A 144,179-nucleotide genomic window follows, 5' to 3' on the forward strand; every position below is an offset into this window, starting at 1 on the left:
ACAAGCCCCTGCTGATGGCTTTGCTGCTGGGCCAGGGACTTACACGCCTCTTTCCACTCTGACAGTGGACCTTCTTTGTTGTCCATTTATCCTCATATTGATTTTGCTATAAAGCCACATGGCACTCCCTCCCAGGCCAGAAGGAGAAACCTCCATTGATTGTATTGGAATAAGGTTTGTTGTAAAGAAGCGAAACGCCTAAAACATTGAAATGAAGTAAGCTCTTTGAGGGTCCATAAATCACCCAGGATAATGCCGCAAATGAACAGGGTTCCTTAAACACCCGGAAAATACAACCCCATAAAGCAGTTCTGACAAGAAATCACAGCCCCTCTCTCTCTGTAGCTGCCATTTGAAAAACACCATCAATAATGGTTATTGCTGTTTGGTAAGCAAAAGAGGGAAGTTGTGTCAGTCTCCTTGAGAAAGTTCCCTCAAAGTCACTTTGCCCAAATGGCAGCGTGGCGTTTTTCGCGCAGTAAATACATCCCAATTATGAGCATGTCATGTTAGCTTTTACAGTTCACTAATCACGAATTTTTTGTATGTCATTGCCAACCAGCATCTTTCCCTAATCGGAATTTATGGCTCTGTTTGGCAGTGAGTGGAGATAAGGAGGGTCACAGCAGTTTCATTTTTCCAGAGCTGGAGGCCTCAGCCAGGTTTGGGGCCCAAAGTCATGCCCCCTGCCCTCCTCCGGTCTGAAGTCAGGGTCCTGCACGCCTCAGGGATGGAGGTTGGGGGCTTCTGTGGAAAGCTCTCCTCTAGATTCCCAGCATCCCTGTGGCCCAGGCCGCAAGGCCGGACTTAGGTCCCCTGTCCTGGCTCATCTCTGTGGACTCATCTTCCCAAAAGTGCTAAATCACTAAGCGAGCAAAAATACTCAGCAAAGCCTGGAGCCAGACCCATCTCCACAGGGGATTCCCCCTGGCTCCTCTGAGCATCTCTCCCCTCGGTCAGACCCGGGCAGCCACCAGGGTGGGTTTGCCTCAAGGCCGCATTCTCATCCCCTCAGGGCTCACCAATCACGCCCTCCAGCAGACGCCCTCACTAAATCAGGTGGTACTCTCTGGGCCGCTCAGCGTCATACTCAGCATTCAGACTCTCCTGGCCTTTCCAGCCACCACAGGCATCTCCCTGGCCTTGCAGTTCGGCCTACAGCCCTGCCCTACGGGGGGCTGCCCACAGCCAGGCAGTTTCAGAACTGGCAGGGGCGTGTGTAGCTGTGATGGCCCCCGCTCCACACCAGCTCCTCGGCATTGCCTTAGAGTTGTCCCCAGGCCCCTCCAGTTATGTGGCCCAGGGTGCGCAGACCAGGGAATAGCGGACACAGTCAAGCACAGGGTGCCCTTCCACCTGGGGCAGGGGGGCTGTCAGGCTGGAGCAGCAGCCTCTTGTGGAAAGCAGTCTCACAGACTCCTGGGTGCAGGGCTCCAAGCAGGCCACCCCAAATCTGGGGGCTGTGCCAACTATTCTGTGACCCTGGTTAACACCACCGCACTATAGCACCAGCCAGCAGGACACAGGGCTGCACTGGATTAAGACCTTAGAGGATCCAATGGTAATTTCAAATAAAAACAACAGCAAACCAGTTGTGTCAGCAGTCAACACCATTCTGATTTCCCCCATGGCAATGGCTTTGATGCTTTTTCAGTCAATTTTTTTCTTGGAGCCTGTGTAGGTTTTCTGGGCCTGCCATAGCAAAGCGCAGTAGCTCCCCCTCATTCACAGTTTCACTTTCCAAGGTGTCAGTTACCCACGGTCAACCACAGCCTGAAAATGTTAAATGGAAAATTCCAGAAACAAAAAATTCATAAGTTTTCAGTTGCGCACCATTCTGAGCAGCATGACGAAATCTTACACTGTCCTGCTCCATCCCACCTGGGATGTGAATTATCCCTTTGTCCCAGGTGGGACAGAGCAGGGCAGTGTACATTACTCACCTTTTACTGCATAGGAAAAGGCAGTGGATATAGGATTTGGTACTATGCATGGTTTCAGGCCTCCACTGGGGGTCATGGAACATGCAAATAAGGGGGGACATGCAAATAAGTCCCTGCAAATAAGGGGGAACTACTACGAGCTAGATGGCTTGAAACAACAGAAATTTAGCTCTCACTGTTCTGGAGGCCAGAAGTCCAAAATCAAGGTGTCGCCAGGACGTGCCCCCTCTGAAGGCTCTACAGGCGAATGTTCCTCGTCTCTTCTAGCTCCTGGCAGCTCAGGAGTTCCTTGGCTTGTGGCTGCATCCCACGAATCTCTGCCTCCATCTTCATCTGCCCTTCTCCTCGGTGTCTGCATCTTCTCCCCTTCTGTTTCTTATAAGGATAATTGTCATTGGCTGTAGGGCTCACCTGGGTAGCCCAGGAGGCTCTTATCAAGATCCTGACTGTAATTACATTCATAGGTTCCAGAAGATGGACATGTCTTCTGAGGGGACCTCGTTCAGCCACCACAAAGCCTGTGCTTTGCTGGTACCTAATCCATGCTTGGTTCAACCATTCAGGTTGATGATTTGTGACTGCTCAAAGGTCATCTCTATTTGTCATGACCACCATCACCAGAGACACTACCTTCAAACAGTGAACAATATGGTGCAGAAGATGTCTCCAAAAAACCCATTCTATAAGAACTAGGTAGGTACGTGCTCTATGCCCAGCCTTTGCAGAGACAAAAGAAAAAAGAAGTAGGGCTTCTTGGAAAAACAGCTGAGTCTGGTTGTACAGCAAGTGAAGTACAGGTGTACCTGGAGTATCCCAGGTCAGAAAGCAAGGGAAAAATCAAAGACCAGGGAGTCATGTCTAAAAGACACATGTGCCAACAGAAAGGGGGTCCCATGGGCCAAACTTGGGACAACTGCCACATCAAAAAGAATAATGATAAGCATGGAGAGTCTAACATATTTAATGAAAAAAATAAATCTCTGAAACCACAGCAATACTCCACAAAAGGAGACCAGGGAAGGAAGAAAGGAGAAAAAAAGAAAAATCTCTTTTTTATCAGAGAACAGCAACCAATAAATGTAGAAGAAATGATCAAATTAGAAAACTGAGTCTGTTAGGAATCATGAATAGATGCTAAGCCTACTGGGAGGAAGGATGCTGGGGAACAGGATCTCAGTGCACCACCCACAGATGACTTAACATTTATGAAGAGGAAAATGTGACTTTAGAGTGAAGAGATGTGGTGGTCACCACGCCAGGGTAAGGGTAAGGGTGTGGGTGTCAGAGTTGGAGCCCGGTCTGGAGCTGGGATCCAGGCAGGACAGGTTAGGTGTGGGATGGGGGACTAGTCATGGATCAGAGCTGGGACTCAGATATGTTCTGGAACAGAACCAAGGCCACAGGACCCCGGCAGGGACAACACTCACAGCCTCAAGCCCTACACCACAGCACTGGGCCCCGGCTGGCAGAGCTCTGACTCGGCCACCACCTGGTTTGCTCCTAGTGCTTCTTGCAGGGCTGCAGCATTTCTTTAAAGAGTAACGGGGCTGGGCGCGGGGACTCATGCCCGTAATCCTAGCACTTTGGGAGGCCAAGGTGGGTGGATCACCTGAGGTCAGGAGTTTGAGACCAGCCTGACCAACATGCAGAAACCCCATCTCTACTAAAAAAAATACAAAAAAATTAGCCGGGCCTGGTGGCGCATGCCTGTAATCCCAGCTACTCGGGAGGCTGAGGCAGGAGAATCACTTGAACACAGGAGGCAGAGGCTGCAATGAGCCGAGATCGCATCACTGCACTCCAGCCTGGGCAACAAGAATGAAACTCCGTCTCAAAAAAAGAAAGAAAGAAAGAAAAAGAGTAAGGGGCATTTCCCACCAGGCCTAGATACTGAGGCAGCTCATTCAGGGACTAGGAGTATTCATCATCTCTGATCTGCAGGGCAGCGAAATGACTCTTTGCAGTGCAATTTTCCTTAAGAAGGCCCAGGGGCAAGTGTCCTGTTCTGAGCCGGGAGGGAAGCAACTGAGGCATGTGGGGCTGGGGTATGTGTAACCCCCACTGCCCCGCCACTGACCATGCCCCCTTCCCTCTAGGGCCCGCAGCACGTCTTCTCCTGGCTCTCCTCCAGGGAAGACCTCACCTCGGCTCCTTCCCTGCTCCATCCTCCTGGTCACAGACTCTCCCCTGCTGGGCATGAAAGCAGCCATCTGTCCTTCTTTGGCCTCTGAGAAGCTCAGGTGCAGGCAGTGTGAGGTCTGTGTCAAGAGTGACACAGGAGGTACAAATGCAGGTAGTCGGCTGTAGTCAGGTACTGTTTTTTCTGCCTCTTTTAACATTGTCTCAGGGCTTGTGACCAGCTCTGCTTCTTTCAGCCCTGGGGGCATACAGAGCTCTAGCTTTTAATAATTATCCTGAATCCACCCAGCCTCAGACAAAGGGAGCCGCTGCTATGATAAATGGGTCTGGATGGTGATCATTTGTGACTTGTATTAATATTTACAACAATAACATTTTTCATGGGTAGAATTTTTTTGTCACTGCAGGAAATGAAATGCAAATTAACAACTGTAAAGATTATAACATAATGAAATAGGACATAAATGATAAAGAACTAATGAATTAAGTGGCTTCAAAGCATGGAGGGAAAATGTCCTTCAAAAGCAAACATGTATATACAGCAGGAGATTAATAATATGGGGAGAGGCCTCGGGAGCTCAGGTCTGGATTTTCCCCTTCCCAGGCGCTGACCTCTCCCACCTCCTTTTCTGACTCTGGCTTTACCACTGTCCACCCAGTTGCTTCAGCCAAAAAAACCTCAACACTCCATTCTCCCCGCAAGCCCCTCAGATCAATGTCTTCCCTCTTGAAGATTTCTGTTTCTCTTGAACCCATCATGCTGCCTATTCCTGAGTTCAGGAGCTCATTCTAATATCTGCCCTCCAGCCCACCTTTCAGGAGAGCCTCAGCCCCTTCAGTTCATCCCCATCACAGCTCTTGGGGTGGAAGGTACAGGCATGGTCCTGTCATTTCCACCCCCCACCTATTTATTTGTTTACTTATTTTTTGAGACAGGGTCTCGCTCTGTCACCCAGGCTGGAGTACAGTGGCACAATCTCAGCTCACTGCAACCTCTACCTCCCAGGCTCAAGTGATCCTCCCACCTCAGCCTCCTGAGTATCTGGGACTACAGGCACACACTACCACGCTGGGCTAATTTTTGTATTTTTTGTAGAGACAGGGTTTCACTATGTTCCCCAGGCTGGTCTTGAACTCCTGGGCTTAAGTGATCCACCCACCTTAGCCTCCCAAAGTGCTGAGATTACAGGCGTGAACCACCACCCCTGGCCCCCACTCTTTTAAATAAATAAGGAAAATAACAAACCATCAAAAAAAAAAAAAAAATGTTAAATTAAGTTTAGCCTAAAATTGCCTCCTAACATATTTTAAGTTTGGTCTAAAGATTTCTCTATACATAGTAAACTATTCTCTAACTAAATATATAAACAGACTATAGCCTATCTTATAACAAGTAGCCAGGTGTCAGCCAATCACAACAGCCACATGTCAACCACTCACAAATGGCCAATTGGCAAACCATGTTCAAATAAGGCACATGCAGGGCCAGGTGTGGTGGCTCATGCCTGTAATCCCAGCACTTTGGGACGCCCAGGTGGTCAGATCACCTGAGATCAGGAGTTCAAGACCACCCTGGGCAACATGGTGAAACACCATCTCTACTAAAAATACAAAAAGTAGCCGGGCATGTTGACAGGTGCCTGTAATCCCAGCTACTTGGGAGGCTGAGGAGAATCACTTGAACCTGGAAAGTGGAGGTTGCAGCGAGCCGAGATCGCGCCACTGCACTCCAGCTTGGGCAACAGAGGGAAACTCCATCTAAAAAAAAAAAAAAAAAAAAAAACACAAATAACAAATAAGGCACATGCAGAGCTGTAACCAATCCAGCTGTTTCTGTACCTCCCTTTTCCAGTCACCTCTGTTTTCTTTACCTCACTTTCCTTTTTCTGTCTGTAAATTCTCTCCAACTACAGGACAGCGCCAAAGTCTCTCTAAGCCTACTCTAGTGCCAGACGCTGCCTGAATCACAAATTATTAGTTGCTCAATTAAACTCTGATACATTTATCTAAAATGTTTCTTTTAAAACAAAAAAAATCCTCACCAGGGATTCTCCATTGTTTTCTCCTCCATCCCTCTTTGCACAACCTCAGATAAAGGCGACTGTTGTAAGATGTCCCTATGGAAAGAGGAGTCAGTGCCACAGAGAACAGGTGTTCAGCTGGAGGGCACAGCCTCAAAATGATGGTGGAGGAGGTTCTCCCGTGTGGATGTGGGTACATTGAGACTTTGGTCAGAACTGTTTGAGTTGCAAATGACAGACACCCAGCTCAAGCTGATTTGAGCAAAACTAGGAAATTATTGGCTGATGAAACTAAAAGACAGGGACTTGGGGCATGGTTGAATGTGGAGCTGAAATGGCCTGGGACTCTGCCTCCCTCTGTGTCTTGCATCTGGCAATTCTGATCTGGTGCCAGCTGCTTACTTGGACTGGGAAAATGGCTACCAACAGCTCCAGACTCATTCCTCTCCCCAGCTAAGCACGGTAAGACAGAAGAGAGCTTGCTTCCTGTGCTCTGTGACTCCAATAAGTACCCTGGCTGTGCTCTGATCAGACCAACATGGGTCCTGTGCCTGCACCATGGGCAACACAGTGGCCAGGGGTGAGAAGAAGCCAGGAGGTTCAGCCGCCAGCATGAAAACCCTCCTGGCTTTCCTCCCACCTCCCTGGTGGCTTCTTTCCAGAATCTTTGTGGATTCCACCTGGCCTGTGCCACTGCTTATCACTGGATGTCTGAGGATGCAAGCTTCAGGCTTCCTCTGCGTTTCACCAGCAATCACCAGCTTGCAACACTGCAGCTTCCTGACTTCAAATGTCCTTCATGTGCTCCCCAATTTTGTATCACCAGCCCCAACCCACCCTGAGCTGGAGGCTCACTTGACAGCCTCACTTGCATTTCTAAGGGACATGACAAACCTCACGTGTCCAAGGGGGAAATCCTGTCTTTAGCTGCAAGGCTGTTCTTCGTACATTCATCTGCCTCTCGATCAGTGGAAATGCATCCTCCCATTTGCTGATGCTGAAAGCATCCTCACTGCCTCCCTCTCTCTCACTCCATATTCAAGTGGTCAGCAAACATTTCAAAATACATACCGTGTCGGACTCCTTCTGCCCCCTTTACTGTTTCTGACCTGGATTCTGCTGTACCAGCCTCCAACAGGGCCCCCTCCCCGCAGGCTGTTCATCACAACACAGAGTGCTCTTGTCAAAATGTGGGTGAGACGGTGGCATTTCTCTGCCCCATACCCCTCAATGGCCTCCCATCACCCTCTGAGCACCAGCCAAAGGCCCTACCTCAGCCCCCACCTCCAAATCCTCTCCTCTCTGCTCTAGTCACAGCAGCTTCTTGCTGCTCTTCAAACCCACCCACCAGTGCTTCTGCCTCAGGGACTCTGCCCTCTCCATCCCCTCTGCCGAGTTCCTCTCTCCCCTCCTTCAAGTACTTCCTCAGGTGCCACCTCCTCAGTTCTCCCCACTTCCATTCCGCCCACGTACACCCTGTCCCCTCCTCACTGTATTGTCCTCCCAACCATTCCAACTTTCTAATGCAGTGGATATTTGATTTTTATTGTCTTTCTTCCTCCACCAACATGTAAAGTCCACAGCATGGGATTTTTGCCTGTTTTATTCACTGCTATTTCCCAGGCACTTGGACAGCACCTGCCATGTAGAAGGTGCTCAATAGGCGTTTACTGGCCTGGCCAGGCCTAGGTCTAATGCACTCCCGAAGGTGGGTTGGTATAGGTAGAGGGCCCCCAAACCATACAGCCTGAAAGGGATGGAGGGGAGGGTCCCCAAGGCAGGGCCTGCTCTGAAACATGTGGCAGAGTAGGACTCCATCTCCAGGGTGGACTGTCCCCATCCCCACCCTCAGGGGCCCCTCCCCAGCCTGGCCTTCCTTGGAATTCTCCGACCCTGACCCACTGGTACTGAGCAAGGGGTTTGGAATTTGGAGCTGCAGGACCAGACTGTGTGACCTGGAGCCGATGAACCTCCGCTTCCTGCAAGCTGAACTCTCACATTGTCTTAGTCAGCTCAGGCTGCTGTAAAAAAACACCACAGCCTGGGGGCTTAAACAACAGACGCTTGTTTCTCCCAGCTGTGGAGGCTGGGACTCCAAGGAGGCTGCCAGCATGGCCAGGTTCTGAGGAGGCCCTCTTCCTGGTTTGCAGGCTGCTGCCTTCTTGCTGGGTCCTCACATGGCGGAGAGAGGAAGCTCTGGTGTCTCTTCCTCTCCTTACAAGGGCGCTAATCCCATCAGGAGGGCCCCACTCACATGCCCTCCCCTCAACCCTCATCACCTCCCACAGGCTCCACTTCCTAATGCCTTGGCATTGGCGGTTAGCCTCTAACAGATGACTCTGGTGAGGACACAGGCATTTACTCGGTAACTCCCGTCCTGAAGAAAAACTCCGAAGGGAGGTGAAAGTGCTCTGTAAACGCTGAGTCCATGCTCCTGTAGGGTGTATCTGGATGGAAAAAGGTGCACTCGTGCCTAACTCCTCTCTTGATGTGCCGCACGTGGCTCCTCTGTGCCTCTGTTACAGTCTGTGGCCCCAGGCCTCCCCACCACTGTTCCTGGCACAGGAGGGTCCCACCCTCTGGCCAAGCGCTCCACAGCACAGCCCGCAGCCCGGCGAGGGACAGCCCCACTCTGGACATAGGCTAAGAGATGGAGAGACGTTGCTGCAGTGTTGAAGCAGATGCTCCTGTGGCCCAGGAAGGCTCACCCGGGTCATAAATCCCAGCCCAATGGTGTCCCCCACCCTCAGAGGCTAGAGAAGTCCTGCCTGAGGAGCCTCGGAGCCACGTGGGTGGGTGCTGGCTGGGCAGATTGTCCCCCAGTGCCTGCTCACAAGGCAGCCTGAGCAGATGAGCCCTTACAAACACTGATTCCATTTCCATACAAATGTCTGTGGTTGTAGCAAATACACGATGGGGAGACAGCAATGTGACATAAAAGCCAAGTCAGTTCTGTAGAAGATGCTTCCTGGTGTTTGGGGGGCTTCAGAGAGCTGTGTTAGCCACCTGTCAGGAATAGTGAGGGAACCAGATGGAGCTCTTTGGAGAGGCATCAAACAAGTTTGAGATAAATCTGCGTGGAAGGGGTAATGTAATCAGGCTCAGGGAGCTGCGGGTCGGGGTAGGCAGCGCTGTTCAGGAGAAGCAAATAATTAACCACAGACTGTTCCACTCAGCTCCAGGAGGGCCGCTGCCAGCTATGGGAGTTGGCTCCTTCCCCCAGAACACCCATCCTGCTAGCGACACCCCAGGCACCCACCCCTCTAGAGCCCAGCCATCCTTCCCAAGAGGACCAGCCAGCACAAGAGCCCAGGAGGGTTTTGTTGCCAGGCCTGAGTCTTTAGCAGTGAGGTTTCAGCCCTAGGCCCTTCTCCCCTCCATGCCATCGTCTGAAAATGGTGAATGAGGGTTTTCCTTGTAAGGAAGATACCAAGGAATTGGATGGCATCCAAATTTCCCACTGCAGGATGTTTACTACTAGAAAGGAAAGAAGGAGGGAGAAAGGGAGGGAAGGGGGCGGCCTCCTAAAGTTCAAAACCAGAGGAAAACACAGGACTCGATGAAGTTAAATGGGCCCCCTTCCTGGAGGACTTAGAGATCCTGATAGATGTGTGTGGATCTATCAGGATCCTGATAGATCCTTCCCCTACATCCTCTGTGGGAGGAACAAAAGTTTGCAGATTTTTCACAAAGGATCTTGAGGACCTAGAGTCTTAGGATACATTTTGGAAAATGCTGGATCAGCCGGTTTTCTTTTTCAATGCCATGATTCAAATATAAATTAATAAATACCACTTTTACAGTCCACACTGATCCAGGGCATGGGACATGGACTCCAGGCAGGACAGCAGGGTTCCTGGCCCGGTGCTGTGTCACTATGAGCAAGTTATTTCACTCCACGCAGGCTCCGTTTCCCATCAGTGACACGGTGATCATAACGCCGACTCCAGCACTTTATACCTGTAAAGGTATTCTGGAGAAATTACAGGCACAGGCACTGTGAATATGTGGTTTGGATTCTTCTTCACTTTCAAGGAAAAAAGTGTGTGCCCTCCTTCTCTGTCTCCTTCCACGTGGATTTGAGATTACAGTCAGCACGTGTCTCCGCAAAGCAGCAATCTTTTTCAGATTAATTGATTCGATAAATATTTTCTGAGCACCCACTATGGGCCAAGCACATTCTACGCACTGAGGACACAGCAGTGAACAAAAGGAACAAAATCCCTGTCCTCCTGGGGCTGTGAGCAGACATAATAAACAACCATTTGCATAAAAAATGGACATCGGGGGCCAGGCGTGGCGGCTCATGCTTGTAATCCCAGCACTTTGAGAGGCCGAGGTGGGTGGATCACCTGAGGTCAGGAGTTCAAGACCAGCCTGTCCAACATAGTGAAACCTCATCTCTACTAAAAATACAAAAAATTAGCTGGGCATGGTGGCACGTGCCTGTAATCCCAGCGACTCGGGAGGCTGAGGTGGGAGAAAAGCTTGAACCCAGGAGGCAGAGTTGCAGTGAGCTGAGATCATGCCACTGCACTCCAGCCTGGGTGACAGAGTGAGACCCTGTCTCAAAAAAAAAAAGGGGGGGAGGGGGCGGGAATCAACAGCAATAAGATCCAAGCCCTGAAGGGGACTGAAGGATTTTTAAATAATGACAAATAAGAGAAAGGAGGGGAGGATTCAGGCTTCCACTCTGAGCCGGGTCACTCAGGTTGCTGTCTGGCTTTGGGGAAGGGGAAGTTCAGCTCCCCGCAAATAAGCTTTTACCCTTGCTCCGGCCTATGCTGGCTGAGGCTTTGATGGTGGCAGCTGTGGGTCCCCATGGACCCAGCCGGGTTTCTTCTCCATCAATACAGATACTGGGGTGCTCCTCCCTCAGCCAGCTGCTCCCTATCTCCAAATTCACTTTGTGAATGAGAGAAAAAGGAAAGAATGTGAGAATCAGGTACTTTCCCCATTCAACTCTGACTCTCTGATTAACTATTTTTATCTTCCAGTTAAAATAGAGAAATAGGGGGTGGTAAAGAGTGATATAGAGTCCCTTGTGCTGATAAACAGACTTAAAATTCTAGTCAGAAACTTTTTAAGATGATTTAAAGGAAATCACTTTCTACTTTCTGGCTTGGACGTACAAAGTCCAATCTCAGTATTGATCCCATAACACACAGAAACTTCTCAGCCAGACCAGTCCTCACACAGAGGATATGAACTGTCGGGCCCACACAGGCCCCAGAGCCTGACCAACCTGGGGAGGCCCCAGGGACAGACCATTGAGAAGGCCAAGATCACAGACTTAAGGGCCAAGCTTCGAATATGTTTCCTTCTACTTGGACTTTTGGATTGAAAATCCTGTCCTAACCCTTCCTTCCTCTTTTGAGGACATCATTCCAGCCTCTAGGAATGGAATCTAGTGCCTCTGGGTGGGCCAAGCCCTCCAATTCACCCCCTATATTAGTGCTCATAACCTGGTGGCTTTAAACAAAAGAAAGGTATGCTCTCAGTTCTGGAGGCCAAGTCCAAAATCACAGTATCTGCAGAACCATGTTCCCTCTGAAGGCTCCAGGTAGAATCAATTCCCTGCGTCTCCTCGCTTCTGGATCTCACCAATCTCCACCTCCATTGTCACATGGCCTTCTTATAAGGACACCAGCCGTTGATTTAGGGCCCACCCTAATCCAGTGTTACCTTATTTTAACAAATCTCATCTGTAAAGACCCTATTTTCAAATAAAGTCACATTCTGAAATAATGGGGCTAAGACTGTAACATGTCTTTTGGATGGCACAGGTCAACCCACGACAGTCCCCATACTGCCTCCAGTATGGGTACACACTCTCCAGCATCATCACAGTCTTACTCTGCTTTTTCCTCATCAGCACCTTAGACTTTGGCTGGAAGAACATTCTGGAAAGACAGGCTCAGGAGCTTTGCAGGCTCCTGGAACTGGGAAGAGTCCAGCGTATGTGGCAACTGGGCATTTGCATGTGTCACCCACAGTCTGGATCTCTCTCCTCAGCACATCCGTGGGTCCCCACTCCCCTGAGAGACCGTGGGAGGCGTTCTGGAAGCACTACACGGTGTCTCCTCTCTTCTGAGGTAGCTCAGGCAGGGCCTTGGGCCTGTAAAGCTCTGCTGGCCACATTGGCCTCCTTACCAAGAGAAATGTTTCCAGTGGCTCTGAGCCCAGCAGTGAGTCACAGCAGGGTCCCCCACCAGCAAATGTGCTGTTCCAGCTCCAATGACATTTTGAAGCTTCCTTCTCAAAGTTTCAGATGTGGTGGATGGAGGTGGACAGGAACTTTGAGCCAAGCAAATGCAGAGGAAGTGTCAGGCTCAACAGTCCTGAATTGGAAGTGTTCAGACACCCACCCGGAAGATGGGGTGTGGAAAACCCAACCAGCAGAGAAAGTGAAAACGCGAACGGGCATGTGGGAGTCAGCTAGTGACGATGTGATTTACGTTTGTGTCAGAGCCGCCGTCCCTGCACTGCGGTGGGTGGTTTGCTTTTGTTTGTTTTAAGTTCCAGCATTGCCACTGACTATGGGATCTTGGGCAAGTAGTTAGCCTCTATCTGTGCCTCAGTTCCCTTGTCTGTCAACCAGGGGCAGAAATACTGTCACCTTAAAGGGTTGTGGGGAAGACTTGAACCCTTCAGGCAGGTAAAGAGAAAGTTAGCTCTAATCTGGTGCACACTACACCCTCGCTAAAGGGACAAGAGCTCTGAAAATGGGTGTTTGTGTCTAACTTTGGAGCTCTGGGTCGGGACACCTCCTTATACCCAAGCTGGGTCTTTGCACAGTGACTCGTGACAAATCACATTATCAGAGACATACATAAAGACCAATATGCAAGGACGTTTCCAGCAGCATTATTAATAATAGCAAAAAAAAAAAAAAAAACTGGAAACAACCCAAATAGCCCAAAAAAGGGGAAATGTATGATAGCAGATCCATGCAGGAGAATATTGTGCAGCTATTAAACAAAAGGCAGCAAACAGAACTCTCTCTCTACAGTGGAACCCTCATCCTGTAAACTGCATATATTCATCACTAAACAGGCAAAATCATGACTGGAGGGAAAGAGACCCGAATGGCAATAGTGCTTCCTCCTGGGTGGTGGGGTTCTGGGTGAGTCTGGTCGTCTTTGCATTCTTCCATATTTTCTAAATTTTCTAAGACGAATTGCTTTTATAGTTAGGGGGAAAAATGAGTAGGTGGTGTTTCATGAGCCACTTTCCAAGGCTGATGAGAAAGCCAACATTGGTCAGGTTTTAGTGAGGCCTCTTTCCCTCCCTAGGGTCATGCAATATTCTTGGGGGTCCTGTACACAGCAGAACATTCAGGGAAGAGTCTCACATCACCCCTGATGTGACAGCAAGGGTGGGCCTCTGCCAGATACCCCCCTGAGGTCCTGCCAGGTCTTAGCAAGTGCCTAGGCCAGGTGTACCATTCTCTATTGCTTGCAAAACCTGCACACTGAACCACCAGCCCCTTCCCAACTTTAGGAAAAGTGTCCCAAATCTTGCAGTGAGACCAAAACAGATTCATATCCAAATACACTGTCCCCTCACTGGGGTCAGAAAAGTGTGACAAGGACAATGGACCACTGACCACTGCAGGAAGAAGCTCCAGCACCTACAGAATCAGGAAGCGTTGTGGAAAGGCCGAGGGAACCACAGCGTGAGGGCCAGGAAAGCAAGGGTGGGGTCCTGTGCAGCCCCTGAGTCTGGCACTGGGCTCAGAGGAGTAGCGAAGCCCAAGTGGAAGGAGGGTACAGAGACTGCTGCGGTTAAGGGCACACTGGAGGGTTTGACCTGTCAGTCTGCAAAGATGGAGACAATGACTCCAAAGGAAACCATGGAGATCTGGAATGTGTGGCCCTGGGCCACATCTCCATCTTTCTTTCTTTTTTTTTTTTTTTTTTTTGCAGAGTCTTGCTCTGTCACCCAGGCTGGAGTGCAGTGGCGTGATCTCGGCTCACTGCAGCCTCCGCCTCCCGGGTTCAAGTAGTTCTTCTGCCTCAGCTTCCTGAGTAGCTGGAATTACAGGCATGCACCACCACACCCTGCTAATTTTTTGCACTTTTAGTAGAGACGGGGTTTCACCATGTTGGCCAGGCTGGTCTCAAACTCCTGACCTCAAGAGATCCGCCCACCTCCGCCTCCCAAAGTGCTGGGATTACAGGCATGAGCCACCGTGCCCAGCCTGTCTCCATCTTTCTGATGACTCCCCAAGTCCATCCATGAGCCCAGATCTAGGGTTTCGAGGGGAGAAGGGGGACGGAAGATACTCTAGGGCTTCCCACATTCCAGGACCCTGATCCTGCACCTGTCAAGGTCAGTTTGCCCTCTTGGTGGCTGGACCTTGAGACTACTGGCCTGAAGACATTCAATGTATCTTCATTCAATTCAATGTATTTCTTCTCCATCGGATCAGAAAAATGGAATGGTCCTCTACCAGGAATAAGTTTGATTTGGTTTAAGCATAGCAGGGGCAAGAATGTGCCAGAGAGCTTTAATGTGTCTTCCTGGGCGACCTCCTGGGGCCCTCGCAGTCCCCGACAGCCTCTCCCGAGCTCTCACTGAGCCCTTGACCATGCCACCATCTGCTCCAGCTCCAGCCTTCTTCCTCTGCCCTGCACTTGAAGCAGGAGCTCTAAGCCCATTAGTTCATTTGTGCTATAAGGCCTAAAATGAAGGCCTACTATGTGCCACCGTGACAACTGGTAAAATTGGGAGGGCCTCGGATGGTCTAACCACAAGTTCCCCCTCCACCTCTGTTCCTGTGGATAAGGTCCTCTGGCCAGACAACCTCCTTATCCGGGAGACCAGATGCAGTTCCTGCTTCTCTCTGAGTTTCAGCTCCCTGCCAGCCCTCAGAACTATTCAGCCAAGTCAACCACGAACTCCCATGGGCAGCAGGGGCACCTCGCCCTCTTGGTACTACAAAGCCTGCTTCCACAGCCCCAGGTGGTTCACATTGCTCCTGAGTGTGACTCCCCTGTGGCTGGTGTGCAGTGCTGAGTCCTCCCCGGGGCTGTGAGCACATATGACTGATAAACTGCTGTCAACGTATCTGTCCAGTGCTGGGTGTCAAGTGTTCACGCATCCCGTAACCATAGGGTGACATCCTCCCGCACTGATGGGGTGAAAAAGAATTGATTAAAACACCTTAAGTTCTCCCAGTGGTGGGGAGGCTTGGTGGCTGGCCAGGGCTTGCAGAGCCAGTGAGGTAAGACATCCAGCAATGTGTACAAGTGGGAACTGGGCCCAGGGCTCCCGCAGCCTGAGGCTCTATTCCCGAGAAAGGCTTTCCCCATGGGGCTGCCCCAGGCCCAGAGGTCTGGACCACATCCGCTTACTTTATCAGGCCTCTTATAGATTAAAAACCAAAGACATACCAAGATGCGGATATAAATCCTGTGGCAGGTTTTAAATGCTTACATTTAACAAATAACTGCTCCTAACATTAAAACCTCACTTGGAACCATCCGCAACATCTAAATATAAAGAGGCAATTGTGAATGTGAGGCTTAGGCCAGGAGGCTCCCTGCCCCCGGCCACCAGGCTGAGCCCCGTGTCTGGAGGGGCAGCATGTGGGCCACACTGCCTGCACCAGGCCTGCCCAACGACCATGCGGCCAGGGCTCCCCTCCCTCCTCACCCCTTCCTTCATTCCTCTTCTTTCCCTGCTCCTCCCTCCTCCTTCTCTATCCACTTCCCTTCCTCCTCCTCATCCCCACTTTCTCCTCCCACCCATCTTTCTCTCTCCCTGTACCCTCCTCCACTGCCTCTCCCCTCCGCTCCCACCCCCACTCACACATCTGAGCCCTGAAAGCCTGTGGGGACCTTGTGGTCCCAGGTGGGCCCAACTGCTCACTGCTGCCTAACCCTCTCCCTCCCACCTGGGACCTGCTGGGTTGTGGCTTGTCCCAGGGGCGCCAACCTTCCAGATCTGCATGACCAGGTCTTCACTTTAATGCTGCTGGTGTGGTCAGCAAAGCCTGGACTCGTCAGGAAGGGCTTCATGATGCAGGAACTGCGGCGAGTCCTGTACCTTCGCTGTGGCCTCACCTCTGTGTCTCCTGACATCCTGACACAGCCTGGAGCTTTGCCTCCCCACCTGACACTCCCGACACCCTAACAGACCACACTGCCCAGTTGCCCTTGCCCACGAAGGCCTCACCTCTCCACAACCTGCCTTGTAGAGTGTAAGGTGGCCTCTCTGTCCCCTGTGGCCCACTCCGGGTGACTGACACGATGGCACCAACCAGGATCCTGCAGGGCAGGCACCGCCTCTCCTGCCATCCCACTCCTGCCTGGCTAAAGATCACAGCCCAGTGCTCCCAGCTGTATGTCCTCAGGACACCCTGGCGCAAGGTCTGGCTGGCCCTTCCACTTCCTTCAGCTGGACTGAGTTGTGGAGGTTGCCAGATGTTTCCAGAGAGGTGAAGGGAGGTCTCAGCTATTGGAGTATGGGTGCTTCTAGTTTTAAAGAGGTGTGGGCTCTGCTAAAGTTTCCGTCTTTCATTCAGTCACACTCCCTGCACACCCACGGCGTGCCAGGCCCCATGCTAAGTGCTAGGGATACAGGGAGCAACAGCCAGACAGTGCCCTGTCCTCAGACCTTTCAATGATGGCAGGCATTCAGCCAGCAATGACAATGATACTCAACAATGAGTATATAATAACTATTAGAATTTGAGGGACACAGGAGTGTACACCAGGGGCTCTGATTTCATCCAGGCCAGGGATGGAATGATAGAGGAAAGCCCATCTGCACAATTTTGGTTGGGATTTGAGGGGCAGATAGAAGAAGCTGGTCAAAAGAGTAAGAAAAGGAGGTCCTGTGGGGTCCTGGCAGGCAAGGGACCCCACAGGGAACCTGGGTTTCATGCATATGAAGTCATGGAAGAAGGCTCCTGTGGCCACAGTGTGGTGAGTGGGGGCGGCCAGCAGGCTGAAGTCAGATCCCCCAGGCCTGGGATGCAGACCACTACTTGAGGCTAAATTGCTTCAGGTGGAATCCCGGTGCAGGGTCCCAGGCCTGACCCCAGAGGCTGGCTCCTCCCCAAACTGCCCCCAGCCATATGCTCTGTTCTTTCATGGTCTCAGAGAAGAAGCTGGTCAGGACAGAGGACCCTGAGGAAGGGCTCTCTGTTTAGACAGCTCCTATCCCACTCCTTCAGGCCAGGCCTGGTCATGCTCAGGACATGGACCAGGAGCAAAGCGCCATGCTCTGCCCCTCCCTGCACCTGCCGGCCCCACTGGTCACACCCCGATGGCCCTTACATACTTACAGCTGTGCCACTGGGTAATTTAGCTCCCAGGGGTATTATATTTAAGGTTTTGTCAACAGGCTATTTATAAAATGCCTCTCAGGCGTGGATAGGAAGCTCAGAGGGAGTAGGGGATGGGCACACTGCTCCTCCAGAATTATAGAGCTGCTAGAGAACCAGCTAGGACTGCAGAGGCAACAGGAATGTGTATGGTCATCAAGGTGGCTGTGGTCCGAGGACACATGCCCACCATCCTGGCAGCAGGGTGGCAGGTGTATGTGCTGAGACTGGCCTGCACTCAGGCTGTTCTCTGCACTGGCCACCTCAGGCCCCTCGCCCTCCCCATCTTCAGTTGTTCAGATCCCACCATTCTTCAACATTCAGCTAGGATGACCCCTCCTCCCCAAACCCCCACTGATTCTGTGGCTCCTCCTCCAGTACTGTGGCTCCTCCCCTGGTTCTGGGCTCCTCCCCCGGTTCTGTGGCTCCTCCTCCGGTTCTGTGGCTCCTCCTCTGGTTCTGGGCTCCTCCCCCGGTTCTGTGGCCCCTCCTCTGGTTCTGTGTCTCCCCCTCCGGGTTCTGTGGCCCCTCCTCTGGTTCTGTGTCCCCTCCTCCGGTTCTGTGTCTCCTCCTCCAGTTCTGTGGCTCCTCCTCCGGTTCTGTGGCCCCTCCTCCAGTTCTGTGGCTCCTCCTCTGGTTCTGTGGCCCCTCCTCTGGTTCTGTGGCCCCTCCTCTGGTTCTGTGGCCCCTCTTCCGGTTCTGTGGCCCCTCCTCCGGTTCGGTGTCTCCTCCTCTGGTTCTGTGGCTCCTCCTCCGGTTCTGTGGCCCCTCCTCCGGTTCAGTGTCTCCTCCTCCGGTTCTGTGGCTCCTCCCCTGGTTCTGTGGCTCCTCCTTCGGTTCAGTGGCTCTTCGTCCGGTTCTGTGGCTCCTCCTCCAGTTCTGTGGCCCCTCCTCTGGTTCTGTGGCTCCTCATGACCTTGATGTTATCACAGCTCTACAGCTGGCTCCCACCATGGTTTAGAGAAAGGCCTCAGCTCCCCAAGGCAAACAGACAAGAGCTTTTTTTTGTTTTTTTCCTCTCCCCAAAAATCCCATAATTTGGGGTCACTTTTGGCTCTAAGGATGATGTTATCTTCAGGTATTAAACAGTCTTATCTAGTCCAGCTAAAATCAAAACTTTATACAGCACTGTGAATATATTATCCTACTGAGCTATACACTTAAAAAAAAGATCAATAGGGTAAATTTTTATCTGTATTTTACCACAATTTAAATTTTTAAAAATCTAAAAACACTTTAATCTCACAAGCAATCTTAGCCTTTTGTCTCCCTCACTCAAGCCTGCACCTCAGCTCAGGGACTGGCAAGGGGGGCCAGTGGGGGTACATTGTTTAACGACATGAGATGAGTGGCTGTACTAGTCAGAGTCCTCCAGAGAAACAGAACCAATAGCAGCCATATATACACATAAAGAGTTTGTGAACATGGCTACTGAGAGATGGCAGACAGAGAGAGAGAGAGAGAGAGACTTCTAAGGAATTGGCTCACGTGATTATGGGGTCCGGCAAATCCAAAATCTGCAGAGCTGATGTCCTAGTTTAAGCCCAAAGGCCAGAAGTTGCTGTGGAACCAGGAAAAGCCTATGTTCCAGTTCACAGGCCATCAGGCAGAAGAATTCTTAATTGGGGGAGGGTCAGCGTTTTTGTTTTATTCAGGCCTTCAACTAATTGGATAAGGCCCAACCACGTCAGAAAAGATAACCTGCTTTACTCTGTCTACTACTTAAATGTTATTCTCAGCAAGGTGTGGTGGCACATGCCTGTAATCCCAGCATTTTGGGAGTCTGAGGCAGGTGGATCACTTGAGTCCAGGAGTTCAAGACCAGCCTGGGCAACATGATGAAACTTACATCTCTACAAAAAATACAAAAATTAGCCAGGCATGGTGGCACGTACCTGTAGTCCTAGCTGCTCAGAGGCTGAGGTGGGAGGATCACTTGAGCCTGGGAGGCAGAGGTTGCAGTCAGCCGAGATCACACCACTGCACTCCAGCCTGGAGGCTGGGCAATGGAGCGAGATCCTATCTCAAAAAGAACAAGGCCAGCCTGGGTAACACAGCAAGACCTCATCTCTACAAAAATAAAAATAAAAACTTTGTTTGATGTGGTGATGCACATCTGTAGTCCTAGCTATTTGGGAGGCTAAGGAAGGAGGATCACCTGAGCCCAGGAGTTTCAGGCTGCAGTGAGCTGTGATCATGCCACTGCACTCCAACCTAGGTGACAAAGCAAGACTCTAACTCTTGAAAAAAATAGTAACAAAAAATAAGAAAAGTTATTCTCATCCAAAAACACCCTCACAGAAGCGCTCAGAATAATGTCTAACCAAATATATGGGTGGCATGTGGCCCAGTCAAGTCAACACATAAAATTAACCAACACAGAAGTACAGAGTAGAGACAGTGGGCCCTGCCCTGTTTCCAGCAGCCCTCACTACTGGCTGGTGTCCCTGGGCCTCAACTTCCGCATTTCTTCAGTGAGATAAGGTCTGTGAACCCCTCTGTAAGCTACAAATGTGTGCTGTTGGAGTTGGAGTTGTTGGAGTTGGAGTTGTTGTTGTTATGATTATTTTAGCGACATTAGTAAATACCCTGAAGGTTGCTGAGGAACTTGGCAGGGTTCCCACGTGCAGCTGAGGTGGGGGTGGGGGTGGGGTTGAAATAATTGCCAAATACCTTCTTGGAATGTTGATTTCCAAAGGGAATTTATGGTCCCTGGTAGTCATTATTTCAGGGCGACTTATCAGAAAAACTGCCCGCAGCATCATCATAAGCACTTATTCCACAGGAAAGTTGTTTGCAAAACACAACAAACATCAATAATGATGTTCACAGAGCTGTAAATCTTCTAAGCCTGCCTTCCCTTCCTGGGACTAAGACACTTGATTTGGTTCTCCAGGAGCTCAGAACTTTCCAAATAGATAACAGAATATCAAAGTCCATTAAGCAAGGTAATTTACAATAGTGGCAGGCCAAATTCAGGGAAATGCATTAGGGCATTTTCCCATTTGGCTTGTAGAAAAGACATTATTCTAAGCACACAAACAATGAATGCTGTTAGGTGACAATGAGGAAATCTGTTTGCTCTCCTAACGAGTTTATTCATCCCCCTCACCGTGCAGCACATTAATTTTGAGTGAAAGTTGCACCACCAGATAAGATTCTCAAAGCTCTGACATAAACACCTGAGACCTCATTTCCGACCCATTAAGTAAGCATCACTGGGCATTGTAACGAAGAGAAGGGGGGGCACAAAGGTGACTTCCTTTAGAGCTCTGACTCTTACCTCAAGCTATCCCTGGAGTTATGAAACAAAGAAGCAATTTCAAATTGTGCACTGCAGAAACTTTCAGAGGCCCTGAGAGTGTTTGGGGAGAGGAATAAAATGTAAAGTGATACTAAACATGAAGTGAAATTGCTACATTTTTTTTCATGTTTTAAAAAACAACCAAAGTTTGTTTCCATTCTCTGCTGCTCTCTCCAGGTTGCACTCCCCTTTGCCCCCACCCCACCTCAGAGCGGACTCCATTTCCAGGTGTAGTCAGGAACCAGGTCAGAATGGACCCTCTCACCCATAGAAAAAAATGGGAATTATTCATGCTATTCTGTGGCCCATTCATGGAGCAACCTAAAGAGATGGAAGAGAAACTAACTCACAATTTAGTAGTTATTGAGCTCCTACTATATATCTTTGTTGCAAAGGACAGGAAACCAACTCAAACTAACTTAAGCAAAACAATGAATGTATTGATAATCAGGATCAATCATCCCAACTAGTATGGTGATATGGTTTGGATGTGTGTCCCCACCCACATCTCATGTTGAATTGTAATCCCCTCTGTTGGAGGTGGGGCCTGGTGAGAGGTAACAGGATCATGGGGGGTGAAGTTCCCATGAATGGGTTAGCGCCATTCCCCTCGGTGCTGTTCTTGTGATAGTGAGTGAGTTATCGTGAGATCTGGTTGTTTAAGCGTGTGTAGCTCCTCCCCTCTCTCTCTCTCTGTCTCTCTCTCTCTTCCTCCTGCTCCAGCCACATAAGACATGCCTGCTTCCTCTTTGCCTTCCACCATGATTGTAAGTTTCATGAGGCCTCCCAAGAAGCATAAGCCACTATGCTTCCTGCATGGCCTGCAGAACCCTGAGCCAATTAAACCTCTTTTCTTTATAAGTTATCCAGTCTCAGGTATTTCTTTTTTTTTTTTTTTTTTTTTTTTTTTTTGAGATGGAGTTTCGCTCTTGTTGCCCAGGCTGGAGTGCAAAGGTGCGATCTTGGCTCACTGCAACCTCCACCTCCCAGGTTCAAGTGATTCTCCTGCCTCAGCCTCCCAAGTAGGTGGGATTACAGGAATGCTCCACCACACCTGGCTAATTTTTGTATTTTTAGTAGAGACGGGATTTCACCATGTTGGTCAGGCTGGTCTCGAACTCCTGACCTCAAGTGATCCACCCACCTCAGCCTCCCAAAGTGCTGAGATTACAGGCGTGAGCCACTGCACCCGACCTCAGGTATTTCTATATAGCAATGCGAAAACTAATACAAATGGTAAACACCATCTGTGCCTGTTAGCAGCCTAACATTAGAGGCTAGGTAGCAGTCTCAACTTCCAATTCTGTGGTGTCATTGTTGTGTTTCCTGGTTTCTCCCTTGAAAACCAAGACTTCCAAACTAGCTGAGTCCAAAGTTGCAAAGTCAGGAAGCAAAAATTATGAGTGTGTTATTAGGTATAGTAGTGAAGGAAGCTTTGCCCACTTTTACCTTCTTGATTCCAGGATCCCTGTATTTTGATGCTATTCTCTAAAATCCTCCCCCCACCCCCTGCCAAGGATGCAATATTGTTTTTAGCTTACTATCCTTGCAGGAAGAGGAAAATTCATAATAGCTCTCAGTCTATAGGTCAGGGAGCTAATGTGATGATTCTGTCAATTGCAGAGTATGTCTATTCCAATTAGATACCTAGAGACTAAGGAAGTATCACAAGAGTGAGTCCATGGGCCCAGTGTGAGATGAAGTTTGGTCAAAACTCCATTTATCAGCTCACCACCATAAACCTTTCCTTTGACTAGTAGACCAAGGGGGTAGTTTGAGTTCCCAGGAATTAGCAAAAATTAAAATCTAGTGTCTAGCGGACCCTAAAAGGACTGCCTGTTTCCTCATTCCTCAGATCCAGTGTCTGCAGATCCCAGTGGTCAAGGCTTAGGAGTAGTTTTGCAGTATATATATGGATGTATTTGTGGCATTTTGCAGATTTCTTTCTCAAGAAGGCCAAGAACCGCATTGATCATGTGGTTCCAGGACGTGAACCGGCTTAGGTCTGGGAAACTGAAGGGGGGACCATGACTGCATTGTGGGGGCCGAAGTTGGCTTCTGGCCACAGATCGTGCTTGTCAGGATGGTTCAGTGTGCTGTCCACCCACTTCAATCCTACAGGCACCAGATAAAGCAGCTACCACCAAAGTGCCCCTCCATCAAGACATTCTGATTCCCACACTGGGTATGTGTGCAGCGGGAAAAGGAGGAGGGCAGGAACGGTATTATTTGACTGTTGCCGGTGTTACCCAGCATTGCCTTTTTTTGCTCACAACTGACATTTAAGGCGGGTTTTCTCTGGCCTGAACTTTCCCCTCATGGGTGCTTTGTGGATTCTTTGGGAACCCCAAATGGAACACTTGGCTGCAGGTTCCTCTGTGTGGCTGCTGCTTTCCTCCCTCAATCTCCAGGAATTTGGGGGTCCATCTGTCTTCAGGGTCACCTTTCCCTTCTGGGCAGTTTTATGAGGCCAGCCGTTTGCCCCATGTGGCCCATGTCTGTAAGAAACACTTACTTACGCATCAGTGGTCTTACTACTGGTAGAAGCACAGTTGGCTCCAAATGTGCCTCACACCTCTCTCTCTCTCGGTGTGTGTGTGTGTGTGTGTCTGAACCCCCTACCCTGTCTCCTCCCTTCCCCTCCTCCCCTTTCTTCTCTTCCCATCTACCCCCACTGTCTTATGTTTAGAGTCTTCAGGTGAATCTCAGAAAACACGGCCTGTAACCCTGACACTTTGGGAGGCTGAGGCGGGCAGATCGCTTGAGCTCAGGAGTTCAAGCCCAGCCTGGGCAACATAGCAAAACCTTATCTCTACTAAAAGAGGCTGAGGCAGAAGGATCACTTGAGCCCAGGAGGTCAAGGCTACAGTGAGCAGTTATCACACCACTACACTCCAGCCTGGGTGATAGAATGAGACATTGTCTCAAAAAAAAAAAAAAGAAAAAGAAAAGTGGCCAGGCGTAGTGGCTGACACCTGTATTCCCAGCACTTTGGGAGACCAAGGCAGGTGAATCACCTGAGGTCAGGAGTTTGAAACCAGCCTGACCAACATGGTGAAACCCCGTCTCTACAAAAAATACAAAATTAGCCAGGTATGCTTGTAATCCCAGCAACTTGGGAGGCTGAGGCAGAAGAATTGCTTGAACCCAGGAGGTGGAGGTTGCAGTGAGCCGAGATCATACCATTGCACTCCAACCTGAGCAACAAGAGCAAAACTCCATCTCAAAAAAAAAGTTATATTATTTTATATATACTATATGCTATATAGCATCTACCTCATAGGGCTCTTGTGATAATTAAATTGAACAACCCTGGTGAAGAACCTAGTTAAAGTGCTCAAGAAATGGCAGGTATTATTAGTATTCCTATTAATATTATAAACCAGAGCACAAAATGGCCCCAGCTGATCTACCAGGTCAGGAATCAGGGAACATTTCCTCCTCAGCTGCATCTCAGGCAGTGAAAGGCTAATCTCTCCAGAGGAGAGGCCCACAGATGCATCTGTGTGTGCCCACCACCATCGCGTGCCCGCCTGCACACAGGCAAGCAGCTTTTTGAGCTTTGGAACTTTACAGGGAGGACTGGATTTGGGATGAGGCCTGAGGTCGGGGAGCAAGAGGCCTGGAGCAGGGGCATTGGCCTCCAGCACACAGACATTTTCCAGTTTGCAAAGTTTCCAGCCTAGCAGAAGGAGGGTGGTTGGGGTTGGGGTTGGGGGAGTTGGCAGTCTGAGATGGATTAACATTTTCCTTTCTCAGGGCCTAGAGTAGTGGAGGAATTTGGAGAAGCTGCAAAGATAACTCAGGGCTGCTTTGAACATTTGAACCAAGGGCACTTCTGAAGCCAAGGGGTTGGGTGGCGGCATTGATTTTTAAGTTCATCACAGCTATAGCCTCAGATGTGGACTGTGCTGAGGGACCCAGGATCTGAACTCCTCACAGAGGCTGGTAGAAGAAATCTCCCAGCCTGTCTTTACTGGGGACCATAACCAAAACTCTCTCCCCAAGATTTAAAAAAAAAAAATTCAGCCCTCAGAGTCCCGAGCAGGCCCTGGGGCTGTCACAAATTTCTGTGTAGTCCTTTCTGTGAAGTTCTTGGCTGTTCCCCAAGCCATGAAACCACTCCCAGAACTGGGTCAACAGAAATCATCCAGAGCAGAGAGCCAGCCACTACCTTACCTACTCAGGAGGCTCTGCAGAGGGCCAGGGCAGTCGGAGCCCTGTCCCACCAACAGTCTTGCTGTGGGACAACCATGTCCCACCAACAGTCTTGCTCCCTTCTCCTTCGGCATTATACCCAGGGTGTGACTGGCTCGCAGCCTATGGGAAAGATGGAACTTTTTCACGGGTTTCTGGCTGAGAAGCTGCAGACATCCGAGGGATGTGCCTTCTGAGCCAGCTGCCCCAAATGGCCAAGCAGTCTCTCAACAGCAGTGCCCATTAGCTAATGCATATAACACATCTGGGGATGGGTGCACCCCATCTGTACTTCCCACCAAGTGGCTCTCAGGTTGAGGAACCGTCTGTGTATCTCTAAGGAGGCATGTTGCCAAGGACCCTACCGTGGTACCAGCATTGTCCACTGAGGCCGAAGCCATTTCTCCAAGTTCATGCCTGCCCTTTGCCCTTCGTGGAGTCAGTGGAGCTGGGGACTGAACACCAAAGGACTTCAGGTTGGGACTAATGGACCAGCAGGTGCCCTGAGATTGGGGGAGTTATGACAATCGTACTTTCTTTTCTTCTTAATTTATTTTTATTTTATTTATTTTTATTTATTTATTTATTTATTTATTTATTTATTTATTTATTGAGACGGAGTCTTGCACTGTCGCCCAGGCTAGAGTGCAGTGGTATGATCTCAGCTCACTGCAACCTCTGCCTCCCAGGTTCAACCAATTCTCCTGCCTTAGCCTCCCAAGTAGCTGGGATTACAGGCATGTGCCACCATACCCAGCTAAATTTTTGTATTTTTAGTAGAGACGGGCTTTCATTACGTTGGCCAGGCTGGTCTCGAACGCCCGACTTGGTGATCCACCTGCCTCGGCCTCCCAAAGTGCTGGGATTACAGGTGTGAGCCACCGTGCCTGGCCGATAATCATGCTTTCTTTTGCCCTCACTGTCGGAGATTTGGACTCACTGCCAGAAGCATCCTTCCAGCATCCAGCAGAAACTCGAAGATGCTTTTTCCTGAGAACCCAGGTAAAGAAGGAGGTCCCCTTTATGGTGTAGTCACACTACCCCCTGCTGGACAGAAGGCAGCATGGCGATGAGGGCCTGCAGTGCCCAGCATCCATGGATATTTGCCAAGTGTCGTGGGCAAGGCATTAGACACACAGTAAGCACTCAGTAACAGTCACTTATTGTTATCGTTTAGTTGCTGTTGTTGTCATAGAGTGAGGACCACCACAGAAGATCAGAGAAAGAAGTTACTGTGAGGCAGAGGGTTGCTATCGCCTTCTGGGGTCTGCCTCTGGCTGTCTATCCCAGGGGAGATGTACGCAGAGCTCTTGAGGGGAAGAAGCTGCTTATGGGCCATCATCACCTACAAGGGCACCTCCCACTTCCACAGACGGGCTCCGACCACCTGGGCCCCAAACGCCCTTGAACTAGCCTCTGTGTTGCCAAGTTCTTTCTGCCCCTGTTCCCTGAACAGACCCTCTGCAACCTCAGCTGGTCCCCGCACTGCAAACATTTGCTGATCTATTCAGCTCAATTTAAGCTGCAGCAGACCGAAACCTCAAGTGAGCTAACATGACCTTGCTGTTTTCATTTTCATCAAGATAAGAAAATGCCAAGATAAGTAATTGTCAGAGTTAATAATTTTAAAATGCAATAGACCTTGTAATTAAAAATAAGCTGAAGGAGGCCACAAAGTGATTGTAATAATGTTTCAAGGGCCAATCACACAAAACCCTCCTCTGGCTGTGCCAGGAGAGCTGGAAGGAAAGAATCAAACTCTTGGAGGCTCTGAGCAGTTTACGTACCAGGAAAATCCTTTTCTTAAAATCTGGTCCATCAGAAAGCTTTGGATACATTTATCCAATACTGGCCACACCTTCATGAATTTTCCCTACTTATTCATGTATCTTTTCGTTTGTTTGTTTGTTTGAGACAGAGTCACACTCCGTCAACCAGGCTGGAGTGCAGTGGCGCGATCTCTGCTCACTGCAACCTCCGCCTCCCGGGTTAAAGCGATTCTCCAGCCTCAGCTTCCCAAGTAGCTGGGATTGTAGGCACCCACCACTGCACCTAATTTTTTGTATTTTTAGTAGAGATGGGGTTTCACCATGTTGGCCAGGCTGGTCTTGAACTCCTGACCTCAGGCGATCCGCCCGCCTCAGCCTCTCAAAGTGCTGGGATAACAGGCGTGAGCCACAGTGCCCGGCTATTCATGTATCTTTTTATCAGAAGTAATTATGGACTCCCTTTCTCCCTGGCCTAACTGGAATCTGTGGACTCTGTGGCATGCTATGTTTTCTGGTTGGAATGGGATTACTGAGTCAGGAAGCTGTACCCTTCTGGTACATTCCCAAAGAATCTAACACATCACTTTGAAGCCTCAGTCCCCTCCCTCTCTGGTGAGCCTTGGCGTGTTATCAAATGGTTTCCTTGTTTCATGCAGAAGGGCTGATGAGGAAAACACTGTGCCCTTCATTGACTGGCATTCATACTTGCTCTACTGAGAGAGAAAAGAGGCCTTATACCATCACCCAGGAAGGTCGCAGCTCCCATTTCTGATGGCCACTCAGTTGGTAGCAGATCAGGCTTCCCTCTGCCTTCTTAGCTTCCAGGGCAGGATACAGCTTCCCAACTCAGTAATCCCTTTCCAACTGAAAACTTAGAATGCCACAGCATTCACAGATTTCCACTTACAGAACCTCCTCTACAGTGTATTTTCCAGACCCAATTGTTTTATTTTTAAATCCACAAACTTTTATTATTTCATTGTAACTAATTCTGACCATCATATCATAGACTTTTCCTCCCTTAAAACACACACACACACACACACCTGGGTTTCCTCAAAAATCTAAGCCTGTCCATGGAAGGAACATCATCATCCTGCCAGTGACAATGGATACAAGGCAGAAAAGGACTCTGCAAGCTGGTGGGAGGGCAGAGAGAGGGGATGGGGGAATCAGGACAAGATATGGTCAAGGGTGTGTCCAGGCACACCATCCTACCTGGCCTCGAGGTATTATCCACCAATGTGGTCAAGCGAACCCCAAAAAACCAGACCCAGTAACCAAGGTAGCTCTGCCTGCTTCCCTTGTTCATGACCTTAGGCCCCAAAGCTAGAGGGCTCACAAGAACATGACCAAGAAAGGAAGTCAGAGGTATATTTATAAAACTAACAAAAGGAAGCCCAGAAATCATCTTTGGAAACCTAGGAAGTCTCTGGAATCTTAGAACCTGCAGAGACCTCCCCTTCAACAGAAATGGAATTTTCAGAGAAAACATCAAGACTTTAGGGAGGTAGATTCACTTAACCAAAGAACATACAGACCCCATAAATGTTCACCCTGGCCAACAGTCTCCCTGCTCAGGGCATCTGAAACAGAACTACCACATTTCTACCCATCACAAACCCAACCACAGACTATGGGTGCCAGAAGGGCAAGAAGGGAGGGTCCAGCCCCTAGAGTAACCCAGTGATGGATCCCAAAGGGCCACACCTGATCCTGTAATGTGAAATTGGTGTCCTCAAGCTCAGACATCTGTTTCTGGGAGAGAAGAGGAAAAGGAGAGGATCAGAAGGAGTCCTCAGGCTTCCAAAAAGGATAGAAGTGTGTTCATATCTTCCACTATGGAAATACAATTGGGTCTGGGTTCTTGAGAGCCTGTGGATGGGTTAGGCAAGGCCAGGGGTCCCCCTCCAAGCAATGCTCCCGAGCTCCAAAATGAAATCTCTGGGTTCCTTTCCAAAATATGAACTTGATTTGTATGTTCTTTTCTTCAAACGTGGAAAAGACGAGCTCACTGCAATATTTTTTCTCAATTTTCTTTGGAACCAAGATTTGACCCCAGGAGCCAATCCAAGCATCATGTGTTTGGTGAACCTTTCCCTCGCCCTGTATCCCCAAAACTCAGCACAGGGCCTGGCTCAGTACAGGCAATCACTAGATGTCTATTGAATGAATGAGTTGCTTGTGGGCTCCTAGAGCAGAGTGAGACGCCAAGCTTCACATTCTTTATAGGCATAGCATATCTCAGGGTAACTTTCCTGTGCTGGTGTTTGATTTGGCCATGCCTGCTTCCTAATGGGCTGAAAGACATGCCTTGTGTGTCTCCCTCTGTTGGAACAGTGTTTACTACATGGCTTTCTGCCTACAGGCCCAAGGCCAACAATCTAGCCCATGAGTTAATGACTTTCAGCAGCAAAGAAGCCCAGTAGACCTTTGAAACAGTCTACTACTCTCAACCAGGCAGCAGGGCAACCTTAACTTTTTCACTGCAAAAGGGCAGACTAATATAGGCAGAACTGGATTTGTAATAAGAAATGAACACACTCTATCTGGTGGTAACGGTAAGATGAATCATTTCCAGGATCCGAGAAAATCTTACACCAGTGTTTATGTAGTAGAAGCTCCTTCATTTGGAGTCTGCTAAAGGCAGGGGGTTGCAAGACATTACAGCTATGCACTTACAGAGCCTAACAAGTAGTTGCCATACTGCTCATAGAGACCTGACAAAGGGTCAGAGAAAGTGGCTAGCTCTGCCTGGCGTCTGTCTCAACATCTTTGCCAACACATGCTTCACTTCATCAAGAAAGAAAGAGGGAAACTTCTGCTTCCAGCTATGATGGAGTAGTTGGTACCAGTCTAGCCCTCCCGCCACGTGTTAGTTTGCTATTGCTATAAAGGAATACCTGAGGCTGGGTAATTTATAAAGAAAAGAGGTTTACTTTGGCTTATGGTTCTGCAGGCTGAACACGAAGCATGGTGCCAGCATCTGCTTCTGGTAAGGGCCTCCGGATGCTTATAATCATGGCAGAAAGCAAGTGGGGAGCAGGTGCATCACATGACAAGAGAGGGAACAAGGGTGGGAGGAGGTGCCAGGCTCCTTTAAACAACCAGCTCTTGCATGAACTAACAGAGCAAGAATGCGTTCATTACCATGGGGAGGGCATCAAGCCATTCATGAGGGACCTGCCTCCAAGACCCAAACATCTCCCACCAGGCCCCATCTCCAACACTGAGGATCACATTTCAACATTAGATTTCGAGAGTCAAACTATATCAGGCCAGGCACAGTGGCTCACGCCTGTAATCTCAGCACTTTGGGAGGCCAAGGTCGGGGGACCACTTGAGGTCAGGAGATCAAGATCAGCCAAGGCAACATGGCGAAACGCTGTCTCTACTAAAAATACAAAAATTAGATGGGCAGTAGTGGTGTGCCCCTGTAATCCCAGTTACTCTGGAGGCTGAGGCAAGAGAATCACTTGAGCCTAGGAGGCAGAGATTGCGGTGAGCCGAGATCACGCCACTGCACTTCAGCCTGGGTGACAGAGGGAGACTCCATCTCAAAAAAAAAAAGAAGTTATCATTGATAGAACCTGGGTAAAGTGTACATAGGACCCCTGTATTATTTCTTCCAACTGCATGTGAATCTACAGTTTATCTCAAAGTAAAAAGGTTATATATACTCATAATATTTTATACATTAATTATTAAATATTAAAATATATGATTAATATATTAAAATGTTTATAATATTAAATTCATATATAGCTAGATCAATATCTGGAAACACCACCAACATCCATTAACAGGAGAATGCATAAACAAATTTTGGTTTATTCACTCAATGAATACTACTCAGTGTTATTGATGAATCTCAGCAATAAAAAGGAATGACTATTGATAATTCAACAATATAGATGAATCTAAAAATTAAAAGCAAAAATATTATATAGACCAAAAGAAGCTAGACACAAAAGAACATACACTTTTGATTCTATCTATCTGAAATTCTAGAACAGGCAGAACTTATCTATTGTGATAGAAATCAGAAAGTAGTTACCTCTGGAAGATCAGTGAAGAATTGCCTAGAAAATGGCACTAGGGAATTTTCTGGAGTGATGGAAATATCTTTTATCTTGTTTGGGGGTGGCAGTTACAAAGATATATACAGCTGTCAAAACTGATTAAATGTTTAAAATCTATGAATTTATGTATGTAAAGTATACCTCAATAAAACAGAGCTGTAATTTCCTCAAAAAAAAAATAACTTCATGAAAAGATACCATTCTGAAAGTGACAAGGCAAGTCACAGCATACAAGTGGCTGTTTATCGCATATAGAACTAATGAGGGCTTATATCCAGAACAGAGAACTCACACAAATAAGAAAAAGACAAACACCCCAATGGAAAAATAAGCAAGTGACTTAAACAAGCACATCACAAAAGAAGATATGCAAATGTCCAATCAACACATGAAAAATTATCAATATGATTAGTCATCAGGGAAAGACAAAGTCAAACCACAAGGAGAGGCCACTGCATATCCACCAGAATAGCTGAAATTAAGAACACTAACAATGCCAAGTGTTAGCAAAGATGCAGAGAGCAACAGGAACTTGCACAGGCTGGAAGAAATATAAATCGGGCCAGGTGCAGTGGCTCATGCCTGTAATCCCAGCACTTTGGGATGCTGAGGCGGATGGATCACTTGGGCTCAGGAGTTTGAGACCAGCCTGGGCAACATGCTGAAACTCTGTCTCTAATAAAAATACAAAAATTAGCTGGGCATGGTGGCACACACCTGTAGCCCTAGCTACTCGGGAGGCTGAAGGAGGAGAATTGCTTGAACCCAGGAGGCGGAGGTTGCCGTGAGCTGATATCACACCACTGCTCTCCAGCCTAGGCAATAGAGTGAGACTCCGTCTCAAAAAAAATTTTTTAAAGAAATATAAATTGGTCCAATCACCTTAGAAAATTGTATGACATTAGCTGTTCAAGCTGGACATACGCATTCAGCAATTCCACTCAAGTATATACCCACCAGAGATGGAAATACCCCTGCAAACAAGAAAAGACATGTGTAAGAATATTCCTAACAGTATCACCCATAATAGTATGAAACTAGAAACAACTCAAATGTCCATCAAATGTGGGTTAGATAAGCACAGTGAGTATATTTTTATAATAGAATACAATGTAGCTATGAAAATGACTGAACTGATGCTACACACTCAACTACCATGATGAAACCCACAATCTAATGTTGAGTGAAAACAGCCAGCACAAACATGTATAATGCATGCAGTGTGATGCAATTTATCTAAAATTCCAAAACCTACTAAATGATGGTTTTACACATATATGCTTAGATAGTAAATCTAAAAAGCAAAGTGAAAAAATAATTGCCATAAAGATCAAAATGATAATTCCTTGTGGGGGAGACTGAAGGTAATAATTAGGAAGTGAGGATTGGGGGTGCTGGCAAAATTCTATTTCTCTACCTGAGCGGTGGCTAAACAGTGTTTACTTTATAATAATTTGTTAAGCTGTACATTTGTTTGATGTATTTTTCTGTAGTGTGCTATGTCATAACATAATAAAAGAAAGTTTAAAAGAATAAAAGGAGAATACACACAAATGTTGAGGGCCTAAGGGTAGAGAACCTTTGAATAATTTCTTTTTCTTACCTTCTGTAGCTGTTTCATTTTCTAGAGTAATGGGGAATTAGTGATAGAGAGCAGGGAGTATGGAAACAGACCATGCCTTAATTCAAATCCCAGCTCTCTCTCATCAGCTCCATGACCTTGGGCAACTTGCTTAAACTTTCCATGCTCCTGGCTCCTTATCTGTAAAATGAGGATAATAATAGTAACTGCCTTATTGGGTTGGTTGCACACACAGAAATGGCAAATACTCAATCTGTAGTAAGCCCTGTGTTAGCTGTTATCAGAATGTCTAAATTACCTTTATAAGGAAAAAAAAGTAAAATGCAGTTTTCAGCCTATAGCATTCATCACACTTCACTATGATTCTTTTTCTTCTCTACCTGACAGTGGGCACCACAAGGGCAGAGACAGCATTTGCCTTGAACCACTCTGTCTTCCCAGCACGCAGCACAGGGCCTGAGTAGAAGAAGTCCAGGTGTTTTCCTTTTAATGCAGTGCCATGGTCATAGTAGAGTGTGGACCCCTGAGAGTGACCCTCCACGGCCCAAGCCCTGCCTCCATCCATGCTCCCTGAGGCGAGGCTGAGGCATACATACCGTGTAGCCTAAAAGTAGCCACCTCTCTGGGGTCCTCGGTCCCCTTGCCTCTCTGCTGTCTATTCTTGGGAACAGTCCAGGGAATGATGGGAAGGACCCCTTGGCCTCTTTATTGGGAAAGGATGAGGCTGGAGAACAGGGAATGGGGTTGAGAGGCTCCAAAGGAGACCCACCTATTCCCTAATAGGACCATACATGCCTGGATGGTTCAGGAGAAACCCAGCTCTGACCAGCTGTGTGCCTCAAGGTAGTCCCAAGGGGACTAGGGAAGGCAGCCTCAGGACTGTGGGCTATCCCTCCTTGGTGGACTCAAGGCTCAAGCTGGCTCTTCTGTGGTCAGTGACATGGTGAAAACTTCCTATGCACAAAATCCTTCCACAAACATCAATCCATTTACTCTTCCTAACAGACTAGCGAGCTAATCAATCACTCATTTTATAAGGTAGGAGACTGCAACAGGCACAGCATGCTCAGACTATGGTCATCCAGCCCTGGCCTCAACCCATACCCTTCTTTCCCTCCATTTCTCCCTAGGTCTGTCTTCCTAGAAGACCAGGTAGGTACCACATGGGCCAGGATGACCTCAGTCCCAGCAAGGTGCAGGACATTCGAGTTAGCCCTCAAGACCCTTGACCCTTCCTCATTTCCAAGGAACAGTCAGGAAAAATGGCCTGGGGAGGACGCTCAGCCTAGGGGTTAGGCCCAGAGAGGGATTCCAACCCAGGCCTGTATGATTTCATGGCCCATCCTAGCTCTGGCAGGGCCCACTGCAAAGCATGGCCTCCTCAGGTGGGAGTGCTGTCCAATCCACATGCCAAGGGGAGAGAAGCACAAAGGGCCCTATGAGAAGAAAGGCAACCAGGAAGTCAAGGATCCCCAGAACATGGCATCTCTGGGTTTCCCAGCAGAGAAATGAGGCAGTTTTGAGGTTGTGAGAGAAAGAGGCATAGGGTTTCAGAGCGGAACTGTTAGGATAGGTGGAGAAAGGCTTCCTAAGTAAGGAGTAGGGTTTTTTTAATCTAGAGCCTCATTAGATTAAAAAACCCCTCGGCCAGACGCAGTGGCTCACGCCTGTAATCCCAGCACTTTGAGAGGCTGAGGCGGGCAGATCATCTGAGGTCGAGAGTTTGAGACCGGCCTGACCAACATGGAGAAACCCCATCTCTACTAAAAATACAAAATTAGCCAGGCATTGTGGTGCATGCCTATAATCTCAGCTACTCGGGAGGCTGAGGCAGAGGAATTACTTGAACCCGGGAGGCGGAGGTTGTGGTGAGCCGAGATCGTGCCACTGCATTCCAGCCTGGGCAACAAGAGCTAAACTCCATCTCAAAAAAAAAAAAAAAAAAAAAAAAAAAAAATCCCTCATGGCATAGGCACTGCATTAAAAGCAAAACACCTGGATTCCTTTTACTCAGGCCCTGTGCTGCGTGCTGGGATGACAGAGTGGTTCAAGCCAGATGCTGTTTCTGCCCCTATGGTGCCCACTGGTACCAGCTAGTACAGATGGGTCTGGGACTCCTTAGGATGGAGTTAGAAGAGAGGTGGGCTTAGACCTCATGGGGTAGAAGCTGCTGCTTACTGGTCCAAAATCAGGCTCCCTTGAGCCACTTAAACAGCCTAGACAGCAGGCCATCACCACAGACGGCTACTGAGATGTGAGTCAGAAACAGCTCCAGCTCTGAGCTCCAGTGGTGCAATTGGTTAGCATGTGGTACTTACACAGAAATAGCCCTGGTTCCATTTCCAGAATCTGTCCCAGCAACTTCCGCTCCTAACGTCGAAATGAAAACAGAATCCAGCTAATTGAAGAGAACCACCCCACATATCCTGGCTCAAGCTGTGCTGAGTCAGGCCAGACTGACAACCTCAGGACAGCCTTCTTTTCTGTTCCCTTGGAAGACATTTGGTCCTCGAAAGACTTTTAACCTTTTGAACTTCAGCTGGGAAGGATGAACTGCTTCACACTGAACCCAGAAGGGAGGCAAACTGCTGCACCAGCAAACCAGGCTGAAAGAAGGCCAAAGGGCAAAGCCAGCCCTGCTCACCCCACCCCACACACAGGATGGGGGAGAACTGGAACATCGGCAGCAGTGCCGGCAGTGATCTCCTTCACCTTCAACAGGCAGCACCTGCTCTGATGAGAACCTGGGATTTGGAGGAAGGGGTGATATCTCATACAACTAGTGTGGGCTTTAGCTTCCCGTAGAATTGTGGATGTGCACATAATGACTGACACGCTGTACTCGGCTCTGATCCCGCATTCCTCTGTGTACCCAGGACGTTAGTAGTATTGGACTCTTTGCAGACTATGTGATCTTGTGCAGAGCCTGAGTTGTCTTGGTTTTCTCCTCATCTAATTTCTCAAATACTTCATTGAATAACAATTTAAAGGGGCCTAGCAGGTGCCAGGTAGAGTAATGAGCTTGGGGCTGGAGAGCAGTAAGAGCCAGTTCCTGTTCTCAAGCAACGCACTCGGTGGGGCAAACCACACATTCCGCAAGAGCTTGCACTCACGCTCAGGAGATCACATTTAAAATCAAGAAAGCCCAGTCAAGGTATGTGGTATGGTTTAGACCTGTGTCCTGCCCAAACTTCACGTCAAATTGAAGTCCCCAGTGTTGGAGGTGGGGCCTGGTGGGAGATGACTGGATCATGGGGGTGGTTTTCTCATGGTTTAACACCATCTCCCTTGGTGCTGTTCTCATGATAATGAGTTCTCATGAGATCTGGTGATTTAAAAGTGTATAGTAAGGCCAGGCACAGTGGCTTATGCCTGTAATCCCAACACTTTGGGAGGCCGAGGCGGGTGGATCATTTGAGGTCAGGAGTTCAAGACCAGCCTGGCCAACATGGTAAAACCCCACCTCTACTAAAAAATAAAATAAAATACAAAATACAAAAATTAGCTGGGAGTGGTGGCAGGTGCCTGTAGTCCCAGCTACTCAGGAGGATGAGTCAGGAGAATCACTTGAACTCAGGAGGTGGAGGCTGCAATGAGCCAAGACTGCACCACTGCACTACAGCCTTGGTGAAAGAGCGAGACTGTCTCAAAAAAAAAAAAAAAAGAAAGAAACTGTGTAGTACATTCCCCCTTACTCTCTCTTGCTCCTGTTCCTGTCATGTGAGACAACTGCTCCCCTTTCGTCTTTCACAATGATGGTAAGCTTCCTGAAACCTCCCCAGAAGCTGAGCAGATGCCAGCATCATGCTCCCTCCACAGCCTGCAAAACAGTGAGCCAATTAAACTTCTTTTCTTTATAAATTATCCAGTCTCGGGTATTTCTATAGCAATGTGAGAACAGACTAATATAACATGCCTGCCTGTCTGCCCCACAAGTTCCAACACATTCCTTTTCAGCTAAGACACAGAAACGGGAGCTAAAAGGTAATCTATTATACCATTAGTACCAAAATCGGGTGCAGAGCTTCAGGTCTGACCAGAAAGTGAGTCTAGTCTAGGAGAAAGGAGCAGATAACACCACACAGGAGGAGGTGGCATGAGGTTGTGAGGCTCAACCGTGGCCCCTGCGTGCCTAGTCCCTAGCACTAGTCCCTAGTGCTCAAGTGCCTCTGTGAGACTCCAGGGGCATTTTTAATCAATGTATGATCTGATGCTCCAAAAGTCTGAGGCTACTTAATTGCAGCACTGTGACCTAGGTGGCTGGACCACCAGGAAGTACCCAAGAATCCCCCAATCCACTAAGGGGGATGAGCCTCCACACTCGGGGAGCCTTCCATCCCAGATAGCGACCCCAGGATGCTAGAAAGAGCACACTGATTTAGCCACTTTGCTTTTCTTTGCCATCCTACTTTGCTACAGTTCTCAATAAACTTCAGTACCTCGCAGTAAGTTGGACCTAAAGAAGAATTTAGAAATGTAAGTGGAATTCATAGAGGCAGAGTTGCACTGCTGAGAGGGACACCTGCAAGTGAATCAGGTTAGATTGCTCCCAGACATACGCTACTCCCCGTCACCACCTAAATGTCATCACTGAAATGAAACACAGAAACACACTCGTGAAATCATAGATTTATATCTTTGCCATTTATTTTTTAAAATCTTATTCAAAATATTAAATAATAGTTTCAGATATGAAAAAAATTACTGCAATAAAACGGTTCAGGGGTATTTCCATTGTGCTTCCCTTCCCTATTAGGAAAGTACACTGTCCGCCCAAGAGACAGGATGGACGGCCTTCTTCCAGCTCTACATAAAGCGCAAGCCCACTGGCTCACCCGGGTCCTGCTTAACATATATTAGGGCTATGTTTTCTAAAAAGCTGTAGTGACACTTGTAAGTCAACCATGGTTCAAATCACATATTTACATATTGATCAATTCTTTATGATAGAAAGACAGACATAAATGAATCCCATAGTAAATACTTTCCAGTTGCCATAAAAAACAAAAACAAAGAAAACAAGTGTGGGGGAAAAAAGGTAATTGTACACAAATATCCTTTATGTATACAAACAACTTCATTCAGGTATAATTTTAATTTGAAAGACCTAGGTACAGTATTATTTAAGTGATAATGACCCCTAAGATTTATTCAAATTTACTGTAAAATAATAAACGAAGTAAACGAATCTGATATAATTTAAACTCTGCCCATTGCTTGAAACCTTGGAGGAACCCATGCTACAATCAATTGCTAACTAAAAGCAATTGTACATGTATTTAACATTTTACCAGTTTCTGCTTCTAAATTTAATATAGTAATTCCAACCAAAAAAATAGTATCTCTGTAACATTTTATCTATGTCCACTGCAAGCTGCAGAGTCTCTGTTGCCAAGATTTCTTGACACATTTGATGTTTTACCTAAAATTGTGGTCAGATTGAGCAATATCATTATCCTAAATTATGTTTAAATTATCTAAAAATATCCAAAGCAGTTTTCTTGGAAGAAAAAAAAATATTACTCAAATCCAAAGCATTATCACACATATCCTTGTACATTACAGTTTGGGAACAAAAAAAAAATGTGGATAAAAAATAGTATTTGAATGGCGGAGAATGAATGTGAGTCAGCAGTAACAGATATGTCAGAATTTAGTTACAAGTTTGGGATCTTTTAAAAGTAGCATCACTAATACTTCCAGAAGAAGCATAATAAATCTAAAACAATAAAAACTAACAGTGTAAATATAAGGTAATGTTTAACTCACATTTTGGACACCTGATTAAACTCAGCTCTAAAAGTACAGATAAAAAATTATATACTCGTTTGTGACATTTAATTTCCAAAGCACCAAGGCAAAAGAGAGACTCACCTCTCATTTAAGTACCAATTGCCTATGGCAAACATCTGCACAATATCATATAAAAAGTCAAGCAAATAAAATTACATAAGCAAATTCAAATCACAGTGCTTTAAAAAATATAATCATTGGTAATCTTCAAAGAAGGCATTGCCTCATTAACATTCTGATCTAGGCGATGGTATTCCACTGTTTTGGAACAAAGGCCATCACGCCATTTCCTGCTTTGAACCAGAAGAAAAATCTGGAAAACAAAAGTCATTAAATATGCAAAAGAGAAAACAGAATATGGTAAACATTTTTATAACAAGTAAAATATCTCTCTTCTAGGTTTCTAAATATAAAACACAAAATATCAACAACAAAAAAGCTATTTTAGGCCGAGGCAGGCAGATCACTTGAGCCCAGGAGTCCGAGACCAGCCTAAGCAACATGGTGAAACACCATCTCTACAAAAAATACAAAATTAGCCAGGCATGGAGGCGCTTGCCTGTAGTCCCAGCTACTCAGGAGGCTAAGGTGGAGGATCACTCGAGCCCAGGAGGCAGAGATCACAGTAAGCCATGACAGCACCACAACACTTCAGCCTGGGTGACAAAGCAAGACCCTGTCTCAAAAAAAAAAGCTATTTTGCTTTCCATCTTGTAAACAAGGCTAAACAGTGCTTCTCAAATTTCAATATATATAGGAATGTTTGTTAAAGACTCAGATTCCTAGGCTCTATCTTCAGAGACTGAGTTAGTACTTGAGGTGGAGCCCAGGAACCTACTTGTTTAACAAGTCCCTTTGATGTTCATAATAGAGATGGCCAAACACTAAACAGTGGGATATAATAGCAGCAGCACTCAAGGTTATGTCTACCCATAAACACTTACAAAGCTAGCAATATAGCACTAAATACAAATAACCAGAAGAGTTGGTTGGTTTGCTTTTTTTTGAACTATTATTAGAGTCACTGATTCTCAAAGCAGGAAGGCATTTTGAAATTATCAGGTCCAGTTTCACTATTTGTCAGGTAAGGAAATCAAGGCCCCGAAGGGGAAGGTGGCTTACAGGGTTACAAAGCAAGTTACAATAAAGTCAAGAACTGAGACTTCCTGACCAGTAAGTATTAAAAAGGAACTGTGTGTTTGATCTCCCTTTAAGGATTTTAAAAGGCTTAACTATTCAGCTTTGGGACTGTACAGTGCCAACATGTACCCTCACACTAAATGTGATGTATCCTGTCCTATAGATGTCTCTTGTGCCTCATGTAATCCAGCAAACTGGTAACAGCACAGAAATGTTCATCACAATATTATTTCTGAACCAAAAATTGTAAACCATGAATCTAATATGTTTTTAGCCAGGCACAGTGGCTCACGCCTATAATCTCAATTACTTGGGAGGCTGAAGTGGGAGGATTACTTGAGGCCAGGAGTTCACCAGCGTGGACAACATAGCAAGATCCTGTCTCAAAAAAAAATAATGTTTTTAAAGAATATTAAGGATATGGAAAATGGTCATGATTGGTCAGGACATAAAACTCTATGAGATAGCTGGGTGCAGTGGCTCATGCCTGTAATCCCAGCATTTTGGGAGGCTGAAGTGGGTGGATCACTTGAGGCCAGGAGTTTGAGACCAGCCTGGCCAACATGGCAAAACTCCGTCTCTACTAAAAATACAAAAATTAGCCAGGCGTGGTGGCCTGCGCCTGTAGTCCCAGTTACTCAAGAGGCTGAGCCATGAAAATCGCTTGAACCTGGGAGGTGGAGGTTGCAGTGAGCCGAGATCGCACCACTGCTCTCCAGCCTGGGAGACAAAGTGAAGCTCTGTCTCAAAAAAAAAACAAAAAAAACCAAAAAACTCTGTGAGATAAAATTCCTTAAAAATCATTACATACACCTATATGTATAAATTATATGCACATTTATAGACCAGAAATACACCAAAATGTTAATGCTGAGAAGTAGTTTAAATTTTCTTTTCTAAACTCTTCTGTTTTCTGAATTCCCTAAAATAAATGTGTAACACTTTATAACCAGAAAAAAAATCAAAAGATTAAGTTCAATGTTAATAAATTAAAAGACAAATATTAAATTAACATTTTCTCCACAAGTATTCCTACTGAAGTAATGATGCCAAATTAAGACATAAACTCTTAAAAAAAAAATCACTGGGCTTTGGTATTACTCATTAAGAAATAGGACTATTTCTTTTTTTAGAAGTACATACATTCAAGCATTCTGTCTGCAGTGTGTTAAAATACACAATAGATTTACATGCTGATTAGACATCTCAATATTTTACTATGAATTTAAACTTCACTGAAAAAAAGGAAAGAAGGCTGGGCATGGTGGCTCATGTCTGTAATCCCAACACTTTGGGAGGCTGAGGCGGGAGGACTGCTTGAGCCTGGGAGTTCAAGAACAGCCTGGGCAAAATAGCGACACCTCGTCTCTACAAACAATAATAATTTTTAAATTTTTAATTTAATAATTTTTAAAAATTAGCCAGGTGTGGTAGTGTGACTCTGTAGTCCCACCTACTCGAGAGGCTGAGGCAAGAGAATCACTTAAGCCTAGGAGGTCGAGGCTCCAGTGAGCTGTGATTGTGCCACTGTACTCCATCCAGCTTGGTGACAGAGTGAAACCCACTACACTTTTTTTTGCAAAAAAAAAAAAAAAAAAAAAAAGAACCATGAATCATCAAAAGCATTATGACTGAAATAATAAAGGGCTAAAAAAATCCCAAACCTACCTTCCTTTTGTTGTGATATGTAATGTAAACAACAGCAATGCAAAAAGCAAAAATAATAAGATGAAAAAAGAAATGGCTGTCTTCCTCTTCTATATTTGAGGATGGCATCTTAAAAGATTTCACTGACTGTTCAATTTCCATGTAACCCCTGTTTTCTTCCAAGGTGTCATCAGACTCGTCGTCATCCCTGGGGCCCGTGGTCCAGTCATAGTCTGGTTCTCCATAATCGCCATTGTCTAGAGTGTCTTTGGCTGTGGATGGAGAACTGTTCAGCATGAGAAGATCCTCCTCCTCTATACTAGGATCTTCATTGTTATCAGCTTCCTCTTGAGACAGAGGAGTAGGCGAGGGATGAGGGGCCACAGATGCTCCTCCACTTTTCTTGGTACTCGTCGTGGGAGGGAGGGTGGTGCTGATTTGGGAAATAGAAGGTTTGGTTTGGTTTTCATGTGTTAAAGCATTCACATTTGGGGTAGAAATATGTGAGTTGAGTACGGTTGGGCTCGGTGAATCAGTCCGTGATACAACTGAAACAAACAAAGAATATCAAACTGAAATCTCCAACTTTATCTCCACCAAGCTAAAAGCATATTTACCCAAATTTTACACTAAGCATTTCTCTCTGCTACATTCCTATAACTTTCTCGAAAACTAGTTATTAAGTCTCAATAGCCAGCATTCAGTTACATTTCTTCTTAGTCAGTTATTCTTCAGATAATAATTGCTTTGCTAGATACTAACAATTTAAGCAGCATAAAAGACCTACTGCATTATACAGCCTGCCACCAAAAGAAAACAAAAAGGTCTGACTTTAAGTCACGATGGCAAAGTTCACATACAGCCCTCACCCATCCCCTCTGTTTTCATTTCATAAAGGGTGTGGATTTCAGTTACCTTGTCCAGACTTTACCTGATCCCTAGAACAGACCAGAAAGTGGCTGATTCTCACTCAAGTAGGTCCCAAAAAAGATATGGAGTTTGGACCTAAATACTTTCAACACAACGTAACAAATTCAGGGGAAGCTATAGGCATGCTGTAGATAGTAATTCTAAGTGATACTTGAACTAGAGGACTCCCTCTCCTAAATTAAAAAAAAAAGAAGGATCCTTACAAAGAAGAAAAAACTTCTAAAGGAGAAGCATCCGAAACGGGAACCTGAGAGCTAAGTGACAACTAGACTATTTTGAAGATGAGGGAAGGCATCTAGGTATAGCAAATGACACCAAATACACACACATTCTTATTTCCCTGTGCTGCTACCTACTCAGCATAGTTTACTAAAGGTAAAATTCTTTACATAAGAATTCTTACTATTCTTTTACCAAGAAGAATGAATAGAGGAAGATTCCAGAGGAATCCCTGCCGAAATTTAACCATCTCTAATTTATAATCTAATGTAATATCTGTTGAAGAACTTCAAGGACCTCTACTACACTAAAAAAATAAAATAAAAACCTCTGTCATGTAGATCTAAACATATTCAGACAATATTTTAAAGTCTATCACATTAAAGTAAAATATTTTATAGGGGTAAGATTAAACCAAGTCATTCTAGTGCTTTCAGAAACATGTGCATTCACACAAGTTAACAATCCAACAGACAACCCTTTCTTCATGTGAATACACTCTGGTTTGTGTACCACAGTTGACATCCATTTTGTGTAGAAAAAAAAGAAATAGCTGGTGTCAATTAGAATGAACAGAGGATCTCAGAAATATAATGTAGTAAGTTAGTTTAAAAAAAAAAAAAAAAAAAAAAAAGGCCAGGCCCTGTGGCTTACGCCTGTAATCCCAGCACTTTGGGAGGTCGAGGCAGGCAGAACATGAGGTCAGGAGCTCGAGACCATCCCGGCTAACATGATGAAACCCGGTCTCTACTAAAAAATACAAAAAATTAGCCAGGCATGGTGGTGGGCACCTGTAGTCCCAGCTACTCGGGAGGCTGAGGCAGGACAATGGCGTGAACCTGGGAGGTGGAGGTTGCAGTGAGCCGAGATGGCGCCACTGCACTCTAGCCTGGCCGACAGAGCAAGACCACATCTCAAAAAAAAAAAAAAAAAAACCAATAAATTAGTAAAACTCTCTCTTTTTTCCCTTTTTTTTTTTTTTTTTTTTGACAGGGTCTCACTCTGTTGCCCAGGCTGAAATGCAGTAGCACAAACATAGCTCACTGTAGCCTCGACCTCCTGGTTTCAAGCCCCCCATGTAGCTGGGACCACAGGCACATGCTACCCTGCCTGGCTTTTTTTATTTTTCATATATTTGTCCAATGCCACATGCAATTTTTTTTTTTTTTTCGAGACAGCATCTTGCCATGTTGCCCAGGCTGCTCTCATATTCCAGGGCTCAAGAAATCCTCCCACCTTGGCCTCCCAAAGTGCTGGGATTACAGTAAAACTCTTAAAACATTTTCAATAATTGAGTTCCTTGAAATTTTTTACTGGAAGAAAAGAGAAATAAACAGGACCTACAACTGAGTACATTACTCAGAAAACTACTAACAGGAATTTCTGAAAATAATTTTTGCATTTATCACTTCAACTTAGTTATAATTCAAGAATTTAAAAATTATTATTTTCTGATACATTTAATTTTCCTGCCAAAGTACAAAAAACATGTTTTAAAATAAAATTTAAAATTGAAATAAGTGAGAGCCAACTAACTAAACTTAACTTTTAAAAGAACAATTTTTCCATGGGTGAGTGCCTTTAAAGGACACAAGCTGATAGGGTGGGAATGATTATAAAGAAATTTCCACCACGCAGTATAGAATTCACAGTCATCAGCAAATCCCTTCTTTCACCCTTCGCTTTCTTGTTATTACTGAAACCTGACTCTCCCTTAAGGACACATTTTCCTTTCAGCCTGTTTAAGTAATAGCTGTTTTTTCTCCCACATCCTTGAACCACTGAATCTCGAGGAGGCACAGTTCTCCTCCTCATTGCCCTTTTCAGACCATTCTCCCGTTCTTCTCCCTAAATGCCTCTAGCTTTGATTCTCTTATCTTAAGCTATAATGCACTAACTTACTTTCATCCAACTCCAAAGTCATGCCCCCTAATTCTTAATGATCTTTAGCTCCTGGCTCTAGAGTTCACTCCATCTAAGACAAGTACTCCTGCCTTGATTTCAAAATCTTTGACCTCCTCTCTTCTCATGAGTTAGCCCTCCTCTTTACCTCAGCCACTCACTCCCAGAGTCATTATTTATTATCACAATTCTTCCATAATCTCAATTTCATGCATTCTACTTGCTGGCAAGACCTCCTATCCTTCCAGTTCATTCCCTGGTATTCTCAATCCATCAACACCTACAACCCTCTAATCCTTTTCATTCCCTTACGGTCACCATCAAAACTTGCCCAATACACTCTCTTCTCTCTTTATTCAGATTCAATTCTGTGTCAGCTATTATAATTGCTTATAATCACTCTCTTACATCCATCTTCAATTCCCTTCCCCCTTGTCCACTTTGGCCCATTCACTTGGTGAGACTACACTCATCCCTAGTCATTAATAAATCAAGCTCTCTGACTACTCACATCTGCACCCAGCAGCTGAACATGGCTAGAAAAAATATACAACCATGCCACTGTTTTCATTTCATTTTAAATTCAATGCCAAAGATTCAGGTGTATGTTTAAAGCTGTTGGCAATTAAAATTGTTGGCAATCATATTTTCCTAGTCCATTTACCCTTCTACTCTCTTAGGACACCACTCACATTTTCCTCTAACCACAAACTTCAAATGTCTTCTCTGTTATCCTCATTTTCAACTGATGACATCACTTCCTAACTTTTCTAAGAAAAATTAAAAGAACTTCCAAGAACAACCAGAATTCTAGACTCATAAATCCAACCACCTACTTGACATCTCCTCTTAGATGTCTGACATTCACATTAATATGTTCAAAATGAATTCTGGCTGGCTTTCAGGAAGACAAACACACTCTTCCCTGTTTCTCCCACTAAAAACAACTAAAAGCTCTGGATATTATGTATAAAATAACACAAGAACACTCTGAAAGGTGGAAAGAACTGGGTAGAACAGTTAGAGACCTCAGGATATGTGAAACAACATGGTGGTGACTTCCTTAGGCTTTTCTTTTTACCTCATATATCCCAGGCTAAAGACAAAAAATAAAAATGGCAGACTTCAGCTCTAACATATCCATAGTGCAGTAAATGTAAATGACCTAAATACATCGATTAAAAAACAGAGACTGGCAGACTCAACTACATGATGTCCATAGAAAGCTCATTTTATTTTTTTCTTTTTGAGACAGGGTCTCGCTTTGTCACTTAGGCTGGAGTGCTGCACAAACACATTCATAGCAGCTTTATTCATAATAGCCAAAAACTGGAAACAATCAGGCATCCTTCAACAGATAAATAAAGTGTAGTCTACCTATACCATAGAATATTACTCAGCAATTTAAAGGAACAAACAACCAGGACTGGTGGCTCACACCTGTAATCCGGGCACTTTGGGAGGCCAAGGCAGGTGGATCACAAGGTCAGGAGTTCGAGACCAGCCTGGCCAAAATGGTGAAACCCCATCTCTACCAAAAATACAAAAATTAGCTGGGTGTGGTGGTGTGCACCTACAATTCCAGCTACTCTGGAGGCTGAGACAGGAGAACTGCTTGAACCTGGGAGGCGGACGTTGCAGTGAGCCGAGATCGTACCATTGCACTCCAGCCTGGAGTGCAAGACTTCCTCTCGAAAAAAATAAAAGTTAAAATTTAAAAAGGAACAAACTATTGACACATGTAACAACCTAGGTGAATCTTCAGAGAATTATGCTAAGTGAAAAAAGGTCAATCCCAAAAGTTACATACTGTATTATTCCATTTATGTAAGATTCTCAAAATTACCAACTTATACAAATGGATAATTTGTGGCTACCAGGAGTTCAGGAGGGGTGAGGTAGGAGGGAAGTGGGGTGGCTTTATAAGGGCAATATGAGATATCCTTGTGGTGATGGTAATGCCCCGTATTTTGACTGTACCAATGTTAATATCCTGGTCGTGATATTGCACTATTGTTTTGAAAGACGTTACTATTAGGAAAACTGGGTAGGGGATATGCAGGATCTCTATATTATTTCTTACAACTGCCAAGTGAATCTATAATTATCTCAAAATAAGTTTAAATAAATTCCTATGCCCCACTCAAAAAACAAAAAAACTTGTTCTACTTAGTCTCCATCTCAATTAATGGCAACTACATCTTTCTAGTTACTAAAACTAAAAACCTTGGAGTTGTCATTTTTTTTAACATCCCACATCCAATCTGTTATTCTGACATATGCAGCATTTGAGGGCTTTTCACCCTCCACTGCTCCTGCCTCGTCCAAGTAACCGTTATCTCACATGGATTATTACAATAGCCTCCTAATTAATCTGCCTGCTTCCACCCTAACTTCTACTGTCTATACTCAACAAAGCAGCCAGAGTCATTCTGTCAAAACTTAAATCAAATGTTACTCCTCTACTTAAGACCCTCTAGGGCCATCCATTTCTCACAAAAGTGAAAGTTTTTATAATAGCCTTCAAGATCCTACATGATCTGGCCCCCATTACCTCACTCTCATTATCTTACTAATCTCCCTAACAGCTCTGTCCCCATTACCTACTTAATAGATAGCAGGCACTCAATAAATATTTATTGAATATGCTCTCGATTCAACTCTCACCACAAATCCCACACCACATCCTACATAGCATCTATGCACCTACTGCACTCCCTCAAGAGCCCATGCCATGGTTCTCAGCAAAACGCCACTCATTCTTCTAAGGATACCCCCAATATCACCCTATTCATTGTTTAACTCCAATACCTAGCACCAAGTAGGAGCAGAATATGTCTTAGTCAAGCAGTAAAATCTTGGAAGTAATACACAAATACAGCACAAGAAAAAACAAATAATTGATCTGAAACATGTAATACAAAGGCTATCAACTTACTCAAACTCCTTCAAATCAGAGAAGTTGATTAAGTCAGATATGAAGAGTATTCAGAACAAAGGTACAACTCTGACTTTACGGATTTAACTGTTGACCTTCTATGAGCATATAAATAAGACTTCTAAATCTTCCCTTTCCTAATTGATATTACCTCTCTACTTGAAGCTTAACATTTTAAAAATAAAGCTTAGGCCGGACACGGTGGCTCACGCCTGTAACCCTAGCACTTTGGGAGGCCAAGGCAAGCGGATCGCTTAAGCACAGGAATTCAAGACCAGCCTGGCCAACATGGCAAAACCCCATCTCTACAAAAATACAAAAATCAGCTGAGCACGGTGGCAGGCACCTGTGGTCCCAGCTATTCAGGGGGCTGAAGTGGGAGGACTGCTTGAGCCCAGGAGGCGGAAGTTGCAATGGGCCAAGTTTGTGCTACTGCACTCCAGCCTAGGCGACAGAGCAAAACCCTGTCTCAAACAAACAAACAAAAAAGGCTGGGCACAGTGGCTCAGGCCTGTAATCCCAGCACTTTGGGAGGCCAAGGCGGGCGGATCACGAGGTCAGGAGATTGAGACCATCCTGGCTAACACGGTGAAACCCCGTCTCTACTAAAAATACAAAAACTAGCCAGGTGTGGTGCGCGCCTGTAGTCCCAGCATACTCGGGAGGCTGAGGCAGAAGAATCACTTGAAACCGGGAGGCGGAGGTTGCAATGAGCCGAGATCACGCCACTGCACTCCAGCCTGGCAACAGACTCAAAAAAAAAAAAACAAAAAACAAAACTTTATAAATTTAATTCTCCCCTTCTACTGGTCCCTTTTTAAAAACTGCCCTAAAATAAAACTATATCAGCATTTCTTAAACTTAAGAATGCAGAGGACCCCGAGAACTCATTCACACACTGGTTTGAGAAACAATGCCTTAAAAATGAAATGCATTATACATTAAGTTTAGGTGATCATTTGGGGACAATATAATGGCAAATGTAGAGAACCAGGCATTTTTGAAATGGCATGACCAAGAATTAGTCACCCAGTGACCCAAACTGCTTATGTTAAGTTTTTAGACTTGATCAAAACAAAAACATAAAACAAAAATTCTTACAGACTGATGAACATATAACCAAGCATTGACAGTTTTTAAAACCTAATATGGAACAAATTTAAATAAATCTAATGTGGTAACCTTCTACCTTTGTAAACTCACTTGAAATTTGGAACTCAACACATTCTAGACTAATTTTCTTATTACAGGAGTGACTACTTTGAAATTATAAGGTATGCTTACAAAAAATACTTATATCCCAAGCTACACTGTAGTGCAATGGAGCTGCTCGCCTATTAAAGACATGTATGTTCGTTTTCATTTAGCTTCTTTTCAGGACAGAATAATCTGAATTTATGACATTTTAAACTGGTGTATGTAAAGACTTAATTTAAAAGATAAAGATTCTCTAAAATGTCTCAGTATAGTTAGAGAAATATTTATAGGGCTCTAACAAATAAAAGCAGAGACTAAAGGACACTTAACAGTCCACATTCTGCCTCACTTCTTGCCCAATTTTCAACCATCTCTTAGGGGAAAAAAGCTGTTTCTGAAACTACAGTTGCCAGATATATATCCCTTAAGCATTCCAGCAGGAAATATAAATGTTTGTGTTTTATTTTTCTTAGATGATTAAATGGCCAAAACAATTAAGCTACTTAAGTACTTTAGGAACGGGAATATCTGCATCAACCAGGGAAATCCTCATTACATTTCACTAATGATAAAAGGTCCTTAGGAAATGGACAGCAGTCCTTCCTCAGAGACTGCAAAGACTTCTGGGAGGGCGTCCAGTTAGCAACACTGAAATGTTGCTGAGGAAACATAAGTATGTACCCACAGTACTGTCGCAGAGGAATGTAGGGCTGGACAGGCCCTGTTGGCAAGAAAGAAAACACTATACCAGGTTACACTGTTTTGCAGCTGAAAATTCAAATTTAGGGAGAAACGCAGGACTGTGTCTTGGCCTGAAAGAAAAATGGGACTACTAAACAAAATACCGTTTAATCCTTACAAGTTCTTAATAGTGGATTTTTCCCACCAAGTATCAGGCACTGGTTTACAGATTTCCTAATTTCTCAATAAAAGCCTTCAATCTCTTGATTTCACCATGCAACATTTGCAAGAAATGAAATATTTTATCAATCAAATCCTACAGATGCATTAAAACGAGGCAGGGTTATCCTGGTTAACTCGGAACACAGGGAAGAGGAATCATGATCTCCCTTGTCTCCAAACTCCTCTCTGCCTCCCAAGCCTTCAGGGGCCCAACGCCCCAGTACTCTGAATCTTTATCAAACACCAGAACCTCCCAGTCTTCAAATATGCACCAGTACCCTAAGACAGCTCTTTCCCTTTCACTTTCCCTCTCGGAAATATTCCATTGGTTCAGTCCAGTCACTGGATTACTGCCCCTGCCCGCCTCGGTCTTTACCACTGACCTCTCCCATTCTGGAAAACCCCCACCTTTCCTTGGTCCTGCAAGATTCCTGAGTCCCCCAAACTCAGGACCCTTTCCAGACACCACACCCCCAGCCCCGGCCACCTCCTCAGCCCCTGTCGCCACCCTCTCTTCCAGAGTCTCCTAACTTTCCGATCCAAGAAATTTTGGAGACCCCACCACCGCCATTCCTTGTGGCAGCCCATTCTTCAACGATCTCTAGGCGCTAACACCACTCCTCCCTCCCCGCCCATCTACACACCCTGCTGCCTGCTCCCTGGGTTCCTGCATCTCTCAAGGACCCCGCTTCTCAGGCCCCTTGGAGACCCTACCACCTTGGACCCCTTCAGACACCATACCCTCCGTCCTCAGGCCCGCGGAGACCCTGACCCAACCAGACACCGCCGTCTGCTCCTGACACTTGGAAGCGCCCTTTCCCTGGCCCGGCCTGTCTCCTGCCCTGCGCCCGAGCCCTCCTAGCTTTCCTAAGCCCACACTGCCGCCGCGCCCCCTTTACCACTGGATAGAGCGGCGGACACAAGCAGGAGCGCCAAGACCAACGGCCGCGCCAACCCCACAAGGGCTTGGATGGCCGACCCGGGCAGCAGTTTCGCTTGTGCTGGCCCCCTCATCCTCTTCGGGACGGCAGCGGCCATAACGGACTCGGCTGGGAGCCTGCGCTGTTGCTAGGCTCTACGCCATGAGGTCAGACGCCGCGGCCCTCGGCACATACGTCCCAGCGTGGTGACGTCGAAGCCTGGAGAAGTGCTCTGGAAACCGGAATAAGAAGGAAGGATTGCAGGGAGGAGGGAGTTGCAGCTAGGCGAAAGTGGGGACCGCCACACAGTTGGCTGCGGATTAAAGGTAGGGTGTGACGTGCTGAAGAGGGCCAAAGCGAGCCCCTCCCTGCCGCCTGCGTGATTGGGTACTATACAGCCAAAAATAGCGTTTTTAGCCATTTTAAAAAGGAAGATCCAGCTGTAGAACAGACTGATCACGAAAGCGAAGTAACTGCTCTTCCTCTCTCAAAGGCGAAAGAAACACAAATGTTAAGTAGTCCTATTTCGGTGATGGGATTATAAGTAATTTTTAAAAATCTTTCCCGACAGTCATTTATTTTTTTCAACAAAGATTTAGCACCTCTCCCTATTTAAGATACAGCAGTGAACAAAAAGAACCCCCCCCCCCCCCCGCCTTGGCAGTTTATTTTCTTGTGAGGGCAAATATGGTGTAAAATACACACTATACAAGATGATAAAGATATTATGGACCGGCCCTAGTGCAGTGGCTCCCAGCACTTTGGGAGGCCGAGGAGGGCAGATCACCTGAGGTCCGGAGTTGGAGACCAGCCTGGCCAACATGGAGAAACCCCGTCTCTACTAACAATACAAAAATTAGCCAGGCGTGGTGGCGCGTGCCTGTAATCGCAGCTACTCGGGAGGCTGAGGTAGGAGAATCGCTGTAACCCGGGAGGTGGAGGCTGCAGGGAGCCGAGATGCCACTGCACTCTAGCCTGGGCCACAGAGACTCCGTCTCAAAAAAAAAAATTATGGAGGAAAAGAAAGGAAGGTAGCTAGGAAGTAGAGGTGAGGGGCTGCCATTGAAAATAACTTTCAGATTTCCTAAAATAAGCTTCTCTTTTTAAATTTTGTTACTTGAAATCCCCAGTATATAAAAATGCAAACTTACAAATTCCAAGAAGTTCACCTAGGGCCCTGGCGCCATACTTTGCTCTGTGTGTACGTTCTGTAAATGTCTCCTTAATAAACAGATACAGGCTTCAATTCATAAAAGTTCCATTTGATCAATTTCAGGAAAATCAATGTGACGTTAAGCAAGACATTTATTGTGCCCACAGCTTCACCATTCTGGTCTCTATGATTCCCTGCGAAGATTGCTGTTATCCCCCAGAGACACAGCTGAGCTGTCTCTCTAAAGGGCCTGTGTTCTACTCCTGAATCTGGTTTCCCCTAAGCTTTTATCTCACCCTGGTGACAGCTCAGAAACACACAAACTCTGTGTTAAGAAAACTAAGAAGTCATTCATCTGCACATTTCCCGAAATCCCCCAGAAGCCCATATTAGACTGAATGGTGTCGTTATTGCAAACTCTCCACTTTAGCCAAGGTGCAAAGTCCTCCCAGTACCCCAGGAGCTTCCCTTCTCTGAGCTGTACTTAAGTTTTCTGTAAAACCACTCAGTTCAACAAATGAGCTTCTCAATCTTAGTTTCTGCTTGTTGACTTTAATCTATAATAAACACACTGCAGTCCTCTTCCCTGACTCATTGTCCACTTTGTCCATTTGTGTCCTCATACCAGATTGTCTCAATTAACTGGTGAGATATTATGAACTCAAAGCATTTTGCACAATGATATTCCAACATGCTGCATGCAACAGGCAGACAATAAGTAACTAGTGAGGGAAATATTCCCTCATACTCAAGAGAACCCTTTATACATTTTTAAATATTTTAGGGCCAGGCATGGTGGCTTATGCCTGTAATCCCAAGTACTTGGGAGGCTGAGATGGGAGGATCACAGGAGCCCAGGAGTTCAAGGCTGCAGTGAGCTATGATGATGACAGTGCACTTCAGTCTGGGTGACAGAGTAAGACTGTCTCTAAAAGTAAAATATCTTAATACTGTACCTGACGTCTGACTAGATGTACCCAGCAACCACTATGTGCCATAATCTCTGGATAAATTCTATGAACATTCACTTAGAAATAGCTGCAAGTCCCTGAAGACAGTATGACAAATACTGAGGCCGACAGTTTTTGGGTGATCAGTTGCATAAAATGCTAAAATAGATGGTTCCTGTTTTGAATGTCACTTTCAAACATAGGAAAAAAAGGAATTCTGCTGAAAAATCATGAATGGAAAAAAATGTTCATATTTGTTGAAGCTGGATCATGCATAGAGTTTATTACTATTTGTGTTTCCACAATAGGCCGGATGTGGTGGCTCACGCCTGTAATCCCAGCACTTTCGGAGGCCGAGGTGAGCAGATCACCTGAGGTCAGGAGTTTGAGACCAGCCTGACCGACATGGAGAAACCCCATCTCTACTAAAAATACAAAATTAGCCGGGTGTGGTGGCACATGTTTGTAATCCTAGCTACTCGGGAGGCTGAGGCAGGAGAATTGCTTGAACCCAGGAGGCGGAGCTTGCAGTGAGCAGACATTGTGCGCCATTGCATTCCAGCCTGGGCAACAAGAATGAAACTCCGCCTCAAAAAAAAAAAAAATCCACAATCAAGTTATTAAAAACATATAAATATATGGGAGAATTCCAAAATCACCCCTTCCCATGACCCATATGGAGGGGACCTACAAACATGAAAGGATATTACCAGTGATTAGGTTACTTTACCTGGCAGTTACCTTGAAGGGAGATTACCCTCATTGGGCCTAACCTAATCAGGTGAGTCCTTAAAAGGGTTGGGGCTCTACCTGGAGGAGACTGGAAGTGTGAGAGGGATCTCACATGAGGGAGTTTTTCTGTTTCTGGCTTTGGCGATGGAGGGGACCACATGGCAAGGAATGCTGGCATCCTCTGAGCACTGAGAGTGGCTCAGCCAACAAAGAAATAGGGACCTCTATCCTACAACTGAAAGTAATTGAATTCCACCACAACCCTGAAAGCCTGGAAGAGGATGCCAAGCCCCCAGATAAAATGAGAAGACAGCCTGGTCGACACCCTAATTCCAGCATTGTGAGAAGCTAAGCAGAGTCCAGGTAGGCATGCACACCTGCCTCGCTTTGACCTGCAGAACTGTGAAATAAATGAGTGTTGTTTTAAGCTGCTAAACATATGGTAATCTGTTGTACAGCGAGTGAAAACGAATAATATATAATACACAGAGCATGAAGACAGAAAATAAATCTAAACAAATGCCCTGTTTATTTATATTTTATTAATAAAGACAACAGAAGGATGAGGTTTCAATATTTTATTCAAGTTTTTTTAAGTGTTGTTAATTACAGCATTTGAAGGGGAGGATCTAATTCCAACAAAATGGAAGACTCTAAAATGTACCCATTAAACTGCTAAAAAACAAATTGAGTGGTGAGAATACAACAGAAGTCCAATTTAGATTCTGAGTGTTGTCACCATGTGATTACAATCACACAGACACTTCCAAGCTTATAGCTGGAGCTCCTGGAAGCTATTTCATACTCTGGTGCAAGGGCAAAAAAAAAAACACAACACAAGAAGGAATAAGTCCTGAATTATTGGCTTCATCACATCCACCTTCTCCACCCCAAAATGGCACAAAAGAAACAGTTACCACACCCTGCATACCTTTTGGTGTAAAAGAGATGATGATGAACTGGGGTGGGAACAGGTCATGAAGATCTGTCTAAAAAAGTCCCATTCAGGTGAGTTTGTACACACCATCAAGCAGCGAGCCTCTCATCAATTAGGGTTAGGAAACCAAGGTTTGATTCTCAGGAAATCACAATTTCATTCATTTACTCAATATGAATTTACAAAGTGCCTACATATTATCCGCTTCCACTTGCAGCCATTTCTAGATAAAAAAGAAACCTGGCATCTCAAAGGGGCCACCAAGTTCTCCCCCAGTCTACCACTGAAAGGACCTTTTTTGGAAATAGGTTTCTTCTGTACCTCTGGAAGGGTAACATCTTAAAGCTGAATCAACTTTAACCTGGAGGGCTAACATATTTAGCAATACTTGCATCCCAGACATACAACATTAAAAGATACACTAAATTCTGAAGGTAGCTATGCTGCAAAATAGTTTAAAATTAAACAATTGTACAGTATTCATTTATGCTTGAAATTCCAGTCCTAGACCAAGCTTGTGGCCACCAGCATTGACGTTCTTGCCATCCAGAAGAGCTGACAGTGTCAGTTTAATACCTGCAGGGAGAAAAATGAGGGAGAGGAAAGGAGGAGGAATGGAGGAAAGAAATGACAAGAAAGATTAACACCAAATTCAGAACCTGTTCCAGGTATTATCAGCAGGGTCCAAACTACATGGCCCTTCAATCCTTGTTACTTAGCACTATCTGACCAACAGGTATACTACAGTGGGCTTATAAAACAACTATAATTATCCCACCGCCCAGAGAGCCTACCCAAATCTACTTCTGGAACCCCACTTTCCTTTTTCCTCTCACTGTTCCCCTCGTACAATTAGTCTATAGCACTGGTAGCATGCGGTAAGCTTCTTTGGCAATCATCCCTTTAAATGAAACCTCAATCCTGAATCCAACCTAAGGTCTTACATGTTCATGTTCATAGTGTACACACACGTGTAGTGTGCATGTACATCCACAGATGCACACAACAAACTGACATTCCCTGGAATAACCTGATTCAGGGAGTAGCTGGTAGTCTTAGATTTCCAGGGTTCAAAAGTGGTTATACACTAGAACTATAATACACCGTGGACTGGCCTAGCCAACTGTGCAGAGGAAACCTGCAAACCACTTTTCCTATTTGTCTTTTTACAGTAGGGCTGATTTATAAGTTAGTTTTGAGAATCTGCCAGAAATAAGTATCAAGCATTATGTACACACTGGAAAAAAGGATGGAAGAAAATAGTAAAGAATATGTGTTAGCCTTAGCCTTTTTCCTCCTGCTTGCTACATCTCATATTCTCCAAATGTTTTATAATGACCCCATACTCCTTTATAAACATTTAATTATACTTTACATATATCCATTTATATATACCCACTGTATTATATAAACATTTTATAAGCAATGACATAAATCAGCAAACCAGCACCACAATTTTTTTAAGATAAAGAACCGATTTCACACACAAGCAACACATACCTGGCTTTAGAGTCTGAGTGTATCCTAAACCTATCAGGCTGGAGTTGTTCACTTTAGCCTAATCAAGGAAATGACAAAACAGAGAAAACATTAAGTATAATACTTTGCACTTCCATCTCCAAAATTAGAGCTTTTTAGTCAACCAACCTTGGACTTTAGAATCAAAATTTTTTATGACCATCTTGTTCATGAGATTCATTAAATTCAATACAAAATACATCAATTTTAGGTGCATACCTTCCTGTTCAAATGGTGTGCTGAGATCTGACACCCCTCATAAGAACAAAGCAGAGAGAAGGAAGGCCTCTTAGGGGCCAGTGTCCTTTTGCTCATATAAATAATGAGGCTCCTTTTCTCTTGTTTTTAAGTGCTTGCTGTTAAGGGAGCCAAATTCGGTTCTAGTTTAGGAGACTTAAAAAGGGCTGTCCATAAATTACACAAACCAGTACAGACACCATTCTGCAACATGAGATTCCCTCATTTCACCCCAAAGAGATACAGCCTCCAGTGCCCTGTTACAATAGAAATGAGCCCAATAGGATTTACTGCAAAAACTGTGAAGTAGTTCGAGGGCCTGTGAGCAATGCCAGAGACTCTGCAAGATGCCAACTGACTATTGATTTCTTAATATGCAATGCAGGAGCTGAAAAGGAGAATGAAAAGTGAGGCGGGGGAGAATTATCAATTAGAACCCTAGATTTCAGAGTGCCCCTTTTAACAGTCCGCATGATAGAACAGGAACTGGTATTAATGGAAGAGGCTCAACAGTAAGCCAGTCTGGTTCAAATCCAGTTCCCAGCACTTTCCTGCTGTGTACCTTTGAGCAAGTTACTCACCTAAGTTTCTAGTTCCTCATTTGTAAAAACAGATGATTGGCCAGAGGCCATGGCTCATGCCTGTAATTCCAGCATTTTGGGAGGCCGAGGCAGGCAGATCACCTGAGGTCAGGAGTTCGAGACCAGCCTGACCAACATGGTGAAACCCCGTCTATACTAAAAATACAAAAATTATCCAGGTGTGGTGGTGGGTGCCTGTGTTCCCAGCTACATGGGAGGGTGAGGCAGGAGAATCACTTGAACCTGGGGGACGGAGGTTGCACAGTGAGCTGAGATCATGCCATTGCACTCCAGCCTGGGCAACAGAGGGAGACTCTGTCTCAAAAAAAAAAAAAAAAAAAAAAAGAGAGATGATTGGCCAGGCATGGTGGCTCATGCCTGTAATCCCAACATTTGGGAGGTTGAGGTGGGAGGACAGCTTGAGCCCAGGAGTTTGAGACCAGCCCAGGCAACAGAGTGAGACATTGTCTCTACTAAAAATTTTTTTTTAATTAGCCAGGCATGCTGGTGTGCCTATAGTCCCAGCTACTTGGGAGGCTGAGGTGGCAGGATTACTTGAGCACAGGAGGATGAGGCTGCAGTGAGCTGCAATTACACCACTGCATCCAACCTGGGCCTTGTCTCAAAAAAACAAAAAATAAAAAAAACCCAGAGATGATTAAAAAAACAAAGCACCTATTTCAAATGGGATTAAACACAGTAATCTACACAAAAGGCTCTGCACAGTGCCTGGTACCCATAAGACGCACTAGTAGTATGATCACTGTACTCATTTGGCACTCTTTTCAAAGTGAGAACATCTCTCACTTTGTTTTTGTTTTTTGAGACGGAGTCTTTTTTTTTTTTTTGAGATAGAATCTCACTCTGTCACCCAGACTGGAGTGCAGTGACACGATCTCAGCTCACTGCAACCTCTGCCTCCCCGGTTTAAGCAATTCTCCTGCCTCAGCCTCTCGAGTAGCTGGGATTACAGGCACACGCCACCATGCCCGGCTAATTTTTGTATTTTTAGTAGAGACGGGGTTTCACCATGTTGGCGAGGCTGGTGTCAGACTCCTGACCTCAAGTGATCTGCCTGTCTTGGCCTCCCAAAGTGCAGGGATTACAGGCGTGAGCCACGGCGCCCAGCAGCATCTCTCACTTTGAGTAAGCTGAAGCACAGCACTCCAGCAAACCTGAAGGATTCCAACATAAAGAGCAGATGGGCCTGCCTGTGAGATGCGTGATTCCACAGATACCCACCGAGAAGCAGGCGTCAGGGTCAATCTGATACTTGGCTGCTATTCCGAAGCGCGTGTTACTGTTTCCTGCTGTCCAGGCAAGATTGACAGCGGTCTCCAACTTCTTGTTCACTTTCTGGTAAATGGAGCCGCCAAACTCTGTCCCGTCATTCCTGCAAACAAGCACAGGACAGATGCTGAGCTTCCCAGGGAGGTGAGCTGCAGCCCAGACAGATCCACCCAAGTCTCCCAGAAGACAGGGATGACAGAAATGGACTGAACCAATACTGGTATTAAGGGAAGTCAGAAGTTCACCAAATTTCACAAAACAGGTACTAAATTACAGGAAGTCTGATAAGTATGGAACAGGCACCTGGCCAGGCACAGTGGCTCACACCTGTAATCCCAGCACTTTGGGAGGCCGAGATGGGCAGATCACTTGAGGTCAGGGGTTTGAGACCAGCCTGGCCAACATGGTGAAACCCTGTTTCTACTAAAAATACAAAAATTGACCGGGCTGGTGCCATACGCCTGTAATCCCAGCTACTCAAGAGGCTGAGGCAGGAGAATCGCTTGAACCTGGGAGGCAGAGGTTGCAGTAAGCCGAGATCGCGCCACTGCACTCCAGCCTGGGCGACAGAGCAAGACATTGTCTCAAACAAAAAAAGAAAAAGCCAGGGGAGAGGGGGTACATGGTGACTCACGCCTGTAATCCTAGCATTTTGGGAGGCCGAGGCAGCAGGACTGCTTGAGCCCAGGATATAGCTTGGGCAACAGAGCGAGATCCTGTCTCTATAAGGAAAAAAAAAAAAAAAAAAAGAAGCAGCAAGTAGAGCACTGAGATTCTGAGTGATTTATTTTTACTGCTACTGATGTTATTACTTTTATAAACGATTCTACCAGAAAAATGGCATGGAAGTCCGGGTGCAGTGGCTCATGCCTATAATCCCAGCACTTTGGGAGGCCAAGGCGGGCAGATCATTTGAGGTCAGGAGTTTGAGACCAGCCTGGCTAAGATGATGAAACCCTGTCTCTACTAAAAACATAAAAATTAGCTGGGCATGGTGGCGGGTGCCTGTAATCCCAGCAACCTGGGAGGGTGAGGCAGGAGAATCGTCTGAACCCAGGAGGCAGAGGTTGCAGTGAGCTGAGATCTCACCACTGCACTCCAGTCTGGGTGACAGAGTGAGACTCTGGCTCAAAAAATAAAAGTAAAAATAAAAAATGTTATGGAAAGAGAAGAAAATGAGAAGAGAACACAGCCAGAAATGGTAAGAAAGGTGGGGCTGCACATATGCCTCAGAAGGCAAGTTAGAGCCCTTGGCACAACCTGCTGCAGCCACTGCTGGGGAGATACAGTTGGCACTGACCTAGCCTCTTGAAGGAGCAGCACTTCAAAAGAGCTTAATCCACAATTCATCTCGTCCACCTGTGCATACTCCTCACCCATGCTGCAACATCTAAGCCTGGCAGGATTTGAAAGGGAGCTTTTTGCTACATCATAAAATGTCTCCCTCTTTCAAAAACATTCAGAATGAAACCCCAGCTGGCCAAGCTCCCTCCTCTCTTACAAACACACTGAATGACTCCAGTTGCTGGGAATATCCCTTTCCCTTCTTCAGTCATTCAAATTCTCCTCTTCCTCTTTTGGGGCCCTGCTTAAGCTCTCAGAATTTGAAAGTCTGCCCCACCCAGCTGAACAGCCTATACAAACTCTGCAGTCACTGCCACCCCTAAAAAGGCATACGAAGAGCTCAGAGTCTACACTTTGTCCTCTGTCGGGCTGGGGTCTGCACAGATCATAGACTGTCTCTCATTACTGCTTTCAGATTGTTGTTTATACACACAGTGCATACTGGTGCCTGGTCAGAAGCAACCTTCTCCGTGGAGGGAACCACAGAAAACAAAAACAGTTAAAGTGGCTGCCACTGCGGAGCTGGGATGAGCAGGCTGAGGCAGGCTGGAATCACTGCTTTTCATAGGCCCATCTGTACTGTTTGATTTTACAACCATGGGTTCAGACTCCTTTGATTAAAAAAATTAAGAAAAATTTTAATGCTGCAATTTTTTAAAAAGGAATGACCATCCTCCTTGCATCAGATGGTCTTCAAGCCTGCCTAGACCCTCTCAAACATCTTTAACATAAAATCAGTGTCTGAGTTCTGCCTCATCATTGTGGGCATTTCCAGTGGAAATGGCATTGGTTAACTGCGAGTCAGAGCCCACGTACTTTGGAATCCAGCAAAGGGCTTCAGGACCTAAGAACAAAAACTCTAGTCTTCACAAGACACTCTCCCTAAATCAGAGAATACATTCTAAATTTTCTTTTTTTTTTTCCCCAAGATGGGATCTTGCTCTGTTTCCCAGGCTGGAGAGCAGTGGCAAAATCATAGCTCACTGTAACCTCAAACTCCTGGGCTCACGTGATCACAGGCATGTTGCCACCATGCCCAGCTAATTTTTAAAAAATTTCTTAGAGACAGAGTATTTCTATGTTGCCCAGGCTGGTCCCAAACTCCTGGCCTCAAGTGATCCTCCCGCCTCAGCCTCCCAAGTAGCTAGGATTACACATATGAGCCACACATTGTAAATTTTCGTTTCCCCATGAAATTCAGCGAGACAGACATTATGCTTCTAGAAAGTACAGGGAGACCCAGGCACTGCCTGATTCACAGAGAATCCTGTCTTCTGTAGACAGCCCAAGTATGCTACAATAAAACAGCAGCCTGTCAAAAATAAGATTTTTGAATGACTTTAGTAATATATTCAAATGGGGAAGTTTCTTGGGCTTACATGTTTTTAAAAAGGCCAGACTTTTCAGAATATCCTAAAACCAGGAACACAATACTGCCTTCCTGTACAGAGCTTTCAAAACCATAAACAGAAGCCAGATGCAGTGGCTCACGCCTGTAATCCCAGCACTTTGGGAGGCCAAGGCGGGCAGATCGCTTGAGCTCACAAGTTCAAGAACAACCTGGGCAACATGGCGAAATCCTGCCTCTACAAAAAATAAAAAAATTAGCCAGGTCTGGTGGCATGCACCTGTAGTCCCAGCTACTTGCAAGGCTGAGGTGGGAGTATCACTTAATCCCAGGAGGTGGAGGCTGCAGAGATCGTGCCACTGAACTCCCAGCCTGGGTGAGAGAGCGAGACCCTGTCACCAAAAAATAATAATAATAAATAAATAAATACACAAGTGGAACTGTTCAAATTCATCTATATGAAGCACAGAGAATTTCTGTTATGCATCTGGGCCCCTGCAAGCACCAGGGCAACCCAGATGAGTTGTGTCAGCTGCCTTCATGCTGGTTCCAAAAATAAACCATACCCACTTGTTGCTTATTTAAAATGCTGAAGCTCAGATATGTGGGGGAAATGGCTAACAGCCATTGTTCCTCCTAGAATTGGTACTGAAGAATTGGTGCCAATGCCCAATTTCAAACCAAGGAAAACACTTCCCATGCCAATCAGAATTCTACATTCAAAAACATTTCTATGCATGTGGTATGTTTCCTATAGCTTTTTTAGTATGTTTCACCTCTTCTTAATTAAACATACAATAAAATTGATATTTTCTTTGCTTTTTTTGTTTTTTTTGAGATGGAGTCTTGCTCTGTTGCCCAGGCTGGAGCACAGTGGCGTGATCTCAGCTCATTGCAAACTCCACCTCCCAGGTTCAAGCGATTCTCCTGCTTCAGCCTCCCAAGTAGCTGGGATTACAGGCACCCGCCACCACGCCCAGCTAATTTTTGTATTTTTAGTAGAGATGGGGTTTCACCTTCTTGACCAGGCTGGTCTTGAACTTCTGACCTCGTGATCCACCTGCCTCGGCCTCCCAAAGTGCTGGGATTACAGGCGTGAGCCATGACGCCCGGACAAAATGGATATTTTCTTGGTATACATTTTTATGAATTTTAACACACGTACACAGATTAATGTAACCATGACCACAGTCAGAATATAGAACAGTTCCCTCCCGAAACTCCCTCAGTCACCGCTTTGTAGTCATACCCTCCCTGCCCCCTGCCAACCACTAGATTGTCCATCTCTATAGTTTTCCTGTGACTTTTTAGCTGTAACAGATTCCAAATTAATGATAAAAATTCCTCAAAAAATTTATTAATGGAAATATTAGTTTACACATTAATATCACTGATTTGCCTTAAGTTTAAGAAGTTACTTCTTTAGTGACCTCTAGTGGAAAGAAATAAACATGGTAACTCTGCACCCAGCTTGTGCCTGTCACAGGTTAATTCCTCATGAAACTAAATAAAACAAGGTTTATGGATAAAACAAGATCCATGAATGAAATGTGTTTCCCTTAACTTAAATCATCAATCTACTTCAATTCTCAAGGGGCTCTCTCCTAACCTATAATCACTGTTTCCCTTCACCATACTGTCCAATAGTTACTTTTACATGCTTCATTCACTGTACAGAGAAGATAGTTTGTAACTGAGATAATCAGCTCCTAAATTTGTCTACCATGTCTACATGTCATCAAGCCCAGCAGGCTAATCCTCAGGCATTAGACAGAGAAAGAGAGCTGTTTTGTTAACTAAAACAAAAACTGCAGGGAATGGACACGCTCTGGACTGACACCATGTCCCTGCTGTAATTAATCAGCCACTTTGTGTACCTGTGGCAATATATACTGTTCACAGAGTGGAAAGGATCTAAGACACTCCAGGAAATGGGTAGGTGGGAAACAAAAGATAGCAGCAGGCCATGTGGCTCATCTAATGCCAACAAACTCACTGTACAGTGGTTAAAAACTGGGCTTTCTTAAAAAAAAAAAAAAAAAAAAACAGTGAAAAGCAATCCCCTTACCACACACGCTCCAACCCCACCCCTCCCACCCTGCTGCCCCCATGTACACTTACACATTAGTGTGAAGCTGGAATTCATCAGTCTTGTAGCCAACTGCAAAGTTGCTCTGGGTCACTCGGGATTTTGCAGTCTCAAAATTCATCTGGTAGCCAGCCAGCCAGCCCTCGTAACCTAGCACCAGAGCACCCCGGATGGAAGGCCCAGCAATGTCGAAATCCATGTCGCAGCCCAGGTTAATGTGCTCCCGCTTGTACCCTGTCTTGATTTTAGCATTTTTTTTCCTGAAGGAAAATAAGTTATATTAAGATCAGAAGCTAACTCACCTTGAAATGCAAGTTGTCTTTTTTTTTTTTTTTTAATCCCAGGTCAAATAAAGGGAGTGGGGTGGGGGTGAAGTCAGGGCTCCAGTTCTCCCTTAAGCCACTGCTGTACCACAATGAGCAGGACACAACCTCTCTTCCACAGGGACTCAGTCTGCAGAAACCCCACACTAACGAAGTGAGAACACAGACAGGAAAAGCCTGAAAAATAAATACGAAGTAACTTTCTTCTCCTATCCTCTCTGTATGCTTAACGTAGCAGCCTACACAGGCATTCATTAGGTAGAAAGCCACCATGTAATTATGAAACAGATGCATCTTTGATATTTTCCAAACCTGTGGAAAAGATTTATCTGCCATGAAGGCAGCTACCTAAATAGCAGCTTTTAAAGAGACGGTTATCTTCTTACTCTGTGGCTCACATGGTTAAGTAAGGAAACAAAGGCTATGTTCCCTCTAAGTGAGTACAACAGTAAAATGGATTTCAATTCCATATTCATGAGACCCCAATGAGTACATATTTCAGAGAACCGGGTACTGATGTAGAACCTGGAACTCTGCAGTCATGGGGGCCAGGAAGTGTTAGTTAGCCAGACAGTACCCCAGGTCCAACCTGATGATACCAGATGTGAGTCTATAAGCAGTTCAGTGTCTCTACTGCCTGTTCCTCAAGACCCAGCATCCCTTAGGAAGAGCAGGTGAATAGTGTCACCTGCAGACCTATTATTACCATGTCTTTTACCAAAAGTACACACTGGAGAACAAGATCACATCGAACAAATACAACATGGACCATTTTTATCTGATTGTCTCTATCATTCAGTTACAAGATCGACATCTCCCACAGGAAGCTGCATTCTCAGCAGAGACCACAGGAGGAACCAGATCCACTCAGAGCCTCAAGGACTACACAGCACTGTTCACTTCTAGCTTTATTCACATTGAGATTAATGCTTCATCCTCAGCACCTAGACCATTTCCTCCGAAATGGAACCAGTGCTCCTTGGAGAAATGGCCGACTATAGATCTTAGGCAGGAAATGTACACAGTAACCTAAAACATCTATCAAAGCTATTGAAGACTACTGGGGTGGAGGCAAAAGGACTTACAAGGTAACCTGAAGAGGCTCCCAAGGGCTTCAACAATGGAGCAATGTGAGCCTCAATAAGAAAAATATTAGCAATAGGCTGAAACATATTAAACAGTATGTTTATTCTAGGCATTATAATGACACTCGGGGCCAGGCGCAGTGGCTCATGCCAGTAATTCCAGCACTTTGGGAGGCTGAGGCAGGTGGATCACAAGGTCAGAAGTTCGAGACCAGCCTGGCCAACATGGTGAAACACCGTCTCTACTAAAAACACAAAAATTAGCTGCGCGCGGTGGTGGGCGTGTGTAATCCCAGCTACTCAGGAGGCTGAGGCAGGAGAAACGCTTGAATCCGGGAGGCAGAGGTTGCAGTGAGCCGAGATCGCACCACTGCACTCCAGCCTGGGCGACAGAGTAAGACTCCGTCTCAAAAAAAAAAAAAAAAAAGAATTATAATAACACTCAAATCACATAGCTGTCATCTTTAGAGACTAGAGAACCAACCTGTTATTTTAAAAACAGCAAAAGGCCAGGTGCGGTGGCTTACGCCTATAATCCCAACACTTCTGGAGGCCGAGGTGGGTGGATCACCTGAGGTCAGGAGTTCAAGGCCAGCCTGGCCAACATGGCAAAACCCCATCTCTACTAAAAATGCAAAAATTAGCTGGGTGTGGTGGCACATGCCTGTAATCTCATCTACTTGGGAGGCTGAGGCAGGAGAATCACTTGAACCCAGGAGGTGGAGGTTGCAGTGAGCCAAGATCGCGCCACTGCACTCCAGCCTGGGTAGCAAGAATAAAACTCAGTCTCAAAAAAAAAAAAAAAATCACGAAACAATCATGTAAATTTGAACAGACTAGAGATTTGACAATATTAAGAAATGATCCACTGGGCGCGGTGGCTCATGCCTGTAATCTCAGCACTTTGGGAGGCTGGGGCAGGCGGATCACCTGAGGTCGGGAGTTCGAGCCCAGCCTGACCAACACAGAGAAATCCTGTCTCTACTAAAAATACAAAATTAGCCGGGTGTGGTGGCCCATGCCTGTAATCCCAGCTACTCAGGAGGCTGAGGCAGGACAATCACTTGAACCCGGGAGGCGGAGGCTGCGTGAGCTGAGATCGCACCATTGCACTCCAGCCTGGGCAACAAGAGTGAAACTCCATCTTTAAAAAAAAAAAAAAGAAAAAGAAATGATCAACTTTTTTCAATATAATAATAATATCATGGTTATGCTCCTTTAAAATGGATTCTTGCCATTTAAAGATACATAATAAAATATTTACAGCTGAAATTAATTGTTGTTATTTACTTAAAATAGTATGTGCGTGGAGGAGTGTTATATTTATGGCTGTATAAATAAAACATGATTGGCCATAGGTTGGTAACTATCAAAGCTGTGTGATAGGAATAGAATAAGGGTTAAACATATTTTTCTGTATATTTTTGTATGTTTCAGATTTCTCATTAAAAAAAAATAAAGGTTAAACATTCCAAATTCTCAATGAGACAAGAATTTTAGAGGTCACAGCTGAAAATAAAGCCAGCACCCCTCCCAAGTGATGTAGGAAAATAGCCTGTTCCATGGCAAGAGTGACACCGTCTTGAAGCAAAATCACCACTGATACACAGTTTGGATGCTGTATCCTCTGAATCTCATGTTGAAATGCAGTCCCCAGTGTTGGACCTGCTGGGTGGTGATTAGACCATGGGGGTGGATCCATCATGGATTGGTGCTGTCCTCACAATAATGAGTTATGAGATCTGGTTGTTTGCGTGTGGCACCTCCCCACCACTCTCTCTCTCTTGCTCCTGCTCTTGCCATGTGATGTGCCTGCTCCTGCTTCATCAATCACCATGACTAAAAGCTTCCTGACGCCTTCCCAGAAGCCGAGCAGATGCCTGTGCTCTGCTTGTACAGACTGCAGAACCATGAGCCAACTGAACCTCTTTTCTTCATAAATTAGCTATCCTCAGGTATTTTTTTCTTTTTTTGAGACAAGGTCTCACTCTGTTGTCCAGGCAGGAGTGCAGTGGTGCGATCATGGCTCACTACAGCCCCTACCTCCTGAGTTCAGGTGATCCTCCCACCTCAGCCTCCCAGGTAGCTGGAACTGACTATAGGTGCACACCACCAGGCCCAGCTAGTGTGTGTGTGCATGTGGGTAGACGGGGTTTAACCATGTTGCCTAGGCTGGTCTCCAGCTCCTGGGCTCAAGCAATCTGCCTGCCTTAGCCTCCCAAAATGCTGGGATTACAGGTGTGAGCCACCTCGCCTGGTCAGGTATTTCTTTAGAGCAATGCAAGGACAAGACTATAGGCGCTCACCACAATGACCAGCTAGTGTGTGTGTGTGTGTTTGTGTGTGTGTGTGTGTAGATGGGGTTTCACCATGTTACCTAGGCTGGTCTCCAACTCCTGGGCTCAAGCAATCTGCCTGCCTCAGCCTCCAAAAATGCTGGGATTACAGGCGTGAGCCACCTTGCCTGGCAAGAATAGCCTAATACAGCCATGACGACCAAGGAATGCATCACAGACAATCCCATAAAAGAAACAATGCCAGCCGGGCACAGTGCCTCACACCTGTAATCCCAACACTTTTAGAGGCCAAGGCAGGTAGATCACTTGAGCTTAGGAGTTCAAGACCAGCCTAGCCAACATGGCAAAATTCCATCTCTACTAAAAATACAAAAATTAGCTGGGTGTGGTGGTGCACACCTGTAGTCCCAGACACTCAGGAGGCTGAGGCAGAAGAATCGCTGGAACCCGGGAGGCAGAGGTTGCAATGAGCCAAGATCACGCCTCTGCAGTCCAGCCCAGGTGACAGAGTGAGACTCTGTCTCAAAAAAATAAATAAATAAAAATTTAAAAAGTAAAGATACTTATCTAACCTCCCTTTGGTCACAAGTTTTGCAAGAGTTTTCTGCAAGATGGTCTAAGACATGCACATGTCTTTACTCTAAAAGCTTGCTATATAAAGAATACTTTCTGGAGGATGAATGCAGGGATCCACTGTCTCTTGGCTGCTTGAGACCTCGCTTCTATTTGTAAGTCTCTATTAAATGTTTCTTTCTGAGAAACTGGATTTGTCAGTCTCTTTCTTTGGCTGCTCAGCTCCCTCAGCAGTTGGGAGTAGGTGTGCACAGACCTGCTCACCAACAGAACAAGTGACAATGAAACTTATGTCTTGGAACCTCAACTTTGTTCAAGTTACTTCTGTACATTTTGGCAAGGTTTGAAGGAAAGGAGTAACAACCAAATTATCTCTCAATAAGAAAAATCCAAAACTGGTCAGGCGTAGTGGCTCACACCTGTAATCCCAGCACTCCAAGGAGGGCAGATCACTTGAGGTCAGGAGTTGGAGACCAGCCTGGCCAACACGGAAAAACCCTGTCTCTACTAAAAATACAAAAATTAGCAGGACGTGGTGGCATGTGCCTGTAATCCCAGCTATTCAGGAGGCTGAGGCACGAGAACTGCTTGAACCTGGGAGGTGGAGGTTGCAGTGAGCTGAAATCACGTCACTGCACTCCAGCCTGAGCGACAGAGCAAGATGTCTCAAGAAAAAAGAAAAAGAAACCTATCTTCATCTGCCTGCTCTTTGGGGAAAGAAGTCTGGGTTTCAGCCAAGTGTGTGATTGGCACCAGGCTGGTTGAGATGACTGATGATTAGACAGCTGTTGAGAGGCTGACATTTACAAAGGGAAAAAGAAATATAAAATCAGGCATCTTCTAACCACCTCCTTTTTCAATTTTTAATAAAAAGCTGCTGATGATCACAAACTATGATGCCTATGGCAGGGCCTCTGACCAGTGGTGTGCACCACCTGCACCAGTTTACATGGCACCCCCACCCACTGTCTCACTGGATTCTGGCCAGGGCCCACAATCCCCAAGAGAAAGGGGAGTGCTGGGGAGTGGCTCAGGCTTCTCTCCAGGTCTCTTTCTAACACTGCACACCATGTCTGTGGAGTCTTCCTCTTTCAGATATTATTGGGATTTATTTTTAAGCTATTTCAACAGTAGTGCTAATTTGACAAGCACCTGAGAGAGGCCTGACTGATTTGTGGTTAACAAGCAAGCTTTATTTGTGGTGGATACTCAGTGTGGGTGCTGGTCCTTATTGAGGTCTGTGGCCTCATCCAGATGTGGTCTACACTCCGCTCCTCCTGGGAGCCAGGTGTTTTCCCAGGCTGTACCCTCAGTCACTTTGGAAAGCCAGCTTTCATTTCTAATCTCCATGATGCACCACCAGAACTTTCCTCAAATACCCAGTAGCAATATGTACATCTAGCACCCAGAATTTTAGTTTTGTTTTTTTTTTTGAGACGGAGTCTTGCTCTGTCGCCCACATTGGAGTGCAGTGGTACCATCTCGGCTCGCTGCAACCTCCACCTCCTGGGTTCAAGCGATTCTCCTGCCTCAGCCTCCTGAGTAGCTGGGATTACAGGTGTGCGCCATCACACCCAGCTAATTTTTGTATTTTTAGTAAATACAGGGTTTTGCCAGGCTGGTCTCAAACACCTGACCTCGTGATCCGCCTGCCTCAGCATCCCAAAGTGCTGGGATTGCAGGCATGAGCCCCCGCGCCAGGCCTACAATCTTAGTTTCTAAATATCATTCTCCAACATAAAGAACCAAGGCTCCTTGGAGAAATAGCAGGACTGGGGAAAAACAAGTACTACATGAGCGTGGTAAACTTTCTAAAACCAGAAATAAAGACATGCTCTGAAAAACGACAGAGGTTTGTCAAAAAGCACACAGAATGTATTCTCCCGAAGCCCATATCTGGGACAACTTGAGCAACAAAATAAATGACACTGTGGATTATAGCCCATAGAGTAAATGTCCATGCATCTATACTAATATAAATAAATAATTGATTAAATAAATACATGGGGAAGAAGGAATAGCTCTTCCTTACAGTAGAATACCAATTAACAAGTGAAGGAAGGATGGCAATAGAAAATTACCATTTGAGGCCAGGTGTGGTGGCTCACACCTGTAATCCCAGAATTTTGGGAGGCTGAGACGGGTGGATCGCTTGAGCTGAGAAGTTCTAGACCAGCCTGGCCAACCTGGTGAAACCTCATCTCTACTAAAAATACAAAAATTAGCTGGGCTTGGTGGCACACGCCTGTGGTCCCAGCTACTTGGGAGGCTGAGGAAGGAGGATTGCTGGAGCCCAGGAGGCAGAGGTTGCAGTGAGCCAGGATCGCACCACTGCACTTCAGTCACCATTTGCCAAGCGTAACTGTTGCAGGCAAGAATCACCAATGGATGTTACTATTTTTGAGCAAAAGTATGATAAGAAATAGAATATCTGCATAATCTCAAAGTGTCTACCCACAAGATACTTACTAATTACAAAGAGAAAAATAGTAGCTTTACAATGAAGAGAGTTGGCAGACACCACTTCAAAACTGATCACCAAAAATGAGGCCTACTGATATATTCTTCCTAACATCAGGTGCTGAGAAGAATATAACACAACAACTACAGTTGCCAAAAATGCATAACCTAAATTTAATCATAAGGAAGCATCAGACAAATCCAAACTGAGGGACATCTTAACAAAATAATTGGCTACTCTTTTTCAAAAGTGTCAGAGTCAGAAAATATTCCAGATTAGAGAAGACTTAACAATTAGATGCAATTTAGGAACCTGAACTGGATCACAGATCAGAAAAAAGATGTCATTGTGACAACAGATTAATTAACTATATGATATCAACATTAACTTGCTGATTCTGATCATTATAGTTACGTAAACCATTAACATTAGGAGCTGGGTGAAGAACACAGGAGAACTCTGCATACTATTTTTACCACATTTTTTTCTAAGTATAAAATTATTTTGAAATAAAAAGTAAATTTAAAAAAAAAAGGGGGGGCGGGTGCAGTGGCTCACGCCTGTAAACCCGGCACTTTGGGAGGCTGAGGTGGGCAGATCACCCAAGGTCAGGAGTTCAAGACCAGCCTGACCAACATGGAGAGACCCTGTCTCTATTAAAAATACAAAATTAGCGGGTGTGGTGGTGCATTCCTGTAATCCCGGCTACTCGGGAGGCTGAGGCAGGAGAAACACATGCATCTGCCCAGCACTTTGGGAGGCCGAGGCAGGCGGATCACGAGGTCAGAAGTTCAAGACCAGCCTGGCCAATATGGTGAAACCCCCGTCTCCACTAAAAATACAAAAATTAGCCAGGCATGGTGGCCCGTGTCTGTAGTCCCAGCTACGGGGAGGCTGAGGCAAAAGGATCACTTGAACCCGGGAGGAGGAGGTTGCAGTGAGCTGAGATCACACCACTGCACTCCAGCCTGGGCGACAGAGCAAGACTCCGTCCCCCTCAACCCAAAAAAAAAAAAAAACCAAAAAACTTTCCTTTGTGTTTTATACTGCAGGGCCTGGAGACCTCTGCAAAGCTCCCTAAGGTCATGGGAAGGAAATCGCCTACAAATTCCAAAGTGTGCTATCCCAGGGCATCAGGCAAAGTCCCAGGCAGCAAATTCAAGCATGTGGGCACATCCTCCAGCCCCTCATCCTATCCCAGGATCTTTCTGGATAACCGCTCCCTGATACCATGGCAGAGTTCCTGGGGGAAGAGTGCACAGCACTGCAAAAAGGCAGTGCTCTTGCAGGAGAAACTACAGCAGCGAAGAGGAATGAGAGTAAATCAGCCCCGTAACAATGGTCTCTTCAGATCATCTATAGCCAAGCTATAAGCAGACATCTCCAGAGGATAGGAACCCTGTGTGCCCAGTCACTTGTGTGCACTGCACACCCAGCACAGGTCTGCACTTGGTAGATCCTCCCTCTAATAAATATCTGTTGGAAAGGAAAAAAGGAAGAAAGAAAAAAAAATGCATGGCAAAACTGAAAAATTCATAGCGCCATTTAACTACACACTTAAAGATGTTAAGTTTTATATGTATATCTTACCACAATTTTTTTTTTTTTTTTGGAGACAGAGTCTCTCTCTGTAGCCCAGGCTGGAGTGCAGTGGTGCGATCTCAGCTCACTGCAACCTCTGTCTCCTGGGTTCCAGTGATTCTCATGCCTCAGCATCCCAAGTATCTGGGACTACAGGCACGCACCATCATGCCTGGCTAATTTTTGTATTTTTATTAGAGATGGGGTTTTGCCATGTTGCCCAGGCTGGTCTCAAACTCCTGACCTCAAGCAATCCACCCACCTCAGCCTCCCAAAGTGCTGGGATCACAGGCATGAGTCACTGCATCCGACTCTTTTTTTTTTTTCTTTTGAGATGGAGTTTCGCTCTTCCTGCCCAGGGTGCAGTGCAATGGCACCACCTTGGCTCACCACAATCTCTGCCTCCCAGGTTCAAGCGATTCTCCTGCCTCAGCCTCCCAAGTAGCTGGGATTACAGGCATGCGCCCACCAGGCGCAGCTAATTTTTATGTTTAGTAGAGACAGGGTTTCTCCACGTTGGTCAGGCTGGTCTCAAACTTCCGACCTCAGGTGATTTGCCTGCCTCAGCCTCCCAAAGTGTTGGGATTACAGGCGTGAGCCACCACGCCTGGCCCACAATTTTTAAAAACTGAAATTCAGTACATGCCCTTGATGCTAACATCACTATATAAAACAATCTTCCCCAGGTTTAGAAGACCCACCAATATGAGTGGAAAAAAACAAGGGTGTATTCTAAAAGGGAATAATTCCTTCTAGGGACTTTGAAAAGCACCCAGGAATTGAGGCAGACTACCATGCTATCATGCCAAGTGATGGGTCAAGAACTAACAAGCCTAATACATCTGTGGCCAGAAGGCCTGGGGAAAGTGCAGCCTCAGGAGCCACCTTGCAGTTACACCCACAGGGTCTCAGTGTCCCTAAGCAGCAGGAAGCTGGGAGAAGGACTTCCATGCCTGAAGAAATGAGGCTGGCAACAGTGACCAGTTAGGCCCTGCTTCCAAATGTCACCCACTCCCGTTTGGTCATGGCCACTTACATCACCAGCAGCCTAACTCACATGAAATGGCTATTACTGAACAGAAATCCTGCAACCTCCATGGCAGAAACTAGGAGAACACTAACAAAATGCAGAATCTTATTACAAAACATGGCTAAACACTGGTCTGAATCCTCTATTAGAAAGTGAGCTCCTCGGCGGGTAACAATCATGGCCTGGGCACCCTTAGATCTCCAGATGGGCACAGGGCCAAGCACAGGTGGCACTTAGAAATCGTTTGTTGGGTAAACACCAATCCTGAATTAGGAAGTGCTCATTATAGCATAGTCTGTTAGTGCATAGATGTGGATACGACCCCTGGGACCAAATCAAAACCAGAGGACTTAAATCGCCAGGTCTCGGAGACCATATTTTAGGTGCTGTCAGCCCCCAAAACATTTTGTCACAAAGGGCTTCCACCACCTGCAACATCAGAGAACATCCTTGTGGAGAAAACAGATGAAACTCTTACCCAGTGTTAGGTGAGAAGGATGAATCGAAGGTCAGCTTCAGTCCACGTGCAAGCTGAACAGAAAAGAAATTTGCCACTAGATTTAGTCACAAGGCAGGCTGGCAGATGCGAATTAATAAATCCACATCTTTTCACAGCAGCCATTACCTGATCTTCCACAGTAATCTCGGTGCCTAGTGTATTGTCGGTATTCCATTTCTCTGTAAACGTCAGGCCGTACTCAGTCCATCTGTACTTGGTTTCCAGACTGCCCGTCACTTTGGTGGTCTCAGTGTTGGCTGAGCCTGAGCTTGTAAATTCCTTCAAAGGAGAGAGAAGAGTCACAGCCTGCACCATAGCACTCACTTGGCTTCACTTCACTCCTAAACACTATACTTGCCTTTCTGCAAGACCCTGAATTTGGGGGGGCCAAGGCTAACTCTACAATTCAAATAGATATTTAAAGTACAGATGGGAGTAAAGGAGCCTGCTATGTAAAGAAATCTTATGGGGAATTTATTGTCAGCAGACAGCTTCCTTCCTCCCTGTAACTCTTCAGTCTGGACAGGAAAGCATCTCCCTTCCATCCTGGCTCCAGCCCAGTACAGAGAAAAAGCACTGAGCTAAAGCTGACACAGCGGTAATTCAAACCCAAAACTTCTTTCTTCCAACAATTACTGCACACACAATTTCAAAGGGACTACTAAGATTACTTTAAAAACACTTATGTGGTTGAATGCAGGTGAATTTGAAAATAAGAAGCACAAGGAAAACTAAAACTGAGACCTGACCCATTCTCCTCTGAGTATTACCCGCTGTTGAACTGGGGGCCTACTGGCATGGTTCCCCTGGACCACCCATCATGTAGAAAATGGAATGAATGTGAAAACCACAAAAACTGCCAGAATAAAAAAAAAAAAGTACCTTATTTTGGCTTTGCGGGCCAGGTCACGACAGTTATTTGTTGATCTACAACAAATTCCCACGTTCCATACAATGGTCACTATTTGGGTAATGGGTACGCTAGAAGCCCAAACCTCACCATTACACAATACATCCATGTAACAAACCTGCACATGTACACCCTGAATCTAAAATCTTTTTTAAAAATAAAAATAAGCCAGGTGCAGTGGCTCACGCCTATAATTCCAGCACTTTGGGAGGCCAAGGTGGGCGGATCACCTGAAGTCGGGAGTTCAAGACCAGCCTGACCAACATGGAAAAACCCCGTCTCTATTAAAAATACAAAATTAGCCGAGCATGGTGGCGGGTGCCTGTAATCCCAGCTACTCGGTAGGCTGAGGTAGGAGAATCGCTTGAACCCAAGAAGTGGAGGTTGTGGTGAGCTGAGATCACGCCATTGCACTCCAGCCTGGGCAACAAGAGCGAAACTCCATCTCAAAAATAAATAAATAAAATAAAACAAAATAAAAATAAATAAATACTCATGTTCCATGTGGGTTGGACAACTTACCAATCCATTCTCAGATTTTGTTTTCAAATCAAGCTTTATTAAGCCAAATCCTAAAGAAAGAAGAAGACAACTGTCAATAGGTTAAATAACTAACTAGAGAACAGCACCTCTGCCTCCCTCATGGTTGCTTCAGGATGCTTTTTTAAAAAGAAGCACACTCCTGCCACAGGGGCTGAGGGCACCCAGTCTCTGCTGCTGCTCGTGGGGGGAGCTCTCAGCTGCCATGGAACAGCAGCAGACAGAATGGGCACCCCCACCTGGGTCCCACCTGCACTCCCAGCAGGGTCTGATAAGAAGACACCTGACAGCTGGCAAAGACACAGTTACTGGGCCTCGTGGGCATGTGCCTAAGCACAGGCTAAATATAGAAGCCGCGCTCCACTGCAGCAGCTTCCACAGGGCTGCTCCACACTTGGAAAAGAAAACAAGAATACCCACTTGACAGCACCAATGCAGGAGCCTGTCCAGCTGGGTGCACAACCAAAGTTGCTACAATTGCCACACAAATGAAAGCTTCTTTTTTCCCTCACGTGAAAGTTCAGAACAGCTGACCTACCCAGGTCTCCTAAACAGTTATCGGTAAAGTCTCAAACATGCCAACTCAGTCTGTGAGCTGAAAGGCACCCCCTCTCAGCAACACTCACCATAGCCCTTGGTGAAGACATCCCTGGCAGATTTGCCAAGATCGGCATACGTGGGTGGCACAGCCATCTTCTGCTACGATAAAAGAATCACCAGAATAAATGCATTGGTAATTAGGGAAATTAGCTTTCCATCAATAACAATTATTAGATGTAATTAGCAACCAATAAAAATCACCTAGCACTAAGACTACCAGGTAGCTTATCCTCCCAGATGGGCCAAGAAGCCCTTGCTGTCTTGTCCTTCATTTTGTGGCCAGAGCTTGAGACACTCAATGAGTCTTTGTTGACAGATGATCAACAATTTAGACCTCTCCTCCTCAGCATCCCCAGGACTGAGCCCAGGCCCAGAACAGAGCAGGAGTCAGGAAATATTTGCTTAATGAATAAACTGTCAAAGACACATTCCCATGAGCCAGTGACTTTACTGAATTGTAGGACTGTTGCCAATAAAACATATCATCTTACAAAATGTCAGCTACTAGGACATTAAATGCACCGAATAGAAATCAGAGTTTTTCATGGGAACATCATTTTCCATGTGGCTCTGATTTCATTCATTCAACAAATATTTATGGAGTACCTACTATATGCCAGGATGGGCCCAACTTTTCACAAAACTTTTGGACTTTATGGGAACCCACTTCATATTTCTCATAGAGAATACAGTAAAACCAAACCAGTTTGGCAGCTCTTCACATGGAAAAAACCCAAATACATCCTCCAAATACATTAAACAAATATTTATTGAGCTCCAGTGTAACTTTATTTTTAAAACCAACCATCAAAGGACTACTTGGGATTGCTGCATATCACTAAGTCAATCAACAAACATTTATTAAGCACCTCGGTGTTCAAGGAAGGAGAGTAACTCAAATAGTCTTTGCCCTAAGGACCACACTGCATTCCTGGAAGGCTTTGCTTTGGCATGCTGTATATGCTGTGTACATAGGATTAATATCCTAATCTGGGACTGTACACGGTGTGCTCTGCCCAGGAGGAGAGGGGGTCATGCATGAGAAAGCCTCATCTCCTGCACCTTCTCCATCCCCAGAATCATTAGTCTCAACCAGAAGGACCATTCCATTCGTTTTAAAATACAGTATACCTAAATTATCAAAATCCATCTGCATATATACCATCTGAAGTTACATGTATATATATTCACACAAATAAACACATATATGACATGCTCCTGGTGAGTGGGGGGGAGCCCACTAAAAAGTGGTTCAAGTGATCCCAGGGGAACAATATCACAAATGGAAGTTGCATTCTTGGCCAAAGCTTTAACTTCAAAGGCATTGCAGGAGGCCACAGACTCATTGAGTATGTTGTAAAAGAAACAGTATAAACTTCTACAATTTTAAATTGTGAAGTTGTGATCCAGGTCCTACTTTACTTTTTCCAGATGCTTTGTTAATTTTATCCCAGCTCACTTTTGTGTCAGAGCACAGACAGAAGAGCAGCGAGCTGTTTACTCTGTCCTATTTTTGTCGCTGCTGTGTTATTTCTTGCACATGATCAGGCTGAAACCATGGACAGGTCAGCCCACATTAGTATCAGGGTAGAGAGATGAGGGGGGAAGATCCATTTTACACTGCCCGCCACTGGCTCTTTCCAGTCTGGGGGCTCCCCTCTCCCCACTTTTTCCTCCCTCCCAAACTAACCCTGTAGGTGCATCCCCCCGGGATAGACCAGGAAACCACCCACCAGATCCTCAAGAAATACCCTTTACCTGACACCTTCCTAGGAGAACAACTCTGGATTGAAAGCTGAGGCAATGTAACCCCAGGCAGACACAGAACATAACAGTAAAGGGCCCAGAACATTCTCCACCCGACACGGTTAACAAATCATCAGTGAACCAAGCACCCCTCTTCAGTGCTATCCCTCCCAGGGGGGCCACAAACTCAGCCGGGGTGGGGGCTGGGGAGGCAGAAGGAGAAACAGTCCAGTGGTAATATCTGTGGGTCACCTAAGACCTCCCTGGACCTTAGGAGCCAGAGCCTTCCCCACGACTCTCCCCTGACCCCACAGAAGAGATGCCTCCCAGACACAGCAGCCTTCACATCTGGACTGGTCCCCGCTCAGGATAAAGGCAGAGCACTCATCCATTAAATGTTCCCCAAATGCCCTCTCTCATCGCTAATCCCCAAAACCCAACAAGCACAGCCACCTGTCAAAAAACACCCCACCCACAGCAAACATCAGCCTGAAGTACAAGGCCACTAAGGAGATTACCACCCAAGGACAAGGCACTCAGAGAGCAAAGCTCAGAAGAGCAGACCGGACCCCTCCTGGGGCCTCTAGGAGCTCCGACACGGCCAAGCTCTTTTGGGGCTGTGGGGTTCCACAACACAAGCATGTAGTTGGTACCAGCAGCACGCAAGTGAACTTGCTGGTTCACTAAAACATATCCCTATACAACACCTCACTTGAAACATACTGGATGCTGGCTTTCTCATCTGTGTCTTGCTCTCTTCCCCATCTCCTTGAACACCGACAATGAAGCATAATCTCCCCCGTTCTGGGCCCCCAGGTAAGCATTCTCCCCAGCATAGCACCTGGCAAGGAAGACTCACAGAAACCACTGGCTGAATGGAGTCAAGTCCACTCCTGGGCCTGAAGTGACACCACCGAGGACAGCAAAAGGATGACTTGCCCTTTCACTAAAGGCCCCCAACTGCCAGGTAGTGGTAGCTTCCCCTCCTGCTTTTTGTGCACTTCGGCCCATCCCCTGCTGCACTGATCTGACGGAACTAAGGAAGGCCCGAGACAGCTCTGCCGCTCCGAGAAGTTCAGCTTTCTTACAGCTACAGGCAGCACCCCCAAAATGCCCATTTTTACACAGCTCTCGAACCCATTTCAGAGACAATTTTATGATAGAAATAATAATCTGCATTAGTTTTCTAAGGCGAGGACTGGAGGAAAGAAAAGTCGGCAACCTGCTTTCACTTAACACCCTGCCAGGGTGCTGACTTGAAGGCTGAACCCTGGCCCCCACCCCTCCCAGTCACTCCTTCCACCCAGATCTGCTCCAAATCGGAGTCTGTACAGTTAGCTACTGACACACAGCTGTCTCTGCAGCATCCACCCCCCAGGGGCCTTCACAAGCTGAGCCTCTAGAGGCTGTGCATGAAGCAGGGCAGTCTGGCATCGGCAAAGCAGCTAGCCCTGGACAGACAGAAGTCAGAGGGCATCCTGGGGGAGTCAGAACCACAGGCCTCTCTGCCTGAGTGATGGCTTCAGGGCAGAGCCTGGGGGCTTCGTTCCCACTGGTTGGTAGGAAACAGAGGGATGGGCAGGGCCAGGCTGAGCAGACCTGCCTGCAGTCACTGAAGACTTTGAGAAGGACCAGCAAGTCACACCAGGATACAGGAGTCCCTGGTTCCCCTCCACAGCCTGCCAGTCTACCTACCCAACCTTTCCTTGGCTGACCTTGAACAAATTATGCAAGCCCCATTCCAGCTGAGGAATGAAAATCCGGCCCATACTGGAAGCACAGAGGGGAAGGATAGTGTATCTATCACCCAGCACAGTCTGCATAATACTTACGTAACCTCTGTCTTGGGGGTACACATCCTTCTTGGCTCATCAGCTGAATGGCAATGACAGCTGCTGTGCTCACCGTGCCCCCAACCCACCCTACCCCATACACCTACCCCCAAAATCACCTCTTTGAATTCAAAGCACCCCAGAGCCTGTCATGCATAAATTTATCCAAAATATGGAAAAAGTTATGTATATAAAGATGCTAAGCCCTGGCACATAATAGGCATTCAATATAAATGTGTTTGATGAGTGAATGAGCAATGAGCATCAAAGTATTATTTAGCAGTGGGGAAAAAAGTAGAAACTTGGAATCTGACAATAGGAACTCATTACAATGCAACCAGGAAGTAAGAGCTCCCTCTGCAGGCTCACTGTTGCAGCATCACCAGGAGTGGGGGAGTTGGGGAGACCCTCAACTAGCAATGACCTCCACTCCCTGCCTGCTCCCACCTCGGCCTAAGGAGAGCTGAACTCAGGCTGAGGAGACCAAGTGCCATCAGAAGCACTGGTTGCTTCTGACCTCAATAACATGCATGGATTTTATTCTAAGGGCCACCAAGAGCCACTGTTGAGTGACTACCACATCTGTGTTTCAGAAGCTCACTTAACCAGCAGTCTAGCAAAAACGTAAATAATATCCAGTGTCAGTGAGGGTGTGGAAAACAGTCACTCTCGTTCACGCCAAGGGGGAGTACTACAGGTACACTCTTTTTGGAGAGCAATTAACCCAGCATTAACCCTAGTGGCAATTCCACTTCTAGGAACCTGCCCCACTGTAGCAACCAAGGCACTACTCAAAGATGTGTATATGAGGATGCTCACTGCAGCAGTATTTGTAACACAAAACCCAGAAGCAACCTAAAAGTCCATCAAAAGGAAAATGAATGAATAAAAATTAAGGTACTATACTTGCAAACTAAGGAGTACCATATGGTAATCAAAAAGAATAAGGTGGGTGGCTCATGCCTGTAATCCCAGCACTTTGGGAGGCTGAGGTGGGCGGATCACTTCAGGCCAGGACTTCCAGATCAACCTGGCCAACATGGCAAAACCCGGTCTCTACTAAAAATACAAACAAACAAAAAATCAGCCAGGTGTGATGGTGCATGCCTGTAATGCCAGCTACTTGAGAGGCTGAGGCACAAGCTTAAACCAGGAGGCAGAGGTTGCAGTGAGCCAAGATCATGCCACTGCACTCCACCCTGGATGACAGAGCGAGACTGTCTCACAAAAAAAAAAAAAAAAAAGAATAAGGTGGATGTATGTGGTGGCATAGAAAGCTAGCTATGAAGCTATGATAGCCGTGCGCAGTGGCTCATGCCTGTAATCCCAGCACTTTGGGAGGCCGAGGTGGGCGGGTCACCTGAAGTCAGGAGTTCGAGACCACCCTGACCAACATGGAGAAACCCTGTCTCTACTAAAAATACAAAATAAATTAGCCAGGCGTGGTGGCGCATGCCTGTAATCCCAGCTACTCGGGAGGCTGGGGCAGAAGAATTGCCTCAACCTGGGAGGTGGAGGTTGTGGTGAGCTGAGATCGCGCCATTGCAATCCAGCCTGGGCAACAAGAGTAAAACTCCGTCTTGAAACAAAAAAAAAAAAAAAAAAGAAAGAAAGAAAGAAAGCTAGCTAGCTATGATACAGTTAAATGAAAAAAGTCAGAAAATTTGTAATTCCATGTAATTGGAGGAAAACCTTTTTACACATCTTTCTATGTTCATGAATGGATGGGAAAGCATGTGGAAGGATACAAGCCAATCTGCAAATTGGGGCTGGCTTAGATACGCTTCTGGAGAAGGAGGTTTAGGGAAGGAATGCACTTCAAATCGAATTTTCATTTTTTGTTCTGCTTCATTATTTAAGCTGTTTGTGTATACTAATAATTTGTTTAAGGATAAAGAATTTCAATACAAAAATTAGCCGGGTGTGGTGGTAAGTGCCTGTAATCCCAGCTACTTGGGAGGCTGAGGCATGAGAATCACTTGAACCCAAAGGCAAAGGCTGCAGTGAGCCAAGATCGTGCCACTGCACTCCAGCCTGGGTGGCAGAGCGAGAGACTCCCTCTCCAAAAAAAAAGCACTTTAAAAGCCAACCACTGTGCCTGAAATTGAGCTGTGTTGTGTCCCAAATCACGTTCCAAGGCTGCTGCAGTAGCAATGGCAGAAGGCTACCTAGAGTGTCCATACAGATTGCAAGAACAGATTTAAACTACACTGAGATGGAAGAGTTATCAGGCAAGGTCCGTCGGGGCACATTTCACTCCCAGGTGACCACTAGTGGCTTGGCCACCCTGCCAGAAATCATGAGCAGGGCAGAGCTCCCTAACTTCAGGGTGCACAAGAATCACCAGAGGCGCTTGTTCAAGAAGAGCCTGCCAGAAGAGATGGAACTCCTCCTGCCCTACCTCTCAGCCTGTGCCTAACAGGCAGGGCTGCCCCCAGGTGCCACTGAGAAGCAGCAGCTCAAGGCTGTCCCTGCACTAAGCACCTACCAGGCCCCCAGCTGGTAGAAATATGCTCTTTTCTCTGCAGAGACTCCCTCAAAAGGATTCAGGCATGTGCCAGGCATGGGGGCTCACGCCTCTAATCCCAGCACTTTGGGAGGCTGAGGCAGGAGGATCACCTGAATGCAGGAGTTCGAGACCAGCCTGGGCAATACAGTGAGACCCTGACTCTTTTAAATAAAAAATAAAAAGAAATAAATAGTAATAATAGAAGGATTCAGGCAGATGAGCTTTGCACCCCTAGAGAGCCAACAACTACTGCAATGGTTGATACAGGGAGCAGGGTGGCCATGGGTCTCCAAGACTCAGCTAAAAACAGCTGGGAGGAAAGGCCTTAGGCCTAAGGAAGTTGTTACAAGGAATAAGTGAAACAGGCAGAACAGCAGAAGTATCTGGCATGGAGTAAGTGTTCAACAAATGGCAGTAATAACCATAATCCACTACACTGGATACTCTGTCTGCCCCTCCAGATCCATTCTCCTCCCTTCCACCCTGCTCTGTGCCCCCAGAACTGATCATTATGGACTGCTGTCCATGGGCTTATGATTGGGCTTAGCCTTTCAACGTGAGGTACTTGCAGAAGACGGGAGTTTAGGGAAGAATGAAGTCGGGGTACTCACCCCGAGTCTCCCTCCCTGCTAGGCTTCAGATGGGCAATGACTACCTTCCTCTACCCAAGGCCACAGCTCCTGCCAAGAAGCTCCCTCTCTTGTAGGCCTCAGGGTGTTAACAGACCAGATCTGACACCCCGTCCACAGCTTTGCAAATGATGTCTTCATTAAACTCTCCTGGATTACCAAGTGTAAGTGTGCACCAGATCCCTGCAAAGACGCTAACCAACAGAGCAATCACAACCATCATCATCATCATTGCCATCATCTTATGATTCTGCCAAGGAAGAGAGTACTATGGAAAAGTCTCTGGCCCCGCTGTTTCACCAACACCATTCTAGGTGGTTTGTCAGGGCAGAACTAGGCCAGCCTATAGGAGGGGTATCAGACCAGCCAGTGATCACAGAAACAGCACCTCTTCCTAGCCCTGAGGACCAGGAAAAGCAACTTCCCCAGCAGAAGGCAACCCTAGCTCTAAAAGCCAACATGGGGGCAAACACAATCAGCAGCTCGCTCACACACATGCACGCATGCACACACACACACTCCAGCACTTTCTCTTTCTTGCCAGGAAGAAACAACCCAGGGGAACAGTTCCTGGTTCAAGCTCCAGGATGCTGGCAAAGGCTGATGGCCCTGTGCTCTGGTAGCAGGTCTGCGTACCCAATGCAGCTGTTCTCTCCCTCCATTCTTCCACAACAGTCTCGCAGTGGGCAGTAGAGCTTTCCAGGGGTAGCTTCTATTTTGAAACACCCTGGCAGCTGGGCCACCACCAGCACAGCTGAGTTCCATGCTGAGCTCCTGGGCTCAGGAGAAGGTTGCTGACTCAGGGCAGCCTGCCCACCCACCTATCAAGGGGAGATGGCCTGCGCTGGCAGCCAGTACACTATGGTCTGGATCCCAGGCATACCTGGGGCTCCTACCTGACCTAAGGCACCTCAAGTTCCCTGGAGCCTCACTGCTTGGCTTGACCAGGTGGGGTTGAGACAGACAGTGCTTGGGCAGGAAGCCTCGGGAATCAAATAGACCTGAGTTCTAACCCACCCCACCACTTTCTAGGTATGTGACTTTGGGCAAGTCGCAACCTCTCTACTCCTTTTTCTTCAGCTCTAATATGGAGAAAGAGAGCCTGGATTGGCGTCACTGTGAGGACTGAATTAGCTCGTTAATATACAACACTTGGTACAGTGGCTGGTGCTTGGTAAGCAGGGAATACACACAGTATTTTATCACAAGTTTTCATTTTGTATATTTATTATAATAATGGCTGCTAAGCATGTTCAAAAGGTCACCCTGAACCACAGGGTCCAGAGTCCTTCATGTCCACAATGAGGCATTGTTTAGCTGAACAGGTCCTGAAAGAATGCCTCCCACCAGATCCCAGGGAAAACGGACCCTTATAATAGACACTCAGCACCACTGTCCTTGCAAGAAATAGAGGTGACTCCATTGTCCACTGCCAGTTGGCCCGCACACAGCCATGCACAAGTTCACTCTGACTGGTGTGGAAAAATAATGTCTCCCATCTGAACACCAATTTTGACTTTCCAAAAGGCATTCACATCTGTTAGCACCTTGCAAGGGTCCCTTGGAGTGCAACTGCAATGTGAGAGCACCACCATTCAGACCAGGCCTTGAATCCCAACTCCACTCCTGCCAGGCTGTGTTACCTCACCTCTCTGTGCTCGAGTCTGCTGACCTGTGAAATGGAAACACACTACCTCTCTCCCAGGGTATAGGGTGGTGAACTCAACATCACAGAACATTCGTTGAGCCCCCAGAAAGGTGCTGAGCAAGCCCTCAATCAGCAATCACTGGAATGACGACAATCATACTTTTATAGCAGAGAAACTCGGCCGGGCTCAGTGGCTCACACCTGTAATCCCCGCACTTTAGGAGGCCGAGGCGGGTGGATCAGGAGGTCAGGAGTTCAAGACCAACCTGGCCAAGAATGGTGAAACCCCATCTCTACTAAAAAATACAAAAAAATTAGCCAGGCATGGTGGCAGGCGCCTGTAATCCCGGCTACTCAAGAGGGTGAGGCAGAGACTTGCTTGAACCCGAGAGGTAGAGATTGCAGGGAGCCGAGATTGCACCACTGCACTCCAGCCTGGGCAACAGAGCAAGACTCCATCTAAAAAAAAAAAAAGAGAGAGAGAGAGAGAAACTGAGGCACAAGACAGTGACTTGACCTGTATGAGACCGACCCTATGGCTCACCAGACCTGTGTTGTGGGCCTAAGCTACTCTCCAGTGCTCTTTCCAGCACAGTTCTGAGTAAAGAACTTAAAGTCCCACTCATCCCAAACCCCCTGAGTACGTGGTAAAATGGAGAAATGCACCCAGACCCAGCTGAGGAGCCCACTGGTCACCTTTTCTCAGTGGCTACCACAGGACTCCATGGAAAACCCAAAGCCGCAGACTACAGAATCTCTGAGCACCAGGAGGGGCTGCCTCCAAGCTTCGGCTGGTCCTCAACCACACATGCGCCTCTTCCAGTCACTACCACCGAAGACACTGCACCACGGGAAATTCCATCAAGGGCGAAGTGGACTTCAGTGCTTCAGGAGCATCTTCCTGGTAAGGGTAGAGGTTGGATGCCCTTCACCACCCCAGCATGGAGTTCACTGTCCACACCTGCCTAGTGTTCAGCAAGGCCAGGGGCCCACAGGCACCTCATCCCTGTATGGTCCCCCACTTTCTGAGCTACGAATAACCCCTGCCTACAGCCCCACTCTAGAATAGCAAAAATAAAACTAAATAATCAACAAGGAGTAGTCCCCACTACCCACAGGCAGGCACCCTACTCAGGACAACCCCAGCACAAGCTGTCCATCCACCCACCATGAGGGAAGGGGTAACAGGCCCAACACCTTCTGTAGAATCCCAATCACCCATGTCACCCTTCCTGCAAGCCCAGAAACACCAGTTCAACAAGTTTCCCTCGGGACTTGGAAAACCAGAGAATGAAGACGATGTGTTTAAAGCACTTATTTCAAGAGACTATACATACTGTTACAGTTCTTTAAATATTTGTGACTCTCTGCTAGGTGAGGCTGTTTTCCACAAGTGAGATGTCTGTGTCCCTCAAAAGGATGTCCAGGACTGGGCATGGTGGCTCACGCCTGTAATCCCAGCACTTTGGGAGGCGGAGGCGGGTGGATTGCTTGAGGCCAGGAGTTTGAGATCAGCCTGGCAAACATGGTGAAACCCCGACTCTACCAAAAATACAAAAATTAGCCAGGCGTGGTGGTGTGTGCCTGGGATCCCAGATACTCTGTGAGGCTGAGGTGGGAGGATTGCCTGAACCCAGGAGACAGAAGCTGCCATGAGCCGTTATGGTGCCACCGCACTCCAGACCTGGCAACAGAGCAAGACCCTGTCTCAAAAAAAAAAAAAAAAAAAAAAGTCCAGGATCAAAGGACTATGGTCTGGGCCTGCAGCCCTTCATATGCCCATTCAATAATTCCACAAATACTCAATAAGCAGCTACTATGTGCCATGTACTGGAATAGTAAAACTCTGTCAGTAAAGGTGGGTGGATTCTGACACAAGAGTGCATTTACCCCCACAGACCCTTCTCAAGCACCTACTGTGTGCCAGGCAGCACCACCCCAGGCACTGAAGACAAAGTAGCACAGGGCCTCAGTGCCTCAGTCTGACCCTTAGGAGCTGAGTTGGTCCAGAGCTGGGGTGGGCAGAATGAAGGCTGGCCCTCGGTAGTCTGCTCTGGCCTGCTCCTGCCTCAGTGGAGAAGTTTAGGCAACAGAGGAGCCCTTTCCCCTATCTCCGCAGGAGAGGGGAGGCTAGTCAAGGGGACAGGGACCCCGGGTGGAACGGGCTCTAAACCAGGGTCTGCTCCTGCATTCAAGATCTCCACATGCAAACTTACTGCTCCAGCTTGACAATGTCCATTTGTAAACTTACAAGATTTTTCATAAATTAAGCTGAAAGTTACTCAATACCTGGTATACAAATGCTTGTCAATAATAGTGAAAGAATGTTTAAAAACAGGAGCTACATTTATTGAACCCCTTCCACAACGCCACGTGTAGCAAAATGGTCTGCGGGGGATGGGCTGGATTCACCCAAAAAGCCCCAAGGGTGTCAGGGTTTCTACTTAGCCCTTCTCCATACCGGCACTGTTCTAAAGGTTTCATGCTAATTAATTCATTTTATTATTCCCCAAAACTCAACGACGGAGAGGTACAATTGCTCCCATCCTATAGATGAGAAAACGAAGGTATGGGGACTTCCCAGCTGTGTGACCTTGTACAAACCACTAAGACTGCGGGCCTCTAATCCAAAGTCAGGCTCCGAAACAGTTTCCAGAATGCACCGCCGCATTTGGCGAATGAATGAACGACCGAACCAGTAATCACTCCTAAGACCAAGAAGGCCACATCCTTCCCCGTGGGGCCTCCTTTTCCGAGGCCAAACCTTCAGCCCAGGCCCGAGCTCCGGCCTCTACCGCCTAAGTCGACTCTCGGCCGGCGCGTTCCGCTCTAGAAGGCTCTGGCACAGGCGGGCGGTGCCGGGCGCCAGCTTCTGCGGGCGTGGGCCGGCCAGGGCGCGTGGGCCTGGGGACTCGGGACCACGGTCGTCACGTGAGCTCATCCCCGAGGCGGCAGCGTGGCCGGCACCCGCCCGCTGGCCTGGTCCGGCGAGCGTGGGCGGCGAACGGGTCCCCGCCGGATGCACGCTGGTGGGATCCAGGGCCAGAGGGCGCCGCCGGGGAAGGTCACCTAGACGCGCGGCCCGCCGGGCCTCCACGCGGCCGCCCTTGCACTTCCGCCCGCAAGCCCGGGCCGCCTCTCGCCGCCAGCCGCAGGCGTCTCTGGACCCTCGGCCTCGCCCTCCCCAGCCCAGATCTGTTCGGCGCCCGCCTGTGCGGCCTTCTCTGCCCGCCCGCTGACCAGCCAGGCCCGCGCCGGCCGCTCGCGATCCCTGCCCGCGGCCGGGCTGCCGGGGCCCCTCGCCCGCTCCTCCTTCAGCGCCTCCCTCTCAGCTCCCCAGGGGCCCGGCCCCCGCCGTCCAGGGCGCAAGGAAGCCGGGGTCCTTTTCCGCTGCGCCTACCTCAGAGGATGTGGCGGCGGGCTCGGAGGCGGCTACGGCGGGGGCTGCGACGCGGAGGCAGGGAGCGGAGCCAGGGAGCGGAGCCGAGCGAGCGGCTGGGCCAAGGGCGGGGCGGCGCGGACCGCGGCGGCGCGGACCCGCCTCCCCTCCTGCGCGCCCGGCCCGGCGCGCTCCGCCCCCAGGCCCCGCCCGGGACAGCGTCCAGGCCGGGCCAGGGTCCCCATCCCGCTAGCGAGCCGCGTTCTTACCCTTACGGGCCCCGCTGCCCCGGCAGCAGACACAGGAGCCTGCGGGCGTGTTGCGGGCGCGCGGGAGGACCTGCGTGAGTCGGGGCACGGGGAGGCGCCGGACTGATGTGTGCACCGTGTGTGCGTGCGCAGGGACACGCGGGTTCTTGCTGGAAACCTCGGCCCCAGTGGCAGCGCTCGGGAAGGGGGAGGAGGCCTTCCGATTCTCTGAGCTGTGGCCCGGAGGTCCCTGCGCTAATGGAAGACGCGCGGGGCTCCCGGGCCTCCTGCTCGGCCTCTGCGCTGCTAGATCCCCCGGGAGTTGATGTGGCCGGCGCTGGACCCGAGCCTCGCCTGGGTGGACAAAGTGGCCCCCGGCCCCCCATCAAAGCCCGCGTGGGCCCCATCCCCCGAGGGCAGTCCCAGGCCCAGCGCGGACACTGGGCGCCTGGGGCGGCGCAGATACAGAGTAGAAGCGGCGACTGTTGCTCCCGAGCTCCGCGCTCCGGATACAATGTGTCTGGCGCCTCCGACCCGCCCGCGCGGCGTCTAGACAATCTCAGAGAAAACCCCTGTGCGCCGATTTTGCGCTACAGATAAGCGATTTTCTCCTGTAGCAAAGCTACTAGCAGCCAATTTCCATGCATTTGAGAGGCAAAAAGACAAAATAAAACAAAACGTGAATTGGGTTTTGCGAGGTCCCTGCTGGGTCTCTCGGCGCGAGGAGATCACGCCGGTTATGGCCGGCCGGCCGACTGAGGGCACCCCGGGGAACCCCCGCGACCAGCCGGGGCGTGTCCTGCAGGACCCAGTTAGTGTGTGTTGAGTGAACGGTCACCTCGCTGCTAGGCCTAAGCGAGTGGTCTCGTTCACCACTGAGTGTCCCCTGTGTTACGCGCGAGGCCCACTCGAAGCAGGTTTCAAGAATTAATTCGTAGATGGACGAAGATTCTGCACATCCTTCGCCTTTGATCAACAAACGTCCTGGAAGGCTTGGGGCGTCTAGGGCCCTGTGGAGGAGGTGCCGGGTTACAGAATCAGGACACTCCTCACAGCCAGCTGCGACACTAGCTAAAGCAGTGGGCAACTGGGGCCACGGAGGAGGCAATCAGGACTGGCTGCTGGGAAAAGGCGGCAGATTAAAAGTGGGACTGGAGTTAGAAAAGGTGCTCCAGTGGGATAGGGTGCTGAGGAAGAGGGTAGCTGATACAGAGTGGGAGTGGGGTGCAGACAGGTTACCTAGGCCCTGTGTAGGGGCTGGGGGAGGGGTGACTGGGAATGTAAGGAAGAGCCCCTTCAAGATCCTGAGGAGTGTAGGACGGATTCTATGACCCTCCCAGGCCCACGAGTTGCCTGGGGACTCTGGGCTTCCCAGCCTGGTGGTCCCCACCCCGCACACTGAGACTGGTGGGCAGGGGGAGGACAAGAACTCAGGGAGGCCGGGCGCGACAAGGCGGGGCTCCAGGAACCTCACAGGGCTAGGAACAGATGCCAGTGCAACCCAGTTTTGAGGCTGGGAGCAAATGTCGAAGGGCTTCTTCCCCTCCAGCGCCACCTCTCAACTCCGCTTTAAAGAACCAATCTGGGCCGGGCGCAGTGGCTCAAGCCTGTAATCCTAGTACTTTGGGAGGCCGAGACAGGCAGATCACTTGAGGCCAGGACTTCGAGACCAGCCTGGGCAACATGGCAAAACCCTGTCTCTACTAAAGATACAAAAACTAGCCGGGCGTGGTGGCGCGTGCCTGTAGTCCCAGCTACTCAGGAGGCTGAGGCACGAGAATCGCTTGAACTTGGAAGGAGGAGCCTGGAGTCAGCTGAGATTGAGCCACTGTACTCCAGCCTGACTGACAGAGTGACATTGTCCCCCCCCCCCCAAAAAAAAACAAAAAAACAACAACAACTTGGAAAGAGTTCTTCATGGCCTCTGCTACCCTGGGCCCCTTCGCCAGCTCCCCTAGGTGCTAGTTTCAGATTAACCACTCACTTAGTGGCTGCGTGACCCAGGCAAGAAGGCTGGCCTCTAAGAGCCTCAGCTTCAGAGTGTTGGTGTAAGTTTAAAATGGGACACATAAAGAGTAGGCACTCGGCCCCGTGCAGTGGCTCACTCCTGTAATCCCAGCACTTTGGGAGGCTGAGGCGGGTGGATCCCCTGAGGTCGGGAGTTCGAGACCAGCCTTACCAACACGGAGAAACCCCGTCTCTACTAAAAATACAAAAATTAGCCGGGCATGGTGGCACATGCCTATAATCCCAGCTACTTGTGAAGCTAAGGCAGGAGAATTGCTTGAACCCAGGAGGCGGAGGTTGCGGTGAGCTAAGATCTCACCATCACACTCCAGTCTGGGCAACAAGAGCGAAACTCTGCCAAAAAAAAAAAAAAGAAAAAAGAGTAGGCACTCAGTAACTGGGCCAGGCTCAGAGGCACATGTGGGTAATCCCAACTGTTTGGGAGGCCAAGGAGGTAGGATGGCTTGAGGCCAGGAGTTCGAGGGTGCAGTGAGCTAGCATCCCACTACTGCACTCCAGCCTGGACCACAGAGCAAGTTCCCGTCTCAAGAAATAGTATTAGTAATTTTTTTAAAAGGAAAATCAGCTGAGATCTGCAGGTGCCATAATCACTAGAATCCATTGACCCACCACAACCCTGAGGGAGAGGGAAACCCCCTGAGCCCCACCTCCATTCCATCTGCCACAGCTGATTGGGTCAGGGTTGGGCCCCTGACCCAAGCCAGGTCAATCAGATCCTCTCTTGCAAATCTGAACTGAGAAACCCAGAGATGAGTATGGCAGAGGGAAAATGCGGGAGCTTTCAAGGCCCTTGGGTAGACCTGGGTCTGGCATCCCTGTCGGCGTTGGGAAGCTAACGAGGGCGTTTCACAGAACAGAGAATGGAGCAGCCGCTGCAGAGGGTGGCTCTGGGCCCCTGTTCCTTGAGTGCCCCCCTGTTCTTGCCATGCGTGGGTTTCCCTGTGCCACTTCAATAACCCCACTTGAGCTTGACCCAGCTAGAGCAAGTCCCTGGCGAAGACAGTCAAATCTTGGTGGGTGGAGAAGGAGGTTTGTGGGGACAGGACAATCCTAACCTCACTTTTTCCCTGGGGGAATGACCCTGTTTCCCTCTCCTATTGGTCAGCAAGCTTTCATGGAGCTGACTCCATCCCTGACTCCAAAGCCTTCCTGGGAGTGGCCACATGGCCCAGTCTGACCAATTAGAGCCCTGTATGCCTCTCCGCCCCCACATCCTGGCCTCCCACCGCCCCCGATCCCCGCCCCGCAGGGATGGACCAATGAGACCAGATGAGAATTCCTGGGGCTACAGGAATAAAGACTCCCTGAAAATGAAGTAAGCCCATAAGAGAAAGGCAGAGATGAGGTCCTGAATCTAGCCATGCCGGAGACTACACCCTGTACTTACCAGCTGCCTGAGCCAACGGCCTCCTGTTTTGCCTAGTCCAGTTTGGATTGTTTTCTTCCAGATGCTAACTCAGTTCCTCTCCTCCATTCAAGCAGAACAATGTAAAACATCCAGGGAAAATGAGATTTTTCTTTCATTGTTAATATTGGAATGGGTTACCAATGTAAGACTATTTCATTTTAGGGAGTTTTTGGTTTTTGTCTTATCTCTAACTTACAGCCTTAGGGCTTCTACTGTAGATATTTATCAAAGTGGAAAGCAGCCAATTTATGATCAGAATCATAAACCTATTCCACCCCCCTTTCAAGAACATAGGATGAAACACTCCCAACTCTTCTCTTTTCAGAGCCAGATGTCCCTGGATTTCTATGTGGTTTCTTAGCATTGTCTGTGCTAAGTACCAGAGCTTGAAGATGAAGTTCATGAAGGCAGAAATGGTAGTCATTTATGTAAATTAATTTTTAAAGAGAAAGATATTCTGCTTGTAACCAGCATCAATTAATTGGATTATAAAGTTGCATTGTCATAAAACCTAACTTTCCAATCATTTTCCAGTGAACTCCTCAGACTAGAGTCTGGGTAGGAAGAATCAAGATGGCGTGTTTGTGGTCAAGGATCTCAGGCCACACTCCCCACACTGTGCCCTGACACTCAGCATCCAGGGAAGGACCCAGCCAGGCCTCCAGGTTCTGAGTGACAGCAGTAATCTCTTGGGGAAACAGGACAGAAAGCATCCCAAGGTAAACACAATTGATAATATTCTCCTGCATATCCCAAAATATGAGGTGTCCTAGATCTAATCTAAAACAATTCCAAGAAGTTCCAACATCATAGCTATGATTTTTAAGAATTTTGTATGTATATACACAGAGAGACAAATATTGGAAAGAAATGTATTAAGTATTAATGAAGTATTTATGGGAATTTATCAATTCTTTTTTGTTTTTTTTTTTTTGAGATGGAGTCTCTCTCTGTAGCCCAGGCTGGAGTGCGGTGGCATGATCTTGGCTCACTGCAACCTCCGCCTCCCAGGTCCTGGTTCAAGCAATTCTCCTGCCTCAGCCTCCCAAGTAGCTGGGATTACAGGTACACGACACCATGCCCAGCTAATTTTTGTATTTTTAGTAGAGATGGGGTTTCACCATGTCGGCCAGGCTGGTCTCAAACTCCTGACCTTGTGATCTGCCGGCCTCAGCCTCCCAAAGTGCTGGGATTACAGGTGTGAGCCACTGCACCCAGCCAGAATTGATCAATTCTTGTAAATTGAAACATAATTATTAAGTTGTGTTTCTATTTATGAGACTATGAGTGATTTTTTCCTTTGGCTCTTTTTACATTTCCCAAATATTCTTTTGTTTGTTTGTTTTGTTTTGTTTTGTTTTTTGAGGCAGAGTCTCCCTCTGTCACCCAGGCTGGAGTTCAGTGGCACCATCTCGGGTCACTGCAACCTCCACCTCCCAAGTTAAGCTATTCTCATGCCTCAGCCTCCCAAGTAGCTGTGACTACAGGTGCGTGCCACCACGTCTGGCTAATTTTTGTATTTTTAGTAGAGACGTGGTTTTGCCACGTTGGCCAGGCTGGTCTCAAACTCCTAACCTGAAGTAATCAACCTGTCTTGGCCTCCCAAAGTGCTGGGATTACAGGCATGAGCCACCAGGCCCAGCCTCCAAATATGCTTTAATGAGGACATAATACCTTGATTATAAAAAGAGCGAACTTCTTTCAGCTTTAAGAAAGTCATATGAGGTTCATCAGGAGATGTGTAAAGTGATACAATCCTTCTGAAAAGCAATTAGGCTATATGCGATCAGAATCATAATCCTATTCCACCCCCCTTGATCTGATGCTGGGAACCCACGCTAAGACCATCATTGTAAGTATGGGGAATGCCTGCTGCAGGAAAATGGACAGCAGCCCAGGACGGAACACAACCTGGTTTCCAGCTTGGGCATATTGAATCACTCACAACCTTGAGGAAATATGGTTACAAAAACTTCCTGTGGGGGTCCGGGCGCGGTGGCTCACACCTGTAATCCCAGCACTTTGGGAGGCTGAGGCGGGCAGATCACCTGAGATCAGGAGTTTGAGACCAGCCTGGTCAACATGATGAAACCCTGCCTCTACTAAAAATACAAAAATTAGCCAGGCATAGTGGTAGGCGCCTGTAATCCCAGCTACTTGGGAGGCTGAAGCAGGAGAATGGCTTGAACCCGAGATGAAGAGGTTGCAGTGAGCCGAGATCACACCATTGCACTCCAGCCTGGGGGACAAGAGCGAGACTTTGTCTCAAAACAACAACAACAACAACAAATTTCCTGTGGGGAAATATTTCTGTTACAATGTTAATGGAAGGCAATCTATGTTCAGTATTACTGCAACCCCAACATTAAAAACTGTGGAGGCAAACTATGGTAAGTACAACAATGGCCCCCCAAGGATATCCACATCCTACTCACTGGAACCTGTGAATGTAAAAAACAAACAAAACAAAACAAAAACTACTTCACTGAGATAGGATTGCATACAAAAAGCTGTACATATTTAATACATATATGTCGATGAGTTTGGAGATAAGTATATTTCCATGAAACCATCACCGCCGTAAAGCATATAAACATACCCAACACCTCCCAAAGTTTCCTCCCCTACCCCCATTCCCTTTTTTTTTTTTGTAGGGGCACCTAAGATCTATCCTCTTGGCAAATCTAAGTATACAGTGCAGTATTGTTAGCTGTAGGCACTGTGATGTATAGTAGATAATGATTAGTGATGATGAACATTTTTTAATATGTTTCTTGGCCACTTGTATGTCTTCTTTTGAGAAGCACCTGTTCATGTCCTCTGCCCACATTTTTTTCTTTGTTTTTAGTAAAGATGGGATTTTGCCATGTTGCCCAGGCTGGTCTCAAACTTCTGAGCTCAGGCAATCTGCCTGCCTCAGCCTCCCAAAGTGCTAGGATTACAGGTGTGAGCCACTGCGCCCAGCCCCCTCTGCCCTCCTTTTAATGGGGTTTTTTTTTGCTTGTTGAACTGTTTAAGTTCCTTATAGATTCTAGATATTATACCTTTTGTCAGATGCATAGATCTCTGGAATTTATTTATCTGGCGTAACTAAACCTTATACCCTTTGATCATCACCTCTCCATTTTCCCTTCCCTCCAGCCCTGAAGATTACCATTGTACTGTCTGCTTCTATGAGTGTGATTATTTTAGATTGTACATTTAAGTGAGATCATACAGATGTTATGGATCTTGACATGGGGGGATTGTCCTAGATCATCCAAGTGTGCCCAATGTAATCACAAGAATGTCATCACAAGTTCTTTTTTTTTTTTTTTTCAGACAGAGTTTTACTCTGTCACCCTGGCTGGAGTGCAGTGGCGTGATCTCAGCTCACTGCAACCTCCGCCTCCTGGGTTCCAGCAATTCTTATGCATCAGCTTCCCAAGTAGCTGGGATTACAGGTGCCCACCACCAGGCCCGGCTAATTTCTGTATTTTTAGTAGAGACAAGGTTTCACCATGTTGGCCAGGCTGGTCTCAAACTCCTGACCTCAGATGATCCACCCATTCAGCCTCCCAAGTGCTGGGATTACAGGCATGAGCCACCATGCCCGGCCTACAGTTCTTATAAGAGGAAGACAAGAGGGTCAGAGTGAGAGAAGGTGATTTAATGACAGAAGCAGAGCAGGGCAGGGGTGGGGAGAGAGATAGAGAGAGAAAGAAAGAAAAAGAGGAAGAAAGAAAAAAAGAAGAAAGAAAGAGAGAGATTGGAGATGCTACACCGCTAGCTCTGAAGATGTAAGAAGGAGCCATGAGCCAAGGAATGCAGGCAACATATAGAAGCTGAAAAAGACAAGGAAACAGATTCTCCTCCCAAGGCCTCCAGAAGGAGGGAGCCCTGATGCCCACTTAATTTTAGCCCAGAGAGACTGATTTCAGACTCCTGACCTCTAGAACTGTAAAGTGATAAATCTGAGTTGTTTAAACCACTGAGTCTGTGGTTCACAGTTACAGCACAATAGGAGGTGTTACAACAGCAATAGGAAACTAATATACAACCTCTAAAAGACAATTCTAGAAATGATTTATTAGAATGGGGCTATAGTATGAATGTTTACTCCCAAAATTGATATATTGAAATCCTAAGTCCCAAGATGACGGTATTAGAAGGCAGAGCTTTTGAAATGTAATTATCATTAGGGCAGAGGCCTGAGAGCTTGTTCACCCTTTCCACCATGTAAAGACACAGTTAGAAAGCATCATCTATGTGACACAAGCAAATGGAAAAACACTCCATGCTCATGGATTGGAAGAATCAATATCATTAAAATGTCCATACTGCCAAAAGCAATCTACAGATTTAATCCTGTTCCTGTCAAACTAACAACATCATTTTTCACGGAATTAGAAAAAAAACTATTATAAAATTTATATTAAACAAAAAAAAAAGAGCCAGAATAACCAAAGGATCCTAAGCAAAAATAACAGAATTGGAGGCATCACATTACCTGACTTCCAACTATACTAAAAGGCTACAATAACCCAAACAGCATAGTACTGGTACAAAAACAGACACATAGACCAATGGAACAGAATAGAGAACACAGAAATAAGGCCACCCTCCTACAACCAACTAATCTTCAACAAGTTGGACAAAAATAAGCAATGGGGAAAGGACTCCCTATTTAATAAATGGTGCTGGAATAACTGGCTATCCATATGCAGAAGAATGAAACTGGACCCCTGCCTATCACCATATACAAAAATTAACTCAAGACGGATTAAAGACTTAAATGTAAGACTTCAAACAATCAAAATCCTAGAAGAAAACCTAGGAAATACCTTCCTGGGCATCAACCGCGGCAAAGAATTTATAAATAACTAAGTCCTCCAAAGCAGTTACAGCAAAACAAAAATCAGCCTGGACAACATGGCAAAAACCCGTGTGTACAAAGAATACAAAAATTAGCCTGGCATGGTGGTGCACACCTGTAGTCTCAGCTACTCAGGAAACTGAGGTGGGAGGATCACTTGAGTCCAGGAGGTCGAGGCTGCAGTGAGCTATGATCGCACCACTGCACTCCAGCCTTGGTGACAGAGTAAGACTGTGTCTCAAAAACAAACAAACAAACAAACAAAATTGACAAGTGGGACCTAATTAAACTTAAGAGCTTCTGCACAGCAAAAGAAACTATCAACAGAGTAAACAGACAGCCTGCAGAATGGGAGAAAATATTTACAAACTACGCATCTAACAAAGCTCTAATATCCAGAATCTATAAGGAATGTAAACAATTCAACAAGCAAAAAACAAAGACCCCCATTAAAAAGTGGGCAGAGGGCTGGGCACGGTGGCTCACACCTGTAATCCCAGCACTTTAGGAGGCCGAGGCAGGCAGATCACCTGAGGTCAGGAGTTCAAGACCATCCTGGCCAACATGGTGAAACCCCATCTCTACTAAAATACAAAAATTAGCCAGGCATGGTTGCGGGCACCTGTAATCCCAGCTACTCGGGAGGCTGAGGCAGGAGAATCACTTGAATCCGGGAGGCGGAGGTTGCAGTGAGCTGAGATCGTGCCACTGCACTCCAGCCTGGGTGACAGAGTGAGACTCCGTCTCCCATCCCACCCCCCGAAAAAAAGTGGGCAGAGGACATGAACAGGCACTTCTCAAAAGAAGACATACAGTCAGGCATGGTGGCTCACGCCTGTAATCCCAGCACTTTGGGGGGCCAAGGTGGGCGGATCACCTGAGGTCAGGAGTTTGAGACAACCTGGCCAACATGGTGAAACCCCGAGTCTACTAAAAATACAAAAATTAGCCAGGTGTGGTGGCACGCGCTTGTAATCCCAGCTACTCAGGAAGCTGAGGCAGGAGAATCACTTGAATCCGGGGCGGTGGAGGTTGCAGTGAGTCGAGATCGTGCCACCACACTCCAGCCTGGATGACAGAGTGAGACTCTGTCTTAAAAAATATAAAAATAAAAAGACATACAAGTGGTCAACAAACATGAAAAAATGCTCATCATCACTAATCATCAGATAAATGCAAATCAAAACCACAATGAGTGCCACCTCACGCCAGTCAGAATGGGTATTATTAAAAAGTTAAAAAATAGTTGTTGGAAAGGCTGCAGAGAAAAGAGGATGCTTATACACTGCTGGTGGGAATGTAAATTAGTTCAGCCAGTGTAGAGAGCAGTTTGGATATTTCTCAAAGAACTAAAAATAGAACTACCATTCCACCCAAAGGAAAATAAGTCATGGCTGAGTGCGGTGGCTCACACCTGTAATCCCAACACTTTGGGAGGCTGAGGCAGGCGGATCACAAGGTCAGGAGTTCAAGACCAGCCTAGCCAACATAGTGAAACCCCGTCTCTACTAAAAATACAAAAATTAGCCGGGCATGGTGGTGCACGCCTGCAGTCTCAGCTGCTCAGGAGGCTGAGGCAGGAGAATCGCTTGAACCTGGGAGGTGGAGGTTTCAGCGAGCCAAGATCGTGCCACTGCACTCCAGCTTGGGCAACAGAGTGAGACTTCATCTCAAAAAAAGAAAATAAATCATTCTACCAAAAAGACACATGCACATGTAGGTTTGTCACAGCGTGATTCACAATAGCAGAGACATGGAGTCAACCTAGGTGCCCATCAGTGGTGGATGGAATAAAGAAAATATGGTACATATATATGGCGGAATACTACACAGTCATAAAAAATAATGAAATCATGTCCTTTGCAGCAACATGGATGCAGCTGGAGGCCATTATTCTAAGTGAATGAATGCAGGAATAGAAAACCAAATACTGCATGTTCTCACTTATAAGTGGGAGCTAAACATTGGATACACATGGACATAAATATGGGAACAATAGACACTGTGGACTACAAGAGAGGGGAGGGAGGGAGAGAGGGGGGCAAGGGTTGGAAAACTACCTGTTGGGTACTATGCTCAATACCTGGATGACAGGTTCAATCATACCCCAAACCTCAGCACCATGCAATATACCCTTGTAACAAATCTGCACACGTAACCCCTGAATCTAAAAGAAAAATTGAAAAAAGAAAAATAAAGTGCCATCTATGAACCAGAGAGCAAGCCCACAACACACATTGAATCTTCTGGGACATTGATCTTAAACTTCCAGCCTCCAGAACTGTGAGAAATAACTTTGTTATTTATAAGCCACCCAGTCTATGGCATTTTGTCATAGCAGTCTGGATGAACTAAGGCAAATGGCAAGGTTGTAAGGAGCACCTGTAATCCCAGCTATTCGGGAGGCTGAGGCAGGAGAATCGCTTGAACGATTTTTTTTTCTTTTTTGAATCACTTTTTTATTTTTTGAGACGGAGTCTTGCTCTGTCACCCAGGCTGGAGTGCAATGGCACCATCTCAGCTCACTGCAACCTCCGCCTCCCGGGTTCAAGCGATTCTCCTGCCTCAGCCTCCCGAGTAGCTGGGACTACAGGCACACGCCACCACACCTAGCTAATTTTTGTATTTTTAGTAGAGACGGGGTTTCACCATATTGGCCAGGCTGGTCTTGAACTCCTGACCTTGTGATCTGCCTGCCTCGGCCTCCCAAAGTGCTGGGATTACAGGCATGAGCCACGGTGCCCCGTCTACACCCAGGCAATTTTTGTATTTTTTGTAGAGATGGGGGTTTGCCATGTTGCCCAGGCTGGTCTCAAACTTGTAAGCTCAAGCAATCTGCCCATCTCGGCTTTCCAAAGTGCTAAGATTACAGGCATGAGCCCCCACACCTGGCCTCCAACTTTTAAAGGAGGCCTCCAACTTTTAAAGGAGGCCGGGTGTGGTATTAAAATCAAATGATCAGGAAAGAGGCAGGGATTCTTGCTGCATAAGACAGATTGCAATTTGGGGTAAGTGCAGATCTCATTATTATTGTACAGCAAACTCGGGCCCAGTGCTGGTACCTGTGACGTTCTCTGAGAGGGACTGTGTGTGCCTGTGCACATGGCTGTGATGGGGAGTGGGTGTTGTAAGAAGAACTGGCCTGGGGCTGGAATCCTACCAGAAAATTCTGAGTTGAGAAGGCAAGGGCTTCCCCCTTTGCTCAGCACACTCTGGTCCCTGATAAAGGTTAAAGAAAAGCAGGAAAAAATTAGGCTGAGATCCCTTTGTATTGCAAGGGACATGGAACCCCTTCTCCAGACCCCACCAGTGAGTGGACCCAAGCAGTTTTTCCTCGAGCCGAAAATGGAGCTGTCTCTTCCACTTGACTTGCATTTATGCCTAAGTGGCTGGGACTTGAAGAATGTCCCAGTTTCTGTCACCATGGCCTCTGCTAACGGGCACCACTTTGTTTTTTATTATTTAAAATGTGGACAAATGCAAGGACAGGGAGCATGAAAAATAGAAAAATAAAAATAAAATGTGGACGAGGCCAGATGCAATTAAAATGGCCTGGCATCTTGGTGCCAGCCTGGTAGAGCTGCACAGGGTGCTGGCTTTCAGGCACTGTCTGTCCAAACCTGCTGTGTAGGGTTGTGTGGCTTACACACTGCATCAGCACAGGGGATGTGTACGGCTGAGACCCTGGCCATGCACGACTTGCAAAGCTTGGATCCTGACCAGACTATGTCAGCCACAAGGAAAGGGCTGTGTTTCTACTTTCACAGTCTATAGGGGGCATGGCAGCAAGGCCCATGTGCCCCTCTCCTGGGCATGTTCTTCCCAGATGGCTGGTGCCTTCTCATTCTCTGGCCTCTGCTTAAACGGGACCTTCTTCAATCTACCTTCCCTGCCACAAAATCTAACACAGATTCTTTTCTCCTCTCTTTCCTTATTCTGAGCTCAGCCCTCTGTTTCCTTCACAGCTTGTAGCAATTTATAAGTATTTCAAGCTGGGCGCGGTGGCTCATGCCTGTAATCCCACCACTTTGGGAGGCTGAGGCGGGTGGATCACCTGAGGTCAGGAGTTCGAGACCAGCCTGACCAACATGGAGAAACCCCATCTCTACTAAAAATACAAAATTAGCCGGGCGTAGTGGCACATGCCTGTAATCCCAGCTACTCGGGAGGCTGAGGCAGGAGAATCACTTGAACCTGGGAGGTGGAGGTTGCGGTGAGCTGAGATCACGCCATTGCACTCCAGCCTGGGCAACAAGAGCGAAACTCCATCTCAAAAAAAAAAAAAAAAAAGTATTTCATCATTGGTTTGCTCTGGCTTCCTTGCTAGAGTGAGGACGTGAGGGCAGGGACCAGCTCTGCTTTGTCCATGCTTGTGTCCTTTCCATAGTGCCTGCCATATCTTAGGTATTACTAATACCTAATAAATAATAAATGGTGAGTAAACAAATAACTGAATAGGCTGGGCGTGGTGGCTCACGCTTGTAATCCCAGCACTTTGGGAGGCCGAGGCGGGCAGATCACGAGGTCAGGAGATCAAGACCATCCTGGCTAACACGGTGAAACCCCGTCTCTACTAAAAATACAAAAAATTAGCCAGGCTTAGTGGCAGGCGCCTGTAGTCCCAGCTACTCGGGAGGCTGAGGCAGGAGAATGGTGTGAACCCAGGAGGCGGAGCTTGCAGTGAGCCGAGATTGTGCCACTGCACTCCAGCCTGGGCAACAGAGCGAGACTCCATCTCAAAAAAATAAATAAAAACAAGTAACTGAATAGATGATGAACGACGTGTGGCATAAAGGCAGGTGACTGACATAGATGGGCTTATCACCCCTCTATGCAGGTTGCACACTGTGTTAGTCCGTGTTTGTGTTGCCATGAAGAAATACCTGAGGCTGGGTAATTTATAAAGAAAAGAGGTTTAACTGGCTCATAGTTCTTCTGCAGGCTGCACAAAAAAGCATGGTGCAGGCATCTGCTCGGCTTCTGGTGAGGCCTGTGAGTGTCTCCTAACGAGGAAGCTTCCAATCATGGCAGAAGGCCAACAAGGAGCAGGTACATCATGTGGCAAGAGCAGGAGCAAGGGAGAGAAGGAGGAGGACCCAGATTCCTTCAAACAACCAGCTCTAGCATGAACTAACAGAGCATGAACTCACTCATTACCTTGCGGAGGGCACCAAGCCATTCACGAGGGATCTGCCCCCATGACTAAAACACCTCCCACCAGGCCCCACCTCCAACACTGGGGCTCACATTCCAACATGAGATTTGGAGGAGACACATATCCAAACCATATCACACACCTGGGGGACAGCTATAGGAATCGTGCCTCTTGGGTTGTCAATCTGCCAGAAACAATGGACTCACAGCCTTGGCGTGGGCTGGGGACTGTTTAGTCTGCCTGTGGAGTAAATAATTTAACCTTGCCCAAGGAGAGGCCTGGACTTTGCCCTCAGCTTCCAGAAGGTAATCTGTAAGCCCTTGCAATGTCATGCCAGATAGGAGGATATTTAGGGCAGAGGCTGGCCACACCAGATAAACGAACAATGTGATTTAGGGTGGGGTTGGCCACACTGGATAAACTAATATGTGATTCAGGGTGAGGACTTTGAGTCAAGCATGCTCAGCTGGATCTCTGGAGAATGGAGACGATGTCAGCCCTGTGGGCATTTGACCAGGGAGCCCCAGTAAAAACTCTAGGTCCCAAGGCTCGGGTGAATTTTCCTGGTTGGCAAGACTCCATGTGTACCCCTACACATCATCACCGGGAGGACTGCACACCCTCCATATGCCTCCATCAGGAAAGGACAATGGAAGCTCTGTGTTTGGAACCCTCCTTGACTCTGCCCCATGCATCTCGCATCTCCCCGCTTGGCTGATTTTAATCTGCATCCTTCCCCTGTAATAAAATGTGACTGTTAGGATAAGATCGCACTGAGTCCCTCCAGTTACTTATAAAATGTGTGAAGGTGTTGGAATGAAAATGGAGTCATTCGTGTTAACAAAAAACAAGCAAACAAAAAAAAACCCTACAAGTAGACACAGGGAAGGCCATGAAGGGAAGGTTCTCCTGCATGTACACCTAATTACAAGAATGAACACAAAAGACTGCAAAAACCACAACTTTGGCCAGCCACAGTAGCTCCCACCTATAAACCCAGCACTTTGGGAGTCTAAGGGAGGCGGATTGCTTGAGCCCAGGAGTTCAGGACCAGCCTGTGAAACATAGTGAGACTCTGTCTCTATGAAAAATTAAAAAAATATTAGCCAGATATGGTGGTGAACACCTGTAGTCCCAGCTACTGAGGAGGCTGAAGTAGGTGGATTACTTAAGCCCAGGAGATTAAGGCTGCGGTGAGCCATGATCGTACCACTGTGATCCAGCCTGGGTGACAGAGCAAGACTCTGGCTCAAACAAACAAACAAGCAAACAAAAAATGGAGTATTTATTTCCCCACCTCCTATCCTTCCAGGCAGCAACATAACAGAAGCCACATTTCTCTACCTAAGGCTACAACAACTCTAAGGTTGCACTATCCCACAGCTGCCCCAACCCCCATCACATACGCACATGCACCTGAATGAGGACTGACTTCTCCTGGCTGACTGAGGCCTGGTATCAGACCAAGCACCTGGCCTGTCTGAGACCACACTGCCTATGGGCTCTTATTTCTCTAGCCTCCTCCTGAATCTGGAGAGGACTTGCTTCCTCATTGGCCCCACACCAACACCTCCTCCTCTGTCCTGGTTGCCAGGAAGGACTTTCTCTCTGACATGGGCAATGACAGGTAGATACACAATAAATTAATAGCCAGTTTGGCTAATGAGCTCGCAAGCGTCCCTGCCTTTGTCCTCACCCCATCCTTTCATACCCGCCCCCCATGACCTACTCTCTAGCCTTTCCTGCTTGAAGAGAGACTGTGTGGGGAGGGGTATGCTGACCATCAGGATTTTCTCTGGGAATATCATGGCTTTCCTAAAACTCATTCAGTCCCACCTTTTTCTAATGCCACTGTTTCGCCAAGCCACAGATAAAGCCTTTCCTGCCAGAGCCAGCATAGTCAGAGGCAGCAACAGCCTCAGATGCCTCTCAAAGTCCAAAAGTTTCAGGTTCAAATCTAAACCTAGCAGCCTGCCACCCAACCTGTTACAAAACAGGTTCTTCCACGACTCCCCCACTCACCCCTCCCCAGCTCCTGTTTACCCCTGAGGAAATATTTGCTTCCCCTTAACTGTGCTAAAGGCTCCTCCCCATCACCACAGCCAAGGACCCCACCCCTTGTATCCCTAAACCCCAAACATAAACTTCCCAATTCCGCACACAGTAAATCTGAAGAGGGAGAGAATCCAGCTTTGCTTCCTCCCTACTTGGTGTGGCTTCAGTGTCATCCTGCCCAGTCATAAGGCCCTGGGCCATATAACCTCTCCACAAGCCTCAAAAGGTATATAAACATGCTGCATTTTTCAGGGATTATGGAACAGGCTCCTTTTTTGTTTGTTTGTTTGTTTGTTTGTTTGTTTGTTTTTGAGATGGAGTCTCGCTCAGTCACCCAGGCTGGAGTGCAGTGGCGCGATCTCGGCTCACTGCAAGCTCCGCCTCCCGGGTTCACGCCATTCTCCTGCCTCAGCCTCCCAAGTAGCTGGGATTACAGGCGCCCACCACCATGCCCGGCTACGGAACAGGCTTCTTTACAAAGCCTTCTGGGGAGGCCAGTCACGGGGGCTCACTCTTGTAATCCCAGAACTTTGGGAGGCCGAGGTGGGAGGATTGCTTGAGCCCAGGAGTTTGAGACCAGCCTGGGCAACATAAGGAGACCTTGTCTCTACAAAAAATACAAAAAAAAAATAGCCAGGCACAGTGGTGTGCAACTGTAGTCCCAGCTACTCGGGAAGCTGAAGTGGGAGGATCACCTGAGCCCTGGGAGGATCACCTGAACCCCGGGAGGTCAAGGCTACAGTGAGCTGTGATTGCACCACTGCACTCCAGCCTGCGTGACAGAATGAGACCTTGTCTTTTTTTTTATTATTATTATACTTTAAGTTTTACAGTACATGTGCACAATGTGCAGGTTTGTTACATAGGTATACATGCACCATGTTGGTTTGCTGCACCCATCAACTCATCATTTACATTAGGTATTTCTCCTAATGCTATTCCTCCCCCAGCCCCCCACCCTCCGAAAGGCCCTGGTGTGTGATGTTCCCCGCCCTGTGTCCAAGTGTTCTCATTGCTCCGTTTCCACCTCTGAGTGAGAACATGTGGTGTTTGGTTTTCTGTCCTCGTGATAGTTTGCTGAGAATGATGGTTTCCAGCTTCATCCATGTCCTTGCAAAGGACATGAACTCATTCTTTTTTGTGGCTGCATAGTATTGAGACCTTGTCTTAAAAAAAAAAAAAAAGAAAAAATAAGCCTTCTGGGGAAATAAAGCTACCAAGGTCTTAAGAGACACAGGATGTCTTAAAGGAAAAACCAGCCCAAGAAATTTCCAGCTTAGAGCGTAGAAATGAGAAGGCAATGATACCTTACCACAAAATGTGGTGCACATGAGAATCACCTGCATGGCTGCTGGGATGTGCAGGTGGGGGAGCCTAGCCCCTAGCCCCTGGAGGTTCTCCATTAATACTTCTGGTGTGGGGCTGGCACCTGTATTTTTCACAAGCACCCAAGTAATACTGGAGCAGTAGGCTCAGAGAAAGCCTGTGATTTTTTTTTTTTTTTTTTTTTGAGACGGAGTCTCACTCTGTTGCCCAGGCTGGAGTACAATGGCATGATCTTGGCTTACTGCAACCTCTGCCTCCCGGCTTCTCCAAGCAATTCTCCTGCCTCAGCCTCCCAAGTAGCTGGGGTTACAGGCATGTGCCACCACGCCAGCTAATTTTGTATTTTTAGTAGAGACGGGGTTTCTCCATGTTGGTCAGGCTGGTCTCAGACTCCTGACCTCAGGTGATCTGCCCATGTCAGCCTCCCAAAGTGCTGGGATTACAGGCGTGAGCCACTGTGCCCAGCTGAAAGGCTGTGATCTTACATAATATCATGAAAAGAAGTTCAGGATGTGGCTGCTCTAAACACCAGCTCCCTGGGGTGTTGAAAAAATCAATTCAGAAAATTATTATTTACATCCATGTCTTCATTCATTTTGTCCTGCTATAATAATACCACAGACTGGGTAATTTATAATAAACAGAAATTTATTGGCACACAGTTCTAGAGGTTGGGAAGTTTGATATTAAGATGCTGCCATCTGACGAGGGCCTTCTTGTGTATCATCCCATAGTGGAAGAGTATCACTTGGCAGAAGGGCAAAGAGAGGGAGAGAGAAAGAAAGAGGAGGCCAACCCATTTCCCAAAATAACAAGATAATGGCATTAATCCAATCATGAGGGCTCTGCCTTAATGACCTAATCATCTCTTAAGAGTCCTACCTCCCCGCAATGGAAAATTCCATCCCCTAACACATGCTCAGTAAGTGGAACAAAGCAATATGGAGAAACTCAAGGGCCCACATGAGCACTACGAGGATGGGGGTGGAGGTACCAGAAATTTGTGCCTTATGCAAATGAGACATCCAGCCTTCATCAGTTTCTTATAAAAGTCTTTGCATTCAACTGTAAAAATGACAAGCCCTTCACACCAGTTAGAATGATTATTAAAAAGTCAGGAAACAACAGATGCTGGTGAGGCTGTGGAGAAATAGAAACACATTTACACTGCTGGTGGGAGTGTAAATTAGTTCAACCATTGAGGAAGACAGTGTGGCAATTCCTCAAGGATCTAGAACCAGAAATACCATTTGACCCTGCAATCTCGTTACTTGGTGTATACCCAAAGGATTATAAATCATTCTACTATAAAGACACAGGCACGCATATGTTTACTGCAGCACTATTTACAATAGCAAAGACTTGGAACCAACCCAAATGCCCATCAGTGATAGACTGTATAAAGAAAACGTGGCACATATACACCATGGAGTAACTATGCAGCCATAAAAAAGAATGAGTTCATGTCCTTTGCAGGGACATGGATGAAGGTGGAAGCCATCATTCTCCGCAAACTAACACAGGAACAGAAAACCAAACACCGAATGTTCTCACTCATAAGTGGGAGTTGAACAATGGGAACACATGGACACAGGGAGGGGAACATCACACACTGGGGCCTGTCAGGGATGGGGGCAAGGGGAGGGAGAGCATTAGGACAAATGCCTAATGCATACCGGGCTTAAAACCTAGATGACATGTTGATAGGTGCAGCAAACCACCATGGCACATGTATACCTACGTAACAAACCTACATGTTCTGCACATATATCCCAGAACTTAAAGTAAGAAAAAAAAAAAAAAAAAACAGACAACCCTCTTCTGGGCCCCCTCTCCATGGCAGATAAATAAATATGTAATTATGGATTTTGATAACTGCTTTGGAAGAAACGTTCTTCGGAACATTCATTCATTCAACAAATATTTATTGAGCTCCTACCATGGGCCAGGCCCTCTGCTAGGTGTTGGAGACTCAGGAATGCACAAAATAAATGTGCTTCCTCCCCTCTTGGCACTTACTGTCTAGGGGGCAAGACTGACCGCAAAAAGAGTTTGATGGCAAGTGTGGATAAGGCAGAGTGGGCATAAGGGGTGAGGGCTACTCAAGACTGTCACGGAAGGCCTCTCCAAAGAGGTGACTTATAAGCAGAAATTAATGAAGTGGGCTAGGCACAGTGGCTCATGCCTGTAATCCCAGCACTTTGGGAGGGCAAGGTAGGCAGATCACCTGAGGTCAGGAGTTTGAGACCAGCCTGGCCAACATGGCGAAACCCCGTCTCCACTAAAAATACATACACAAAAAAAAATTAGCCGGGCATGGTGATGCATACCTGTAATCCCAGCTACTCAGGAGACTGAGGCAGGAGAATGGATTGAACCAGGAGGCAGAGGTTGCAGTGAGCTGAGATCATGCCACTGCACTCCAGCCTAGGCAACAGAGCAAGACTCCATCTCCAGAGGAAAAAAAAAAAAGAATGAAGTGAGCAAGTATTTCATGGAGATCCCTGACCTGACTTGAAGAAGGTGGGCATGGTGGATTGCCTGCAAAAATGGTGGCCAGGTCGGGTGCGGTCACTCACACCTATAATCCCAGCATTTTGGGAGGCTGAGGAGGGCAGTCACTTGAGGTCAGGAGTTTGAGAGCAGCCTGGTCAACATGGTGAAACCCTGTCTCTACCAAAAAATACAAAAATTAGCCAGGTGTGGTGGTGGGCACCTGTAGTCCCAGCTACTTGGGAGGCCGAAGCAGGAGAATTGCTTGAACCTAGGAGGCAGAGGTTGCAGTGAGCCAAGCTTGCACCACTGCACTCCAGCCTGGGTGAGAGAGTGAGACCCTGTCTCAAAAACAAAACAAAACAAAAAAAAAAACCTGGCTAATTCCTCCCAACCACTTCTCTCATCAAGAGGTAGAAACTGAAAAAAAAAAAAAAAAAGAGTAAATAAATAAATGACTGCAGCAAAATAAAAATTTTTTAAGAGCTGGAGTCTACTCACCTCACATTTCACTGGGCAGCTGTGCTGCCCTTACAGCTTGCTCTAACCAGTGGAATGTGGTTGCAGGAACACTGTGCCAGTGCTAGGCCTGGACCTTAGAAGCCAGGTAGATTCTGTTCTCTGCTCTTATAGCCCAGACCCACACTGGTAGTAAGAAGTCCAATTATTCTGCTGGAGAGAGAGGCTCAGCTGCCTCTGCACCCACTCCCCTACCCCCTAGCCAGCTGAGCTACCATACACGTGAGTGAAGCCATCTAGAAGATTCCAGCCCTGGCCAAGCTCCCAGCTGAAGGCAGCCACATGCATGGCCCCAGCCAACACCACATGGAGCAGCATGGTGAAGCCAAGCCACTGCCCTGTCCCAGGCGTGGGATGTGGGAGGCTGTGTTAGTCCATTTTGGTGTTGCCATAAAGAAATACCTGAGGGTGGGCAATTTATAAAGAAAAGAGCCTTAATTGGCTCACAGTCTGCAGGCTGTACAGGAAGCATGATGCCAGCATCTGCTTCTGGCATGGCCCTCAGGAAGCTTCCACTCATGGCAGAAGGTGAAGGGGGGCCAGGCATGGCGAAAGAGGGAGCATGGGGTTGGGAGGAGGTTGTGGTCTCTTTTAAGCAATCAGATCTCATGATAACTCTTTACCATAGGGAGGGCACCAAGCCATTCATCATTCATAAGAGGTTCACCCCCATGAGTCAAACACCTCCCACCAGGCCCCACCTCCAACACTGGGACTCGCACGTCAACATAAGATTCGGAAGGGACAAATATCTAGACCACATCAGAGGCTCCAATTGAGGTGAGGGCAGCAGTAGGGGTGGGGGAAATGGATGAATTGGACTTATTTAGGAAGTAGAGCCAGTAGGATTCAGTGATGGAGGTGATGTTTCCCTCTCTCCCTCTCTCTTATTTATTTATTTATTTTTATTTGAGTTCTCACTCTGTCACCCAGGCTGGAGTGCAGTGGTGCAATCTCTGCTCACTGCAACCTCAAACTCCTGGGCTCAAGCAATCCTCCCACCTCAGCCTCCCGACTAGCTGGGACTACAGGTGCACACCACCATGCCCAGCTAAGTTTCTTTTCTTTTTTTTTCATAGAAATAGGGTCTCACTATGTTACCTAGGCTGGTCTTGAACTCCTGGCCTCAAGCGATCCTCCCACCTCAGCCTCCCAAATGGAGGTGATGTTTCTAGCTGTGGAACTCAGGGTCTGGTCCAGCCTCTACTGGGTTGGAGGAGGGGCAGGTTTAGGGAAAGATGTGAGTTTGGGTTGCCATGGGCAGTGCCAACCTTCTGCCTTTTCCACCGAGCCTGGCCTGGGGGAGGGAGTTGCCTGGAATCACCACCAGTCTGGCCACGGGGAGTCATTGCCGGGCAAGCAGCTAGACATGATTCCAACCCTCACACTCCCTGCCCTCATGCAAATCCGAACAGCCAAGCCCTGAATTAGAGAGATTCTAAGGGAGAGGAATCTCTGCATCTGCAGGAAAAGGGAGAGGGAAATAAACAAAGTTGGCCCAACTTTTTTTAAACATCACTAAATGGCTGGGCACGGTGGCTCACGCCTGTAATCCCAGCACTTTGGGAGGCCCAGGTGGGCGGATCACAAGGTCAGAAGATCAAGACCATCCTGGCTAACCGTCTAACACGGTGAAACCCCGTCTCTACTGAAAATACAAAAAATTAGCCAGGTGTGGTGGTGGACACCTGTAGTCCCAGCTACTCGGGAGGCTGAGGCAGGAGAATGGCATGAACCCGGGAGGTGGAGCTTGCAGTGAGCCAAGATCACGCCACTGCACTCCAGCCTGGGCGACAGAGCGAGACTCTGTCTCAGAAAAATAAAAATTAAAAAAAACACTAAACATTTGATCAAAATGATAGAAAAATGTCCCATCCCCACTGACTCCCCTGGCTGCCACACACCCTAGCTGGCCTTATTTGCGGCTTCCCTGGCCCAGTCTTAGAGCCAGGCCTTTACCAGCCAAGCCAGCTGCATTCCACCTGGCAGGCAAGTTGCCTCCCTGTGGACTGGAGCTTAATGAGCCATGGGTGCACTCCCACCTACTCACCAACAAGTGGCAGCACTCTCCAAGCCCGTCACCCCAAGCCTGCATGGATCTGCACAAAGGTAAATTCTCAAGACAGATTTTCCCCTGTGTGAAACTGGCATCAGATTCCCTCATTTACAGATGTGGAAACTGAGGCTGCTGAAGAAATGCTTCTAAGCCCGAGCTGCAAAGATTTCATTCCCACTAGAGCGTTAGGCTGGTTTTCTGACCCAGTTCCAAGGGCAACCTGACCCTGGACTCCCAGGGGCATTTGACAATATCTGGAGATGTTTTTAACTTCACAAATTTGGGGAAGAGGTGGTGCTACGGGCATCTGCCGGGTGGTGGCCAGGGATGATGCTAAACATCTTACACAGGACAGGCCCCAACCCTGCCCTACAAAGAAATGTCTAGCCCAGGATATCAACAGTGACGAGGTTGAGAAACACTGATTTAATCAGATTCTCAAGAGTCAATGGCCTGCAAAGTGCTGAGACATCCCTGGATCAGGGGCCACTGGATAGGATGATCCCAGCCCTCCTCCCTCTCCCGCCCCATCAGCAGCCATGAGAGGGGCTCCCATTGCCTCCTTCACCTGCAGGTCTCCCTCAGACCCACTGCTTCATGACCAGTTCCTGAGCAGCAAGGTGTGCAGGTGCTGTGCTGGGCCCTGGAGAGAACATGGGGGACAAGAAAGCGACAGCCCCTCCCTGCCGTCCTTCCAGCAGCTCAGGCTGCAGGGAGAGACAAAGTATTTGCAAATGTGACAAGTGCCAGGGTGGGACAAAAAAGGGACTGAGACACAGAATAACACAGAGGGGACCAACTTAAACAAAGAAGATTGGAAAAGCCTCTGAAAAGGTGACTGCTGAGCTAAGGTCTGAAAAAGGAGCCACCCACTTTAATTGAAAAGACAACACAACCAACACTAACTTTCATTTGTTTCAATTACCCGTGATCTTCTCCCTGCCCACCTACCATGACTGCAACTCTGTTATTTTTGGTATAATAAATTCATTTCCAGATCTTGTCTACTTTTTTTTTTTTTTTTTGAGATGGAGTCTCGCTCTTGTCACCCGGGCTGGAGTGCAGTGGTGTGATCTCGGCTCACTGCAACCTCCGCCTCTCAGGTTCAAGCGATTCTCCTGCCTCAGTCTCCCAAGTAGCTGGGATTACAGGCGCCCACCACCACACCCTGCTAATTTTTGTATTTTTAGTAGAGACAGGGTTTCACCATGTTGGCCAGGCTGGTCTCGAACGCCTGACCTCAGGTGATCTGCCTGCCTTGGCCTCCCAAAGTGCTGAGATTACAGGCGTGAGCCACTGTGCCCGGCCATGTCCAGGTATTTCTATAGCATTTTAGCCATCCTTTGAGTGTGTGTATACATTTATTTATTTATTTATTTAGAGACAGAGTCTCACTCTCTTGCCCAGGCTGGAGTGCAGTGGTGCCATCTCGGCTTACTGCAACCTCCACCTTCCAGGTTCAAGCAATTCTCCTGCCCCCACCTCCCAAGTAGTTGGGAGTACAGGGACCCACCACCATGCCTGGCTAATTTTTGTCTTTTTAGTAGGGACAGGGTTTCACCATTTTGGCCAGGCTGGTCTCGAACTCCTGACCTCAGGTGATTCGACTGCCTTGGCCTCCCAAAGTGCTGGGATTACAGGTGTGAGCCACTGCACCCCGCCCTGAGTGTGTATTTTGTATTGTGAGTTTTTTCTTCCATGTTGCTATGTAGGCTTGGTGATCATCATTTATAACAGTGTTCAAAGTTTCATTGCACTGAGGATTTTCTAAATGGTTCTCTAATTGTTGTTCATTTTTTCTGTGGGAGGGAACATCCAGTCATCTAACAATGCTCAGCTCACTAATTCCTCTGGCCTGGCATTGCTCTTCCCCCTCCTTCCCTCCCGTGAATGCCTCCTGAGGTAAGTGGGATGACCGTCATTTCACAGTGGGAAGGGACCTTGCGGCCAGCCAAACCACTGGTAGGCAAATGTGTCTGTACATCAGGGATCATTGATCCCTCAGCCAAGTACAGATTCCTAGGCCCTGTATCATCTGCCCAATCAGATGGGACAGTATGGAAGGTTTAAAATATGTCCACATATTCTTTGACAATCCTCCCTTCAGAAGGCAGATGCTAATTCCCTTGTCCTTGAATGTGGACCAGAGCACTCTCCTGGATCCCTCATCCTAGGAAAAGATGGCAGCCATGTCATAAGGATGCTCAAGCAGCCCTGGAAGGGGCCCATTTTGGGTGGAACTGAGCCCTCCTAGCAGCAGTAGCGTGACCAATCGTTCTGGTTTGTCTAGGACAGTTCCAGTTTTCACACTGAAAGTCCCACATCCCAGGGAACCTCTTAGTCCTAGGCAAACAGAAGTGGGTGCCCATCTAACATCTAGCACCAACTGGCCAGCCATGTGAGTGAGCCACCTTGGAGGAGGCTCCTTCAGCCCCAGCGAAGCCTTCAGATGGCTGCCCCTGACCAACCTCTTGATTGCAGCTTCATGAGAGACTCTGTGCCTAACAGCACAGCTGAGTCACCCAAGAACTCCTGACCTACAGAAAATATGTGGGGTAATAAAGGTTGATCATTGTTTTAAGCCACTGCATTTTGGGGTAATTTATTATGCCACAATATATAAGTAATACACTCAGGAATCTGTATTTTGTCACACTGTTGGGTAATTGGGCTTATGAATCAGCAATTGTGAACCACAGATCTGGTCTTATTCCCTAAAGCAGCACTTTCCAATAGAACTTTCTGCAATGATAGAACAGTCGTGCATCTGTGCTGTGCAATTTGATGGTCACTAGCCAAACGTGGCTATTGAGCATTCAAAATGTGGCTGATATGACTGAGGAACTAACTTTTTTATTTGATTTAATTTTAATAAATTAAACTTGACATTTAAATAGCACATGTGTAGGATTCCATTTATGTAACATTCTTGAAATGACAAAAGTAGAGAGATAGAAAACAGATTAGTGGTTACCAAGGGTTAGGGATGGTGGGAAAAGGGCGGTGGGAGTGACTACAAAAGGATAGCCTGTGGGAGGTCTTTGAGATGCTGGGATAGTTCTGTATCATGATTAGGTGGTAGTTACATAAATCTACACATGTGAGAAAATGGCACAGAACTATACACACACATTGTACTAACATCAACTTCCTGGTTTTGATATTGTGCTACAGTAATGTAAAATGTAACCCCTTGGGAAAACTGGGTGACGGGTACATGAGACCTCTCTCAACTACTTTTTGCAACTTCCTGGAAATCTATAATTATTTCAGTAGAAAAAGGAAAAAGGCTGGGCACGGTGGCTCACACCTGTAATCCCAGCACTTTGGGAGGCTGAGGCTGGTGGATCACCTGAGTTCAGGAGTTTGAGACCAGCCTGACCAACATGGAGAAACCCTATCTCTACTAAAAACACAAAATTAGCCAGGCGTGGTGGTGCATGACTGTAATCCCAGCTACTTGGGAGGATGAAGCAGGAGAATCGCTTGAACCCGGGAGGTGGAGGTCCGCGGTGAGCAAGATCGTGCCATTATACTCCAGCCTGGGCAACAAGAGTGAAACTCCATCTCAAAAAAAAAAAGAGAAAAAAATGTTAATATGAAATAAGCATTACATAGCACATATGGCTAGTGCCCATCATGTTGGACAGGGAGGCCCCAGTAATGCACAGAGCCTTCTGCAAAATCTCCTAGTCATTCAGAACTTCCAGTGGCAGAGAGCTCACCTCCTCACAAGGTTCTGTTTGAAAGCTCTAATAATAAGAAAGCTCAGACCAGCAGGTTTCAGTAAGGGTAGAAAAGTTTTCCCCTCAGCATTCTTTCTTCTTTCTTTCTTTTTTTGAGATGGAGTCTCACTCTGTCGCCCAAGCTAGAAGCTGGAGTCCAGTGGTGACAGCGATCTCAGCTCACCGCAACCTCCATCTCCCAGGTTCAAGTGATTCTCCTGCCTCAGCCTCCTGAGAATCTGGGATTACAGGCCCCTGCCACCACACCTGGCTAATTTTTGTATTTTTAGTAGAGACGGGGTTTTACCATGATGGTCAGGCTGGTCTTGAACTCCTGACCTCAAGTGATCTGCCCACCTTGGCCTCCCAAAGTGCTGGGATTACAGCCGTGAGCCACTGCTCCCGGCCTCTCCGCAGCTTTCTGTTTGTGCTAGAATCATGAATTATGCCTAGATTTGCTGGAAAAAGGCCCCTTCCCTAGGGATCCCAAGGGACCCAACAACAGTAATGTTACAGCTACCACTTCCATTACCATCACTTGCCACTCATGAGACAGACTACAGGGACCTCACACTTTTGCCCTCAGGTGGTCCTGGATGACCACCTGGTGTGGGGATCGTTAGCCTTGGAAGCAGCCATTTGCAGTCCATTCCAGCTGATCAAGAAAGAACTAAATCCAACATAGGATTTTAGACAGTGAGGAACATTGAAGACCTCCTGGTTTTATCCCTACCTTTCATATATGGGAAAATGAAGACTTAGAGTAAGTCTACAGGGATTAAATTTACTTAGTTAAAAAAAAATGTGTTACCTGTGGTAGACTAAATACTGACCCCCAAAGATATCCAGGTCCTAATCCTCAGAATCTGTGAATGCTGCCTTGTACGGCTTAAGGGACTTTGCTGACACAAAATAAGAATTTTGAAATAGGGAAATTATCCCAGCAGGCCCTAAATGCAATCACAAGTCTGTTTATAAGAGGGAGACAGGAGATTCTATACAGAATGCAATGTGACCAGGAAAGTAAGATGCTACTCTGGGCCGGGTACAGTGGCTCACACCTGTAATCCTAGCACTTTGGGAGGCCGAGGCAGGTGGATTGTCTGAGCTCAGGAGTTCAAGACCAGCCTCAAAACCCCATCTCTACTAAAATACAAAAAATTAGGCCAGGTGCAGTGGCTCATGCCATAATCCCAGCACTTTGGGAGGCTGAGGCAGGCGGATCACTTGAGGTCAGGAGTTTCAGACCAGCCTGGCCAACACGGCGAAACCCCGTCTCTACTAAAAATACAAAAATTAGCTGGGAGTGGTGGCAGGTGCCTGTAATCCCAGCTACTTGGGAGGCTGAGGCAGGAGAATCGCTTGAACCTGGGAGGTGGAGGTTGCATTGAGCCGAGATTACACCACTGCACTCCAGCCTGGGTGACACAGCGAGACCCCATCTCAAAAAAAAAAAAAAAAAAAAGAACAAAAAAATTAGCTGGGTGTGGTGTCATGCACCTGTAGTCCCAGCTACTTGGGAGGCACGAGAATTGCCTGAACCCGGGAGGTGGAGGTTGCAGTGAGCCAAGACTGTGCCACTGCACTCCAGCCTGGGCCACAGAGCGAGACTCTGCCTCACACAAAAAAAAAAAAAAGCTACTCTGCTGGCTTTGAAGACACAGGAAGAGACTAAGAGCCGAGGAATGCAAGGAGTACAGCTCTAGAAACTGGAAAAGGCAAGGAAACAGATTCTCTCCTAGAGCCTCAGACAAACCCTGACAAACCTTGGTTCTGGTCAAGTTAAACTATTTCAGACTTGTGGCCCAAGAACAGCAAGACAATGAATGTGTGTGGTTTTAAGCCAATAAATGTATGGTAATTTGTTACAGCAGCAATAGGAAACCAATATATTACCTAACAAATCCACATCTGCACTTACCTTTGACCCACCAACCCACTCCTAGGATTTCACTCTGAAGATACACCTCCAACATTACAAAGCATACATGTGCAAGGTTATTCTGTGCAAAATTGTTTATAATGGCTGAATACTGGAAATTATCTAAATGTCCATGCATGGAAGAATGGTTGAATGAGCCACGGTATGACCCCACAATGGAGTAGTATGCAGCTATAAATAGAAAGAGGAAACTAATACAAATTGATTCCCAAGAGATATTAACTGGAAAGAGAAAAATACAAAAGAGTATCTATGGTATGCTCCTTTTCATGTAAGAAAGAAGAGGATATAAAGAAATAAAGCCAGGAGCAGTGGATCACACCTGTAATCTCAATGCTTTGGGCAGCCAAGGTAGGAGGATCACTTGAGGCCAGGAGCTCAAGTCCAGCCTGGGCAACAGAATGAGACTCTTTCTCTACAAAATAAAACAAAATAATGCCAGGTGCAGTGGTGCATGCCTGTAGTTCCAGCTACTCAGGAGGCTGGGACAGGAAGATTGCTTGAGCCCAGAAAGTCAAGGCTATGATTGTACCTCTGCACTCCAGCCTGGGGGCAGAGTGACAGCCCCATCTCAAAAAAGGAGAGGGGAGGGGAGGGGACGGGAGGGGGAGGAGAGGAGAGAGAGGAGAGGAGAGGAGAGGAGAGGAGAGGAGAGGAGAGGGAAAAAGAGAAAGAAAATATACATGTATATGCTCAAGGAAATCTAGGAAGTAGAAACTAATTTTTTTTTTTTTTTTTTTTTTTTTTTTTTTTGAGACGGCGTCTGGCTCTGTCACCCAGGCTGGAGTGCAATGGCGTGATGTCGGCTCACTGCAATCTCCACCTCCCGGGTTCAAGCGGTTCTCTTGCCTCAGCCTCCCAAGTAGCTGGGACTACAGGCGCCCGCCAGCATGCCCGGCTAATTTTTATATTTTTAATAGAGAAGGGGTTTCACCATGTTGGCCAGGATGGTCTCGATCTCCTAACCTCGTGATCCGCCCACCTCGGCCTCCCAAAGTGCTGGGATTACAGGCATGAGCCACCGCACCTGGCCACGGAGAAGCTAAATATAAATAAGGTTTGTTGGCCTAGAGGGGCAGGCAGGTGCTTATAGAATAGCAAGAATGAGGAAATGTGAATGGATAGAAGTCATGCTGGGGGAGCTCCACTTTTGTAGCTCCGGGTCTTAAAACTATGGCAGCATTTCACATACCAATAATACTAATTAATTAGTTAATTAAAATCAATCAGGAAGTGGGTGAGCCCAAAATGGAAAAAAAAAAAAAAAGTAAAAAAAGAGCCGAAATATAGGCCGGGTGTGGTGGCTCACGCCTGTAATCCCACCACTTTGGGAGGCCAAGGCGGGCGGATCACGAGGTCAGCAGATCGAGACCATCCTGGCTAACACGGTGAAACCCCGTCTCTACTAAAAATACAAAAAATTAGCCGGGCGTGGTGGCGGGCGCCTGTAGTCCCAGCTACTTGGGAGGCTGAGGCAGGAGAACGGCATGAACCCGGGAGGCAGAGCTTGCAGTAAGCCGAGATCGCACCACCGCACTCCAGCCTGGGCAACAGAGCGAGACTCCGTCTCAAAAAAAAAAAAAAAAAAAAGAACCGAAATATATTAGAAATAAATAATAGAACCAGCCACATGAAAAAGGTGGGGAAGAAAAAAGCTAATCTATGTAACTTTGAGAAGCATTATTTGATTATGCATTGGTAAGACTAAAGACAAAAAGATCAAGGCACATGTTCTCAGGATCTCCTGAGGGCTGTGTCACGCGCAAAAAAAAAAATAAAAAGAACTCTACACATATATGTTAGCATATTTGTTTTTCAGGAGAATATCGGCTAGCAATTTGAAGCTACTTTCTGTGTGGAGCAGATTGTGTCCCCCAAAAGACAAGCCTAAGTCCTCACCCCTAGAGCCTGTGAATGTGACCTTCTTTGGAGACAGGATTTTCACAGATACTATCATTAAGTAAAGGATCTTGAAACGAGGGTGGGCCCCTAGCTCCAGTGACCAGTGTTCTCCGGAGAGAAAGGAGAGGCGTGACACAGGCCCTGCCAAGGTGGAGGCAGAGATCCAAGCGACGCGTCCACTAGCCCGGGAAGCCCAGAATGCCACGCGCCGGACGCTAGGAAGAGGCCGGGATAGGGTTTTCTCCCAGAGCCCGCAGCAGGAAACAAACACGCCTTTTCGGGCACTTTGATTTTGTACTGCTAGTCTCGAGGGTTGTGAGAAAATAAAATTTTGTGTTTGACGCCACCCAGCTTGTGGTAACTTGTGCGGCCCTGGGACACTAACGCAAGGTGCTTGCCGGGACCGAGCTGGTGAATAAACATGGCGGACAGTGAGAGCCCGGTTTCCACTATGGAGGAAAGGAGCTGCGAGTAAGGAAAGGAGCAAGGTTAAAATGAACCCTGTGGTGTTGAATTGGAATCTGAGGTATCGGTATACATTCATGATGTTTTCCTCTGACAACTGATCGTAGGGAGAAAAATTCATGGTTTTTATGGTAGATGGAGAGACGGGGGATATGTAGAAATGGATATAGATGTGCATGTATATGTCTGTCTGAACATACACTTCCTAGCTCTGTCCACCGAGAGGGCCTAGGAGCAATGACACTCCCAACAATGAGGACATCTAATGCCCAGATCTCGGTTTCCAAGCACTGTGCTGCAATAGCAAGGACCAGGCTCTTGGAGAAATGGCTGGTCGCTGGGCTGAGGCAGGAGAAGTACAAGATGAACCTGGCACATCTTGCGGTCCTGGGAATTAAGGATGTGCTAAACAAAGTAATAAGCCAAATCTGGGACAATTTTTGTTTTGTTTTGTTTTGTTTTTGAGACAAGTTCTCTCTGTCACCCAGGCTGGAGTGCAGTGGTGCCATCATCTCTTACTGCAGCCTCAACCTCACCAGCTCAAGTGATCCTCCCACTTCAGCCTCGCAAGTAGCTGGGACTACACGTGTGCACAACAAAACCCTGCTAATTTTTTAAAATATACGTTTTGTAGAAAAGGGGTCTCATCATTTTGCCCAGACTGGTCTTGAACTCCTGAGCTCAAGCAATCTGCCCACCTTGGTCTCCCAAAGTGCTGCGATTACAGGCTTAAGCCAACACACCAGCAAACATTTGAGCAACAAAATAAATAATAAAGGATGATAACCCACTGAATAAATGTCCATAAGTCCATACTGATGGAAATAAAAAATCAATTAGATAAATGGAGATGGGACAGCTCTTCCTTTCAAATTCCAACTAATAAATGCAGAAGGAATAATGCAAATAGAAAATCATCATTTGCCAGGCCCAGCCTCGTGGCTCACGCCTGTAATCCCAGCACTTTGGGAGGCTGAAGCGGGTGGGTCATGAGGTCAGGAGTTCAAGACCAGCCTGGCCAAGATGGTGAAACCCCGTCTCTACTAAAAACTACAAAAATTAGCCGGGCGCAGTGGCAGGTGCCTGAAATCCCAGCTACTAGGGAGGCTGAGGCAGGAGAATCGCTTGGACCCTGGCAGCAGAGGTTGCAATGAGCCGAGATCGCACCACTGCACTCCAGCCCAGACAACAGAGTGAGACTCCATCTCAAAAAAAAAAAAAAAAAAAATTCCCATTTGCCAAACAGTACAGGAATTGTTGCAGGCAAGAATCATCAATGGATGCTGAAATTAGTGAGCCAAAATATGACAAGAAATATAATATTTGGATCATCTCCATCTATTTCCTCACAAGATATTTAATTGATTACAAACAGAAAAAATAGTAGCTTCACAGTGGAGAGACCAGGCAGGTACCACCTTAACCAAGTGATCAAAGTTAATAACACCCGAAAGGAGGCACACAAACATCATGTGCTTCCTGATACCGTCCTCTGAGAATAGCACGTCACTGCTGTGGTATTTCTGCTAAAATGCATAACTTCAGTCTAATCCTGAAAAAAATCAAACACAAATTGAGGGACATTCAAAATATAACTGGCCAACACTCTTCATAAGTGTCAAGGTCATGAAAGACTGGGGAACTGTCCCAGATTGGAAGACACTAAAGAGACATGACAACTAAACATAATGTCGGATCCTTGGACTAAAACACCAACCAGAAAAAAGGACATTAGTAGGTCAAGTGCACTTCTAGTAAGATCTGTAGGGATCCCTTGAGCCCAGGAGTATAAGGTTGCAGTGAGCTATAATCACACCACTGCACTCCAGCCTGGGTGACAGAGCAAGACACTGTCTTTAAAAAAAAAAAAAAAAAAGGCCGGGTGTGGTGGCTCACGCCTGTAGTCCCAGCACTTTGGGAGGCTGAGGCAGGCGGATCACGAGGTCAGGAGATCGAGACAATCCTGGCTAACACAGTGAAACCTCATCTCTACTAAAAATACAAAAAATTAGCCAGGCATGATGGCGAGCGCCTGTAGTCCCAGCTACTCGGGAGGCTGAGGCAGGAGAATGGTGTGAACCCAGGAGGTGGAGCTTGTAATGAGCCTAGATCACGCCACTGCACTCTAGCCTGGGCAACAGAGTGAGACTCCGTCTCAAAAAAAAAAAACAAAAAACAACAAACAAACAAAAAAACTGAAGCAAATGCACAAACAGTTAATATGACATTATTAGCAGTTCCTCAGGCTGATGAGGATGCAGAAGGTGCCCTTTAACAAGTAACCAAGTGCAGGAGAACAGAGGAACAACCACAGCACAAACAGGCAACCATCCAGAGACCAGGGTGGACACTGCAGGACAAGAAGTGAAAGTCAGATGGAAGAAACGAGGCCCAATAAAGCAACAATCCTAATAGATTTGTTTTTCAGAAACCTGGACGCCCACCAGATGGAAAATGCCCATTGCTGTCATGTGGACCTCAGATAAGGGGGAACTGAGGACTGAACTCTGATCGCTGCCCTGTGTTCTAAATTTCTTCCCGAGGTGCTTGGAGAAAGTGACACCTGCAGGCCATCAATTTGCTAAACTGGTCACTCTGACCTAGTGCATTAGGGCTTGCTCTGGTGACCTGACTGGCATAGCACCCCTGATGATTAATGGGTTTCCTGATCTTAACTAGCCTATGTTAAGGCCAAACCTTAACATTCCTTTCTGCTGACCCCAAGTTTTTTAGACAAAGTCTTCCTTCCTCAACCAACTGCAAATCAAAGAATCTCTGAATCTACCTATGACCTGTAAGCCCCTGCTTCAAGATATCCCACCTTTTTGGGCTAAACCAATGTATAGCTTCTATATGTTTGTTTACACATTGGCCTGTGACTTCTCCTTTCCTGAAATGTACCCCTGCCTTTAAAAACCCTTGCTTGTAAGCCATCAGGGAGGTTGGGTCTTAAGCCTGAGCTCCCCATCCTCCTTGCCTGATGTCCTGCAATAAATGCCTCTTTCTCTCACTGCAAAAAAAGCCCCCCAAAACAACAAAAAACCTGTAGATTAGTGAATCGTATTGTATCAGTGTTAACTCCTTTTATAGATCATTGTACTACAGTTATATATGATATTGACATTAAGGCAATCAGAGTGAAAATATACCATAACTCTGTAATATCATTGCAACTAAAATTATTCCAAAATACAAGAATTTGTAAAAGAATGCTTATTAAATAATGTCAATGTGCCAGAGACTGGGGAAATTATGGTAAATGCTAGATATGGCCTCTACCCTCAAGGAGTTACAACACATGTGGGTTCCCAAGCAATAAACAAGGAAACAAGCACATAAACAATACAATTCAAGCAGTGAAAAGTACAATGGAGAATACAAAATGGGGAGAAGAATTAGGCAGGGGTCCTAATTTAATGAGGGTGATTAGGAAAGGCCTCTGACATTACAGCTAAGGCCTGAAAGAACTCAGAAAGCAAACCACGTAAATATCTGGGGAAAGAGTGCCCCAGGCAAAGCAAACAGCAGGTTCAGAGGCCCCTGGGATGGGAACAAGGTGGCATGTTTGAGAGGCAGCAAAAAGCCCAGTGTGGCTGGAGGGGAGCCAGTAAGCATGGAGTGTAAGAGCGGGGATGGAAAGGAAGGCAGAGGCAGAGCATACAGGGTTTTGCCGGCTCTGGCCAGGAGTTGGGACTTTATTTCCTATCCATGACCCCCTCCCTCAATCCCACCCCCCACAAATATCATTCAGTGTAATATGTATGGGACAGCATGGGCAGGTACTTGTGAGTTCAAAACAACTACAGCATTGTTTTGTGAACATGAAAATATTTTGAAAAGATAACTCAATTCTGCCAAGTCTTTTGTCTTTGCCTGGCTCAAATACATTCCTCACCAAGTGAATCCTTTTACCCTTTGCTAATTACCCCGTGACAATTTAAGTAGTTCTGCTTTGCAGCAATAGGATAGTAAATTCCAAAGTTATTTTGGACACCAAAACCAGGAGAGAAAGTCAGTTAATAGCCTTCCAGGTAAGCCAAGATGTGTTTATATGTTGACTTTTAAATGTTATCATTGAGATAGACACAAAATGAACAAATGCCCATAGAGGGCCCATGGAAACGCCCACAGATGCTAATGTAAAGGCCCAGTAATAGACACTTTATTTGCATTAGGCGCTTTATTTACAACATTCTGTATTGTGGCATTCATTACTCGCTGACCTCCATGCTTTCCAGAGCACCAAGTAGGTCCATGCAAGCAAAGTGAAACCAATTCTCCAGAAAGCCCTTGTAATTTCTCCTCCCCACCTCAATCGTCCTCCCTTGCCTGTGGGCCAAGACCAAGGAACCAACCTATTGCTGTTACAGTGATTCGCAACCCTGGCTTCACATTGATGTCATCTGGAGAGCCCTAATAAATACTGATGCTAGGCCCCAATGAAACAGATGATTGTTTCACTGGTCTGGAATGGCCCCCGACATGCGTGGTTTTTTTTTTTTTTTTTTTGAGGCGGAGTCTCCCTCTGTCGCCCAGGCTGGAGTGCAGTGGCGCAATCTCGGCTCACTGTAAGCTCTGCCTCCTGGGTTCTGGCCATTCTCCTGCCTCAGCCTTCCGAGTAGCTGGGACTACAGGCTCCTGCCACCACGCCCGGCTAATTTTTTGTATTTTTAGTAGAGATGGGGTTTCACCGTGTTAGCCAGGATGGTCTCGATCTGCTGACCTCGTGATCCGCCGACCTCGTGATCCGCCCGCCTTGGCCTCCCAAAGTGGTGGGATTACAGGCGTGAGCCACCGCGCCCGGCAGACATGCGTATTTTTAAAGCTCCCTCTGGTGGTACTACTGAGAACCCTCTGTGCCAGAATGAGACCTGGCTGCTATTAGAGAATTAGCCATGAGGTGGCGCCAGAAGCTGACCAAAGAAGCGAGATGGGCCATCTCCCGGCTCCCAAACCCTGCAGTCTCCAGGAGGAGGCACAGTTCCCTGCTCTCAAATTAGGGGAGCAAACACTAGGCTCTGGCCACTCAGATTTCTTTCACCTTAGGAGGGTGGCATGTCTGCCCACAGCCAAGTTTCCAGACTGCTCCAGCAGTCTGGAACGCAGACACAGCACATTCCCAAGCACCTATGAGCTGTCAACTAAGAAAAACCACAGGGTGACAGCACCCCCTTAGGTGCAGGAGATCCTGGAACCCCAAAATTGGGCCCTTCCAGGGACAAGGACGGAGGCTTCAGTTCCATGGGTCCACACAAAAGGCATCTCCTCTTTTGGCACCCGAGAGAGAGACCCCTGAGGTTAGCACTCCCATTCTAAAAGGAGCAATTGGCTGGCACGGTGGCTCACACCTCTAAGCCCAACACTTTGGGAGGCCAAGACGGGTGTATCACTTGAGGTCGAGAGCTGGAGACCAGCCTGGCCAACATGGCGAAACCCGGTCTTCACTAAAAATATAAAAATTAGCTGGGCATAGGCCAGGAGTAGTGGCTCGTGCCTGTAATCCCAGCACTTTGGGAAGCCGAGGTGGGCGGATCACGAGGTCAGGAGTTCGAGACCAGCCTGGCCAACATAGTGAAACCCCATCTCTACTAAAAATACAAAAATTAACCGGGTGTGGTGGCACGTGCCTGTAGTCCCAGCTACTCGGGAGGCTGAGGTGGGAGAATCGCTTGAACCCAGGAGGCAGAGGTTGCAGTGAGCCGAGACCACGCCATTGCACTCCAGCCTGGGTGACAGAGTGAGACTCCGTCTCAAAAAAAAAAAAATTAGCTGGGCATGGTGCCACGTGCCTGTGGAGGCAGGCTGAGGCAGGAGAATGACTTGAATCAAGGAGGTGGAGGTTGCGGTGAGCCAATATCGCACTGCTGCACTCCAGCCTGGGCGACAGAGCGAGATTCTGTCTCAAATATAAAATTAAAAAATAAAAAGAGCAGTTGATTCTGTGTCTCTCCAAAACATCCTTTGAAGAACAACCCAGGCTATCCAATAGTGTCTCCTCCCCAGTTGGGAAAGGGGTCACTCTAGGAAGTCAGTTCTCCCTGAATTACTTTAACTTCCCAGGAATTACACATGGAGGGCTGCGAACCTTTTTAAATGTGGTGCAAAATTGTGTGTGTGTGTTTTTCCCCCAAGAAGAGAATCTGTAGCTTTCACTAAAAGGATTAATAATGCAAAAGATGAAGAACTGTCAGAACAGATGGACTTTAATGAAGAAATTTAAAATATTGTCCTTGGGATCCAGTTCAGTTGTTCTGGAATAAATGCACTCACTTTGCTCAAACCCCTGCTACTGATCCTACTCAAGGGAAAACATTACCAGCTCCTTCTCTTGATGCTTCAAAGACTTGGCTGACCCACAGGCTCCTTCCGAACATCTTTGGTCACCTGCAGGCTCTGGGAATGACAGAGCTCACCTTGCTCAGGGGACTTCTTTCTTTGGGGGATGTCAGAAAAGAGGTTGCTGCTGAAAATTCCTTGACCTAATCTTTACTGCTTCAGGTACCTACACCCACTCTGGGAGGGGCCACAGGCCCAGGAGGGGCACATCCATGGATCGTGTAAACCAAGCAGTGTAGGGGCCTCTGCTGACCAGTGGGAAGGCGAAGGAATGGGTCTGGGGCTAGAGAAGGCCAGCCCTGATGGCCAACGTCCTAGCAGAATATAAGGTGCTTATCCAATGGTCCCAGGACCAGCTGCTCAGGGAGCCCTGGACATCAGCACTGTGAGTGGCATGGGACTCCGTAGTGCCCCCTCCCCACTCCAGTGGGGATGGGAAAGATGGTGGAACCGAGCTGGTGGGCCTCATTTCACCAGACTCAAACTCAGAGAAAGGCAGGCCTTGCCTAACATCACACAGCAAGGGGCCTTGGAGCCATGCCTGGGACTTGGGCCTCCTGCCTTCCACACAGGGCGCTTTGCATGGCCCCATGAGGAGCCCCCAGCTCCAAGCATCCCTGTTGGTGAGTGGCTCCCTGGGAGCAGGGCCCACCCAGGGTGGGCTGGCCAGTCAGTCCTCCAGAGTAAGGCGCCATCCTGGCCACCACCCCACACTCCCTGGCTGGCCTGGCCACCCTCGAAGCTCCTGAGGTGACCCATTTCCCTCACTCTCCTCTGCAGCTTCAAAACAAACCAAAATGCAGACCAACATCCTTTGTTTGTTTTGGGGGATCAGAGAAAGGGGAAAGCAGCTCTGTGGGTTTGCACTTGAAAACAAAACTGCTCTGAGCTGCCCGAGCAGAAACCAAACCAAAGGTGAACTTGGAGGCCAGAACCCCTTGTGGCAATGCTCTCAGAATGAGTCAAGGGGCAGCGTGGGAAGGTCGGAAGCAGGGCTGTCTACTGACCAGGCACTGATGGCCTGGGGTCAACAGCTGCCATGGTGGGCTCAGGGTCATGGCCACGCTCACTCATCCTGGGCACTGTGGGCTTGCGGGGGACCAGGCCCTGATAGGGACAAGCTTTCCAGTCACTGGTCTGGACCTCCTTCCTCACCATGGAGGAGTGTGGGGACACCCTGGACCTCACGGCCCCCACCCATCCTGTCTTGCCATCCCTTGCCCACAGGCCCATGCTGGGTGCCCAGGCTAGGTGACCTGCCCCGTGGTAACTCCTAGCCAGTAGGTGAGACCACAAAGGCCCATTCAGCACTGGGCATTTTTTGGTTTTGTTTTTCTTTTTTTTTTTTTCTTAGACAGAGTCTTGCTCTGTCTCTTAGCCTCTCCAGAGTGCAGTGGTGCAATCTCAGCTCACTGCAACCTCCGCCTCCCAGGTTCAAGCGATTCTCCTGCCTCGGCCTCCAGAGTAGCTGGAACTACAGGCATGCACTACCGTGCCTGGCTACTTTTTCTATTTTCGTAGAGATGGGGTTTCACCATTTTGGCCAACTTGAACTCCTGGCCTCAAGTGACCCGCCTGCCTCAGCCTCCCAAAGTGCTGGGGATTACAGGCGTGAGCCACCGTGCCTGGCATTGGGTCTTTTAATGGGAGTTCGGCCAGGCACCATCTTACCTGCCTGTTGAACTTATGCTTCTTAATGAAACTGGGCTCCCCCAGGTCCCCCACCTCCAGAGGAAAGCACATAGTGGGACAGAAACCAGAGTGCTCTAGACTTCTGGGGTTCCCCATTGGCACTGAGTATGTGGGTCATGGGAGACAGGCTGGTGGAAACCCTGCCTGGGCCTTTCTTTTCCTGAGCTTGGATGAAAGAATGGGAGCAGCAGGGGCAGATGCAGGGAGGTCCAACTGATGCCGCTGGATCCTGCCAAGAGCCTCAGTGAACACTATGATCCTGGGGCAGGGGTGGCAGGAGAAGAGTGATCAAGGCTTCAGGGTGAATGGTGGGCCTGTCGGCCTGGCAAAGTGATATAATCAATTGCGACTGTCCAAGGGTGACCAGAGATGCTCTCCTCTGAGTGAGGATTTCTCACCTCTCCGAATAGTTTCAAATGCCCAGTCTCATGTGAGCTTCACAACTATCCAGGATAGAGAAAAGGAGCTGCTGAGGTTCAGAGAAGCAAAGCAACGTACTCCAGGTCACACAGAGGCAGGGCTAGGACAAGGGCAGCGCTGGGCCACACCCCTCCCAGGAATTAGCCCAAACAGAGCAAAATTCTAGACTGCGGGACTACCTAAGAGGTGGCTGGAAAGGACTCTCACCTCCTCCTCTCTGGTTATTCTGCCCTAGGATGGGCTGGGTAGACTTTTCTTTTTTCTTTTTTCTTTTTTTTTCCCAGACAAGGTTCACTCTGTTGCCCAGGCTGGAGTGTAGTGGTGCAATCACGGCTCACTGCAGCCTCAACCTCCAGGCTCAAGTTATCCTCCCACCTCAGCCTCCTGAGTAGCTGGTACTTACAGTTGTGCACCACCATGGCCAGCTAATTTTTGTATTTTTTGTAGAGATGGGGTCTCATTATGTTGCCCAAGCTCATCTTGAACTCCTGGGCTCAAGCGATCCACCCATCTTGGCTTCTCAAAGTGCTGGGACTACAGGTGTGAGCCACCGCGCCCAGCCTAGGTAGACTTTTATCCAGTGCCTGCATTTTTCTTAAGCTCCCATTTTTTTAGTTCTTTGGTGATAAATGGAGCACTTGGCTTCCATTCTCTCACCTAATCCTCACTCCAGCCCTGACAGGTAGGTGCCCTCAGTCGCCCATTTCAGAGATGCTGAAGCTGACGCAAAGAGACGTTGATCAACCAGCCCAAGGTAACCCAGCTGATGAGTACAGACTGCGACTCAAACCAAGCCTTTCCAACTCCAGAGCAGGCGCTGTTTTCTGCTCAGTACCCTGCCTCCCATCCCTATCCCTTCACCAATGGAATGTTGAGCTTACACCCCCTCATTTCCGTATAGCTGTCCAAAAGCTGGGCCTCCTCCAAGATCCAAGGTAGGTTATGATTGGCAGCCTGAACTTCAGAGGCCCATCTCCCCCTGCTGGGGGCCAACTCAGACATCTGTGCTCCCAGCTCTTTCCGCCCTAGCTCCAGCTCCCATCATATGCAGGTGTCTGTACAACGGCCCCTCCAACAGCAGCCAACACCTGGGTCCCCTCCCCATCAATGGGAGATCCGCCCCATCCTTCCTGTCGGGGAACCTCCTCAGCTGCTGGGAGGCTCCCCAGACAGCTAAGGGATTTTTATGGATTAATAAAAACTTCCAAGGCCCTGCTAAGCTAGCTGGCATTTCAGTTTCCTCAGTGGACAGAAGTGTCCTCTCTTCCTTCAGAATAGGGCTCCATGGCACATTTGCATATCTGTATGTGTCTGTGTGCACATACCCATTGGTGCACGTGTGTGTGCACATAACTATCTGTGTGTGTTTGTGTGTGCATATTGCTATCTGTGTGTGTGTGTGTGTGTGTGTGCACGCACGCACAGGTATGTAGGTGCTTATCTAGGTATGCATCTAGGTATAGAAAAGACTGTGTGATGTGCCAAGCTGTGTGTGTGTCTGTGTATGTGTGCTACTGAATTATTTATTCATTCAGCAAATATTTCTTGAGCTCCTACCCCATGTGAGGTACTGCGCCAGAGCTAGGGGCACAGAAGAGACTGGCTGCCTAGAGCTCAGAGCCTTCAAGGAGCTCATCACCATGTGAAACCCCCTCAACTCTGGCCATCCTGGGGAAGGGAGGCCTAGGCAGGGGCTGTAATTAGGCCTGGGAGCCAGAGGGCAGTTTTGGCCTTTTGGGCAGCTGGTTCCAAGACAAGGCCCAGAGCAGGGGCCCAGAAACTCCCAACAAGGTTGGCCCTGTGAAGTTCCATTCCTTGTGCTTCCCAATCACATCACGGGTCAAAACCCTCCAAAGCCACAGTGGACAAAGCTCCTTCCATGGGGGAGGAAGAACAGCCAGAGAACTAGATTCCCAAAGAAAGTCCACAAAATCAGAAAAATTTTAGGCCCTGCTGGCCTGGACTCATCAGCTTCAGTCAAGAAAGCATAGTGTGTGTGGCCCATCTGGCCAGCCACGCCAGTTATCTACAGAGAGGACAGCTGAAGTCCAGTGTATCAGCTTCCTACTGCTGCTGGAAAAAGCGCTACAAACTTAGTGGCTTAAAAAAGCAGAATGTCTTCTATTACAGTTCAGGAGGTCAGAAGTCCTAAAACCAAGGTGCCTGCAGAGCTGCCTTCATTCTGGAGGCTTTAGGGAAGAATCATTTCCTTGCCTTTTCTAGCTTCCAGGAGCTACCTACGTTCCTTGGCTTAGGACATCATCCTCATCTTCAAAGCCAGCAGCATCTCCAAATCTGTCTCTGGCCTCTGTTTCCATTGTCTCATCTCTTCTAATATGGACTCTTCTGCCTCCCTCTTTGAAGGGCCCTTGGGGTGACATTGGGTCTGCCTGAATAATCCAGGATGGTATCCCCATCCCAAGATTTTTCTTTTTTTTTTGAGATGGGGTTTCACTCTTGTTGCCCAGGCTGAAGTGCAATGGTGCGATCCTGGCTCACTGCAACCTCTGCCTCCTCTGCCTCCCAGGTTCAAGTGATTCTCCTGCCTCAGCCTCCCGAGTAGCTGGGATTACAGAGGCACACCACCACACCTGGTTAATTTTCATATTTTTAGTAGAGACAGGGTTTCTCCGTGTTGGTCAGGCTGCTCTCGAACTCCCGACCTCAGGTGATCTGCCCACCTCAGCCTCCCAAAGTGCTGGGATTACAGGCATGAGCCACCGACCCCGGCAATTCTTCTTTTTTTTTTTTTTTTCCATTTTTATTTATTTTATTTATTTATTTATTTATTTTTGAGATGGAGTCTCACTCTGTCACCCAAGCTGGGGTGCAGTGATGCAATCTCGGCTCACTGCAAGCTCCGCCTCCCGGGTTCACGCCATTCTCCTGCCTCAGCCTCCCAAGCAGCTGGGACTACAGGCACCTGCCACCACGCCCAGCTAATTTTTTTCTATTTTTTAGTAGAGACGGGGTTTCATCGTGTTAGCCAGGATGGTCTCGCTCTCCTGACCTTGTGATCCACCCACCTTGGCCTCCCATAGTGCTGGGATTACAAACATGAGCCACCATGCCCAGCCTTTTCATTTTAATTTTTTAAAAAAATAGAGACGGGGTCTCCTTATGTTGCCCAGGCTGGTCTTGAACTCCTGGGCTCGAGTGATCCGCCTGCCTCAGCCTCCCAAAGTGCTAGGTTTACAGGCATGAGCCACCGTGCCTGGCCCTAAGATTCTTAATGTATTCACATCTGCAAACATCTGCAAAGTCCGTTTTGCCATATAAGGTAACAACATATTCACAGGTCTAGGCATTAGGATGTGGACATCTTGGGGCAGGTGGACAGTGTTCTGCCTACCACACCAGAAATGGAGGAAAATGCCCAAGGTTTAATGGGCTTGACCAAGGGCCAGAACTCAGGCTGTGGGTCCCCCAGTTCTGGGTTGTTTTGGGCAGCACCTCAGGGGAAAGGAAAAGGACTACCCCACAACACACATTTAAGCTTGTTTCCTAAAAAATGCTATACACAGAGTGGTCAATAGCACCTGGTTTGAGTTTCTTCTCCACTCTACACCTACCAGTGGGGTGACCTTGGCCATGTGGCTTAGTGCCTCCAGGCCTCGATCTTCTCATCTGTAAAGTGGGGACAATGATAAGGAGCCATTATGTGGCCTGTTTTGAGGATACAAGGAGCCTGTTTTGTGGCTGCACTGTTAGAGCTTTGGCAATGTTTTTGCCACCCTGCCCAGAGACACACCCTAATGCATGTAGAAGTGGGAGAAGTGAGGGCAGGGAGAGGGAAGGAACTATACTCGGACTATCAGGGCTGGTAACTGAGATAATGCCCTTGACCTTTCTCCTGCCCCTCCCAAAGCAGTAGACCAGAGCCAGGGGGGTCACTTTCCTGGAAACTCCCCAGTGAATGAAGCCTTTGATACCTAAGTGGGTCATAGAAAGGGAACAAAGGGATGCTTTTTGCATGAAAAGCCGCCTGCTGGGGGAGGGCAGGAACCCTGGTTAATAAAAGGTTGGGTGTCAAGTGATTGCAGAGACTCAGGCAGGTGGTACATTGAGGGAAGGGGCACCCATAGAGAGGCCACAGAGAGGGGGCCACTTCAGAGGTGCTGCCCAGGCATCTCCACACAGGAGGTGGGGATGGTTCCCGAAGGACTGGAAAGGCTTCCAGAGCCCAAGCCGTGAGTGGGGCCTCAGAAAAGGACCATTCGTATGGGAGAGAGGACAAATGCTCTTGTGTCCAACTCCAGACCCCAGGGACTCCATTCAGCCCGCACAGGAGGAAACTGGCAGCAGAGGCTACAGGGCCTCCTGGGCCCCTCTCGGTGCTGCCTCCCCACTTCTATATGCTAAGCAGTATTTTATCAGCTCACAATGCTGCAGGCACCATCCATAAGCTGCAACCCATTGGGGTGTTTCTTGTTCTGTTTTTTCTGTTTTCCTTTTTGATTCAGTGTACCTGTTTGTGCAATGTAGAGATGGGCAAAACAAATCTGCACATGGCCCAGTGCTGTCACCACAGGGCAAGTGAGGCTGGCACAGTGAAGGGGATGTCGAGGGGCAGGTCCCAGAAGCACAGTTCACCACAGTGCCCTGCTTTTCACGACATCCACATGAACATGATGGCATGACATTGCATCATAAGAGGCTAGTCAACAAGCGCCATCATTTTTCTCTCTTTTTTTTTTTTTTGACATGGTGTCTCACTCCATCGCCCAGGCTGGAGTGCAGTGGCGCGATCTCGGCTCTCTGCAAGCTCCGCCTCCCGGGTTCACACCATTCTCCTGCCTCAGCCTCCCAAGTAGCTGGGACTACAGGTGCCCACCACCATGCCCGGCTAACTTTTTCTATTTTTTAGTAGAGACGGGGTTTCACCCTCTTAGCCAGGATGGTCTTGATCTCCTGACCTCGTGATCTGCCTGCCTCAGCCTCCCAAAGTGCTGGGATTACGGGCATGAGCCACTGCACCAGGCCTTTTTTTTTTTTCTCTTTTGAGACAGTCTCACTCTGTCGCCCAGGCTGGAGGGCAGTGGTGCAATCTTGGCTCACTGCAGCCTCTGCCTCCCAGTTTCAAGTGATTCTCCTGCCTCAGCCTCCCAAGTACCTGGGACTACAGGTGTGCATTAGCACGCCTGGCTAACTTTTGTATTTTTAGTAGAGATAGGGTTTCGCCACGTTGCCCAGGCTGGTCTCAAACTCCTACTCCTGGGCTCAAGTAATCCACCCGCCTCAGCCTCCCAAAGTGCTGGGATTACAGGCATGAGCCACCGTGCTTGGCCTGACTTTTTAAATGTATAGAAACTTCATTACTCCTCATAAGAGAAATACTTATTAAAGAAAACTGGGCCATAAGGAAACACCACCCAATGCCCTCATTATTCAAAGACAATCCAGATCATATAGTATCTTGATCTATGTCCTCCTAGCTCTTATCCCCCGCTGGACATCTTTCCTCTAGTCCTTATCCCCCGCCGGGCATTTATTTTTTTTAAACATATCTGTGCTCATGCTGCATGCATACCTTCTGTGTTTTCATTTGGCATTAATTTATTTACTACTGCAGCTCCAGTATGTAGAGCAGTACTTGGCACAAATGGTACCTCAGTAAATATTTGCTGAGTGAATGAATGAATGAACCAACATGGATAATGTTTCTATGTTACACAAAAGTAACAATAATCATGATATGTGTCAGGGCTTACTCTGTGCTAAGTAGTTTATATGCATTATCTCACATGATGCAGTAATCCTATGAGGTAGCCACTACTGTTATCCTCATTTTACAGATGTGTAAACTCAGGCTTAGAGAGAGATTAAGTCCCAAAGCACACGGGTAGCACTGGGTTTCTAACCCAGGTCTAGCTGATGTCAAGACTGTTTTCCTAATAGTATGTATCACTGACTCCCTGTGAATATTTTCAGAAACAGCATTTAAAATGATTTCATACTATCCTTTAATTTAATTTTTAACTTATTTAAATAAATAGAGATAAGGTCTGTCTATGTTGCCCAGGATGGTCTCCAACTCCTGGCCTCAAGCAATCGTCCTACCTCCGCTTCCTAAAGTGCTGGAATGACAGGTGTGAGCCACCTTGCCCACCCCTTGCTATTCCTCAATCACTGCAAATTTAGATTACTTTCTGGTTTTATTTTTTATTGCCATAAATAATTCTGCAATAAACAACTTGATGCATAACCCAACTCCATATTTAAGGGTTACTCATTAGCAAAAATTCCCCAGAAAGTGAATTACTAGTTCAATTGGTACAAACATTTCTAAAGTTTATTTTTTTGTTTGTTTTGTTTTTTAATACAGAGTCTCACTCTGTTGCCCAGGAGGGAACGTAGTGTGATCTCAGCTCACTGCAACCTCCATCTCTCAGGTTCACGCAATTCTCCTGTCTCAGCCTCCCAAGTAGCTGGGATTACAGGCGCCCACCACCACATCTGGATAATTTTTGTATTTTTAGTAGAGATGGGGGTTTAGCCATGTTGGCCAGGCTTGTCTCAAACTCCTGACTTCAAGTGATTGGCCCCACTTGGCCTCCCACGGTGCTGGGATTACAGGTGTGAGCCACCCCGTTCCTGGCCTAAAGCTTTTGAGGTGTGTTTTTCCACTCAACTCTGTTTAGTTTAGCTTTTACATATGGAAATTTAGATGTACTAAATCCACCACCGCCCAGGCGCGGTGGCTCACGCCTGTAATCCCAGCACTTTGGGAGGCTGAGGAGGGCGGATCATGAGGTCAAGTGATCGAGACCATCCTGGCCAACATGGTGAAACTCCGTTTCTACTAAAAATACAAAAATTAGCCAGGCGTGGTGGTGGGCGCCTGTAGTCCCAGCAACTCGGGAGGCTGAGGCAGGAGAATTGCTTGAACCTGGGAGGTGGAGGTTGCAGTGAGCCGAGATCACGCCATTGCACTCTAGCCTGGCAAAAGAGCAAGACTCCGTCTAAAAGAAAATAAATAAATAAATAAATAAATGTGCCACCATCTCTTGTTCAATATTATTCACTGTTTCCTGATTTGAAGTACTTTACCCTTCTACAGAAGTTAATAATTCTATTTTCTAGTGGTTGTACAGTTTGCTTTTAAATTATTCAATGCATTAGTTCTTCAGCACACCCTTTGGGGGATGCACTGAAGAGAAGCCCCATTTACACTTCCAAGCCCCCCCAGCAACTGTTTCCTCTGGGCAGGGGGAGAGATGAAAGAGAATGCAAAATACCGAGAGTGTGAAATAGGGAGGCCAATGTCTTCCTAAATTACAGGGGAATGATTGCCCGTTCTTCTCCACATGAATGACTTTCTCTCAAAGTCTTCCACTTCTTCTTAGAAGCTTCCACAATGTACTGGTTGACTTGAAGTTAAGGCAGAATTCTCCTAATGGGAATTAGCCTAAGAAACTTCTTGAAAAACTCAAAGGATGCAAAAATTCTCAAAGTGGATTATTAAAAACATGTCAAATTGGAGATGAGGGTGTCACTGGGCATATCTGTGTTTGCTGAGTTGGCTTTGGGCGAGTGTGGTGGCAGAGTCAAGGTGGGGATGGGAGCAGGGGCTCAGGTGGATAAAAACAATCCACCCCTTCCCGGCAAAAAAGCCATCAGGAGTTTCTGGGGATAAGGAAGGGCCTTGCAAGTGAAGAGGCCTCTGGCGGTTCTTGAGGGCATGTGTGAACTCCTGGCTGAGGGAAGAGTTGGCAGTGTATTAGGCCTTATACAGTTGTATGTGTTGTGCCCTGCACAAGGGCACCTGGCCCGGGGAACCAGTGAGGCTGAAATCCACCCCATGCCCTCCAGCTAGAGGAGGACAGAGCACCTTCTTCCAGTTTCCTCGAAGGCACCCTGTGGGCCAACAGCTGTCTGGACCGTACAGACAGTGAGATGGAGAAGGAGCACTGCCCAGGAGCCAGGGGGGCCAGGCCCTAACTCCAACTCTGCCACAGCCCTCAAGATTGCAATGGTCCCAACCCAGCTCTGATGCTGAGCCCGCTCTCAGAGTCCACAGCAGCTCTGGCAGCACCCACAGTGGGCTAGGCCTGGGCTACAGTGAAGAAGGTGCCCTGGGATGCTTCTGCAGGTTAGGGCAACCAGACTAACCAACGTTCTTCAAACAAAAGACTGCTACAGAGTCACTTGCATTTTGGTTTGGGGCCAGAGCTTCTTCCATTGCCTTTTCCTTTCAGGCAGTGCCCTTCTGTGAGCTTGATCATTTGTGAGAACCTTGTTGAGTGAGTCAGCCAGTCCCCTTGCTCAATACCTGGATGTGACACCATCTGTTCCATATCTCTCTTCTTACAGATATTAAATGATGTTAATCATCAATACCAATCAACAGGGTTAAGGACACACTACCCCTAGTGCCTGGGCAGTTTGTTTTTTTTGTTTGTTTGTTTTTGTTTTTGTTTTTGTTTTTTTGTTTTTTTGAGATGGAGTCTTGCTCTGTTGCTTCAGCTGGAGTGCAATAGCACGATCTCGGCTCACTGCAACCTCCACCTCCCAGGTTCAAGTGATTCTCCCACCTCAGCCTCCCGAGTATCTGGGATTACAGGCACCTGTCATCATGCCCAGCTAATTTTTGTATCTTTGTAGAGACGGGGTTTCACCATGTTGGCCAGGCTGGTCTTGAACTCCTGACCTCAGGTGATCCGCCCACCTCAGCCTCCCAAAGTGCTGGGATTACAGGGGTGAGCCGCTGCATAAGGCCGAATATTTTAAGCTGAAGGAATCTGAGCAACAGCGGGTACAAGCAAGAAGGACTCTCTGACCTTCCCCTGAAGCAGGTCATAACCCCTCATTTGAAAGGCGCCCTCCCTCCACCAGCGGGAAAGGAAGATGCATCTTCTTACCTCTGAAGACAAAGAGAAATCTGAAGGGTCAAGCTTTCCTGGTTTTGCCCAGTTTGCTACTCTGATTGACCTCATTCTCTTTTGTCCTGTCACCTTTTCCCACAACTCTCCACTCTTCATTAAACCTGGTACAAAACGCAGGTTTAACTGTCTTCAGGTCTTCATTTCTCTATGAAGCCTCTTGTGTTATGGAAAACTTTTTTTTTGAGACAAGGTCTCACTCTGTCACCCAGGCTGGAATGCAGTAGCTTGATCTTGGCTCACTGCAGCCTCGACCTTGCAGGCTCAAGCAATCCTCCCATGCTACCACGCCTGGCTAATTTTTGTATTTTTTTGTAGAGGCAAAGGTCTCTCCATGTTGTCCAGGCTGGTCTCGAACTCCTGGGCTCAAGTGATCCTCCCAAAGTGCTGGGATCACAGGCACGAGTCACCGTGCTCAACCAAAACTTATATTAAATAAGTTTGCATGCTTTTCTCTTGTCAAGCTGTCTTTTGTTATGGGTCCCTGCTGAGAACCTAGAAGGTTAAAAGGAAAGATGTTTCTCCCTCCCCTATTCAGTTCACTTCCTGAGCACTGCCATGGGCCAGGCGCTGTGCTAGGTGCTCTACACACATGCTCATTTAGCCCTGACACCATGCTGTGGGGAGCTACTGTTGCTCCCCCAACTTTGCAAAGTTAAGAAGCAGAAGCCCTGGCCGGGTGCAGTGGCTCATGCCTGTAATCCCAGCACTTTGGGAGGCCGAGGTGGGCCATCACCTGAGGTCAGGAGTTCTAGACCAGCCTGACCAATATGGTGAAACCCCGTCTCTACTAAAAATACAAAATCAGCTGGGCGTGGTGGTGCATGCCTGTAATCCCAGCTACTCGGGAGGCTGAGGCAGGAGAATCCCTTGAACCCAGGAGGCGGAGGTTGCGGTGAGCTGAGATAGCGCCATTGCACTCCAGCCTGGGCAACAAGAGTGAAACTCCATCTCAAAAAAAAAGAAGAAAGAAATAAAAGAAACAGAAGCCCCAAATACCGCAATGCATAACTGAGCAGGGTTTGAATTCAGATCAGACTGACTCCAAATCCAGGCCCTGGTAACACCACCTTCTTTTTAAATGAGGAAAATGAAGCATGGAGTGGCCATGCCACTTGCCTGGTCACCCAGCAAGTCAGCAAAAAGATGGCTTTCAGTTCCTTCTGAAAAGCCCTCCATTCTACAAACAATCCCCTTCCAACCCGCACCCACCATGCCTGGGGATACTCTGCATTTTGTCAGTTTGCTGTGGGTCAATGGACCCATTGCCCAACCCTCCATCATTGTCTAGGGCTCCTGTGAGCCGTGCCAGGGGCAGGCGCCAGGAAGGAGGATCCTGCAGGAGGAAGCACTGAGCGCAGCCTGCGTGGAGTCAGACCTAGAGGACCTCGCCCCAGGGCAGCTGCTCTGGGAGGAAGCCTGGGGGGAAACAGAACAGGTTATGGACACCCCATCCTGTCCCCCTCAGCCCCATTCCGGGCCATTCCACATTGCATGGGTGGGACTTTCTCTCCAGCCTCCACTTTGCTGGGCAACTTAGTCAGCATCTCTGTGCTACCCAGTCAGGGCAGCCCACCCATACGGCAGACAGTCAACCAGTGCCTGCCTTCACCTAGGGAAGATGCCTTTTTCCCTAAACCACAAGTCAACAAGTCAGAAACAGGGCTTCTTTCCATTCTCTATCTTTATGGTGGATTCCTCCCAGAGCTGGCATTTACTCCTACTCATTAAAAATGCAAAGAACCAAGTACAGCAACAGAAAAGTCTTACGTTATGACTTCCTGTGGGTTACAGGCCAGAGGAGGGAACAATCAGCTCCTTTGTTGTGCGAGTTGCTGTTTGTCACTGACAATGGCATTCTTAAGGAATTATGATATTAAGGATTTAATAACCATTTGGTATAAGCAGTAAAACATTTCAGTTATGGCGTTTCTGGAAAGTACTGTCCTCATCTGTTGGAGGAATTTACAAAGTGTCTTTTAATTAAGTCGATTCTAAATGAGACACCTTCTCAGTGTGGTAATTTTTTGAATGAAACTGCCCTGAAGTACTAATTAGTTTGTTTTTAATGCTTGATTTACTCTGCCAGCATGGTGGCTAGGGCGGGGCTGCCCTGCTGGAACTGGATGAATCTCCAGCGGGCAGGAAGAAGGTGCAGCGGCTCAGGGCTCTCCTGGCTGGAGAAATGGAGGTAGTTCATTTCACCCTGGCAAGCTTCTAGACTCTCCCTGTTGAGAACTGACCATAGTCTGTCTTTCTTTTCTTTTCTCTTTTCTTTTCCTTTCTTTCTTCCTTCCTTCCTTTCTTTTTTTTTTTTTTTTTTTTTTTTTTTGATGGAGTCTCGCTCTGTTGCCCAGGCTGGAGTGCAGTGGTGCCATCTTATGTCACTGCAACCTCTGCCTCCCAGGTTCAAGCAATTCTCCCCCTCAGCCTCCGGAGTAGCTGTAATTACAGGCGCCCATCGTCATGCCTAGCTAATTTTTTTGTATTTTTGTACAGACAGGATTTCACCATGTTGGCCAGGCTGGTCTTGAACTCCTGACCTCAGGTGATCCGCCCACCTTGGCCTCCCAACGTGCTGAGATTACAGGTGTGAGCCACCTCGCCCAACCGGACCACAGTCTTTCAACCAAACTGGGAAGTGCCTCAGTTACTGGCCCTCCTCCTGATTAACCTGACGAACCACTTACCACAGGAAGCGGCGACTGAGCTGCCTGGGAATGTGGTTACTGCCCCATTGCTAGAGGTGGCGAGCAGAGGGCATTTGGGCATCAGGTAGGCAAGTGGGCTAGGTGACCTCAGAGGTCCGTCCCCATCCAGTGTAACTCTGGTCGTTCCTTTATTGTTCAGTCATATGTCGATCACCAGACATTGATTGAGTCCCCTCTCTGTGCACATAAATGGAAAGCAAAGAAGGCAGGATGGCTGCCCTGGTGGTGCCCACAGCTCAGCTGCATGGGGTGGGGATGCTGGATAGACAGAGTGGGAAGCAGCCACAAAGGAGACAGGCTGGCAGCTCTGGGAGATGGAGCAGGTGGCCCCCAGGAAGCCACAGGGGTGGGGTGTAGGGTGGATATGGGATGTCTGTTTCTTAGGAATGGCAGTTGGACCCCGCTGTGGTGGCTATGGGGTGATTTGATCTGAGGAAGGGGGGCATGGGAAGAGTTTTCAGCCTTGGAGGAGATTTCCCCGTGTCTCAGCCGTGCACAAATACATGTACATGCATTCTGGTCCTCGTGACATGTGAGGACAAGTGCTTATTTTGTTTGTTTGTTTGTTTGTTTTGAGATGGAGTCTCGCTCTGTCACCCAGGCTGGAGTGCAGTGGCGCGATCTCGGCTCACTGCAAGCTCCGCCTCCCGGGTTCTTGTCATTCTCCTGCCTCAGTCTCCCAAGTAGCTGGGACCATAGGTGCCCGCCACCACGCCCTGCTAATGTTGTTGTTTTTTTGTTTTTTGTTTTTTTGGTAGAGACAGGGTTTCACCGTGGTCTCGATCTCCTGACCTCAGGTGATCCGCCCGCCATGGCTTCCCAAAGTGCTGGGATTACAGGCGTGAGCCACTGCGCCCGGCTGCTTATTTTGTTTTTAATTGTCTTTTTCTTTTTCTTTAAAAGTAAATACATGCCTGTAAACTATATAGATTAAAAAGTGAAAGTCTCCCATTATCTCAATTATTATCAGCCCCTTCCAGAGACAAGCACCATTAACATCCTTCCAGACCTTTCCTATGGGCGTGCAAGCACACATGCATGCACACACAGAGAGAACTTGCTTACCTAAATAGATCATATTAAATCCAGAGATTGGCCAGGCGCGGTGGCTCACGCCTGTAATCCCAGCACTTTGGGAGGCTGAGGCAGGTGAATCACCTGAGGTCAAGAGTTTGAGACCAGCCAGGCCAATATGGTGAAACCCCATCTCTACTAAAAAGATACAAAAAGTAGCTGGACGTGGTGGCATGCACCTGTAATCCCAGCTACTCGGGAGGCTGAGGCAGGAGAATTGCTTGAACCGGGGAGGCAGAGGTTGCAGTGAGCCGATATAGCACCATTGCACTCCAGCCTAGGCGACAACAGTGAAACTCCGTCTCAAAAAAAAAAAAAAAAAAAAAAGATCTAGGGGTCTGTGATTTATTTTTACCTTACAAGATATGATTTTTGCATAAATCAGTACATAAAGATGTGCAGCTATGTGTAGCCTAGTGTGTACATCACTGTATTGATGAACATTAAGGCTGTTGCCTTTTTTACTTTTTTACAATCGCCAACAAAGCTGCAGTGAATTTTTTTTTTTTTTTTTTTTTTTTTTGAGACAGGGTTTATCTCTGTTGCCCAGGTTGGAGTACAGTGGTGCGATCATGGCTCACTGCAGCCTTCACCTCCTGGGCTCAAGTGATCCTCTATCCTCGGCCTCCCGAAGTGCTGGGATTACAGGCATGAGCCACTGCACCGGCCCCAGTGAACATTCTTGAACATAACTTTTTGTGTTTTGTGTTATTCTTGGGATTGCAAAATGTTTTTGTATTATTGTGTAAGTTTTTCTTTTTCTTTTTTTGAGACGGAGTTTCGCTCTTGTTGCCCAGGCTGGAGTGCAATGGCACGATCTTGGCTCACCGCAACCTCCGCCTCCCAGGTTCAAGCAATTCTCCTGCCTTAGCCTCCCGAGTAGCTGAGATTACAGGCATGCACCACCACGCCCGGCTAATTTTGTAATTTTAGTAGAGATGGGTTTCTCCATGTTGAGGCTGGTCTCGAACTCCTGAACTCAGGTGATCCGCTCCCCCCTTCTCCACCAGCCTCCCAAAGTGCTGGGATTACAGGTGTGAGCCACCGCGCCCGGCCCAAGTTTTTCTATATGAAGTGTTCTCAGAAGTTTACTGCTGAGTCTAAAGTATATGTGTCTTTTGGCTGGGCACAGTGGCTCACACCTATAATTCCAGCACTTTAGGAGGCCGACGCAGGTGGATCACCTGACATCAGGAGTTCGAGACCAGCCTGACCAACATGGTAAAACCCTGTCTCTACTAAAAATATAAAATTAGCCAAGTGAAGGCTGGGCACGGTGGCTCATGCCTGTAATCCCAGCACTTTGAGAGGCCAAGATGGGCATACCACTTGAGGTCAGGAGTTGGAGACCAGCCTGGCCAATATGGTGAAACCCCATCTCTACTAAAAATACAAAAATTAGCTGGCTGTGGTGGCACACGCCTCTAATCTCAGCTACTTGGGAGGCTGAGCCCGGAGAATTGCTAGAACCTGGGAGGCGGAGGTTGCAGTGAGCCAAGATCACGCCACTGCACTCCAGCCTGGGCGACAGAGTGAGGCTCCGTCTCAAAAAAAAAAAAATTATATCTATATCTATATCTGTATCTATATAAGCCAAGTGTGGTGGCTCATGCCTGTAATCTCAGCTACTTGGGAGGCTGAGGCACAACAATTGCTTGAACCTGGGAGGCGGAGGTTACAGTGAGCAGAGATTGCACTATTGCACTCCAGCCTGGGCAACAAGAGCGAAACTCCATCTGAAAAAAAAAAAAAAAGGATATGTGTCTTTTGAATTTTAACAGATACTGCCAAATGGCTCTTCAGAACAGTCTTGACCCCCTTGCCCCTGCCACATTGCAGTACCCATTTCCCTACATTCGCTTCAACACTGGATATTTTTAGTCCTTTAAATTTTTTGCCAGTCTGATGGGCAGAAAAAAATAAAAGGTACTTCTCACTGTTTTTTGTTTTGTTTTGTTTTGTTTTAGACCAAGTTCTTGCTCTGTCACCCAGGCTGGAGTGCAGTGGCATGATCTTGGCTCAATGCAATCTCCACCTCCTGGGCTCAAGCAATCCTCCTACCTCAGCCTCCCAAGTAGCTGGAATGACAGGCACCCGCCACATGCCCAGCTAATTTTTGTATTTTTAGTAGAGATGGGGCTTCACCATGTTGACCAGGCTGGTCTCAGACCTTAAATAATCTGCCTGCTTCAGCCACCCAAAGTGTTGAGATTACAAGTGTGAGCCACCACGCCCAGTTGCTTCTCACTATTTTGACTTCTGTCCTTGTTTTGTAAGCTGATGATGATAAAAAGGCTGAGTGAGTGGCCAGTGGACCCAGGTCAGCAGCCGGGCTGTCCCTGGCCAGCCAGAGACTCTGACTTTTTTTTTCTTTTTTTTTTTTGAGACGGAGTCTCACTCTGTCGCCCAGGCTGGAGTGAAGTGGTGCAATCTCGGCTCACTGCAAGCTCCGCCTCCTGAGTTCACGCCATTCTTCTGCCTCAGCCTCCCAAGTAGCTGGGACTACAGGCACCCGCCACCACACCCGGCTAATTTTTTTTGTATTTTTAGTAGAGAAGGGGTTTCACCGTGTTAACCAGGATGGTCTCGATCTCCTGACCTCATGATCCACCTGCCATGGCCTCCCAAAGTGCTGGGATTACAGACGTGAGCCACCGCACCCGGCCCAGGGACACTGACTCTTAAGGCCACCTGAGAGACCTTAGGCAGACCATGCATTGCACCAGCCTTGATCATGCAAACTGCATTCTAATCAGGGCCAGATAGGGAACAGAGCAAAGATGGAGCCTATCATTCCCAGGGACTGAGGGGACCTGAGCAAGCAGGGCCTTCCTGAGGCAGAGGGTATCTGAAACTGACACAGCAACATGACCGGCACTCCAAGGCCTCTCCACAAGCCTCTCTGCAGGGAACTGCAGCCCCAGCAGACAGTTCCTGGCCTCACCTTGCCCTCTCCCCAGGAGCTGAGCCCAACTCCACCCAGCCATCAAGGGTGGGCTTTAAAATAACCGCCTCCTCATGCCCGTGTGCCAGTGCAGAGGCTATGCATCCTGCATGCCAGCAGAACAGGCAAGCCAGAGTGATTCAGCACTGCCTAGATTGTGGCTTGCCAACCCATGGTCGGCGACAGGCCATGAGTCACAAATTACAGGCCTTCCGTCCTAGCAGGCTTTGCCAGCCTATGGGGTGGCAACGCTGGCAAGGAGCTCCAGAGCTCCAGGCTGAGGGCTGTAAGGAAAGAAAGGCCCAGACAGGAGCAGCAGACTGGGCACTCTTACAGCTTCCCTCCCCACCAGCCAACGTGAGGCTCCCAGGCTCCCAGGACACAGAGCCAAGGTACAGTTTCAGTGATGTGATCCCAGGAGAGAGGCTTGGACATGCTCTGACCCAGGGCTTCCTTGGCTCTAGACCAAGAGGAAGCGGCTGGCATCAGAGCCTAGCACACTTTCATTCTGCATCTTTCAAGTGAAACTATGGGAGAGCCTCCCACGTGCTGTAGGCGGTGGCCCCAGGGAAGTGGTCCTCTGCCCTCTAAGACATCCCCACACCCAGGGAGGGCCTGGAGCAGCCTTGTTCATAGGGCCAGGAAGCTAGAAGCCCGTCGCACTGTTTCATGAGCTCCTACCAAACAGGAGCTGACCCCACAGGCCTCTGAGCATCAGCACACCCCTGAGCCATTTGGGCATCCTTGTCCATGACAACAGGGTTTCCAGAATTTTCAAGAGAACTGGGTCATTATTTTGTGCTAGTATAATGAAGCCAACCACACCCTATACCCCCCACCTCAATCCTGCCCCCAACAAAATTCCTTTCAGTTCAAGAACTGATTCTCAGCAACAGCAAACTTAAATGCTACCCAAATTTGATGTCTTGTTTGGGTTTCTTTGTTATACATGTTTGATTGTGTGGCTGAAGGTGACGCAGAGAGGCACAAACAGCAAGGAATGAGAGCCAAAGCCAGGCTTGGGCAGAGGCCCAGGGAGACTGTGTGTCTCCTTCAGGAGCAATCACATCCACCCCCAGGACTCTGAGCATCTCTAAAATCCACAGGCCTTCTGCACCCTGCACGCCCTCCAGGGCTGTTCCACAGAGATCCTCTCCCACACCCCAGGGCCCCTGCTAGTGATGCTGGCCTCATCAAGTACTTGGAACAAGCCAGATACAGACTCTAATGAGCACATGTTGGGCACAGTAAAGCCAAGAGTCAGAAACTGATCCTGATTTCAGCAGCTGGAAACTTTGTGCCATTTCTTACGAACTAATAATAATAATACTGGTCACCACTGAGTGCAACTGTGCTCCAGCTACCACGTTGATGCGCTGCACGCACCTCATCCCAGCCAGGGATCGACCACCCGTCCAATGCAGGTGTCTGCATCCCCAGCACCTGGCACAGTGCCTGGGACCAGGAAGGTGCTCAGGAAATATGAATGAATGAATAGTAAGGTCAGTACACATTAGGAAACCAAAAAGCTTCCTAGTCATTTCCAAACATTTCTTTTCCAATAATCGTGTTTCTTATTAGAGATATATGACACACTTGTGAATAGACATATTTTGCCTTTTTTAAAATTTGGAAGCATTTCAAACACATTGAAAAGTACAGAAAATAATATGATAGCTCAAACCCTATTTTAAAATATCAAAGAATTTATAACTGCAACATTCAGAATAGAGCTTGCTTGTAGGCTGGAAGACAAAGGATGGGGAAGGAGGATACAATAGTAAAATGTTCTTGGTAAAATTCTAGTTTTTAAGTTAGTTGTAAGGGTCATGAGGCTTATTTTGAAATTATACCTATAAATCATATATATGTTGCACATATCATTCTATATGTATTATGTATATTACATGGAAACATTCAACAAATGAAAACAATATAGTAGACATACTTGTGCTTTATTTGTTGCAGATCTCCTCCTCTTCTTCTTTTTTTTTTTTTTTTTTTTTGAGACAGGGTCTCACTCTGTCACCCAGGCTGGAGTGCAATGGTGCGATCAGCTCACTGCAACCTCCAGCCAGGTTCCAGCAGTTCTCCCACCTCAGCTTCCCGAGTAGCTGGGATTGCAGGCACACACCACCACACCTGACTCATTTTTTGTATTTTTAGTAGAGACAGGGTTTCACCATGTTGGTCTCGAACTCCTGACCTCAAGTGATCTGCCCACCTCGGCCTCCCAAAGTGCTGGGATTACAGACATGAGCCACCACATCTAGCCTCCTTTTTTTTTTTTTTTTTTTTTTTTAAAGAAGCAAACTATACCTATGGCTAAAGCCCCATCCTCCATCCTGTTCTTCCTGTTCCTCATCTTCCCTCCTGGATATAATTGTTAAATATTTTTATTTCACATTTGTATACTGACTTTATATCCAGCCACCTAACTAAACTGTTCTTACTTCAAACAGCTCACTTGTAAAGTCCCTGAATTTGTTGTTATTGTTGTTTGGAATAGGTCTCACTCTGTTGCCCAAGCTGGAATGCAATGGTAAGATCACAGTTCACTGCTGCCTCAACTTCCCAGACTCAAGCAATCCTCTCACCACCACCTCCCAAGTAGCTGGGACTACAGGCACACACCACCATACCCAGCTAATTTTAAAATTTTTTTGTAGAGATGGGGTCTCCCTATGTTGCACAGGCTGGTCTTGAACTCCTGGACTCAAGGGATCCTCCTGCCTCAGCCCCCAAGAATGCTGGGATTATAAGCAAGAGCCACTGCACACAGCCCCTGAATTTTTTATGAAGACAATCATGTCTTCTTACACATAAAGTTGCAATTTTTTCTTCCATTGTAATTTTTATTCTTTGAATTTCTTTTTCTCATCTTACTATGCTAGCTAAAACATCTAGCACAATGTTGAGTGGTATCAGTGGTAGCAGGTAGATTTTCCTCGTGTCAGATTTTAACGGAAATGCTTAAAATATTTTGCCATCAAGGATATTGTTTGCTGTAGGTATTTGGTAGATACCCTTTCTCAGGTTTGGGAAGTTCCCTTCAATTCTGGATTGGTCAAGAATTGTTTTTTGGGTTTTTTTGGTTTTGTTTTTTTTGAGACAGAGTCTTGCTCTGTCGTCCAGGCTGGAGTGCAGTGGTATGATCTTGGCTCACTGCAGCCTCTGCCTCCCAGGTTCCTGGGTTCAAGCGATTCTCCTGCCTCAGCCTCCTGAGTAGCTGGGACTACAGCAGCCCACCACCATGCCCAGCTAATTTTGGTATTTTTAGTAGAGATGGGGTTTCACCATGTTGGCTAGGATGGTCTTGATCTCCCGACCTTGTGATCCACCTGCCTCAGCCTCCCAAAGTGCTGGGATTACAGGCTTGAGCCACTGTGCCTGGCTGGTCAAGAGTTTTTACAAGGAGTGATACGGAATTTTTATCAAATGCTTTTTCTACTTGCATCTGTTGAGATGATTATATGATTGTTCTTCTTTACTTTGTTAATTTGGCAAATTACTTTAGGTTTTCTAATTTTAAACTGTCCTTGTATCCCTGGTGTGTGTATCTATATACAGTTTGCTAATACATTTAGGAAGTTTGCCTTTCTCTTCACAAATGAGATTGCCTATAATATTCTCATATTGCCCTTGACCAAACAAGATTATACTAGCCTCATAAAGTTAATTAAGAAGCATTCTTTCTTTTCCAATTTTCTGAAACAGCTTTTGTTTGTTTTTTGTTTTGTTTTTGTTTCTTTGTTTGCGATGGAGTCTTGCTCTGTTCCCCAGGCTAGAGTGCAATGGCGCAATCTCGGCTCACTGCAACCTCTACCTCCCAGATTCAAGCGATTCTCCCGCCTCAGCCTCCTGAGTAGCTGGGAGTACAGGCGCCCACCACCATGCTCAGCTAATTTTTGTTTTTTTAGTAGAAATGGGGTTTCACCATGTTAGCCAGGCTGGGCTCGAAGCCCTGACCTCAAATGATCTGCCCTCCTCGGCCTCCCAAAGTGCTGGGATTACAGGCATGAGCCACTGCACCCGGCCTGAATTTTCTGAAACAGTTTAAATAAGAGAGGGATATCTGTTCCTTGAATAATTTGGCAAAAATCACCCATAAAATTACCTAGGCCTATAGTTTCCCAGTATGTTGGAAAGTTGTTGCTTTTT

At 47.2% G+C, this 144,179-nt stretch overlaps 2 protein-coding genes and 1 long non-coding RNA gene across 16 annotated transcripts; 1 reads left to right on the forward strand and 2 right to left on the reverse strand.

Annotated features, from left to right (window-relative positions):
* Positions 1–36,997: 36,997 nt before the first annotated feature.
* Positions 36,998–50,125, reverse strand: C4H5orf15 (chromosome 4 C5orf15 homolog). The gene is made up of 3 exons (XM_003829285.5): positions 49,941–50,125; positions 40,974–41,500; positions 36,998–38,478 (listed from the first exon to the last, which is right to left on the reverse strand). Exons 1-3 carry the CDS (start codon positions 50,077–50,079, stop codon positions 38,347–38,349), a joined length of 798 nt encoding a protein of 265 aa, XP_003829333.3. The 5' UTR covers positions 50,080–50,125; the 3' UTR covers positions 36,998–38,346.
* Positions 50,126–50,178: 53 nt separating this feature from the next.
* LOC129397816 (uncharacterized) lies at positions 50,179–53,708 on the forward strand. The gene is made up of 2 exons (XR_008625434.1): positions 50,179–50,287; positions 52,373–53,708. It is a non-coding gene; the product is annotated as an uncharacterized LOC129397816 (long non-coding RNA).
* Positions 53,360–86,216, reverse strand: VDAC1 (voltage dependent anion channel 1). 14 transcript variants are annotated; one of them, XM_055112650.2, is made up of 10 exons: positions 85,804–85,941; positions 83,100–83,304; positions 74,066–74,138; positions 73,422–73,471; positions 72,116–72,268; positions 71,969–72,021; positions 62,173–62,400; positions 57,312–57,462; positions 55,234–55,291; positions 53,360–54,309 (listed from the first exon to the last, which is right to left on the reverse strand). In XM_055112650.2, exons 3-10 carry the CDS (start codon positions 74,130–74,132, stop codon positions 54,218–54,220), a joined length of 852 nt encoding a protein of 283 aa, XP_054968625.1. In that variant the 5' UTR covers positions 74,133–74,138; positions 83,100–83,304; positions 85,804–85,941; the 3' UTR covers positions 53,360–54,217. The 14 variants fall into 14 exon arrangements, with proteins under 14 accessions (XP_054968625.1, XP_003829331.2, XP_054968626.1 ...); XM_003829283.7 differs by lacking the exons at positions 83,100–83,304; positions 85,804–85,941 and adding an exon at positions 86,052–86,216; XM_055112651.2 differs by lacking the exons at positions 83,100–83,304; positions 85,804–85,941 and adding an exon at positions 86,052–86,215 and having other exon boundaries at positions 74,066–74,135.
* Positions 86,217–144,179: the final 57,963 nt, after the last annotated feature.

The sequence above is a fragment of the Pan paniscus genome, chromosome 4 (assembly GCF_029289425.2).
Source record: "Pan paniscus chromosome 4, NHGRI_mPanPan1-v2.0_pri, whole genome shotgun sequence".
Classification (NCBI taxonomy): Eukaryota; Metazoa; Chordata; class Mammalia; order Primates; family Hominidae; genus Pan; species Pan paniscus.

Bases quoted from the DNA above. Each gene is read 5' to 3' on its own strand.
- C4H5orf15 (XM_003829285.5), bottom strand. From the start codon at position 50,079: ATGGCCGCTGCCGTCCCGAAGAGGATGAGGGGGCCAGCACAAGCGAAA. The intron at 41,501-49,940 runs GTAAAGGGGGCG...TGTTTGTTTCAG, and splicing joins GTCCGCCGCTCTATCCAGTG to TTGTATCACGGACTGATTCA. The intron at 38,479-40,973 runs GTAGGTTTGGGA...TTTGTTTTCCAG, and splicing joins CATATCACAACAAAAGGAAG to ATTTTTCTTCTGGTTCAAAG.
- VDAC1 (XM_057302343.2), bottom strand. From the start codon at position 85,074: ATGCGGCGGTGCATTCTGGAAACTGTTTCGGAGCCTGACTTTGGATTA. The intron at 73,472-74,065 runs GTGAGTGTTGCT...TTCTTTCTTTAG, and splicing joins TGTCTTCACCAAGGGCTATG to GATTTGGCTTAATAAAGCTT. The intron at 72,269-73,421 runs GTAAGTTGTCCA...TCTCCTTTGAAG, and splicing joins CAAAATCTGAGAATGGATTG to GAATTTACAAGCTCAGGCTC.